The following is a 144,179-nucleotide window of genomic DNA, read 5'->3' as shown; positions in this document are numbered from 1 at the left end:
GGCATTTATGGCTGACTTTATGTTGCTCTGCCTTTCATGCTACCCTCGTATTGTAAAAATATTGGGTAACAGTCTTTACTGGCTAGTGACACTTTTAGACCCATGCTACAAGGAGAATGTTCAATCTCTTGTTCCAAAGGCAGACGGGTGTACCAAAATGGTGCAGTACCAGAATGCCATTGTTGCAGAATTATTAAAAAAAATTCCCTTCTCAAAACGCTGGAGGCAGACATAACAGTTCGTTGGCCAACCAAGGAGGACAGGCAAGAGAAATACAACTCCAATCCAGCAGAGGCAGGGGAATACTGGCAAAGTTCTGTCACAGTTTTCTCAGACCCTCCCATCTCCCTGCCTGGCCCTGAGGCGCGGAGTAATTTCACAAGGAATGCAATGTTTTCTAAGATGCTGACGGAGTACCTTGCTGACCGTACAAACGTCCTCCATGATTCCTCAGTGCCTTTTAATTACTGGGTATCCAAGCTGGACACGTGCATGTACTGGCTCGTTACTCGTTGGAGGTCCTGGCCTGCCCTGCCACTAGCATTTTGTCAGAGCAGGTTTTTAGTGCCGCTGGTGGCATTGTCACAGATAAGCACATTTGCCTTACAACAGAAAATGCAGACAGGCTGCCTCTTATAAAAATGACTAAGGGATGGATTGGGCCAGACTTCTTGACACCAACAAATGATGACAGTGAAGCATAATCTCTAATGTAGTGTCTTTTTGGGAGGTGTATTTCCGTGCACCACTTCACACCTCCTCCTACTGCTCCTCATCCTCACAGTCCACCACCACTCGAACACCAGGGTGAACGTATTCCGTCATGCTCTAGCCACTCTATTTTTTAGTAAGGATGTTATGATGCCCATCACTAAATTTAAAAAAATATGTACCCCCCAAGTGGAAATGTTTGCCAGCCCATACACTAAGTATGGGTGTTACAAGTCTAGGAGACCCACTCCTTTAAATTGGGCCTATTTTTTAATGAGGCCTTCTTCCACATCTCTTCATCCACTGCCACTAGATCACCAGGGTTAAGATGTTCCATGCTGCTACGGCCAGTGTCAAATTCTTAACAAGGGTGGTTGGTGATGCTGGGCGTAACATAGTTGTTCTGAAAAAAGTTGAGGTGTACCCCACAAAGGAAATGTTTTCCAGCCCATGCATTAAGTATATGGGCATTACAGTCTAGGAGACCCGCTCCTTTAAGTTGGACCTATTTTTTTAATCAGGTCTTCTTCCATATCTCATCATTAGTGTTGAGCATTCCGATACTGCAATATCGGGTATCGGCCGATATTCGCGGTATCGGAGTTCCGATACTAAGTTCCGATACTTTTAGAATATCGAATACCGTAATTGGAAGTTCCCATAATGCAATGAGCCAGTTTGATTTTATTCAGCCAATGAGGAATCCTAGGAAGTGTGGGCACATCCTGTTATGCATGTTAGGCATGTTAACTAATGGCATGGCTGTGATTGGCTGCTGAAATGATGTCATGATGCACTATAAAAGACGCCACCGCCGCCATTTTGGGTTCACTCTGCTGTGAATTTACTTAGGGACAGGACGCTGCTGTTCTGACTCTGAGGGAAAGTTTGAGCTAGCGATTTGCTTCATTGTGCTTTACCCAGGCTACTTTAGCAACCGCTGTGTGAGAAGCTTTCTTTTGCCTTGCAGCGCTGTTCATGGCTGTCTGCGAGGTCTCTGTGTGTGAGTGCAGCTCACGCTGTAGTGTGTTGTGCAGACACCTCCGGTTGTAGTCCACTCAGCGTGTGTCACTGCCTCATACATTGTCCTTTTTTGCATTAGTGCTGCTCACGTTTCCAGATTTCTCCTATTAGGCCTCTTTCACACATCAGGTTTTCGCCGTCAGGCACGATCCGGCGCTTTTGACAGAAACCGGATCCGGCGAAATGCAATGCCGGATCCGGTTTCCCCCCCATTGACTTGCATTTGCGCCGGATCGCGCCGGATGGCCATGCGTTTCATCCGGTTTTCGCCGGATCCGGCGTCTGGAAAAAATGTCTACTGTAACGTTTTTTGTCTCCGGCGAAAAAGCCGGACACGCCGGATCCGGCGCGTCCGGCTTTTTCACACAATGAAAGCCTATGAGCGCCGCAATGCGCCGGATCCGGCGAAAGCCGGATCCGGCGGCTGGATCCGGTTTTTTGGTCTGAGCATGCTCAGTAGCTCTGCCCACAAGACATATATAAAAGCAAGACAGTGGGACCCACAGCCACACCCAACATGCCACCCAAGACAGCAACCAGGCGCAGGAGAAGGCAGGAGACATCTGCAGCAGCACCATCAGCACCACCCCAATTGGAGCAGCATGCTGAACAACGGGAGGGGAGTCCAGCAGCAGATGAGAGACGGTAATTATCAAATCACCCATTCCTCCAAACTAGGGCTATTGAATATCAAGATATTCATTGGCCCTTTGTTTCTCTTTATTCAACAGCCGCCCAATAGATGCAGCAGCAGCAGCAGCAATGGCAGCAGCTGGAACACCACCCACAGGCATGGAGTGTGGCCACCAGGAAGACAGCACATCATCTTCTGGGAGCCCTCCCTCGCATCGTCAGCGTTTGACGGTAAGTTTTTATTTCCAAAATCCATCTTCTCTTTAATATATGTCTATTTATGGCCTTTTATTTCAAAACAGGAATCACAAGATGAAGAGGAGCTCCCAGAAGAAGAAGGAAGGGGTGGACAGACACCTGGAGTGGGCTCACAATTGGTAAGTTTTTTGCATCAAACGCAGAAACACAACATCACACTACACACAACACATAGAAAACAATGTTCTGCAGACCACACACAGCAAACAAATGCCTACATCCAAAGACATAACTTTTTTTGTTTTCTTCTCTAGTCTTCCCAATCTGGTGCTTGGCCAAGAGGTCCTCGCAGTGCCTCCCAAGGTCGTCGGCGACAGCAACGCGGCGGTCACCAGCGTGTAAGTATAAATATTTTTGCTTTGTTTTTTTGCACTTTTTATTTCATTTCTTTTGTGGAGGCTAATTATGTTATTTTTGTCTTTTTCTTTAACAGCCTTCACAGCGTGCTCCTGACTCTGACGTTGAGGATGGAGGGATTGATGTGGACCGCCTCATCGATCTCGTCAGAGAAAGGGAGCCGCTCTGGAATATGGCTGACCGCCGCCACGCTGACCTGATCGTTACCCGACGACTCTGGGAGGAAATCTGTTCGCTCCTTGTGGGCCGCTGGGAGGACCTCGATGTTCGGGCCCAGATTACAGAGCGTAAGTATATACAGTACCGGTTGCTTGATTTAAACCAGTGTTTCCCGAACTCCAGTCCTCGTGGTCCCCACGGATCATGTGTTCAGGATTTCTATTTACTATGGAAATCCTGAAAACATGACCCCTGGGGACCATGAGGACTGGAGTTTGGGAAACACTGATGTTGTATACTAACCACTCCTTTCTCGTTTCAGGGAACAGAATTGTGAATCGGTGGCGGTCTGTGAGAGATCGTTTCAAGAAGGAGTTCAATAAAGAGATGCGGGCCCCGAGTGGATCTGGAGGACGCAGGAGCAAGTACAAGTACGCAGAAGCCCTGTCGATCCTCCAGGAAACAATGGTCACCAGAAGGTAAATATTACACACCACATGTGAAAAAAAAATGTTAGATGTAAATTTTTTTTTCAGCCAGGGCCATACCATGTCAGTATTTTAATTGCTTTTTTTTCTCTTTATTCCACAGCACGGTGAGCAGCACTCGGGAGCCGGCACGATTGGACCCTTCTGAGGCGATCCCTGAGGAGACTGGCACCGAGGGACACTTCGACCGCCCCGGTACATCTGCACCTTCCCAGCCTTCCAACACATTCGACCCATCTGTCCCATCCACCAGCACAGGAGCATCGTGGCCGCCTACATTACATGAAGCTGCTGGTGAGGAGATCGCTTTCCCTTTACCCCACCATTCTGCCCCTGCCACCTCTAGTACACCTGCGGGTACTGGGCGGCAGCGGCAAAGGGGTCAGGAAAAGACTTATGCGCCAGAGTTCTTGCATCTGAATGCATCTTTCCAGAACTGTCTAAAAGTCTTGTCAGAGCAAATCTCCGCAGGCTATCAGCAGATCAACTCCAGCATTCTGGAGGTGAAGACACTTCTGCAAACCATGCATTCAGAAGCAAGATCTTCGCCAAACCACACCTTTTTCAGGTCTGTTGTGGAGCGCATGGAAACGCTCTCTCCTGCCCAGCAGATGCATGTAATGCATTCATGCCACGCTGCTCTCCAGCAAGTTACCTCCCAACCTCCTCCTCCTCCCACCACAGTAGTTCCTCCACCTGCACCCCCTCCAGCCACTTTCCATCCTCCCCCTCCTATTACATCTACACCCCCTCCAGCCACTTTCCATCCTCCCCCTCCTATTACATCTACACCCTCTCCAGCCACTTTCCATCCTCCCCCTCCTATTACATACCATCCACCTCCAGCCACTTTCCATCCTCCCCCTCCTATTACATACCATCCACCTCCCCAGCACCATCCACCTCCCCAGCACCATCCACCTCCCCAGCACCATCCACCTCCCCAGCACCAGCAACCTCCCCAGCACCAGCAACCTCACCAGTACCAGCAACCTCCACAGTACCTGCAAACTCCCCAGTACCAGCAACCTCCCCAGTACCAGACATCTCCCCACTTCCAGCAACCTGCCCCATACCAGACATCTCCCCACTTCCAGCAACCTGCCCCGTACCAGACATCTCCCCACTTCCAGCAACCTGCCCCGTACCAGACATCTCCCCACTTCCAGCAACCTGCCCCGTACCAAACTCCTTCCCCATACAACTTGCCATCAACATCATCTGCTCCTACAGTCCCTGCCCAACCCTCCACTCCACCACCCACCACCTCTTCTGCTTCCCACATGTCCACCCATTCTGTAGTTTTTTCCACACCTTCACCTCTAACTGTTCCTTCCCCACCACGATCCCAGTCCTCTCTCCACACTCCCAGTGTCGAAGTGTCCCGCAGCCCCTACAGCAGTATTTCCACCACACACTACACAGAATTATAATGTGTGTATTTAAATAAAAATGACCAGTTTTATGGTTTCAGTTTTATAGTTTCAAAGTTTTATTAAACAAGTTTATTAAAATTTTAAAAAAGTTTACTAAAAAAAACATATTTCAATAAAAGTTAAATTATTTTACACTGGTTGTCTGTCATTTCTTTCTGCGGCGAAAAAGGTTAAATACAGGGTATTTAAAAGGTGAAATGGTATTCAAAACTAGGTATATAACTGTGGGTAAATTTTAGCTTTTTGCCACAGTTGTGTTCCTGGTTGTGTTTGAAGCAAAGTATTTCACCTAAAAAGTTGTGTTTATTGTTGGTGATTTCCTAACAATGTACACAACTTTTGTTAAAAGGTGAAATACTTTGCATAAAACACAACCAGGTACACACCTGTGGCCTAAAGCTAAAAATAGAGACCATGACAAGATAGCCAACTTTGGTTGGCAAAGGTATATACTGTTGGTACAGAAGATACACAAGTTTGGTTAGGGCACAAATCTTTCACACTCTGTCATCCTGCCAGTGTACTCTGCCTTGAGGTGACATAAAGTATAGTGCAAAATTGTCCCTCATTACTGAAACCGTCACAGAACTTCTAGTGGTAATGTCATGGTAATCTTGCAAGGTGGTTTCTTCAGAGGTGTCCTCAATGGAAATGGGTTCCTTGCAGATAACAAAATTGTGGAGTACCACGCACGCTTTGATCACCTCGTCCACAGTTTCTGTCTTGAGGTTGATCGCAGTCAATAGGACCCGCCATTTGGCTGTCAGAATACCAAAGGTACATTCAACCATTCTTCTTGCTCTTGTGAGGCGGTAATTAAAAATGCGTTTTGGTCTTGTCAATCCTCTGCTAGAGTACGGTTTCAAAAGGTGTTCTGACAGCTGGAAGGCTTCATCCCCTACACAGACAAATGGCATAGGTGGACCAGATGTTTGCGGCAGCGGTCTAGGTGGTGGGAACTGGAAGGTGTTTCCATACAGTTTACGCCCCATGGCAGACAGTTTGAAAACTTGAGAGTCATTGGAGCGGCCATAGGCCCCAAAATCAACCGCAATAAATTTGTATTCCACGTCAGCGATGGCCATGAGGACAATTGAAAAATATTTCTTGTAATTGAAATATTCCGATCCCGATCCAGCTGGCTTTACAATGCGGATATGTTTCCCGTCCACAGCGCCCAAGCAGTTGGGAAACTGACATATCTGTTGAAACTTGTCACAATTTCAATCCACCTCTCTGTTGTGGGCTCTGGTAAAAACTCTTCAGCTAAGGAGTCCCACAGTGCACGGCATGTGTACTTCACAATTCCAGATATGGTGGAAATCCCGAGTCTGTACTGGAAATGCAGTGACGAAAGGGATTCTCCAGTTGCAAGAAATCTGTGGGGAATTAAAAAACAATAAATTAGTTTTAAATCACAGCATTACATACCAAAACTGACCTAACACTTGGAGATACAAATTACCACCAACAAGATTGCAGTGAAAGTGTGCTCTGATGCGATCATATCCAATAAATGTGGCTTACCTTAAAGTCACCATCAGACGCTCTGCGGGTGAAACAGAGAAGCGGCAATAGGTGTCCGCTTTTCGTATGAGGTGTGCAATGCGCTCCACCAAGTAATCAAAATTCTCCATTTTCATCCTAACATATCCAAAAAATTTATCCGGGTTTCGTCGAAGGTCCATGCATAGTGTAGAATAGACCCCACGCGTCATTCTCTTGGCTGTGATGGGGTGGATCCACAAACGTCGTCTACGATGCCTGATGCGCTGCTGTCTCGCTCTCTCCTTCTCAAGAACAATCACCCTCAAACGATTTGCCTCCGCTGTAAAATCCGCCAAATTCTTCAAAATATTTCCAATGACAACATCCATCTTCGCCAGTAACTTGCTCTTCTCTCCAACCTGCACTTTCTCCTCTACAACCTGTCAAAGAAGGGCTGTAGGAACATGCTATATATAGTTTTCCAGTAGCCAATCCCGTTCGGAAGGCCACAAGGGTCAATTTTAAAAACCGGATCCGGCGTAATCCGTCGAAAAACGGATAGAAAAACGGATGAACCGGATGAGACGGATCCGGTTTTGTCTGTCAAGAAAAAGACGGATCCGGCAGAAAACCGGATCCGTCACATCCGGTTTTACTAAACATTTGCCGGATCCGGCGTTCCGGCACGACGCCGGATCGCGCCTGACGCCGAAAACCTGATGTGTGAAAGTAGCCTTAGTGTGGTTCCATGCGTATCCAGCTAGAATATTTGCAAGCACTATATAGGAGTAGATAGAGGAGCTTTTCTGCAGCCTTGCAGCGCTGTTCACGGCTGTCTGTGAGGTCTCTGTGTGTGAGTGCAGCTCACGCTGTAGTGTGTTCTGCAGACACCTCCGGATGTAGTCCGCTCAGTGTGCGTCACTGCCTCATACATTGTCCTTTTTTGCATTAATGCTGCTCATGTTTCCAGATTTCTCCTATTAGTGTGGTTCCATCCGTATCCAGCTAGAATATTTGCAAACACTATAGAGGAGTAGACAGAGGAGCCTTTCTGCTGGCTTGTGCCCTGCAGCCCCAGCCAGATTAGTATTAGCCTATTTTTTGGAGCCTCATCTATTGCATTGTAGGTTACCTTCCTGCATTGTAAAAGCTTCAAAAAGTTTGTGATACTATTGGTTTTACATCTTTGGGCACATCCAGTGTCTTTTTGTGAAAAAAAAAGTTAATAAAGTTCACCAAACACTCCACTTTACAGTTGTGTAGGCCACATTAGCTCATATTAAAGTCTAGTCCACACTTTATAAAATTAGTGTTTCTTATACCTGTAAGCAGCTGTTCAGGAATAAGCACACTAAGCCCTTAGTACTTTTCTGCCTATCTTTATCAGTTTACCAAGATGAAGAAGGCAGGGAGTAAGGCACGTGGTCGTGGGCGTGGAGTTTCTGCAGGGAGAGGAGGTGGGGATTCTGTGCCTTCTGCGGGCACCAGTGACTCAGCATCCCCCAGTTTTACCAGGGAACAGTCCTTTATGCACAGCTTTGTAGGAGCTCGCCATACCCCACTGCTGCGGGACGAACAAATTGAAGCCATTGTCAGATGGATGGCAGCTAACGCATCGACTTCAATTAGTTCCAGATCCTCTCAGGTCCAGAGCACTGAAGAGCACCCATCTGTCTCTTCACCACCTGCCAAATTGCCCAGGCAGTCAGAGAGCACTGGACAGGAGCCATCTCTACTTCTGTTCTCTGAATCTGTTGGCTTGGAAAGAGGGGGCCAGCCAAGCAGCATTCGAGAATTTGAAGAAGAGGTAGCATGCAGCTTTGTCTCTCTGAATCTGAAGAGGCGGGTGGGCCAGTGCCTATGGTCAGCACACCTCAGTACGCATCTGATGAAGAGACTCAGGTGCCACTTTCTGGTGCATACTGTGCTGACGAGACTACCCAGGAGAAGCAGTCGTTTGAAGAGGGTAGTGTAGATGATGAGGTCCTTGGCCCATCATGGCGTGAGGTACAGGAAGGTGGTGGGAGCAGCTCTGAGGAAGAGATTCCCCGAACGGCCAAAAAAGGAGGGAGAGGGAGGGGGCAGACTCAGTTGCCTGTAGCCTCCACTTCGGCACCCATTAGGAGCATGCCTCTTCCAAAACCCAAAATGGGTGCTCCCAAGACTTGCAGTGGCTGGTCCTTTTTTGACACAGTTGCAGATGACATTTGCTTTGTCAAATGCAAGCTGTGTAATCAGAAAGTAAAAAGAGGGAAAAGTGTCAGCAACCTCAATGCCACAAATATGTGGAAACATGTGCGGACCAAGCACGTGGTGGAGTAACAAAGACACACTGAAGACCTAGGCCAACCTACAGTGCCACCTACCACCTCTTCAGCTCGTGTTGTAGCCTCTTCCTCCAGCTCACACACAGCTGGTTCGGCTTCCTCACAGAATCACCATGGAAGAAACTCTGGCACTGTTGTACAGAGACATAGTGTCATTCCACCCACAGCACCACGTTCCCTGTCATCCTCACACTCCCAGGCCAGTCTCCAGCCATCGGTAGCACAGGCATGGGAGAAAAGGCGCCCATACTCGGCAAACCACCCCCGAGCACAGGCTCTGAATGCTGGCATTGCAAAACTACTGTCCCTTGAAATACTCTCATTCAGGCTGGGGGAGACTGACACCTTCCGTAACATCATGGCATTGGCAGTCCCACAATACAACGTGCCCAGCCACTTTTATTTCAGCAGGCAAGCCGTCCCTGCCCTGCAAAAGCATGTGGAGGGAAAAATTAAACATGCGCTACTAAATGCCATCAGTAGCAAGGTTTACCTGACCACCGATGCGTGGATCAGTAACCATGGACAGGGACGATATCTTTCCCTCACTGCCCATTGGGCCAACGTTGTGGAGCTGGGTACATATCTTGAGAGTGGCGCTGTACGTGTCCTGCCAACTCCAAGGATTGCAGGAATCCAGGCTGTACACATTGACTCCTCCTCATACTCAAGTTCCTCTGAATCAGCGCTGCAGGAGCCGTCACAGTCTACCTCCACATGGACCCATGAACGCTTACCTGTTATGACCGATATGAGCACAGCCGTGGCCAAATGTCAACAGGCCGTATTGAAATTAATTTCTTTGGGGAATCGAAGCCACACAGCGCAGGAGCTCTGGCATGCCATCAAGCAGGAGAGCGACGTGTGGTTTGTGCCAGCGAATCTCCAGCCAGACATGGTAGTGTGTGACAATGGCCGAAATCTGGTGGCAGCTCTGGGCCTAGGCAACCTCACTCACATCCCATGTCTGGCACATGTGCTCAACTTGGTCGTGCAGAGTTTTTTGAGGGACTATCCGGATCTTGATGCACTGCTGCAAAAGGTCTGCACAGAGTGCGCTCACTTGCGGCGTTCCAGCATGGCAAGATCGCGCATTGCAGCTCTGCAGCACTGATTCCGCCTTCCGGAACATCGCATCATATGTGACCTACCCACCAGGTGGAATTCAACGTTACATATGTTGGAGAGGTTGTGTGAGCAGCAGGCAGCAGTCATGGAGTACCTGCTGCATCAGGCGCAAACAAGTCGCACTGCGCCCCGTTCACACTTCAGCACCACTGAGTGGGCCTCTATAAAGGACATCTGCCACATTTTGCGTGCCTTCGATGATTCCACGTGGATGGCGAGTGCAGATGATGCACTAGTCAGCATGACTATCCCCCTTATCTGCCTGCTTGAAAAAACACTGCAAGCACTAAGGGAGGAGGTTGTGGAAGAGGTGGAGGATGAGGAGTCCCAAATGCCATCTGCTTCTGGACAGTCAGCGCAACGTAGTTCCTCACAAAGGACTAGGCAGGGGACACTTTGTGAGGAGGCTGAGGAGGAGTCAATGGAGGAGGAAGGCATCTGTCCAGAGGAGGGAGGTACACAATGCTCTAGTAGTGATTATGTAGAGCGAGGGTGGGGTGATGCAGAGCAGGCAGAGATGACGCCTCAAGCAGGGGACAGCGTTTCTTGGCCAGTTGGCAGTCTGCAGCACATGGTTGAATTCATGCTGCAGTGACTGAGAAACGACAACCACATTGTCCACATTCTCAACACGGCTGATTATTGGGTGTACACCCTCCTAGATCCTCCCTACCGGGACAACTTACAAAGCCTCATAACACCGTTGAACCGGGAGCATAAAAGGCGGGAGTACCAAGACACACTGGTGCATTCCATCATGTTCTCCATTCCACCCGAGAGCAGTGCTGCTATTGTTTTACAAAGCAGCTCAGTGCGTCGAGGCAGTGGAGGAAGCTCTGCAAAAAGAGGGAGCAGAAGCAGCGACTCAGCACAAGGCAAGACCAGTATGGCCCAAATGTGGCAAAGTTTTGTGTCCCCGTCACAAATGTCTACACCATCACAGACGGCACCAGTCAGCAGGAGGCAACGTTTCCGTCAGATGGTGACAGACTACATGTCTTGCCCTCTCAGTGTTCTCCCACACAGCTCTTCCCCCTTCAAATTTTGGGTCTCTAAGCTGGATACATGGCCTGAGCTTAGCCAGTATGCATTAGAGGTGCTGGCTTGCCCTGCTGCTAGTGTATTATCGGAACGTGTCTTTAGTGCCGCAGGTGGTGTACTAACAGACCGTCGCATGCGACTATCCTCCGATAACGTTGACCGGCTTACTTTTCTGAAAATGAACAAGGCCTGGATCTCGCAGGAATTTGCCAGTCCTCTTCCAGATTAAATAATTGGTTGGCAACAGTATCCAGGTCTCCTGTTGTGTTCATGTTTCTACCACCTGAACAGTAATCCCTGGGCTCCAAGACCGCCAGTTGCTGCTCAGAAGTGCCATCTGCACAGTCAACACTTGCTCCTGTGTTATTGGGGTTCAGTAACGTCAGCTGATCCCCTGCTGTGTGTCCGGCAATTTCTCCTGCTCCGACCACACTCACACTACTACAGATATTAAACTTGCTCCAATTAGGCCTTTGGCTACACTCTGTTTCTACTGTAATCCCTGGGCTTCAACACCGCTAGTTGCTGCTCAGAAGTTTCTTTGGCACGGGTACTCCCTTCTGCCCAGCCTGGTTCCAGCACGCCAGCTGTTTCCGGGTAGTGTCAACGTCACTTTGCCTCCAATACGTTGTCCTGTCATGTTGCGGTTGGGTTAGCCGACTCTATGGTGCCTGCAGTTTAGGTGCTTCCTATGTGGGCTGCGGGATCTGGCAATGAAGGCTGGTTCCGTAGTGCCAATAGGACAAGCTCCCCCTGTAGGACTGTGGGCTTTGGTAGCTCCGGCCGGCTCGCGGCCATGCAACTTTTTTTTCATGTGTACCTTCTGCTGCCTATCTGAGTTCCAGTGCCATTAGCTGGTTCTTTGGAAGTTAATCTTGAATATGTCCCACTGGGATCCAGTAACGCAGCTGGTTCCAGGCAGAGCCTTTGGCTTAGGTGCCTCCTCCTAGGTATCCGAGTTCCACCAAGGCCTGCTGGTCCTTGGTAGTGCTTTTTGGCACAGGTACCTCCTGCTTAGTAACCGGGTTCCAGTACCATCAGCTGGTCCTCGGTAGTTCCATTGGCTCTTGTACAATCGGCTACCCATCCAGGTTCCAGTACCGTCAGCTGGTTCTCAGCAGTTCCTCAGCCTTCTTGTACCTTCTGCTACATTTCCAAGTTCATGCTTTTTGAAATGGTTTTTGGTAATTGTGGCGCCCCTGAGGTTCAGTCGCCACAGAGGTACTGCACCTTCTCCTAAGGTGTGGTGCCCCACCGTCTGGGTAAGTTGGGAGCTCCTTTCCACACTCCAACACTCGCACTCCACACAACAGGGTAGTTCTGCACAACCACATTGCAGCTCAGTGCTTAGAGAGTAGCAGAGCTCATCTGGTGGTTCCCTGCTTGGAACACTGGATGTGTTGGGAGGTGGGTGGAGTTTAGATTCATATAAAAGGTTGGGAAGGTTTAGAATTAGAGGTCAGTCCCTTAGAGGGTCAGTCCCTTCGGGGCAGTCTGACAGAAGGACAGTCAGTCAGGAGAGTCTGAGGACAGGTCCGAGGAGACAGAGAAAGACGTAGAACTCTAACTTAAGCATCCATCAGAAGGAGAGACAAGTACGGAACGAAGGAGTAGAGAACAGAGAGGAGAAGTGGGTTGGAAGAGGAACCCTGCCTATAGGTTCTCAGCGCAAGGCCGGGGCCCGGTCCCCGAGGTTGTATGGACACTTATGGTTCTGCAGCAGACACCGGTGGAGTAGTTGGCTGTAAATCCATTACTCACATCCAAGACTTGAGGCACAACAGCAACACAGATAGAGAGCCGGTAGTGAGGCGTCCCCGAAGCAGGCTACAGCTGTCTGCCGTGCAAGTAAAGTTCAAGGAACATCTAGTTAGGAGGCAATCCAGGGTTACTAAGTACTGGAGTGCTTCGCACCACAAGGTGCATAGGCGGAGTCGTTCAGGAAAGGTACATGTTGGCGGAGTGTTGGAGAGGAGAGCCCTGACTTGCCCAGGAGGTTGATTGAGTCTTTGCCCCTGAGTACATGGCACGGAGGCAGGCACCAGTGTGTACCACGAACTGTGAGTAAAGCTTTGAAACTGCAAGCTCTGGTGTCCTCCATTCCTTCATTGCTAGCACCTTCAGCACCGTTACATCTGGGTACCAGCATCCACACCATCCTGCACTTCTTCAGATCCATTGCACCTACACTGCCCTGGGACTACAGCTCCACCTGTGGGGAGCTACACCGTCCTTGCTGCACTACACCATCAGTCCCAGCGAATCTGCATGCAGCATTGGCTTAACACCTCCCTTGCCAAACACCACAGGTGGCATCACGAACTATTATTCCATTAACTACTACAAACCACCATTGATTTGGGTGCCCAGGGCCACGGACCGGGTCACCGCCACCGCGACACTTCCCCCTGACACCGACCCGGTACCGAGTACCCCTCTGCCCTGGGAGGGCGATCCATAATCACTCTGGATCTCCCTGACGACGACGATGAAGACGACGACCCTGAAGACCACCCCGAAGAAGACGACGAAACGTCTTAAAAAAAAAATTAATTCCTGCTATTCCATTTGATTGGGCTAAACCTCTATGCCTTTACTGTCTCCTCCACCTCCCCCAATACATTCTACATTATTCTTAGTTGTTTTCCTTCATGTAGAATTAACCTACAAGGAAAGTAAGGGTTTATTTTCATTCCAATATTTGTGTCCCATTGACTTGCATTGGTTTCCGGTATCGGAATCGGCGATATCCGATATTTTTGGGGTATTGGTCCGATCCAATCCGATCCGATATTTCCCAATATAGGACGGTATCGCTCAACACTACTCATCATCCATGCTGCTACAGCCAGTGTCGAATTCTTAACAAGAGTGGGTGGTTTTGCTGGGCATAACATACTTGTTCTGAAAAAGGTTGAGGTGTACCACACAGGGGAAATGTTTGCCAGCCCATACACTAAGTGAATATGCATTACAAGTCTGAGACCCGCTCCTTTAAATTGGGCCTATTTTTTAATCAGTCCTTCCTCCACATCTCATTATCCACTACTACTAGATCACCAAAGTTAACGTGTTCCATGCTGCTACAGCAAGTGTCGAATTCTTAACAAGGGTTGTTGGTTATGCTGGGCATAAAATACTTGTTCCGAAAAAGGTTGAGGTGTACCCCACAGGGGAAATGTTTGCCAGCTCATGCAAATAGCATATGGGCATTACAAGTCTAGGAGACCCACTCCTATACATTGGGCCTCTTTTTTAATGAGGCCTTCCTACACGTTTCATCATCGACCGCCAATAGATCAACAGGGTTAACGTATTCTGTGCTGCTACAGCCAGTGTCAAATTATTAACAAGCTTCAGTGGTTATGCTGGGTGTAAAATACTTGTTCAGAAAAAGGTTAAGGTGTACCCCTCAGATGAAATGTTTGCCAGCCCATACACTTAGTGTATGGTCATTACAAGTCTAGGAGACCCGCTACTTTAAATTGGGCATACTTTTTAATCAGGCCTTCCTCCACATGTCATCATCCACCGCCACTAGATCACCAGCGTTAACGTGTTCCGTGCTGCTACAGCCATTTTCAAATTCCAAAGAAAGGTGGGTGGTTTTGCTGGGCATAAAATACTTGTTATGAAAAAGGTTCAGATGTAACCCACAGGAGAAAATGTTTGCTAGCCCATACCCTTAGTGTATGGGCATTACAAGTCTACGAGGCAAGCTCCTTTTTAATGGGACAATTTTTTAAGAGGCCCTCCTCTATGTTTCTTCCAAGGGGGATTGGGGTTATTGGGGTGCATATGACTTGGTAGCAGGGCAAGCCTTGCTGTCAATGCATAAGAAAACAGAATGGGAATACAAAATTAATAATGTGAAGTGGATTTTCTGGTGGCCATCCAGTACGTGGCTTGAAAAGCTTATTGGGGTGCATGTAACTTTGAGGCAAGCCAGGCCTTGCATTCAATGCAACATTTTTTCAGGAAACCCTCCTGTACCTCTCGTGAAAGGGGTATTTGGGTGCGTCGTAATTCTTGGCAGCCCATCCACTAATTGCATAGACAATTACAGCATAGGAGACCTACTGTTTAATAATGGCCATTTAACAAGATTAATGCTGCCTGATGCCCCTGTAAATATAGACTCTGTGACTGTAAGAGTCTCTCCTTCATAAATTAAACAAGATGTGTCTGCTTATGTGTCACACACCACACGGCCAACTAGGGTTGTTAAATGTTACACTGTCATTGCGGCGATACGCGTGGGGTAATGGTCTTGGGCTGGGCTCCCACATGTTTGATCCTTATTGCAGTTCTTGGCCTCCCGTTTTTATGTGGACACTGTGTGGTTTTTGTATGCCTTGGCGGTGCCCATTACTATGAGGTGTATTATTCATTATGGTGATCCTGTCCTTGTGGCTTATCATGGCCTGTGTACTTAAACCAGTTAGCGTGGATGATTATATGGAATGAATTGATTCCTTCAGTTATTGTGTAGTGTTAGGGCCTTATGGTCCTCATGAGCCTAGTAATAGGGAGGTTTATTGTTATATTGCTACAGCTGGGTCAGACTATATATAGGCAATTGTATTATATGTTTTTCATGTGTCATATTCAATTTCTATGTACCTGTGGGATGTCTATCATGTTTTATCATGATTTTAATGTGTAACTCTTTTGTATCAATAAAATATTTCTAGTTTCACTATATTGGTTCAGTGTGCGCTCTTTTGCAGTAGTCCTTTTCCTTTTTTTCTTTCCTTATTGTAGTATGTTTGACAACTGGAGCAAATGTTTCATCATAGTCTTCTCCATATTTTTGAGAATAACCTTTAGCTACGAGTCTTGCTCGGTATCGTTCAGTTCTGCCATCTGTTTGGGATTTTACTTTAAAAACCCATTTACATCCTATAGCTTTTCTTCCTTCTGGTAATTCTGTTAGTGTCCACGTCTTTGAGTCATGCATGGATTTTATTTCTATTTCTGCTGCTTCTATCCATTTATTAGCTTCTTCTTCAGGATATCGAGATATGTCTTCCCAAGCGGTAGATTCATAAATTTTAATTGTACTTGCCTTGTATGAGAGGCGTTTTGGTGGTTTTCCTTTGTTTTCTCTTGTTGAACGTCTTGGCTCTGTGTCTGTTTGTAGTTGTATCTCTTTATTTTCAGAATTCTGTTTTTTATCAATTTCAACTTCTTTTTCATCAGGTATTGCTTCAGCTATATCACTGCTGTTTTTCTCATTTTTTGTTTCCAGTGAAATGATAATATCTTCATTTAGATCCTCAATGAATGTCACACTGTTACTCACCGTAACTTTGTCTGTTTTGGGATCTAGGATTCTATATAATTTGCAATTTTCACTACATGCAACAAATATTCCTTCTATGGACCTGTTTTGAAGTTTGGAAGATTTTTCTGTTGGAAATAATACAAAAACTTTGCAACCAAAAACTCTTAAATGATTCACACTTGGTTTCATAGCTTGCCACAGATCATATGGAGTTTTTTTTTCAGTTTTCTGGAGAAAAGTCGGTTTTGTAGATATGTAGCTGTCATTGCTGCTTCACGCCAATATTTCTCTGGTAGTTTGGAATCTGTCAGCAAACACCTTATCATTTCAGCCAGAGTTCTGTTTTTCCTTTCTGCTACTCCATTTTGTTCAGGTGAATATGGAACAGTCTTTTGATGTTCTATACCATTTTGTCTTAAGTAGTTTTCTATTTCATGTCCTGTAAATTCACCTCCATTATCACTTCTAATGACAATTGGCTTCCTCTGAAACTTGTTATTCGACTTTGTCACGTAGTCTACTAGTTTATTGAAAACTTCGCTTTTGTTCTTGATTAAGTATGTGACTGTGTATCTTGAGAAGTCATCTATAAAAGTCATCATATACGAGTATATTGCCTTCTGATGTAGTCACTTTCATGGGTCCACATACGTCAGTATGCACCAAATCAAGTGGTTTTGAGCTTTTCGTTTCACTTTTGTTTGGAATAGATATCCTTGTGGCTTTAGATTTTATACAACATTCACATCTTACGGTAATTGAGCAATCAGATATCAATAGATCCTTTGTCAATTCTCTCCTTTGTAGCTCCATTATACTTTCAGGATGTCTGCGTCCTAGACGTCTATGCCACAAGTGAATACAATTCTAGTGATAATGTGTACACAACTTCATCTGTTCCTTTAATGTGTCTGGATGATATAATTGTTCATCTGCCTTGACATTGATTATTACCTTATTTCCTGCTAGGATTGTACATTCATCATCTTTAAATTTTAAAGTAAGCTCTTTAGCTGTTAGACATTTTACAGATAACAATCCCCCTTCTAATGCTGGAACGTATAACACATCCAGTACAAGTATTTTTGAATCATGCCCAAATTTGTTAGAACAGTTTAGCATTCCAACACCTTCTGCAGTTATTTTGCTTCCATCAGCAAGAAAAATGGCTTCTTTATTATTTAATTAATTCAAGTTCGGTAAAGAAATCTTTATTGCTTGTCTTGTGACTTGTTGCTCCTGAGTCAATAAACAATAATACATGGCTTTCCTTAATATCTTATCCAATTGATCTCAGCTGTGATATCACTTCCATAATAGAGAATATGTGCTTCTGCATGTCAATATCTGCACTTAGTCTCATACTGTAAAGCTTTCTTAACAGAAATAACTTTTGATTTAAGCTGGATCTTTCATGCAGCTTTTTCAGTGCCTCCCACATTCCTTTTGCTGTATCCTCATTCCTTATGTGGATTAATTGAGCATCTTCCACTAATAGGCTGATAGTAGCTTTTGCTTGCCTGTTTTTTCTTTCCCATGTCTGATTATCTTCATCAGTTCTATCTGTAGTGATTACTTCCCATAAATCATCTTTAGACAATAACATCTCTACTTGGAACTTCCATAACTGATAGTTCTCATTATTCAGCTTATCTACTGTGAGTTTTAGCTCTGTGCTACTCGTCATCTTTAACTTGTCTTACTTGTCTGTAGAGAATTGTGCTAAAGAATCCTTCTGCATTCAACAGGATCTTTGCTGAGATTTCAGGTGTCCTGGGTGTCTGGTATCCTCTGTGCTTGGGATTCTCTGTTCCTGGGATTTTCTGTGCCTGAAATTCTCGGTGCCTGGGCCCATAACCTGTTGCACAGCTTGTTGCACAGCTCATTAAATACCCACAGTTCAGTAGAAACCTTCACAGAGAAGACTACATGGCATAACAAGCTTTTACTTCTTAGAGCATGAGGTAAAAGAAAAATGCACAGTCATACAATGCTGTATTATCAGGAAGTAGAGAAATCAAAACTGAAACTAAACAAAAAAAGACCTTTTCTCTTACATCACATTAAGTAAGGAAACTTTACACAACATCACCATCTATTGTCAGATTAGCATAAAGTCCTCGTTTACACAAATGAAGAAGTCCACCTCTGTTGCATTTGCCAACAAGGCAGTGTAATACTCTGGACTTTTTTGGGTGCATAGAATGGGGAGAACATCAAATAAGGAATGTTGCCATGGTGCTGCTGGTGGTGATGGTATAGCTGCTGCAGAGGAAGGACATGGTAAAGTTGGTGCTTGCTATGTACCCAAATGAAACACCTTCCTCTGGTGCATGTAGATGACAGGAAGTGATCCGTAATTTTGTAGGCCCGAGTACCGTTAGATGTATTTTGAGGCCAGGACAAATAGAGGCAATTTTAAATTGAATGGCTGAGGCTGGTTTCACACTTGCATTTTTTTTGCGCTGTTTTTTAGTGCAAAAAAAGCATGCGTTTTTTCCCCCTATCTTTTACATGGGTGCGCATAGGTGCGCATACACATGCGTTTGTACGCGTTTATATGCGCATGCGTTTTTTTGTAGTGTGAGCTCCTGTTGCATTTGATATAGAAGAGTTAATGGTTTGCCTTTATATCCCTTTAATTGCCTTTAAGACTTCAATTGCCTTTTGCCTTATTATTGCTATGTGTTATTCTTATGTAGACTACTAGTCTCTGTCTTCAAGGAAAGTATACTTGTTATCATATGTGTTCTCAACAACGTGTTCTGGGTACATTGTAAACAAGGTACGACCCTGAGGTGATGGTGGGGGCCAAATGAGCTCCATAGAGTCACATATTGCTGTAAATGGTATAAAAATATTCCTTGTATTTCATTACGTCAGATAAAGTGATTTGACCACGGGCTTGTGTGTTGAAGTCTCTTTGTCTCCAAGCGCTTGCAACAGAAAGGGCGAAAAACCTGGTAATTCGGACTCACTGGTGATCTGGCACAGCTGACACTTGGTCAGAACAAAAGCAGCTACGACAGTTTTTGACACCCAACGGGGACAGTGGAAACCAGCCTATTCGGAATCCGTATGTGGGAGCTTCCTGGGAGGTTGAAAATACAGAATCCAGGCTGCAGCAGGTGAGAACATTTATTCTTACATTGATTCTGCATCTGCAACCGTTCTAAGGATGTCTACATATCTCTGGGTAAGACTGTACAAACACGGTTCAAAAGAACCCACATCACCAGTGAGTGGTGAGTATGTCTGTATGAGAGTTGAATAATAGAGTAATAAGATAATAATTGTCATCTGTATTATCTGTTAAACTGTTCTGGCAATATACTAATATACTAACTGGTTGTGTACTGGTGTACTGTGTAGCACAAAGTCTGGGATAGACTCTGTGCAGTGGTTATTTTGGATTGGCAGTAAATTTGTATAAGGCTGTGGTTTTTGGTTGCTCTGGTTTTCAATGTTTCTTGTTTAAGAAGTTGGATTTGGTGTTCTCGGAGTGTCAGTGGACACTGTTGTAGGTTAAAGTGTCAATCAAATCCAAAGTGCAAGATAGTCAGGCTGTGTGAATCCTTGTATATATGTCTATGAGAACCTCTGAATAAGATGAGAGATGAGTAATTGAGTATAAAAAAATCCCTGAATGAGCACGTATGAATGAATCATCACACATCATTTTTGTGTCAAGAGATTTGTTACCTTTCTAGTTGTGGTGGAATCCCGGACAGATACGTTATAGATATTTCAAATCTACATCTGAGACTGAATGAATTGAGTAATGATATAGCTTGTGTTACATGTGGCATTACATTGTAAAGTTTCCTGAATGCATTTGGCCAGAAAAAGGGCAAGACTCAGTTAATCTCATTATACAGTTATCTGCTCTTACGGTGAAATCCCGTGATTTTGAGTTTCTTTGTAGAAATTGATTTTGATAAGTCTAAAGAACTACGGAATTCTGTGAAGGATGCTGCATTCTGATGGGAGGGGGGAATGATGCCGCTGCACAGTTTTTCTTCTCCCTTCGCTCTTATCTCTGCTGAGTGTGAGCTGAGCTCAAAATTCTCTGTAATTCTATCCGTAAGGTACGCGCGGAAAGATTTGTGCATTTTAAAGCAACAGTACTTAATTGAAGTGGAATGAAATTTTGTAAGTTGGAAGATTGAAAGTAAAATATGGTGCCTAATTTAGAAGGAAATTGTAAGTGATTGGTCATTAATGTGTTTTGAACCTGCTTCTAGATGTGTGATTGATTTGTATAGAAAATTGTGGATCAACAAAGGAGGTAGCCGACTGTATGGCTGATAAAGTAGGTCAGAGGCCTATCACACCTGGGCCTTCTTACTTTAGTCAGTGGGTTTTTTTGTTGTGGGTGAGAGGCGAGGGCAAGGAGCCCTCTGGATATACCTTGGCGGGCTCGCTTTGACTTGCTACGTGTGGCCGCCCGTAGATATGGTTAGGCACACTAGAGGGGCATTTCAGAATAAAGGTGAGCTGTCAAAAGTTGAAGTAGCCTTCCCACAACAATCCATGGAGCTGGGCTGGAGGTAAAAAGGCCTATTCCTTCTAGCCAGCTGATCTAACGGGTGAGAGGCAGAGAGCCTTCTTGTTACATCCTGTAGGTCTACCGGGTGAGAGGCAAGGAGCCTTCCCGCTACACCTTGGCAGGCTCGCTCTGACTTGCTACATGTGGCCACCCGTAGATATGGTTAGGCACACTAGAGGGGCATTTCAGAATAAAGGTGAGCTGTCGGTAGAAAAAGGTTGAAGTCATGGCAACTTTTTCTGTGTACAGTCGGTGCCCCCAATGGGATCCAAGACAGCTATGCAAATTGTAAAAGACAGAGAAGAAAGGAAGCAGTGAAAACAAGTGGGACCAATATTGAAAAAGGCAAAAATACCAGAGTGTGAATGTTTGGATGTACAAAAAGGCACAGACAAGGGAAGAAAATAGCAAGTGAATAAATGATGTTTGAGAATGTGCAGCAGTATGGAAGGTGTATTATGAATGTTTTGATTGACAAAGTGTAACCAGAGACCCAGTCAAAACAGATGGACTTGTAAACACTGTGATCAGACTCAGACAAACCCAGACTGAATAACTACTTGTGTGTCATGTGCTACTGACCTAGGCGAATTGCACTAAATCCTATCCAGACAAGATCATAAGAAGCTGACATAATAGTGTGGATAGTGGGTAGTGGGGACATTGACCTTCGAGGAGTAAGCTGACAGTAGACATCAGACGACCAACCCCATCAGGACCTAGAAGTGCGACTAGAATAAGAAAGATGCAGGTATATTATCCCTGGAGCCCCTCTGACCAGCTAGCTTTGTTGAAGCAGTTGCCTGACCCTGAGGACCAATCATTCCCATTTTACAGACACATAAAGGAACTACAGCAGACATATAAGTGTACCTGGGCAGACCTAGAGAGGTTGGTGAGTTTAAAGGCAGGTGACACACTAGGACATATAATTAAGACACACACAGATGTGACAAAGAATCAGGCTTGGGGCATGGATGATAAATCTGCACGGTCTGGGGAGACGTACTGTGAGTCACTAAGACAATGGGCTACAGTGGAACAACTCCTGACTAATGTGACACAGCAAAAAGGAGAGAGGGTAGAGATGTACTTTGGACGGTTACAGCTGAAATGGCAGGCGGGGTACATTTGCATAAACCCACTTGATGTTAGAATACTGGTGAATGCATTCATTGACGGTATGAACAAAGACTTACGAGACGCAGTACAGACAGTCAGACCTGAATGGAGATATGTAGATCCGAAAAGACCTCCTAAAGGTAGCTAAAGAAGTTGAGCAAACAAAGACAATAAGACGACCTGTCATGTATGCTGGAGCACAAGGAAAACAGTGGAAAAGTGGAGACGTAATAAGGGACCTAAGGACATAGAAAAAGTAAGGTGCTGGAATTGTGGTACTTACAAAACTTATTGTTAGTGACAATACCCCTAAGAATTTACTGGGAGCAGATGTGCTGAGTGTGATCCCGGCCATCATACAGTACTCTCCTGAGGGTATCACAGTCACAAGTCCCCTCTCAGATAAACATTTGTGTAAGATTGCAGCAATGGTGTATATGACAAAAGCGGTGAAACTAACACCTGACACCAAAATGCCTGAGGATGAAGAAATGGGACAGGTGCCAGACACTGTTTGGGCAAAGGGGGAAAATGATGTGGGTCGGTTGCCCATTCCCCCTGTCATGATTAAATTGAAAAAAAAAGGAATCACTCCTCCTTGTTTTAAGCAATACCCCTTGAGCCTAGCCAAATCAATTGCCCCAAGCAGAGATATTAGAGAGTATGTTAAGGCAGGGGTTCTGATGCAAAGAAGCCCCCCCTGGACTGCAAAGATCTTCCCCCTGCGACACCACTTTGTACCCATTAGGAAAAAAAGGACTCAAGGGTTTGGTGACACTTACAGAAAGGTTCATGACTTAAGGGCTATTAATGATGATACAGTGAGTGTGACCTCAATCGTCCCTAACACACACACACAATACTGTCACAGATCCCAGTAATGTCAAAATGTTTCACAGTCATTGATTTAGCAGGTGCATTTTTCTCTGTACTCCTGCACCCTGACTGTCAGTATCTTTTTCCTTCACTCATAAAGGTGAACAATATTGTTGGACAGTCCTCCCACCAACGGGGAAAGAAATCCCCTGCCATCTATTCAGCAGCTATGGCAGGGATCCTTGAGTAGTGGCAATCACCTCATCCGCTGATTGTACTATTACAGTACGTGGATGACCCTAAGGGTTGCAAGGTCTCACGTGACAAATTACAGTATTACAAACAAAAGGTGACATTTGTTGGAACATTGTATTGCCGAAGGTACCAGACACCTGACAGGAAACAGGCAATTCAAAATCTCCCTCTACCCAGGTTACATGAGCATCTATGTACTTTCCTAGGTTTAGTGACCTACAGTAGGCCTTGGATAAGGTCCGCTTCACAAATATTCCAACCACTTTATGACTGCTTGTCATCAGACCCGGGACCTCACACAAAATTGATTGTGTCTGTGAGGTAGGAGCAGCTGCACTACTATGTGAGATATAGTTTTTTTTCCCCAAAAAAAAAACAACAAGGTTCACCAAACACTACATTTGAAAGTTGTGTAGGCCAGATTAGCTCCCATTAAAGTGTAGTCGACACACACAGTTCATAAAATTAGTGTTTCTTATACCTGTAACCAGCTGTTCAGGAATAAGCACACTAAGGCCCCCCTTTGTACTTTTCTGCCTATCTTTCTCAGTCTAGCAAGATGAAGAAGGCAGGGAGTAAGACACATGGCCGTGGGCGTGGAGTTTCAGCAGGGAGAGGACGTGGGGATTCTGCAGGGAGAGGACATGGGGATTCTGCAGGGAGAGGACGTGGGGATTCTGTGCCTGCTGTTGGCACCAGTGAGTCAGCATCCCCCAGTTTTAGCAGGCAACAGTCCTTTATGCGCAGCTTTGTAGGACCTCACCGTACCCCACTGCTGTGGGAGGAACAAATTGAAGCCGTTGTCGGATGGATGGCAGCTGACGCATCGACTGCAATTACTTCCACATCCTCTCAGGGCCAGAGCACCGAAGAGCAACCATCTGTCTCTTCACCACCTGCCAAAGTGCCCAGGCAGTCAGAGAGCCCTGGACAGGAGCCATCACAGTCTCTACTTCTGTTCTCGGAATCTGTTGGTTGGGAAAGAGGGGGCCAGCCAAGCAGCATTCCAGAATGAGAAGAAGAGGGAGTATGCAGCGTTGCGCAACTTCTTTGTCCCTCTGAATCTGAAGAGGCAGGTGGGCCAGTGCCTATGGTCAGCACACCTCAGTACGCATCAGATGATGACGAGACTCAGTTACCACTTTCTGGTGCATACGGTGCTGGCGAGACAACCCAGGAGAAGCAGGTGTTTGAAGAGGGGAGTGTAGATGATGAGGTCCTTGACCCATCATGGCGTGAGGAACAGGAAGGTGGTGGGAGCAGCTCTGAGGAAGAGATTCCCCGAACGGCCAAAACCGGAGGGAGAGGGAGGGGGCAGACTTGGTTGCCTGTAGCCTCCACTTCGGCACCCGTTAGGAGCATTCCACTTTCAAAAGGCAAAACTGGCGCTACCAAGACTTGCAGTGCGTGGTCCTTTTTTGACACAGTTGCAAATGACATTTGCTTTGTCAAATGCAAGCTGTGTCATCAGAGAGTCAAAAGAGGGAAAAATGTCAGCAACCTCAATACCACTAATATGTGGAAACATGTGCGGACCAAGCACGAGCTGGAGTTACACAGACACACTGAAGACGTAGGCCAACGTACAGCACCACCTACCACCTCTTCAGCTCGTGTTGGGGCCTCTTCCTCAAGCTCCCACACAGCTGGTTCGGCTTCCTCACAGGATCGCCAAGGAAGAACCTCTGGCACTGTTGTCCGGAGACCCTGTGACATTCCACCCACAGCACCACGTTCAAAGTCATCCTCACACTCCCAGGCCACTCGGCAGCTATCGGTAGCACAGGCATGGGAGAAAAGGTGGCCATACTCGGCAAACCATCCCCGAGCACAGGCTCTGAATGCTGGCATTGCCAAACTACTGACCCTTGAAATGCTGTCATTCAGGCTGGTGGAGACTGACACCTTCTGGGACTTCATGGCATTGGCAGTCCCACAATACACGGTGCCCAGCCGCTTTTATTTCAGCAGGCGAGCCATCCCTGCCCTGCAGAAACATGTGGAGGCAAACATAAAACATGCGCTACTAAACGCCGTCAGTAGCAAGGTCCACCTTACCACTGATGCGTGGACCAGTAACCATGGGCAGGGACGATACCTTTCCCTCACTGCCCATTGGGTCAATGTTGTGGAGCCGGGTACAGATCTGGAGAGTGGCGCTCTACGTATTCTGCCAACTCCACGGATTGCAGGAATCCAGTCTGTACATATTGATTCCTCCTCCTACTCCAGTTCCTCTGAAACAGCGCAGCAGGAGCCTGTTACGACCGATATGAGCACAGCCGTGGCCAAACGTCAACAGGCCGTACTGAAATTAACTTCATTGGGGAATCGAAGCCACACAGCGCAGGAGCTCTGGAATGCCATCAAGCAGGAGAGCGAAGTGTGGTTTGTGCCAGCGAATCTCCAGCCGGGCTTGGTAGTGTGTGACAATGGCCGAAATCTGGTGGCAGCTCTTGGCCTAGGCAACCTCACTCACAACCCATGTCTGGCACATGTGCTCAACTTGGTCGTGCAAAGCTTTCTGAGGGACTATCCGGATCTTGATGCACTGCTGCACAAGGTCCGCATAGAGTGTGCTCATTTGCGTCGTTCCAGCACGGCAAGATCGCGCCTTGCTGCTCTGCAGCGCCGATTACGCCTTCCGGAACATCGCATCATATGTGACCTACCCACCAGGTGGAATTCAACATTACATATGTTGGAGCGGTTGTGTGAGCAGCAGGCAGCAGTCATGGAGTACCAGCTGCATCAGGTGCAAACAAGTCGCAATGTGCGCCGGTCACACTTCAGCACCACTGAGTGGGCCTCTATGAAGGACATCTGCTTCGTTTTGCGTGCCTTCGATGATTCCACGCGATGGCGAGTGCAGATGATGCACTAGTCAGCATGACTGTCCCCCTTATCTGCATGCTTCAAAAAACACTGCAAGCACTAAGGTATGAGGTTTTGGAAGAGGTGGAGGATGAGGAGTCCCAAATGCCATTTGCTTCTGGACAGTCTGCGCTACGTGCTTCCTCACAAAGGCCTAGGCAGGGGACACTTTGTGAGGAGGATGAGGAGGATTCGATGGAGGAGGAAGACATCTCTCCACAGGAGGGAGGTACACAAAGCTCTAGTCAGTATGTACAGCGAGGGTGGGGTGATGCAGAGCAGGCAGAGATCACGCCTCAAGCAGGGGACAGCGGTTCTTTGGCAGTTCGGAGTCTGCAGCACATGGTTGACTTCATGCTGCAGTGCCTGCGAAACGACCGGCGCATCGCCCACATTCTCTACACGGCTGATTATTGGGTGTACACCCTCCTAGATCCTCGCTACCGGAACAACTTGCAAACCCTCATACCAATGTTGAACCGGGAGCGTAAACTGCGGGAGTACCAAGACACACTGGTGCAGTCCATCATGTTTTCCATTCCACCCGACAGGAGTGGTGCTAGTGCTTTACAAAGCACCTCTGTGCGTCGAGCCAGTGGAGGAAACTCGGCACAAAGAGGAAGCAGAGGCAGAGCCTCAGCACAAGGCAAGACCACTATGGCCCAAATGTGGCAAAGTTTTGTGTGTCCGCCACAATTGTCTACAACATCACTGACGGCTCCAGTCAGCAGAAGGCAACGTTTTCGTCAGATGGTGACAGACTACATGTCTTGCCCTGTGAGTGTACTCCCAGATGGCTCTTCCCCTTCAAGTTTTGGGTCTCTAATCTGGATACATGGCCAGAGCTTAGCCAGTATGCATTGGAGGTGCTGGCTTGCCCTGCTGCCAGTGTATTATCGGAATGCGTCTTTAGTGCCGCAGGTGGTGTACTAACAGACCGTCGCACGCGACTTTCTTCCGATAACGTCGACCGGCTTACTTTTCTGAAAATGAACAAGGCCTGGATCTCCCCAGAATTTGCCAGTCCTCTTTCCGACTAAATAATTGGTTGGCAACTGTATCCAGGTCTCCTTTTGTGTTCATGTTTCTACCACCTGAACTATCCCTGGGCTTCAACACAGCCAGTTGTCGCTCAGATGTGTCGTCTGCACAGAGAAAAACACTAGCTCCTGTGTTAGTGGGGTTCAGTAAGGCCAGCTGCTCCCATGCTGTGTGGACGGCAAAGTCTCCTGCTCCATCTACATTCAAACTACTACTGATTTTTAACCCTGCTCCACTTAGGCCTCTGGCTCCACTGTCTCTAGTATTTCCCCTGGCCTCCAACCCCGCCAATGACAGCTCTTAAGTGGCGTCTGCATAATCCACACTTGTTCCAGTGTTACTTGGCCTCAGTCACGTCAGTTGATCCCCTGATGTGTGTCCGGCAAGGTCTCCTGCTCTGTCCACATTCCCATTACTAGTAGTGTGAATGAGGACAGAGCAGGAGACCTTGCCGGACACACATCAGGGGATCAACAGACGGGACTGAGCCACAGTTACACAGGAACAAGTGTGGATTGTGCTGACGCCACTTCAAAGCTGTCACTGGCGGGGTAGGAGGCCAGGGGAAATACTAGAGACAGTGGTGCCGGAGGCCATAGTGGAGCACGGTTACAATCAGTTGTAGTCTACTACCTCTAAAAAACGTGCTGCAAGTTGGCCTCAGCCAGCTCCATGCCTCATCCTGGGCTCCAACAACGTCAGTTGATGTTGAGAAGTGCCGTCTTCACAGAGAAAAACACACTCACTCCTGTGTCTGTGGGGTTCAGTAATGCCACCTGTTCCCCTGCTGTGTAGACGGCAAAGTCTCCTGCTGCCTCCACATGCCAACACCATCAGGCCTCAGCCTGCTCCATGCCTCATCCTGGGCTCCAACAACGCCAGTTGGTGTTCAGAAGTGCGGTCTTCACAGAGAAATACACACTCGCTACTGTGTCAGTGGGGTTCAGTAATGCCAGCTGTTCCCCTGCTGTGTAGACGGCAAAGTCTCCTGCTGCCTCCACATGCCAACACCATCAGGCCTCAGCCTGCTCCATGCCTCATCCTGGGCTCCAACAATGCCAGTTGGTGTTCAGAAGTGTGGTCTACACAGAGAAAAACACACTCGCTACTGTGTCAGTGGGGTTCAGTAATGCCAGCTGTTCCCCTGCTGTGTAGACGGCAAAGTCTCCTGCTGCCTCCACATGCCAACACCATCAGGCCTCAGCCTGCTCCATGCCTCATCCTGGGCTACAACAATGCCAGTTGGTGTTCAGAAGTGCTGTCTTCACAGAGAAATACACACTCGCTCCTGTGTCTGTGGGGTTCAGTAATGCCAGCTGTTCCCCTGCTGTGTAGACGGCAAAGTCTCCTGCTGCCTCCACATGCCAACACCATCAGGGCTCAGCCTGCTCCATGCCTCATCCTGGGCTCCAACAACGCCAGTTGGTGTTCAGAAGTGCCGTCTTCACAGAGAAAAACACACTCGCTACTGTGTCTGTGGGGTTCAGTAATGCCAGCTGTTCCCATGCTGTGTAGACGGCAATGTCTCCTGCTCCACCCACATGCAAACTACTTCAGATTTGTAACTTTGGTCAACTTAGGCCTCTGGCTCCACTGTTTCTAGTATTTCCCCTGGCCAACAACCACGCCAGTTACAGCTGTGAAGTGGCGTCTGCACAATCCACACTTGTTCCTGAGTTACTGTGGCTCAGTCTCGTCAGTTGATCCCCTGATGTGTGTCCGGCAAGGTCTCCTGCTCTGTCCACATTCACATTACTAGTAGTGTGAATGAGGACTGAGCAGGAGAGCTTGCCAGACACACATCAGGGGATCAACAGATGGGACTGAGTCACAGTTACACAGGAACAAGAGTGGATTGTGCAGACGCCACTTCAGAGCTGTAACTGGCGGGGTTGTTGGCCAGGGGAAATACTAGAGACAGTGGAGCCGGAGGCCATAGTGGAGCACGGTGACAATCAGTAGTAGTCTACAACCTCTATAAAACCAACTGCAAGTTGTCCTCCACCTGCTGCATGCTTCATCCTGGGCTACAACACAGCCAGTTGTAGCCTGGAAGTGCCGTCCGCACAGATATAAACAGTCGCTCCTGTGTCTGTGGGGTTCAGTAACGCCAGCTGTTCCCCTGCTGTGTGGACGGCAAAGTCTCCAGCTGACTCCAAACTCACACTACAACTAGAGTTGAGCGATACCGTCCGATACTTCAAAGTATCGTATCGGATGGTATCGGCCGATCTTTAAAAAAAGTATCGGTATCGCCGATTCCGATACCGGAAGTCCCATTCAAGTCTATGGGACTTCCGGTATCGGAATAAGAAAAACCCTTTCCTGCCCTTGTACAGCCTCTCTGGGGTCTGTACGGGCCTTTCGGGGGGCTGTGCCGGCCTGCCAGGGGGTCTGTGCAGGCTCCGGTGGTCTGTGCCGGCCTGCCGGTGGTCTGTGCAGGCTCCGGGGGGCTGTGCCGGCCTGCCGGGGGGCTGTGCCGGCCTGCCGGGGGGCTGTGCAGGCTCCGGGGGGCTGTGCCGGCCTGCCGGGGGGCTGTGCCGGCCTGCCGGGGGGCTGTGCCGGCCTGCCGGGGGGCTGTGCCGGCCTGCCGGTGGTCTGTGCAGGCTCCGGGGGTCTGTGCAGGCATCGTCCGATGGGACTACAAGTCCCATCGGGCGATGCCTGCTACCATGACAGTGATTGACACATTAGCCAATGATGGGACAGTAGTAGTCCCATCATCCGGCTAATGTGTTAAATGTAAAAAAAAAAAAAAAATTACATGCTACATACATACAACATGCATACTACATACATGCTACATTCATACTACATACTACATACATGCTACATTCATACTACATGCAACATACATACTACATATATACTACATGCATGCTACATACATACTGCATGCTACATACATACCACATATATACTACATACATACTACATGCATGCTACATGCATGCTACATGCTACATACATAACACATATATACTACATGCATGCTACATACATACTACATGCTACATACTACATATATACTACATGCATGCTACATACTACATGCTACATACATACTACATATATACTACATGCATGCTACATACATACTGCATGCTACATGCATGCTACATACATACTACATACATACTACATGCTACATACATACTACATATATACTACATACATACTACATACATACTACATGCATGCTACATACATACCACATACATAACACATATATACTACATGCATGCTACATACATACTACATGCTACATACATACCATATACATACTACATGCATGCTACATACATACTACATGCATGCTACATACATACTACATGCTACATACATACTACATATATACTACATGCATGCTACATACATACTACATGCTACATACATACTACATATATACTACATGCATGCTACATACATACTACATGCTACATACATACTACATATATACTACATGCATGCTACATACATACTGCATGCTACATGCATGCTACATACATACTACATACATACTACATGCTACATACATACCACATATATACTACATACATACAATACATTCATACAATACATACATAGACATACAGTACATATAACATAGAGTAACATACTTACCAATACTTGTCACATTGTTCCCCGAAGCCATTGTCTTTCCGGAATAAATATTAACATAACAAACCACAAAAATACTCACCCACGATCCGAAGCAGTCCACGAGTGTGTCCCACGACGATCTTGGGTAGAGAACGGCAGCATCAGATGATGCTGCCGTTCTCTACGGGCTGCAGGAATCCAATGACGGAAGGTAGGTATCCTTCCGCACTGTATTCCTCCGCCACTTAAAAAAAAAAAAAGTCCCTAGTCTCACTTTATGCCATTGCTGTGTGGGAAATTCCCACGCAGCAATGGCATAAAGTGAGACTAGGGACTTTTTTTTTTTTAAGTGGCGGAGGAATACAGTGCGGAAGGATACCTACCTTCCGTCATTGGATTCCTGCAGCCCGTAGAGAACGGCAGCATCATCTGATGCTGCAGTTCTCTACCCAAGATCGTCGTGGGACACACTCGTGGACTGCTTCGGATCGTGGGTGAGTATTTTTGTGGTTTGTTATGTTAATATTTATTCCGGAAAGACAATGGCTTCGGGGAACAATGTGACAAGTATTGGTAAGTATGTTACTCTATGTTATATGTACTGTATGTCTATGTATGTATTGTATGAATGTATTGTATGTATGTAGTATATATGTGGTATGTATGTAGCATGTAGTATGTATGTAGTATGTATGTAGCATGCATGTAGCATGTAGTATGTATGTAGCATGCATGTAGTATATATGTAGTATGTATGTAGCATGCATGTAGTATATATGTAGCATGTATGTAGTATGTATGTGGTATGTATGTAGCATGTAGTATGTATGTAGCATGCATGTAGTATATATGTAGTATGTATGTAGCATGTAGTATGTATGTAGTATGTATGTGGTATGTATGTAGCATGTAGTATGTATGTAGCATGCATGTAGTATATATGTAGTATGTAGTATGTATGTGGTATGTATGTAGCATGTAGTATGTATGTAGCATGCATGTAGTATATATGTAGTATGTAGTATGTATGTAGTATGTATGTGGTATGTATGTAGCATGTAGTATGTATGTAGCATGCATGTAGCATGCATGTAGTATGTATGTAGCATGCATGTAGTATGTATGTAGCATGCATGTAGTATGTATGTAGTATGTATGTAGTATGTATGTAGCATGCAGTATGTATGTAGCATGTATGTAGTATGTATGTAGTATATATGTAGTATGTATGTAGCATGTAGTATGTATGTAGCATGCATGTAGTATATATGTAGTATGTATGTAGCATGCATGTAGTATGTATGTAGTATGTATGTAGTATGTATGTAGCATGCAGTATGTATGTAGCATGCAGTATGTATGTAGCATGTATGTAGTATGTATGTAGTATATATGTAGTATGTATGTAGCATGCATGTAGTATGTATGTAGCATGTAGTATGTATGTAGCATGCATGTAGTATGTATGTAGCATGTATGTAGTATGTATGTAGTATATATGTAGTATGTATGTAGCATGTATGTAGCATGCATGTAGTATGTATGTAGTATTTTTTTTTTTTTTTTTTTTAACATTTAACACATTAGCCGGATGATGGGACTACTACTGTCCCATCATTGGCTAATGTGTCAATCACTGTCATGGTAGCAGGCATCGCCCGATGGGACTTGTAGTCCCATCGGACGATGCTTGCACAGACCCCCGGACATCAGCACAGCCCCCCGGCAGGCCGGTACAGACCCCCACAGGGTGCACAGACCACCGGCAGGCCGGCACAGCCCCCCGGCAGGCCGGCAGAGACCCCGGGCAGTCCACACAGCCCCCCGGCAGGCCGGCACAGCCCCCCGGCAGGCCGGCAGAGACCCCCGGAAGGCCCGAAATGACGGCGCATCATGATGCGCACACACCGCGCATCATGATGACGTCAGGCCGTCAATCAACTGAACTTCCGATTCCGATGCCGAATTCCGATATTGAAAAAATATCGGAAGTCGGTATCGGAATTCCGATACAGCAAGTATCGGCCGATACCCGATACTTGCGGTATCGGAATGCTCAACACTAACTACAACGCTTTTTCTCCTCGCTCTAAGTAGGCCTCAGCCTGCTCAGAGAATTGATCCTGGGCTACAACACAGCCTGTTGCAGCCTGGAAGTGCCGTCCGCACAGATATAAACACTCGCTCCTGTGTTAGTGGGGTTCAGTAACGCCAGCTGTTCCCCTGCTGTGTGGACGGCAAAGTCTCCAGCTGCCTCCAAACTCACACTACAACGCTTTTTCTCCTCACTCGAAGTAGGCCTCAGCCTGCTCGGAGCATTGATCCTGAGCTACAACACAGCCTGTTGTAGCCTGGAAGTGCCATCCGCACAGATATAAACACTCGCTCAGGTGTTAGTGGGGTTCACTAACACCAGCTGTTCCCCTGCTGTGTGGACGGCAAAGTCTCCAGCTGCCTCCAAACTCACACTACAACGCTTTTTCTCCTCACTCGAAGTAGGCCTCAGCCTGCTCGGAGCATTGATCCTGAGCTACAACACAGCCTGTTGTAGCCTGGAAGTGCCATCCGCACAGATATAAACACTCGCTCAGGTGTTAGTGGGGTTCAGTAACACCAGCTGTTCCCCTGCTGTGTGGACGGCAAAGTCTCCAGCTGCCTCCAAACTCACACTACAATGCTTTTTCTCCTCGCTCCAAGTAGGCCTCAGTCTGCTCGGAGCATTGATCCTGGGCTACAACACAGCCAGTTGAAGCCTGGAAGTGTCATCCGCACAGATATAAACACTCGCTCCTGTGTTAGTGGGGTTCAGTAATGCCAGCTGCTCCCCTGCTGTGTGGATGGCAAAGTCTCCTACTCCATCCACATTCAAACTACTACTGATTTTTAACCCTGCTCCACTTAGGCCTCTGGCTCCACTGTCTCTAGTATTTCCCCTGGCCTCCAACCCCGCCAGTGACAGCTCCGAAGTGGCGTCTGCACAATCCACACTTGTTCCTGTGTTACTTGGCCTCAGTCACGTCAGTTGATCCCCTGATGTGTGTCCGTAAAAGGTCTCCTGCTCTGTCCATACTCCCATTACTAGTAGTGTGAATGAGGACAGAGCAGGAGACCTTGCCGGACACACATCGGGGGATCAACTGACGGGACTGAGGCCAAGTAACACAGGAACAAGTGTGGATTGTGCTGACGCCACTTCAGAGCTGTCGCTGGCGGGGTTGGAGGCCAGGGGAAATACTAGAGACAGTGGAGCCAGAGGCCTAAGTGGAGCACGGTTACAATCAGTAGTAGTCTACAACCTCTATAAAACGTGCTGCAAGTTGGCCTCAGCCAACTCCATGCCTCATCCTGGGCTCCAACAATGCCAGTTGTTGTTCAGAAGTGCCGTCTTAACAGAGAAACACACACTAGCTCCTGTGTTAGTGGGGTTCAGTAACGCCAGCTGTTCCCCTGCTGTGCGGATGGCAAAGTCTCCTGCTGCCTCCAACATCACACTACATGTTATTTTCCACTTGCTCCAAGTAGGCCTCAGCCTGCTCGGAGCATTGATCCTGGGCTTCAACACAGCCAGTTGTAGCTTGGAAGTGCCGTCCGCACAGATAGAAACACTCGCTCCTGTGTCTGTGGGGTTCAGTAACGCCACAGACAAACGCCAAATGACAAAATGACATTGTATATATATTTTTGCCTAAAATATAAATGAAATGGTCATCTTTAAATTTAGGCCTTTTAGTGATCATTTAATCTTCAACTTGCTTAAATGTTCACAATAGCAGCAATTTTGACCAGGGTGCCCAAACTTTTACATGCCACTGTATATCTCCTACCTGTAAGACCAATTTAAGTACAATCAAGGAGAATGGACAGCAGGTTGTCCTGAAACTCATCTCTGTGGGGGGGGGGAAATCCCACAACCTGAAGGAGGACGGAGATTAAACAACAGACTGATGAGTGGTTTTTGCCACTGAATCTTAATCCCGGCTTGGTGGTGTGCGATAATGGGCAAAATCTAGGAGCTTCTCTGAACTTAGTCGATTTGACATACACCTTTTTCCTGGAGCATGTGCTGAACTTGGTGGTACAGGGACTCTTTAAAAATGACCCCGAGATGTCAGAGAAAGTTTGTGCTTTTTTTGTACGTTTTCGGCATTCTCATCCTGCTGCTGCTTGCCTGTCTGTGCTGCAGTGTTGCTTCTAGCTCACCACCTCATAAATTATGTACTCACAAAGTGAAACTCCACCTTGCATATGCTTGAGAGTCTGTATGAGCAGCAGCAGGCGATAGTGGCATTTCAGTTGCAGAATGCACAGGTGAGCTTATGTGAGGAACAACACCACTATCATGACCAACGAGTGGGCCTCCATGTGGGATGTGTGTGCAATGCTGCATTGCTTCGAGTACTCAATAACAATGGCCTGCGCTGATAACGTTTATGGGTCCCAATTCAAAAGCTCCAATTTAACCCCCAACTAGTGCAAGTTTTTAATATCAATGTTCTTTTTATATAGGCCAAAGGATCTTTTTTGGGCCCTCTACGCTTTGGGGCCCGGGTGCGATTACAACCCCTGCACATATTGTAGTTAAGCCCCTGGATGATGTCTTCATCAGTGTTACTATATCTCTTCTATGCCTCCTTGAAAAAATTCTTCAAGCAATGATATTTGAGGAAGAGGACTTGGAGGAACAGGGGCAATTCACAACGTTACAAGGCCAGTCATCCACACATGGCTCAGAGAGTTAATTCTTATACCAACAGCCGCCATGTACACAACTATTCAGCCATGGGACAGTTTTGGAGGATGAAGAGGAGGAGAAGGGAGAACTGTGTTCTCAGCAGGGTGGCATTCAAAGTATCTCACTGGAGTGTGGCTGGGGGGATACAGAGGACACAGATCATACACCTTCCACTGGCAACAGCTTGTCGTTGTCTCTGGGTAGCTTGGCATACATGAGCAAATGTATGCTTCTGTGCCTGCACAACGACCGTCGAGTTGCTCAGATTGTTACCACTTTTGATTACTGGGTGGCCACCCTGCAGGATTCCCCTCTACAGGGACACAGTGTCATCCTTACTGGTGATGAGCGAATTTGTTCGGAAAATGATCGCCAAACATAAATTCGGCACAAATATGACACATTCGGATTTGTGATAGGAAACTTGAGCAAAATTTTATAAAATCGGTAACAATCGGTAACATTCGATAAACGTGTTGGAGAATATCTGCGTTGCCACAAAAATATTTTCAGCACTTTAACAATGATAATGGTGGTGTATCATGAGCATTTGGCATGTGTTTGAGGGGAGGGGGTGTGCAGAGTTCAGAGACGCAGCGTTCTTGTAAGCAGAGCGCAGCAGTCATTTTTTTCCCTAACTTTATGTGTGCACATTGCGGCTAGCTAATCAGGGCGCAGCAATCACCAACAATTTCCTGACACAACAGCTCGTGTCATTGGCTGCTGAAATCACATGTCCCTCTCCATATAAATAGCGAACACCTTGTTTTAGCTCCATTTTGACACTGTAACAACACAGAGTGACTGCTCCTGACGCTGCCACTCTTAACAGCAAGATTTTAGCTAGTTAGTTAGGCGGTTGTATATAAGTCAGATAGTGTAGCTAGATAGTGTCTGGTGTGGCTGTAAAATTTACCTTCTGATTTTTTTTTTTTTTTGGGGGGGGGCATTACTGAGGTCCACAGAGAAAGCCAGCAGGGCACATGTCCTACAAGTGTGTTGTGCACTGCTTCTATTGTGCTCCATGCACAAGTATAGCATTCTAAAAATATTTTTTCAATAGCTAAATGTGAAAAAGCCCGCCATATCCTACATTGTCATTTATTGCTGTGGTGATATGAACCTGTCTGCAGACCTAACATGCATTAAAAAATAGAATATTTTCTTTTGCTGAATGAGATACAGCCCGCCGTATCCCACATTCACATGTTGTGGCAATGTTATGAACCTGTCTGCAGACCTAACATGCATTAAAAAAGGTTGTATTTTTTTCTGCTGCCGAATGTGATACAGCCCGCCGTATCGTACATTGTCATTTTGTGGCAGTGATACGAAGCTCTCTGCAGACCTCAAGCACATTAAAATATTTACTTTTTTCTGTTGATAAATGTGATACAGCCCACCATATCCAACCTTTTCAATTAGTGGCATTGAAATTGTTCTGTATGCAGAGCTATCGCACATTCAAATTTATTTATTTTTTTTCCAAACTTGATATAGCAGGCGAGATTTGAGTTTGAAATTGTTTTGAGCCTATCTTCTAGATTATGTGCTTCTTTGGCATCCAATTTCTCATGGGCATATTTTATACCTAGCGTGAGACATGCATCAGTTACACCTATCTTTTGACAAGCATCAAACTCTGGTGTTGGGTAGATGAATAATAGCTGTAGTCTGGATCCTGGATCTTGTACTTCCCATAGCTGCCCTGATACTGGTTCTGTTATATGCTTCCATTCACACCCAAAAAATTCTTCTATTACTAACGTCAGACAGTAGGGGACATGTCACTTTTTAATTGTTTTGAGCATCCACTCAATCTTATACAGGCCTTATCGACAGGCCAAAAATATTCTTCTGTTAGTAAAGTCGTAGAGTAGAGGAGTTCTCAGTTTTAACTTTTTTGTCATACAGGCCTCATCCACACATAAAAATGTTGTTTTGCTGTGACTAACTTGATTCAGCAAGTCAAATTTCACCTTCTCATAAAGTGCCAGTGAAATTTAGCTATGCCGAAGTGGTGCAGAGTAAAAAATCTAATTTTTAGTTGCTAATACTGTGCTCATAGCACACTATGTGAGCAACATGACTGTGAAAAAGCAAGGCCGTGTTGGAACGGGGATTAGGCTCGGTGTTCGAGGTCTAAATGGGGTAGGTGGTGAAATTTATGACACTTTATTTTTGTCTGGCACTAATTTTTGGAAATGTACACACTCTTGGTTGAGTGTCCACCATATAGCCAGGATGGCTATATGGGGGATGCCAGGATGGATATATGGGGGATCCAGGATGGGTATATGGGGGCAAGACAAGGAACATATGGGAGCCGGGAGATGCGCATCTGTTACACCTATCTCCTGATTAGCATCAAACGCTCTCTGGTAATTGGTGTTATTGTTTGGAGCATGTTGTCAGTGTCATACAGGCCTTATCGACGGGCCCTCAAAAATTCTTCTGTTATTAACGTCATACAGTAGGGGACATGTGACTTCAAATTATTTGGAACATCTAATCAATCTTATACAGGTCTTATAAATAGGCCCAAAAAAATTCTTCAGTTACTAATGTCATACAGTAGGGGACATGTGACTTTTAAATTGTTTGGAGCATCTACTCAATCTTATACAGGCTTCATCGACAGGCCCAAAATAATTCTTCTGTTACTAACGTCATACAGTAGGGAACATGTCACTTTTAAATTGTTTGGAGCATGTTGTCAGTGTCATGCAAGCCTTATCGACGGGCCCTCAAAAATTTTTCTGTCACTAAGGTTATTCAATAGGGGACATGTGACTTCAAAATTATTTGGAACATCTAATCAATCTTATACAGGCCTTATTGACAGGCCTAAAAAAATATTCTGCTACTAACGTCATACATTAGGGCACAAGTGACTGAAATTGTTTGGAATATCTACTCAATCATACAGGCCTTATCGACGGGCCCTCAAAAATTCTTCTGTTATTAACGTCATACAGTAGGGGACATGTGACTTCAAATTATTTGGAACATCTAATCAATCTTATACAGGCCTTATCGACAGGTCCAAAAAAATTCTTCTGTTACTAACGTCACACAGTAGTGGACATGTCAGTTTTAAATTGTTTGGAGCATTCACTCAATCTTATACAGGCCTTATCGACAGGTCCAAAAAAATTCTTCTGTTACTAACGTCACACAGTAGGGGACATGTCAATTTTAAATTGTTTGAAGCATTTACTTAATCTTATACAGGCTTTATTGACAGGCCAAAAAAACTATTCTATAACTAACATCATACAGTAGGGGATAGGTGACATTGAAATTGTTTGTTGCATCTATTCAATCTTATACAGGCCTTATTGATAGGCCCCCAAAAATTCTTCTGTTACTAATGTCATACAGTAGGGGACATCTCACTTTGAAATTGTTTATAGCACATATTCTTTGTCATACAGGCCTCATCCACATAGAATTTTTTTTTTTCTGTGACTGCCTAGATTCAGCACACCATATTTCACCTTCTCATTTAGTGCCACTGAAATTCAGCTGTACAGAGGTGGTGCAAAGTACAAAAATCTAATTTTTAGTTGGTAATACTGTGCTCATAGCACACTATCTGAGCAACACGACTGGGAAAAAGCGAGGTCATGACAGGAGGGGGATTAGGATTATGAATTAATGCCACTTTATTGGTGCCTGCTACTAATTTTTGGAAATGTTTACACTCCTGATTGAGTGTCCATTTGCCGTGTTAGCTGTAGTGGAAGATGCGTTGGTCTCTATTATACTATTTCTACTCTCTTGAAATTGATACCACTTTGTTGGTGACTCCAACTAATTTTGGGAAATGTGTGCTCTCGTGGTTGGGTGTACATCTCCTGGGTTGGCTGTAGAGGAAGAGATGTCGCTCCCCATTATACTATTTTTACTCTCGTGAAAATTGATGCCAATTTGGTGGTGTCTGCCACTAATTGTTTGAAATGTGAGCACTCCTCATTGGGTGTCCAACTCTCCATCTGCTGAGTTAGGTGTAGAGGAAGACCTGTCGGTCCCTATTATACTATTTCTACTGTGGTGAAATGAATGCCACTTTGTTGGTGTCTGACGCTAATTTTTGGAAATGTGAACAATCCTGGTTGGGTGTCCATCTGCTGGGTTGGCTGTAGTGGGTGGAAGATTTGTCTGTCTCTGTTATACTATTTTTACTGTGGTGAAATTGATGTCATTTTGTTGGTGTCTGCCAATACATATTTGGAAATATGTAGACTCCTAGTTGAGTCTACTTTGTGTGTGTTGCCTGTAGCAGTAGGCCTTCGAGACTGGCAGTCCTCCACTCTCATTGAGTCAACTACCTGTGTTACTATTCTTAGATTTTTCTGACAATAGTAATCTATGAAACTGATATTTGTGTCATCTGAGTGTGGCTGACCATCAATTTCAATTTTTTTTTACCACTTATACAGCGCCAATAATTCAACATTCGCTTTACAGACATTTACACACATTACTGCCACTATCACCATTGGGACTCACAATCGAAATTTGCTATCTGTATGTCTTTGGAGTGTGGGTAACATAGTTTTGAAGGCTGAAGGAAGACCTTATGTCCATCTAGTTCAGCCTATTTTTAGTACAGCTTTTCTGCATTGTTGATCCTGGGGTAGGCAAAAAACCCACAGAGTAGAAGTCAATTTTCTCCATAGGGAAAAAATTCCTTCCCCTTAGCTGGGTCAACCATCTACACCAGCTCACATGATGATGACGACATCACCACAGGTCCTTCAGCTCACACAGCAGCAGCTGCATCTTCGCCGCAGCAGCGCGGCCAGGTAAGAAGAATTTTTTTTTAATTTTATTTCATTATTGAAAGCTGCTAATGTTTCCCCGGCAAGTTGGAGACACATGGACCATGTGTCTCCATCCTGCCAGGGCAGATTGGAGGCACATGGGCAGATTGGAGACACGGGGGGCAGGATGGAGACAGGCAGGATTGGAGACGGGGCAGGATTAGAGATACAGGGAGCATTATTGGAGGCACAAGAGGCAGAATGGAGACACAGGGGGCATGATTATTGGCACAGGGGGTGTGATTGGAGGCACAAGAGGCAGGATTGGAGGCGCGGGGACAGGATTAGAGATACAGGGGGCAGAATGGAGACACAGGGCAGGATGAAAGACAAGGGGGCAGGATTTCAGACACTGGGGGCAGGATTGCAGACACTGGAGGCATGATTGGAGACACATGGGGCATGATTGGAGACACAGGTGGCAGAATGGAGACATGGGGCATGATTGGAGACACAGAGGGCAGTGTTATGAATGAGTCACCGTAGGAGGCAAAAACAGAAATACAAGCTAAGTCCAGAAAACCAGAGAAGTTGGCAACTATCAGATTGCAGACCCCTAACCTATCAACACAACTAGCAGTAGCCGTGGGGGGTTCCTACGATGCCCTAGAACCCTCGATCACAGCCTGGAGAATTAAATAGGCCTAAAGAAAGAAAGGGGAAATCTAAACTGCCACAGAGCAGACCCCAAAGCAATAGGCAGCCCCCAACATATAATGACGGTGAAGCAAGATGAAAACACTAACACAGACAGAAAGATAGACTGAGCAAAGACGGGACCCAAAACTACCTAGATAGGAAAGGACAGGAAGGCTGCTGTCTGCAATCTGCCAAAACCCTATCAAAGACATAAGCCAACAAGCTGATATGAAAAAGGCCCTGAAGCAGCTAGGCTTCAAAAACTAAATCAGCACTCAGGTATTTTCAGAAGACAGAGCTAAAGGAATTCAGCACACCCCAGCAGGGAATGGCAGAAATCCAGAAAAACAAAGCAAAACAAAGTCAAAGCACCAATGCAAAAGGCCGAGCAGCAAACTTAGCTTTAGAGGAGCAGGAATTCAGACTGGTCTCCAAGGATCCCACAGAGAAATCACCCGCAGGGCAGAAGGGCGTCGGCAGCCTTATATCCAGTCAGTAACTCCACTCAGCCAGTCATCATCATCAGCCTCAGGTGTTTGATAATCAGGCTCACTACCTTTCCTTACCTGAAGAGGGAGTTCCTCGGGCCTCAGTAATGAAGGGGAAAATGAACTCACAACAGGGCAGGATGAAAGTCATGGGGGCATGATTGGAGACACGGGTTAGAATGGAGACATGGGGCAGGATTGGAGACACAGGGGGCATGATTGCAGACACAGGGGGCAGAATGGAGATAGATGGCATAATGGGAGACACAGGGGCAGAATGGAGATACAGGGCATCATTGGAGATACAGGGGGCAGAATGGAGATATGAGGCAGAAAGGAGATTTGGGGCATGATTTGAGACACGGGGGCAGGATGAAAGACATGGGTGTGACGTCCGCCTGCGGGTCTGGGCTGCAGCCAGGCAACACCCCGAGAAACACTGATACCCTTTACCCCTATACAGGGATCTGGATTTATAGCAGAGCCCAGGAGGCGCTGTCTGAATAGGAGCAGTGACCAGAGCAGGACGGTCGCCAGAAAGGTGTTCCAATACAGGACACAAACGTGGAGATATGCGAGTCTAAACCAGTCGGGCAGCAATGGTACAAAAACGGTAGACAGAAGCAGAGTCAGATTCAGGCCGAGAGTCATAAACCAGGAGAGTAGCAGAGGTACAGAATCGTTAGGCAGAAGCAGAGTCAGATTCAGGCCGAGAGTCATAAACCAGGAGAGTAGCAGAGGTACAGAATCGTTAGGCAGAAGCAGAGTCAGATTCAGGCCGAAAGTCATAAACCAGGAGAGTCGCAGAGGTACAGAATCGTTAGGCAGAAGGAGAGTCAGAAGTCCAGGCCAAAGTCAGTCAGTCAGAAAGCAATTCACACAGTAACACACAGGGGAACCAAGAATATATCCGGCGGCTTGCAAGACCAGTCCCAAGGTATTTCAGGGATCAGGTCACCCCTCATAGGTTCCTGGACTGATGATGTCATCAGTACCGCCCCCAGTACCAGGCCAGATGGAGATGCAGTAACCTCTTGATGACTGACAGAGGGGTGGAGCCTGCGTCCACCAGATGCCTGCGCAGGTGCCCTTACTCTGTCAGCACCATAACTCCCGGGCGAGCCATGGCGCCTCCTAGTGACCGCGACAGGAGCAGCAGACCCAGAATTTAACGGCGACGTGACAGACCGGCGCCTCCTAGAGGCTAAAGCCGGGACAGTAGGCTCTGAGCCTGACGTGACAGAACCACGGCCCTGTCCAGTGGCCGAGGCAGGAACAGCCGTCCCTGAGTCTGACGATAAAGTGGCGGTCCGGCGCCTCCTAGAGGCCGCGACCGGAACAGCAGGCCCTAAGTCTGGCGGAAACGTGACAGTACCCCCCCTCCAAGAGGGGCCTCCGGACCCTCAAAACCCGGTTTATCAGGGTGAAGGAGGTGAAACCTTCTAATCAACCCCTTGGCATGAATGTCACTAGCGGGGACCCAGGATCTCTCCTCTGGGCCATAGCCTTTCCAATGAACTAAATATTGCACAGACTTTCTCACTAAACGGGAATCAAGGATGCCCTGGACTTCGTACTCCAAGGCACCCTTGACCAAAACTGGAGGAGGAGGGGACTGGACGGGATGAATTGGGGAGCGGTACACCTTGAGAAGGGATTTGTGGAAAACATTAGGAATTTTAAAAGACTGAGGGAGCCTTAAACGAAAGGCTACCGGGTTAATTACTTCTAATATCTCGTAGGGACCAATAAACCTGGGCCCCAGTTTGGCAGATGGCACCTTAAGCTTAATGTTTCTGGTAGACAGCCAAACTTTGTCCCCAACTCCTAGGTGCGGCCCCATGGACCTCCGTTTATTTGCGGCCGAAGCCTGCCTGACCTGGGACCCTTTCAAGTTTGTGTTCACCTCCGACCAGATTGTCCTTAAGTGACGTATGGAATTCTCTACTCCTGGAAGCTCCGACATCTTGGCCGAAAATGAACCAAAACGTGGGTGCAAACCATGATTGCAGAAGAACGGGGTGGTTTTGATAGATTCCTGGTACTGGTTATTTAGAGCGAACTCAGCTAATGGGAGATGTTCCGCCCAATCAGACTGATGTTCCGAGACATAGCAGCGAAGATATTGCTCTAGAGCCTGGTTGGTACGCTCCGTTTGACCATTGGTCTCAGGGTGGTAAGCGGAGGAGAAGGATAATTCAATACCAATACGTTTGCAGAATGCTCTCCAGAATTTGGAAACAAACTGGGTACCTCGGTCGGACACGATATTCTCTGGAGCGCCATGCAGCCTTATTACATGAACAATAAACAACTTACTCAGAGTTTCTGAATTAGGTAATCCAGAGAGGGGAACGAAATGACATTGCTTACTGAACCTGTCCACCACCACCCAGATACATGTCTTCCCCTCTGAGGGTGGTAGGTCAGTAATGAAGTCCATGGAGATGTGGGTCCATGGACTCTCTGGAGCGGGCAAGGACTGGAGCCAGCCGGCAGGCCGATTGTGAGGGGACTTGGCGCGAGCACAGATTTCACAAGCTAGTACATAATCCTTGCAGTCCTTAACTACCGTTGGCCACCAAAAACTCCTAGTCACAAGCCTGGCGGTATTATTGACCCCAGGATGGCCTGCCAGGATGGAGTCGTGCGACTCCTTCAGAACTTGTAGGCGAAACGGCGCTGGAACAAACAATTTCTGGGGGGGCGTCGAGTCAGGGGCTGGTTCTGGGGACCTACGGATCTCCTCCAGAAGGTCCAGAGACACAGCCGACACAACAATACCATTGGCCATTATTGGAACTGGCTCCGAGTCCTCAGCCTGTGAGGGGCAGAAACTTCGAGAGAGAGCATCAGCCCTCATATTTTTGGTACCAGGACGAAAGGTTATTAAGAAATCAAACCTAGAGAAGAACAAGGCCCACCTCGCTTGTCTAGGATTTAATCTTTTAGCTGACTCCAGGTAAGTCAGATTCTTGTGATCTGTAATCACAGTGATCTTATGTTTGGCGCCTTCGAGGAAGTGGCGCCATTCCTCGAAGGCCCATTTGATTGCCAATAACTCCCGATTACCTATATCGTAATTCTTCTCAGTGGCAGAGAATTTGCGGGAGAAAAAGGCACATGGGCGAAGCTGAGTGAGTGATGCAGTGCCTTGCGACAGCACTGCTCCAACTCCGACCTCAGAGGCGTCCACCTCTACAATAAACGGGCGGTCCAGATCAGGCTGAACCAAAACTGGGTTGGCTACAAAGCACTCTTTTAACGTAGCAAAAGCCTGAATTGCCTCAGGGTTCCAATTGGTCACGTCTGCCCCTTTTCGGGTCAAATCCGTGAGTGATTTAGCAATTTCGGAGAAACCCCTGATGAATTTTCGGTAATAATTTGCAAACCCTAAAAATCGCTGCAGCGCTTTTAGCGACTTGGGTTGCACCCAAGTTTTAATAGGTTGGATCTTGGCAGGATCCATACGGAAGCCTGTGCTTGAAACCACATATCCTAAAAATTGTACCTCCTCCGCAAAAAAAACACATTTCTCCAGTTTAGCAAACAGGGAGTGTTCTCGCAGTCTCTGCAGTACAGAGCGAACGTGCTGAGCATGTGTCACAGGGTCAGCAGAATAAATCAAAATGTCATCTAAATACACGACGACATACACCCCACAAATGTCCCTGAAAATGTCATTTACAAAGTGCTGGAACACGGCAGGTGCGTTACTGAGTCCGAAGGGCATTACCAGGTACTCGAAGTGGCCAAGAGGGGTATTAAAGGCTGTTTTCCACTCATCCCCGTCTCTTATGCGGACTAGATTGTATGCCCCCCGGAGGTCCAGTTTAGTAAACCAACGGGCTCCCATTAGCTGATTAAAAAGATCAGGGATGAGTGGAAGCGGGTACTGGTTCTTTACAGTGATTGCATTCAATTCCCGGTAGTCAATGCAGGGTCTGAGACCACCATCTTTCTTTTCTACAAAGAAGAAGCCAGCTCCAACTGGTGAAATGGACGGTCTAATAAACCCCTTTTTTAAGCTATCAGCTATGTACTCGTTCATAGCCTGACACTCTGGACCTGAGAGATTAAATATTCTCCCTTTTGGGAGATGGGCATCTGGAATCAGATCTATAGGGCAATCATACTTTCTGTGAGGGGGTAGCTTTTCAGATTTTGCAATAGAAAAGACATCCTCAAAATCTCTGAAGGCAAACGGTATGTGGAGGGGTTTAACTTTAACTTGGTTTACTGTTAGCGACATGCAGTTTTCCTGACAGTGTGAACTCCAGCGTATAACATCGCCTAGGTGCCAGTCGATGACTGGATTATGCTGGCGTAGCCATGGCATCCCCAAAATGACTGCAGCAGACAAATTATCCATCACAAAAAATGACATAACCTCGGTATGCAATGCTCCCACCGACATAGTGATTTTGTCAGTAACAAATTTAACCCCCTCCTGGACAATAGATGTGCCATTAATAGCCGTAGTTTTAATAGGGGCATTAAGTCTTAATAGGGGTACACCGAGACTTTTAGCAACCAAAGAATCCATAAAATTCCCTTCAGATCCACAATCCACATATGCGTTCACACACTGAGATTTCTGACCAAAAGAAAGGGCAATAGGCAATAAAACTTTAGCCGCATCTGCGGGCAATACCTGTGCCCCTGGGCAACCATAGCCAGAGTTGCCCAGAGGCCGATGTCTCAGTAGTATGGATCTCTGACGCTCAGCTCTCTCTCTGAAGGCTCCAGACTGCAGCATACTGGTGCAGGAAGATGAAAGTGCTCCTTCAGGCTGTGCACTGAACCAGGTGTTTAGGCCAGAAATCAGCTCAGTCAGAAGAAGGGAGAGAAAAAAAAAGTTCAGGGAGACTGCTTTTGTATATGCTGGATATATACACAAGAAGCAGTTTTTTTTTATATGGCCGGATATAATGTGACGTCCGCCTGCGGGTCTGGGCTGCAGCCAGGCAACACCCCGAGAAACACTGATACCCTTTACCCCTATACAGGGATCTGGATTTATAGCAGAGCCCAGGAGGCGCTGTCTGAATAGGAGCAGTGACCAGAGCAGGACGGTCGCCAGAAAGGTGTTCCAATACAGGACACAAACGTGGAGATATGCGAGTCTAAACCAGTCGGGCAGCAATGGTACAAAAACGGTAGACAGAAGCAGAGCCAGATTCAGACCGAGAGTCATAAACCAGGAGAGTAGCAGAGGTACAGAATCGTTAGGCAGAAGCAGAGTCAGATTCAGGCCGAGAGTCATAAACCAGGAGAGTAGCAGAGGTACAGAATCGTTAGGCAGAAGCAGAGTCAGATTCAGGCCGAAAGTCATAAACCAGGAGAGTCGCAGAGGTACAGAATCGTTAGGCAGAAGGAGAGTCAGAAGTCCAGGCCAAAGTCAGTCAGTCAGAAAGCAATTCACACAGTAACACACAGGGGAACCAAGAATATATCCGGCGGCTTGCAAGACCAGTCCCAAGGTATTTCAGGGATCAGGTCACCCCTCATAGGTTCCTGGACTGATGATGTCATCAGTACCGCCCCCAGTACCAGGCCAGATGGAGATGCAGTAACCTCTTGATGACTGACAGAGGGGTGGAGCCTGCGTCCACCAGATGCCTGCGCAGGTGCCCTTACTCTGTCAGCACCATAACTCCCGGGCGAGCCATGGCGCCTCCTAGTGACTGCGACAGGAGCAGCAGACCCAGAATTTAACGGCGACGTGACAGACCGGCGCCTCCTAGAGGCTAAAGCCGGGACAGTAGGCTCTGAGCCTGACGTGACAGAACCACGGCCCTGTCCAGTGGCCGAGGCAGGAACAGCCGTCCCTGAGTCTGACGATAAAGTGGCGGTCCGGCGCCTCCTAGAGGCCACGACCGGAACAGCAGGCCCTAAGTCTGGCGGAAACGTGACAATGGGGATATGATTGGAGACACTGGGGGCATGATTGGAGACACTGGGGGCAGGATTGGAAACAGATGGGGCAGGATTGGAAACACGGGGATGAATGGAGACACAGGGGACATGATTGGAGACATGGGGTAGGATTGGAGGTTTGGAGGCACTGGGGGGCATGATTGGAGACACAGGGGGCAGAATGGAGATACAGGGCATGATTGAAGAGTTGGGGCATGATTGGAGGCACAGGGCAGGATTGCAGACACTGGGGCAGAATTGGAGACACAGGGGGCATGATTGGAGACACAGGGGTCTGGATGAAAGACATGAGGGCATGATTGGAGACACAGGGGGCAGGATTGGAGATACTGGGGGCATGATTGGAGACACAGGGGGCGGGATGAAAGACATGAGGGCATGATTGGAAGCACAGGGGGCAGGATTTTAGACACAGGGGGCATGATTGGAGACACGGGGCGGGATGAAAGACATGAGGGCATGATTGGAGACACAGGGGGCAGGAATGGAGACACTGGGGGCATGATTGGAGACACAGGGGGCGGGATGAAAGACATGAGGGCATGATTGGAGACACAGGGGGCAGGATTGGAGACAGATGGGGCAGGGTTAGAAACAGATCATGCAGGATCATAGGGCAGGATGGATATGATGGAGACAGATGTGGCAGGATGGGGAGATCATATGGAGCAGAATGGATACTCATGAGGGCGGGATGGGAGAACATATGGCTGAAGCCAGGAATGAGACACACGGGGCCAGGATGGGGGATATTATTACCACAGGGGCTAATTAGGGGATATTATTACTGCAGTGATGTATTTATTTTATTTTTTGAGTATACTGTTTTAAATGGGGGGCGGTCCTGTTACTGTGTAGAGTGATACTATGTCGCCTTTTTTCTTCGTGTGGTGTAACGTAGATGTTGGGAAAAAAATAAGTAATGTGTTCTGCAAGTGGAGCTCTAGATAACTGTGTTATTTCCTGCAGAGACAAGTCCTAGCTGGAAGAAGTGATGGAGGTCTGTGCTGGATGAAAGATATAAAGCAAAGATGAAGGACTTCACCTAGAAACATCACTGGTGAGTCAGTGTGTTACCTGTACACTTACACTATACACTGTATACTATATACAGAGGTCCTGTGTATAATGTCACCAGTGATCACTGTATAACTTGTACATTATATACAGAGCTCCTGTCTATAATGTCATTGATCACTGTATTACCTGTACACAGACACTGCTTACTAAGTACAGATCTCCTTTGTATAATGGCACTTATGGTGATAGTATTGTGTTTTTTTTATTACTGATCAGTATTGTAGTATTCAGTCACCATGTGGTGGTAATATGTGGTCTGGTCATGGTGCTGTGGTATTTGTCCCTTGTATCTGCTATTATTTGGTCACTTTTTGGTGTTAATATGTGGTCTGGTCATGGTGCGGTGGTATTTGCTCCTTGCATGTGATATTATTCGGTTAATGTTGTGGTAATATGTGGTCTGGTCATGGGGTTGTGGTATTTGTTCCTTATATGTGATATTATTTGGTCACTATGGTGGTAATATGTGGTCTGGTCATGGTGTGGCTGTATTTGTTCCTTGTATGTGGTATTATAGGTCACTATGTGGTGGTAATATGGTGTCTGGACATGGTGCGGTGGTATTTGTCCCTTTGGATGTGATGTTATTGATCATTTTAAAAATTGAAAAATAAATAAAAATATATCTAAATTGTATTGCATATTTTAACAAATATTTAATAGGTTACAGTAGAGTAGAGCTCGTCCAAAAGTGTCTATCGTGTTATGGTGGCGGCTTACAATCTTTTGGCCAAAACAAAAGCTGCCGGCTATATATGTGATCTGGTGATGGGAACTGTTAATGTGTGACTGGTGAGAAGTGGAGTTCTTCCAAGAGAGAGTGGTGGGACTGTGGACAGATCGAGGGGTGGAGGAGGGGCTTAGATGGAGCCTGGGCGGAGTCTCAAGGGGACCCCGAAAATTTTGCCAGTATGGGGCCCTGAAATTCCTAGTGGCAGCCCTGCCTGGAGCTCCTGTACATGTGGGCAGTAGAGCTATCAAACATACTGTACATCTAACACCTTAACTGAACATCAATTTTCTGCCCCTTGTCCTTGGAAAATGTACAGAAACATGCAATATGTTGGTATGAACCACTGTGAATGGAAGTGTGACATCTATAGAATTATTTTAGTTACTAGAAAATGCATATATCATTTATATACTGTGACTCTGGAGCTGACACAGACAGAAGAGGGCCCCTGTGCAAGAACAATATATGGGTCCTTTGCAGTCCAATAACTCTCCATAATGCACAATTCCACCTGCTTTGGAGGTGAAAGTAAGATCCTTTACCTGTTACGCTGCAAATATTTCATCAATGGTATGTCCGCCTCTGTAGCAACTTCTCCCAGGATACATGACGGCAGCACATTCTGATAACTCATCACCTCCTCATTAGCAAATAAGGAGTCCATTTTTACCAACAAATAAAAGTGTCTGTGTATTGTCCCAGGTGCAAATTTTTTGACACCTTGAGGAAAAAAAAAGTCTGTATTCATGGTTCTGAGGCAAATACGTACATTATTCCATATACCTCCAATGAGGAATAGTGAGGAAACCATTTTTGTTCAAAGTACAAACTAAAAATTAGATCTTTTTCACTAAAAACAGGGTTTAGCAAATACGGACTTTGTTTCCCACCATCAATGAAATTGTAGATAGGCATATAAGTTGTGTTTTAAGCTGTATGGACGCCCTGTGGACTGTTCTCTCTTCTGTTGGGTTTCTCCAACAGGAATCTGACACCCTTGCTCACTTTTTGTGCTTTTGTTACAGCATTTATTTATAATAGCTGTGAAATATTACTGTTGCACTAGATGAAGTTTATGAATGACTTTTGCACTGTGCGGTTTTGCAAGTGAGACCTGCATTTACTGTACTACTCTGATCATGGCCATATGTTCAAGGCAGTATCGGCAGGGAAAGATTCAATCTGATGACCCGGTCTTGGCAACCCCTCCCCCAAGAAAAAAAAAACAGCAACATCCCTGTGTGATGACCTTTAAAACACAATATTGCCCACAAGCAGGAGTATACAGAGACTAACAGACAGACTCAAATTCATGCACTCCTCGATATTGCCTGTATCGACAACACCAAGTCGTGGAATTATGAAAATTACAAGATCGATAGATATGTTAATGATATGCAAATACTAAAATTAAAGAAAGCTGAATTTTCATTATGTCTTGATTTATTCAGCATCTAGTACAGGTGATTTTCACAAAATTAGGATATCATCAAAAAATTAATTTATTTCAGTTCATCAATACAAAAAGTGAAGCTCATATATTCTATAGAGTCTCTACAAACAGAGTGATCTATTTCACTTGTTTATTTCTGTTAATATTGATGTAACAGAAATGAATGCACTGAATACACTTTGGCATGCAAATCATGAAGATTCACTAGTGGCTGCTCCCTTTGCAGTTCCCAGCCAATTACATTGCAGAAATTCTCAAAAGGAGTCAAATTCCGAGAATTTTCAGGTCAAAAAAACCTCCTTGAACACTTTAGAGAAATGGCTGAACTACTGGTTCTGCGACCAAATCAATGTAATATCAATCTGTTAATGTGCCTGCAATGAATATTAAATAGGAAAAGCTACCATACATTATGCACTTCACTCTATAATCCAATGAATTGGATCATGTGACATTTCCTTTCAAAGTCCTCTTCATGGTGTTGTCAATATCTCCAGGCCAATCTCTGGCAATCAATGCATCCAAGGTAAAAGCAGGACTCAGGTCAAATAGGGTAGACCTTCATTCCAGCCCCCATTGCCTTCTTGTTCTGCACCATGAAGCCTTCGACAGTAGTGACATGAGGAAAAAAAATGACCTTCGCGAGAAAATGTCACACCGATGTTGCTCTTGAGATTATGCTGGGGATAGAGAGTCGTAGACAAAGAGAACTTTATGAAACAAATGAATGAACATAACCGAATGCATTTGAATATAATTGAATTCTCAAATTTTATAAACAAATGGATTTTCCAGTATGAGATTTTTTTGCAATTCGCAGCTGGTTTCATTTTGCTGAATTATCGAGGGTTAGCGAAACAGTTAAAAATGTATTATTTATCTCTTGTCAAGCCACCAGTGAATACCCACCTTTTATTTTTCCCCTTCCCCCATCACGTGCATTCTCTTCTTAAGTCTAACTCAAGGCTATGGATTAGACAATGAGCGCTGCCCAAGGGACATTAATGGATTATTTGATGCAGAAAAGTCTTGACCTGGAGTGAAATGGCTGACGAGAATGTGTACAATGATGGAAGCGAAAAAGAAGAGGCCCTGAAAAGTAGAAGCATGTTTAAATGAGAAACATTATGTTCTGGAGAAAAAAACCCATTGCAGTACAGCATAAAAAGTGCTGGAAAATAATTGTGTTGCCACTAAAGTTTTTTAAAGTAAATTTTAGATAGATAGAATAAAATCCGGCAATTCATGTTCCCCGTACAGTAAAATCACTGCATGACAGGTTAGAATAGAATTGATAGAATAGATATACAGTATACACATAGAATACATGCTGTAGATATATAGATGCCAGTGACACACACACACATATAGATATATATATATATATATATATATATATATATGCATGTATATTACATAGATAGAAAGATGAAAAGCCGGCAATTCAGCAGCCGCTTAGTGTAAAATCACAGCAGGAGCAGACAGGATAGAAGAGATGGATTACACACAGTACATACAAATAGAATAGGTAGATATACAGATTTCAGTGACAAATAGAATAGGTAGATATACAGATTTCAGTGACAAATACAATTAGTACAGGGTGTGTGCAGTTTACTGTGCATGTACAGTATTTAATTAATAAAATATGTTTTTTTTTAAAAATGGCGTGGGATTCCAAGTAAGTTTTGGTAACCAGCAGAGGGAAAGCTGACAGCTGGGGCTGATGATTATTATGATTATTATTATTACTATCATTATGGCAAGGGAAGGGGGTAATAACCATGGAGCTTCCCAGGCTATTAATTTCAGCTCCCAACTGTATACTTATTACTGGCTATTAAAATAGGGGACCCAAAAAAAACAGAGGGTCCCCCTATAATTAATAACCAGCAAAGACTATGCAGACAGCTGTGGGCTGATATTAATAGCCTACTAATGGGACATGGATAATGTCCCTCCCTCAGGCTAAAAAGATCAGCTCTCAGCCATTCCAGAAAATATGCATCTCTAAAATGCATCAATTCTGACACTTAGCCTCGCTCTTCCCACTTGCCCAGTAGAGGTGACAAGTAGGGTGATAGTTGGGGGATGATGTCACCTTTGTATTGTCAGGTGACATCAAGCCCTGAGGTTAGTAATGGAGAGGCCTCAATAAGACGTCCCCATTACTAACCCCATTTTCACATTGCATGAAAACACAGATACTCAGAATGAATTCCTTTACATGAAAATCTTAATTGAAACATACTTACAACATTTCTGAGAAGTTTAATACTACAGAAAACCATTTAAAGTTTGGAAGGGTTAACTTTCTCATTCATACATTATTCTGTGGTATCGAGTACATTTTTGTGATTTAAAAAAACTGAAAAAATGCAATAAAAATCTTTGCAGGGTTAAATTTCTCAGCCACACAGTATTCAAGGGTCTTGGGTGCATTTCTGTTATGGCTAACACTCAAAAAAAAGCATTAAAAAAATTTTGATGGATTACATTTCTCAACCACACACTATTCCTTGGTCTGAAGTACAGTTCTGTGATATTTTACTCTACCGAAAAGCATTAAAAAATTTGATGGATTACATTTCTCATGCATACACTTTTCCATGGTCTAGGGTTCATTTCTGCAATGTATAACACTCCAAAAAAATAAAAAATAGCTGGATTGCATTTCTCACCCATATACTATTACATGGTTTGGGGTACATTTCTGTGATCTATCAAACTGAAAAAAGGGTTAAAAATGTTTGCAAGTTTAAGTTTCTTAGGTATAAAGTACTGCATGGTCTGGGGTACATTTCTGTGATCTATAAAATTGAAAAAATGTTAAAAAGTTTTTCAGAGTTAATTTTCTCAGCCATACAGTATTCTGTGGTTTGTGGTATGTATCCGTGATATTTCACACTCAAAAAAAGCATTAACAAATTTGCTATTTTACATTTCTCACCCATACACTACTCTGTGGTCTGGGGTACATTTCTGAGATATCTAAAACTACAAGCCAATTTTAAAAAATTGGCTGGAGCACATTTCTCACCTATAAAGTATTCCGTGGTCTGGGGTAAACTTCTGTGATATTTAACACTCCAAAAAATTGTAAAAAAAAATTTGCTGGATTACATTTCTCACCCATACACTATTCCATGGTCTGGGGTACATTTCTGTGATCAATAAAGCTGAAAAAGCATTGAAAATTTTGCAGACTTAAATTTCTCTGCCATGCAGTATTATGTGGTCTGGGGTACATTTTTTGTGATATATTTAACCCCTTACTGCCATCGGACAGAATAGTACGCCCGATGGCAGTATCCCCTGCTTTGATGTGGGCTCCGGCGGTGAGCCCACCTCAAATTCGGAACATGTCAGTTGTTTTGAACAGCTGACATGTGCCTGCAATAGCCACAAGCGACTATTAACTAGCTAAATGCCGCTGTCCAACTCTGACAGTGGCATTTAACAAGCACTTCCGGACATCTGGCAAGAAATGAGCACACCGGTGACCCCTGTCACATGATCGAGGGTCACCAGTGTGTTGGGATGACAACCAGAGGTCTCCTTGAGACCTCTAAGGTTGTTGATGCCGGATTGCTGTGAGCGCCACCCTCTGGTCAACACTCATAGCAATGCAGTACTTCTGCTACATAGTGGCGATCTGAGCATTGCCTCTATGTAGCAGAGATGATCAAGTTGTGGCAGCTTCTAGCCTCCCATGGAGGCTACTGAAGAATGCCAAAAGTAAAAAAAATTGTCTTTAAAAATATGAAAAAAATAAAAAAACATAAAAGTTCAAAATCACCCCCCTTTCGCCCCATTCAAAATAAAACAATAAAAATAAAATTAAACATAGAAATGTTTGGTATTGCCGCAATCAAAATTGCCCAATCTATCAATAAAAAAAGAATTAATTTGAAACAGTAACCGGCATAGTGGGGAAAAAATCAAAGCGTCAGAATTATGTTTTTTTGGATGCCACGACATTGCATTAAAATGCAATAATCGGCAATCAAAAGATTGTTTCTGTACCAAAATGGTATCATGAAAAACATCAGCTCGGCACTCAAAAAACAAACTCTCATGCAACCCGAGATCACTAAAAATGGAGTGCTACGGGTCTCGGAAAATGATACAATTTTTTTTAAGCAAATTTGGAAAAAAAATTTCACCACTTAGATAAAAAAGAACCTAGACATGTTTAATGTCTATGAACTCATAATGACCTGGAGAATTATAATGACAGGTCAGTTTTAGCATTTAGTGAACACAGCAAAAAATCCAAGCAAAAAACAAGTGAGGGATTGCACTTTTTTTGCAATTTCACCACACTTGGAATTTTTTTCCCATTTTCTGTTACGCGACATGCTAAAACCAATGATGTCGTTCAAAAGTACAACTCATCCCGCAAAAAAATGAGCCCTCACATGGCCATATTGATGGAAAACTAAAAATGTTATGGCTCTGGAAAGAAGGGAAGCGAAAAATGGAAATGCAAAACCGAAAAAAATCTCCGGTCATGAAGGGGTTAAAAAGTTGGGTTTTATTTCCCACTGATCACGTGCTTTATAGTACATTTCTGTGGCATAAAACACTCTAAAAAAGCATTGAAACATTTTTCTGGATTCAGTTTGATTGTTATTCATACACTAGTGTGTTCTTTTCTGTTACATTATGGTGGTATAAAACTACCAAAAATCTCTTTGACTGCTACAGGTGACCAATTTTTTTGCTTTATTAAAAATAAACTCGGTTTCAAGAGACCTTAAAATTACAAATTGCGTAAAGTGTGCGGTAAGGGACGGAGAAGTGGAAGTGTTGATGATGACAGATGCTGGGAACATGGGGTACGTCTTGCCACGCCTGTTGCTTGAGCACAACAAACACACCCATTCATGACACACAGTTTCCTGTCCCTCTATGCAGGGAGACATGGTACATGACTTCTGAAGCCAGAGCAGTGAGAACAGGTGGAAGGTTGGATAGCAGATAATGCTTCCAGCAGGCTTGGTAGCGCCACCCAGTCTTCGCCAAAGTCAAGTATCACCAGCCTACAGTCTGGATCACTTAATCCTCACCCTGATTCTCCTTCCTCCAACCATGTTGAAGCAAGCCCAGGAGACTAGTGACCCCAAAGTGGCCCACTCCAAGGAGATCTTTACAACAATATTTCTTGAATGTGGCCTCTCACTCAATATGCATGCTTCAAGAAAAGGCAAGAGGACATGCTGTTTAGTAATGCACAAAATTTAGAGCAGCCAAGGCCACAAGATGATGAAGATGGGGAACATAAACTTTTAGCTAAAGAGGAAGATGATGATAAGACACAGTTTCCGCTATGTCTTATTGTTGTAAAATTGCAAACTCAGGAGAAGGGTGAGGGGGTGGAAGATGAAAGTGGTGGATGACAAAGTCACCAACTAACCTGCGAAGCTGGAATACAGAGAGAGGCCAGCAGTGCTTAGGGGGTGTGATTGGCAGTAGCAAAACAGACAGGAAGAGGCAGTTTGTTGATTAGAGGGAGAAGGCGGGCAACTGGTCTGCAGAGCACCGAGAGTTCTGAGACAAACAAAATGGCCATTTGCAACCTGTGCCATGCTAAGATCAGCAGGGATCTGACCACTAAGAACCTAACCACCACCAGCACGATCAGGTACATATAATATAAGCACTAGACTTGGTGGACTGAACACCTGGGTCCACGATTGGTGCTAGTTAGTCACACCAATATTCAAAAAGGGCTCTAAAAGTGAACCTGGAAATTATAGGTCAGTAAGTCTAACCTCTATTGTTGGTAAAATATTTGAACGGTTTCTGAGGGATGCTATTCTGGATTATCTTAATGAGAATAACTGTTTAACACCATATCAGCATGGGTTTATGAGGAATCGCTCCTGTCAAACCAATCTGATCAGTTTTTATGAAGAGGTAAGCTATAGACTGGACCAAGTTGAGTCATTGAATGTGGTATATCTTGATTTTTCCAAAGCGTTTGATACCGTGCCAAACAAGAGGTTGGTACACAAAATGAGAATGCTGGGTCTGGGGGAAAATGTGTGTAAATGGGTAAGTAACTGGCTTAGTGATAGAAAGCAGAGGGTGGTTATAAATGGTATATTCTCTAACTGGGTCACTGTGACCAGTGGGGTACCGCAGGGGTCGGTGTTGGGACCTATTCTCTTCAACATATTTATTAACGATTTTGTAGAAGGTTTGCACAGTAAAATATCGATATTTGCAGATGACATAAAACTATGTAAAGCAGTCAATACAAGAGAAGATAGTATTCTGCTACAGATGGATCTGGATAAGTTGGGAACTTGGGCCGAAAGGTGGCAGATGCAGTTTAACAATGATAAATGTAAGGTTATACACATGGGAAGAAGGAATCAATATCACCATTACACACTGAACGGTAAACCACTGGGTAAATCTGACATGGAGAAGGACTTGGGGATCTTAGTTAATGATAAACTTACCTGGAGCAGCCAGTGCCAGGCAGCGGCTGCAAAGGCAAACAGGTTCATGGGGTGCATTAAAAGAGGTCTGGATACACATGATGAGAGCATTATACTGCCTCTGTACAAATCTCTGGTTAGACCGCACATGGAGTACTGTGTACAGTTTTGGGAACCGGTGCTCAGGAAGGATATACTTTAATAGAACTAGAGCGAGTACAAAGGAAGGCAACAAAATTAATAAAGGGGATGGGGGAACTACAATACCGAGAGAGATTAGCAAAATTATGATTATTTAGTCTAGAAAAAAGACGATTGAGGGGCGATATAATAACCATGTATAAGTATATAAGGGGACAATACAAATATCTCTCCGAGGATCTGTTTATACCAAGGAAGGAGATGGTCACAAGGGGGCATTCTCTGCGTCTGGAGGAGAAAAGGTTTTTCCACCAACATAGAAGAGGTTTCTTTACAGTTAAGGCAGTGAGAATCTGGAATTCCCTGCCTGAGGAGGTGGTGATGGTGAACTCAGTCGAAGGTTTCAAGAGAGGCCTGGATGTCTTCCTGGAGCGTAACAATATTGTATCTTACAGTTATTGTTAGGTTCTTTAGAAGGACGTAGATCTGGGGATTTATTCTGACAGAATTTTATAGGCTGAACTGGATGGACTAATGTCTTTTTTCGGCCTTACTAACTATGTTACTATGTTACCAATACCTCTTCCCCTGTGCTACATGCTTCCCAATCCCTTGTCCATGAGACTGGGGCAGAAACGTCTCAGCCCTCCACCTGTCCTTACAGTTTCTGACGCACCACAATTAGGTACTTCAAAATCTTTGTCCCAGCACAGCGATCAGCTGTGCTTACTCCCGGCCTAGGAATAAAAAAAAGTTCCCAGCCACTCACCCACTGGCCCAAAAGCTAAATGAGCACATTTACAGGCTACTTGCTGTGGAAATGTTGACACTTAACCTGGTAGACTCAGAGGATTTATGCCAACTCATGACGGCAGCCAAACCATCGTTTCTCGGTGCCCAAACCCCACTTTTGTTATTGATGAAGCATAGTCAGCACAACGATCCCACTCCTGTGTCTACTTAAATAGTTACTGCTGGCAATTAAACATGAAGCTTTGCATGCAGACCAGGTGGAGACAAAGGAAGACATGAGAAAGAGAGATGCTGTCTAGCCATATCTCGTCTTATTTGCTCAGTGCTGATTGGGCAACAATAAAGAAGTTGAGGCTGACGAAGAGGAGAAGTACCAAGAGCTGGCTGAGTGCAAAAGAGGTTAGAACTCACAAAAGCTTCGCCCCATCTCTCCCAAGTTGATTGTCTGAGGAGGGAAATGAGGAGGCAGAAATAGTCGAGGAAGAGAAGATGGAGAGTAGTTATCTTGGTAGAAACAAGAAAGTGTTGGCTGTAGGGACCTTGGCACAAATGGCAGACTTAATGTATCGCTGCCTTTCCCTTGACTCTCGCATCACATCACATTCATCTTGGCCAAAGAAGAGTACTGGTTGTTAACCCTGCCATGATACAAGGAGAACTTTGCAACTCTTTTTCCTGAAGTGGAGAGGTCTTCTAAAATGGTGTTATGCCAGGAGACCATTGTGGAAACCATGTAAAAAAAATTCCCCTCAGACAATTCTAGAGGCAGAGGGCAAACAACCTTAACAAACCAAGGAGGAGAGATGAGGGAGACACACACCTTGTATGGCAGAGGAAGGGGTATACTGTCAAAGACCTGGGCCAATTTCATGACACCCTTCCAGCGTCCATGCCCTCATGACCAGGTATTTTTTACATGCAAGGAAAAGTTTTAAAAGATGATCAAGCAATACCTGACCGACCAAATCAGCGTACTCCTTAATTCCTCTGAGACCTTCAGCTATTGAGTCTCAAAGCTGGACACCAGGCATGACCTGTTTCTCTATGACTTGGAGGTGTTGTGCTGCCCTGCCACTAACACCTTGTCTGAGCAAGTTTTTATTGTCACAGGGGTTCATAACAAAAAATGTTGACAGGCTCACTCTGAAATCAATGAACAAAGCCTGGCTTTGACCCAATTTTTACACACCATCGAAGATAGCAGCACATAAAGTGTTTTTAATATTTTAATTTGAATGAGACCCACCAGTTGTAGCCTTCTAGGGGCCTTACTAATAATTTTTTCCTTTTTGCACTTCAAAGTCTTTATGAGTGTGGGAATACCACAGCTATACTTTGTTCACAATATTTGAATGAGGCAATACAATTGGTACCTTCAAGAGTGTGTATCTGAGTGACTAATTTTGGGCAGTTCTTGCTTACTTTATAAATTACAGTATTTTCTGGCATATAAGATGACCTTTTAACCCCTGAAAATCTTCTTAAAAGTCAGAGGTCGTCTTATACGCCGGTTGTCATCTTATAGGGCAGGTGTGGACCAATCATCATATAGTGGGGGGGAGTGGTCCCGATGACAAACGGAGGGGGCGTATTATAGTGAAGGTGTAAGTGGAGTAATCCCCCTATTACCTCATTGATGGCAGCAGTGCTCTCTGTGGGTCTCTGTGTTGGGGGGAGGCGGCAGTGGCAGAGGCTCCTCTTTCAGCAGCGTGGGGTCTCTGTGCCGGGAGCAGCGGCGGCTCTTTCAGCAGTGTGGGGGCTTTGTGCTTGGGGGCGGCAGCAGTTGCTCTATGTTCAGCGCCGGAGCTCGGCCGCCATCTCCTCAAAGCCCAGAGGCACTGGCAGCTCTATTGCTGCGATGCGGTGGCCCCTGGAAAAATGGCCGCTGGGGGCGGTGCATCCTCAGATTCCAATCTCAACCCGAGATCTCGGGAGACGAGATCTTAATCTGAGCATGCACCGCCCTCAGCAGCCATTTTCCCGGAGGCCACCGCATTGCAGCAATGGAGCTGACGGGACCTCCGGGCTTTGAGGAGATGCCGGCGCAGCCCTGATGCTGCACAAAGAGCTGCTGCTGCCCCCCAGCACAGAGCCCCCATGCTGCTGAAAGAGGAGCCGCCGCCGCCAGCCCCCAGCACAGAGACCCGCAGAGAGCACCGCTGCCATCATTGAGGTAATAGGGGGTTTACTCCACTTACATCTTCACTGTGAGAGACCCCCTCCCTTCTTCATCGGGACCACTCCCCCCACCATTTGCAGATTGGTCCGCACCCGCCCTAGAAGATGACACCCGGCGTTTAAGAAGACTCCCGACTTTTAAGAAGATTTTATATTTTAACTAGAAAAGTTGGGGGTCGTCTTACTGCATATGCCCAGTAGTTTTATATGCCGGAAAATACGGTACACTGAAATTTCCAATTTTTAATTAAAAAAAATCAGTTTTTGCTTACTTAAATAATTTTTTTTCATTTTTTTAAATTTTTCATTATATACAAGTCATTATACAGCAAAAATGTTTCTTAATTTTTTTTGTGTAAAATGCAATTTGTCTTTGATTTGGAATGTCTTTTTGTTAGTCCTTAAAGTGGAGTAAAAGTGTCACATTGTTGTTCTCAGCTAACTGGGAGTCACAGATGCTTCCAGGGGTCTTCTCCATGCTGTTGTCCTTCCATTCAGCACTTTTCCCATCCATTAAAACATTTTACTGCCCCCAAGACCGCTTTGTCTGGTCTGCTGGAAAAATGCTCAGATTTCCAATTGACTTACATTTGCAGTGGGCAGCAACTAATAGAATGGTTTTTAACAAGGAAAAATGCAAAGCAATACATGTGGGCAATAAAAATGAAAAAGCATATACAGAATGGGAGGAATAGGGCTAAGCAACAGCACATGTGAAAAAGACTTTGGTATACTAATAGATCATAAACTGAACATGAGTCAACAGCGTGATGCAGCAGCAAAAAATGCAAATGCAATTCTGGGATGTATTAAGAGAAACATACAGTCTAGATCATGTGAAGTCATTATTGTCCTCTACTCCTCTTTGGTCAGACCTCATTTGGAATGCTGTGTCCAATTTTGGGCACCACATTTTAAAAAAGACATCAACAAACTGAAGCAAGTTCAGAGAAGAGCAACCAGAATGGTGACCGGTCTACAAACCATGTTCTATGAGGAATGGTTACTGGATTTAGGTGGTCACCTTGCTGGATCCCCGCTACAAGGACAACATACCATCCTCACTTATGTCACTGGCGTTGAATCAGAAAATGGCTCATGCTGGTAGATGCACTACAGATGTCTTTCTCATCTGACAGCGGGGGCTCAGTGGAAGAACAAGGCAGAGGAGGATGATGAAGTCACCAATGCAGCTGAGGCACAGGCACCAACACGGAAGGGAGGAATAGCATGGCCGAAATGTGGAAAACCTTCAGCACTCCACAACATACAGCAATATCATGTGATATGGTCCATATTAGAGTATTAGCAGGAGGCAGCAATTCAACAACATGGTTAAAGAGTATGTGTCCACACATCTCCACTTATTGGGTGATGGGTCTGCCCCAATTGAATTCTGCATCTCCAATTGGACATAAGGCCTAAGCTTGCCTTTTGCTTCTTGGAAGTGTTGACCTGCCCTGTGGCAAGTATACTGTTGGAACATTTGTTTAGCATGGCAGGCCACACAATCAAAGACAGGCACATCTTACTGTCCACAGCCAATATGGGCTAGCTCTCATTCATTAAAATGAACAAGGCATGGATCCAAAAGGACTTTTCAGTACCTTTGTCTGACGAAAGAGGTATTCCCGAAGCACCCAGCCATTGTTATACTCCACCGCTATTTGTTTTGCTTTTTTTGTAATTTCCAATGTTTTGTGGCCTCCCTATATTTAAAATAAAATAAAAAAACAAAACACAAAAAGAACAGTGTTGACTACTTCTCCTTGTTCACCTTCTCCTCAACATCCTCTCCTCCAAAGATTCCATAATAACAGGGTCTGTACCACAGGACTGGCGTATGGCAAATATGCTGCCAATATTCAAAAAGGGGACCAAAATTGAACTTGGAAATTATAGGCCGGTAAGTTTAACCTCAACTGTGGGTAAAATCATGGAGGGTTTTCTAAGAGATACTATACTGGAGTATCTGAAGAAGAATTACCACATGACCCAATATCAACATGGCTTTACAAGGGACCATTCCTGTCAGGCTAATCTGATAAGCTTTTATGAAGAGGTAAGTTCTGGACTGGACCAAAGGAATGCAGTGGATGTGGTGTACATGGACTTTTCAAAAGCTTTTGATACGGTGCTACACAAAAGGTTGATACATAAAATGAGAACAATGAGAACAATGGGGATAGGGGAAATCCCAGTAGATCAGCAGTTTCTGAAATTCTCAGACCAGCCCTTCTGGCACCAACAATCATGCCACGTTCAAAGGCACTCAAATCACCTTTCTTCCCCATACTGATGCTCGGTTTGAACTGCAGGAGATTGTCTTGACCATGTCTACATGCCTAAATGCACTGAGTTGCCGCCATGTGATTGGCTGATTAGAAATTAAGTCTTAACACACAGTTGGACAGGTGTACCTAATAAAGTGGCCAGTGAGTGTATGTTATTTACTATGTAAGAATCCTTCCACATGTCATTGATTCATTTATGTTCAGTGTCCATTGGACTTGCACATTGACCCCTCTGGATGTTTTTTTTTTTTTTTTTTTTTTTTTTTTGGCGCTCTAGACATGTACAACTATGTACAATACACATTTAATTGAGTATGCCATATTTGACTATATTTTACCATTAGACACATGTCTGTTATGTGCAATGCCCATGGGCTGACTGAACGTTGTGCCATGTAGATTTCGAGCACTGGTATCATTTTATTTACCCTGTCCTTGTCTGTCCTGATTGTTGTATCATTGGGGCTTATCCCCCCTATTTTAGTCAACTTGTATACTTGTCAGCACTTGATGTGAGTATTAATAAAATTTATACTTTTGCATATATTTTGTATCCGTTACTCCGTTTTCTCCTTTTTAAGATCAGCATATGGAGTGGTAATCCATGCACAAGGCGTTTTTGGACCATGGTCACCGCCTTGTCTCGTTCTCTGATACTGGGCATTATCATATATGTACTTGATAGCTGCATTGCTGTTTGCACAAGCAAAAATACTTTTATTCCTTTTTTTCTGCACAGTAGTTACTGAGAGTAAATTTTGGCACACACTGTATAGAGGTGTATGCTCCTCACACACTACCATGTACCGGCTGGTATCATGGACAAATACATGCTATATGTGTGTGAAACATTGTTCCATAGATACACCGTATAGAGGTGTCCAATTCTCAAACAGTATCCGATATCTCAAATCAAATCAATCAAATCAAATTTATTATCGCCAAGTACATATTACATATATACAACGAATTCTTTGTGGCAAAGAGGCAACATAATATATAACAACAGATAAAACAAGTAACATCTAACAAGACAGATACAGTATATAGTCTACACATGATGATTTAATTGTTGAACAGAGAGTGGATAGAAGCTGTTCATATGGCGGTTGGTGCTGCATTTGGGGACTCTGAAGCGACGTCCTGAAGGGAGTAGTTGGAATGAGGAGTGTCCCAGGTGAGAGGGATCGGATGAAATTTTCAATGCGTGGGATCGAATACTCTTATCATAAAGATCCTGGATTTTAGGCAGGGGGGAACCTATAATTCTCTCTGCTGTTCTGAAAGTCCTTTGTAAGCGGAGTTTGTCATGCGCAGTGGCTCCCCCATACCAGACTATCAGAGAGGAACAATCTGGAATATCTATCAGAGAGGAATATCTGCTGTTCTTATTACAGTCACATCTACACAGAGTCAGCGTGTGTGTGTGTCACTCCGTAAATACATATACGGACGTTTCCTTTTCTCCATATACCATATTAAGCTGTCCGATTCTCAAACAGTATCAGATATCTGGTGTTCTTATTGCGGTCACATCTACACAGAGTCAGCGTGTGTGTGAGACACTCCGTAAATACATATACAGACATTGCCATGTCTCCATACACCGCATTGAGCTGTCCGATTCTCAAGCAGTATTGTATATCTGGTGTTCTTATTATGGTCACATCTACACAGAGTCAGTGTGTGTGTGTGACACTCCGTAAATACATATATGGACATTTCCATTTCTCCATACTCCGTATTGAGCTGTCAGAGTCTCAAACAGTATCGGATATCTGGTGTTCTTATTACGGTCACATCTACACAGAGTCAGCGTGTGTGACACTCCGTAAATACATATATGGAGATTGACAGTTTCACCAACAATGTATACAGCTGTACACTTCTGATACAGTACTGTATATCTGCTTGTTGGATTATGGTGAAATACATACTGGGTGAGCGTCTGTGACAAAATATATACGGAGATTTCACTTTTTACATACACCTTACAAAGCTGTACGCTCCTCATACAGTACAATTTCTCTGCTGGTATTTTTGGTACATTTTCCCAAACATGAGGAAGTATGGTGGAAGAGGCAAAAGCACAATAGCACCTAAGGCAGGAGGTGTTAAACCTGCGTCATCGTCTGGCACAAGAAGGTCTTTAACATTCCCCTTTCTGGGAGTAGGTAAACTGCTTTTAAAGCCAGAGCATCAGGAACAGGTTTTGGCTTTCTTTGCCAAAACAGCCTCCAGCTCTATTGCCTCCTCTTCTGAAGTTACAAAAACTGCAAGCACAGAATCGTCAGTGCAGGCCTCTGGTCAGGAAAAACACCTTTCCTTGTGTCCTTCACCCACACCAAAAGTGAAGGATGCCGCAGCACACACTTCAGATTACTCCATGGAGCTCTTTTCACATACTGTACCATTCCTGGGTTATCAAGTCAAATCCTGAATTCCCCAGTTCAAGATGAATCTAACATGATGCACAGCCACTGCTAGATGATTCTGCTGGTACATTCACCCACAGCACTACATTGCCCTCGCAGTCTACTGAGCCCGAATCAGACCCTGATGAATCTCAGGTGCCCCTTCCTGCATACTATACCACACAGAGGAAGGTACAGAGGAAGGTGCAGATGACATTGAAGACGAGGTCATGGATGACCCAGTTGTTGACCCGGATTGGCATCCTTTGGGGGAAGAGGGTGCCGGTGACAATAGGTCAGAACAGGAGAAGGATCCGCAGCAGGCATCATCATCGCAGCAGCGGTTATCCGACAGGCCCATAGCTGTCAAAAAACTTGGTAAGAAAACTAAGAGAGTTGTAGGACAGCTTGGCCAGACAGTCAAATTAGCACAGAGTGCAAGCCCTGAAAATTTGTACCAAAGTAGGAAGAGTGCAGTGTGGCACTTTTTTGAACAAAATCCTACTGATGACGCAAAGATAATCTGTAAGAAGTGCCAAAGGACCTTTAGCAGAGGGAAAAATCTGCAAAATTTGAATACCAGTTGCATGCTTAGACATTTAACCAACATGCACTTGCAAGCTTGGACGGACTACAAAAGCTCAGGTAGCACATGTGCACCTGCTCCGACTGAAGTTAGCCGGCAACGCTCTATCGCTTCCCCCACTGTAAGGCCACCGCTAAGCACACCACCATCCAGAAATGTTGAGGTGTCGTTGCTAGGCGAAAGCAGTCAGGGAATTACAATATTTCCACGAGGAAACACTGAATCTAGGCCATCAACACCCTCACCATCACCAACCCCTTCTCAGTCCATCATGTCCAATGCTAGTTTCCCCATATGCAGCTCTCAAGTCCAGCTCACCATACCAGACACTTTCAGTAGGAGAAGAAAACACACATCCTCTCATCCGCATACACTGGCTTTGAACGCCTACATTGCCAAACTAATTTCATTAGAGATGATGCCCTTCCCTTTGGTTGAAAGCGAAGCTATCCGAGAGCTCATGGCCTACGCTGTCCCACGCTATGACCTACCCAGTTGGCACTTCTTTTCTCTAAAAGCCATCCCTGCCCTCCACCTTCATGTGAAAGACCACATTGTCCATGCATTCAAGCAATCAGTGAGTGGAAAGGTGCACCTCACAACTGATGCATGGTCCAGTAGGCAAGGCCAGGGCCATTATGTGTCCATCACTGCGCACTGGGTTAATGTGGTGGATGCAGGCTCCACAGGGAACAGCGGCGGTAGAACAGTGCTGCCTAGCCCAAGGTATAGGAAACAGTTGGCTGTAGGCGTTCGCCCCTCCTCCTCTTCCAGGAGCGAAAGCTCGTCGACAGAGCGCAGTCGCACGAGCACTCCATCCACATCTGTAAGTGTTGCACATGAGGTGTCCCACTATCGAACAGCTAGTGGTAAGCGGCAGCAGGCTGTTTTAAAAATGATGTCTTTGGGTGACAGCAGACACACCGCGGAGGTACTGGCCAACTACTTGCATCGACAAACTGAGTCATGGCTGGGCTCACACCTTGAACCTGGTGGTGCAGTGCTTCCTAAATAATTATCTGGAGTTAAAAGCCCTGCTTCATAAGGTGCGAAGACTGTGCTTGCACATCCATCGCTCGCCCATACACTCCAGTTGTATGCGGAAGCTACAGCGATCACTCCACCTCCCCAAGCACCGCCTAATCATAGACATTGCTACAAGATGGAACTCCACCATGTACATGGTTGAGAGGCTGTGTGAACAGAGGCAGGCTGTAATGCATTTGTGGTAGGATACACGGGCAGGCAGTTTGAGGGCAGACATGGAGTTGTCGTGTGTGCGGTGGTCAAAGTTGAAAGACCTCTGTAAAGTCCTTCAGTGTTTTGAGGAATGCACATGACTGGTAAGCGCAGACGACGCTTTCATAAGCATGAGCATACCACTTATGCTTCTGCTCATGCAAACTTTGATGCACATTAAGGATGAGGCATCTGCAGCTGAGGAGCAACAGGAGGAGGAGGAGGAGGAGGAGGGAAGCTTTGATGACAGTCAGCCATTGTCTGGTCAGGTAAATGTCATGGACGAGGTGGAGGAAGAAGAGGAAGATGAGGAGGAGGATAAGGGGGATGAGTATTTTGGGGAGGAGGATGCTTCTCAGAGGGCAAGAGAAAATGTGGGCGTGCCAAGGTCAGGTACAGGGTTTGTGTGTGACTGGAGGGATGTTGGTTTGCCAGAAAGTGCTCCTCCACCCACCTCTGGCAGTGCAGCATTGACACCTGGAACATTCACCCACATGTGTGATTATGCCTTGCGGATCCTAAAAAGGGACCCCCGCATTGCCAAAATGATGAGGGATGACAACTGCTGGTTGGCCAGCATCCTTGATCCACACTATAAAGGCAAATTACACAGCATCATGCCACAGGAGAACCTAGAGCTGATATTGGCTAACAAACAAGCAACTCTGGTAAACCGTTTGTTTGAGGCATTCCCAGCACACAGCAGCGGAGCTGGTTGTCCCACGAGCCGCAGTGGGCAAAATGGTAGAGGTGTTCATGGTGCACACAGCCGAACTGGCGTTGGAGACAGGGGTTTCCTGACCATGTTGTGGTCTGATTTCTCAAGTACCGCGCACACGACAGCTAATACAGAATCGATTGCAAGTGACAGGAGACAGCAGTTGTCAACTATAGTTACAAACTACTTCTCCTCCCTTATCGAGGTTCTCTCTCACAGGTCATTCCCCTTTGATTATTGGGCCTCTAAACTGGACACATGGCCTGAATTGGCACAATATGCCTTACAGAAGCTCGCTTGCCCTGCTGGTAGTGTGCTCTCTGAAAGAGTCTTCAGTGCTGCTGGATCAATCCTGACAGAAAAAAGGACCCGTCTGTCGACCCAAAATGTTGATGATCTAACCTTCATTAAAATGAACCATGCATGGGGTTCAAAGGATTTTGTCCCACCTTCCCCTGATAACACACAGTTTGCCAGAATAAAGGCTCATTTTTGTCCTCCTCTTCCACTGACTTTTCCAATTCTTCCATTTGCAGCTGCTGAAAGTCCAGCCTACACATGAACATATGCCAATTTTTAAACCTCCCTAACTTGGCTGCCCCCCCAGGACCGGGGTCACCACCTGGCGCACCCGGGCAAGTGCTGTTGCCCTGAATAGGTGTGTGGCCCCATCCTTGAGTGACGGCACTGGCACAGGGCCTCTCATAGTACAATAAAGTGTCTCTGCCGGTGGGAGGGCCCACTCACCGTCAGACATACCGTCGTACTATGAGGGCATTTACAGGGCCCATTATACACTGGAGCATTAGAAATGGGGCTCATTATATATGGAGCATTATTTGGGCCCATCATACACTGGAGCATCATCCATGAGGCCCATCATATACTGGAGCATTTTTAATGGGGAAGATCAGACACTGGAGCAGCATCTATGGGGCCCATTATACACTGGAGCATTAGAAATGGGGCCCTTTATATATGGAGCATTATTTGGGCCCATAACACACTGGAGCATCATCCATGGAGCACATCATATACTGTAACATTATGTGGAGCTCATCATATACTGTATGGAACATTATATGGAACATTATATGGGACTAATTATTCTGTATGGAGAAATATATGGGGCTCGTTATTCTGTATGGCACACTAGGTGGTGGCCTTAATACTGTATGGAGTAATATACTGTCTGTTTTTTGAGCTGTTGTAGAATTTAAAATAGATATCAGTCATGTCGTGTAAGCAGTGAAGTATTTGTCATTGTACTATACCTATATTTCTGTGCCGTATCGGAGCATTATGAATTGTGGTATGTGTTAAAAGGGCGCACTGACACTCTTTGGCCCAGGGCACACAAAAACCTGGCGCCAGCCCTACCACCCCACAACTTTAGCCAAATAACCCCCAGTTTTCAATGCTTAACTATTATTATAAAGTAAATTAAGGTTTACATGCTTTAGTAATAAGAGTTGATGTTGTTGGCATTGAAATGGGCACTGTAGGTAAGTTTACTGTCCTCCACTCCCTGCCGACTTTACTTCCCTATTGACTTGCATTGGGTTCTGTGTTTCAGTCGGACCCCGACTTTTCCATATAGTTGGCCGATTTCGTTCGACCCGACTTTTAAGAAAGTCAGGTTTCATGAAACCCAACTCAACCCAAAAAAAGGCAAAGTCGCTCATCTCTAATGGTTATTAATGGAGCACATTCGGACTGGGTCACGGTTAGCAGTGGGGTACCACAGGGGTCAGTATTGGGCCCGCTTCTTTTTAACATATTTATTAATGACCCTGCAGTGGGCATAGAGAGTAGAATTTCAATATTTGCAGATGACACTAAACTCTACAGGGTAATCAATACAGAGGAGAACAATTTTATATTACAGGAGGATTTATGTAAACTAGAAGCTTGGGCTGAAAAATGGCAAATGAGCTTTAATGGGGATAAATTGAAGGTCATGCTCTTGGGTAGAACAAACAAGATGTGTAATTATGTGCTTATTTGTAAACACTGGGCAAAACTGTTACTGAAAAAGACCTGGGTGTATGGGTGGACGACAAACTCACATTTAGTGGCCAGTGTCAGGCAAATGTCCAGAAGGTAGTCATTGACACACTCCCCAAGGAGGGTAAGCCATAAATGGTCATTGCTGAAGAAACTGGCTGTGCCCAAGCATATGGAAAGTTGCACACTTGCTCTCATGTGCCAACTAGAGAGTCAGCCACATCTGCAATGTTCTATTCACTGGCTGATATCCTCTCTGCTGCTGTGGCTTGCTCTCCTTACATCATCTCTGCTGCTGTGACTGGCTCTCCTCCTCTGCATGTAGATATATTGATAGAATGCACAGGTAACTTATCATTACGACTCAGAAAACCTGTCCTCCTGTGTACATCCCATACACCACACCTGTTAGTGGGACAGTGGGGACACAGTGTCAGGCATAAGACTATTCCATACAGACTACATAATTGTTAGTGACTAAAATTTCAACAAAGAAAGAATCCAGCAAGAAACAGAAGAGAAAAGAAAGAAAATAGGAACAGAAGACACCTGTGAGTAGATATGATCACATTGATTGATAATATGTCATACTCATTATTGTACACATTGATATATTCTGGCTTATGTATTTATGTTCAGGTTATTATGATTGTATATGTAATGTTTTGAAAGCATGCCAAGAATCTGATAAGGAGTCAAAATTATTCACTGGGTCATATAAAATTTGTCAATTAACCCCTTAGTGACAGAGCTAATTTTGGTATTTAATGACCAAGCCAATTTTATACTTCTGAATACTATCACTTAATGATAGTTATAGCTATGGAACTCTTCAACATATCCCACTGGTACTTAGATTGTGTTTTCATGACATATCGTCCTTCATGTTAGTGGTAAAACTTCTTAAATATAACTTGTTTTTATTTATGAAAAAAAGCGGAAATATAGCAAAAATTTTGAAAATTTTGGAGTTTTCAAAATTCTAATTTTTGTACCCTTAAATCAGAGACTGGTTTCACACAAAATAGTTAAAAAATAACATTTCCTACATGTCTACTTAACATCGGCACAATATTTGAACCATCATTTTTTTTTTGTTAGGACGTTATTAGGGTTAAAAGTTGACCAGCAATTTCTCATTTTTTCAACAAAATTTACAAAATCATTTTTTTAGGGACTAGCTCACATTTGAAGTGAGTTTGGGGGGTCAATATAACAGAAAACACCCAAAAGTGACACCATTGTAAAAACTGCACTCCAAGAAGTTTATTAACCCTTCAGGTGCTTCCCGAAAACTAAAGCAATGTACTTTGGCGCCAATTTTTTTAATTTTTTAAGGGTATCAGGAGAAAATGGACCACATAATTTGTTTTGCAATTTCTCCTGAGTACGCCGATACCCAGTTTGTGGGGAAAAGCCACTGTTTGGATGCATGGCAGGGCTCCGAAGGGAGGGAGCACCACTTGACTTTTTGATCACAAAATTGATTGGAATCAATGGTGGATGCCGGGTCATGTTTGGAGACCCCCTGATGTTTCTAAACAGTGGAACTCCCCAATTCTAACTCCAACCCTAGCCTCAACACACCCCTAACCCTACTCCCAACCCTAACCATAACCCTAACCACATCTCTAACCCTAGCATGCCCCTAATCCTAATCCCAATCCTAACCATAATCCCAACCATATCCACAACCATAATCCTAACTACAACCCTAACCGTAAACCTAGCCCTAACCCTAGCCCCAAACCTAACACTAGCCCAACCCCAACCCTAGCTCTAGCCCACCCCTAACCCTAGCCCAACTCTAACCACTCCCTATCCCTAGTCCCAACCCTAGCTCTAGCTCCAACCCTAACACGAATGGAAAAATGGAAATAATTACATTTTTATTTGATTATTTTTACCCAATTAAGGGGGTGTTAAGGGGTGAGTTGATTTACTATTTTTTATTTTGATCATTGTGATAGGGTCTATCACAGTGATCAAAATGAACCAATAGGAAAAAATTTCTATTGTTGCCGGGTGCCGGCTGGAATTTCTCGGCAGGTGCACAAAGTCATGCGCCCGCCATTTTCTTCCCAAAAGATGCCAATGGCTGGGGGACAGGACCAGGGATACAGGAGTTTCCAAGGACACTGGAGGTACTTGGGGACCTCAATTTTCTCTCCTCTGATGTGCTAGATCATATCAGAGGAGAGAGAAATTAAATGGGAAATCTGAGTTTTTTGTTTTTTTGGGGGGTCACCGTTATTTCATGAATAACGGTGATCGCAACACTGGTCAGTAAAAACTGACCTGAGTCATGTTCTCTGGGGTTTCAGCTATCCCCGGTAATCGAGACCCTGGAGAATTTCTGATGCTGGGGAGCGCTATTCACTTTTTTCTCAGCGCAATTAAAAAGCGGCTCTGAAGAATAAGTACCCTTAACTGCCACCGTCAAAAGACATACTGTATGTGTGGTGGTTAAGGGGTTAAATGACAAAATGTTGTTGATCGGGCTGATACCAGTCATGGTATGTTACAGTGAGGAAAATAATTATTTGATACACTGTTGATTTTACAAGTTTTTCCACCTGCAAAGAATTGAAAGGTCTCTAATTTTTATCATAGCTATATTTCAACTTTGATATACAGAATCTAAAAAAAAAATCCACAAAATCACATTGAATGATTTTTACATAATAAATTAGCATTTTATTGCATGAAATAAATATATGATACAATAGAAAAACGGAATTTAATATTTGGTACAGAAACTTTTATTTGCAATTACAGAGGTCAGATGTTTCCTGTACATTACCAAGTTTGCACACACTGCGAGAATTTTGTCCCACTCCTCCGTACAGATATTCTAAAGATTTTTCAGGTTTTGGGGCGCTCTCAGCTCCCTCTAAAGATTTTCTATTGGTTTTAGGTCTGCAGACTGACTAGACAACTCCAGGACCTTGAAATGTTTCTTATGAAGCCACTCCTTATGTGCCCTTGCTGCGTGTTTTAGGTCGTCATGCTGAAAGACCCAGTTACAACCAAGTATCAATGTTCTTACTGAGGGAAGAAGTTGTTGGCCAAAATCTCAAGATAGACGACCACATCCATCTTCTCTTCAATATTGTGCAATTGGCCTGTTCACTTTGCCAAAAAGCACCCCTAAAGTATGATGTTCCCACCACCATGCTTCAAGGTTGGGACCATGTTCTTGGGGTTGTACCCATCCTTCCTGATCCAAACATGGTGAGTGGAGTTGAAATTCAAAAGTTCTCTTTTGGTCTCAACTGACTACCTGTCCTTCTCCAATAACTCCTCTGCATCATAAAGCTGGTCATTGGCGAACTTCAAAACGGGCCTGGATATGTGCTGGCTTGAGCAGGGGGACCTTGTGTGCTGTGCAGTAATTATATACATGACCAGGGGTGGATTAAGGGTAGCCAGGGCCCGGGGCATTTCAGACTCTGTGGGCCCCCCTCGTCACGTGACGGGGGTCACGAATCGTAGAGCCACACTCTACATAGAGAATAATGGGGCCTCCAGCACCGACCTCCACCCGCAGAGCCACACTCTACATAGAGAATAATGGGGCCTCCAGCACCGACCTCCACCCGCAGAGCCGCACTCCACATAGAGAATAATGGAGCCTCCAGCACCGACCTCCACCCGCAGAGCCGCACTCCACATAGGGAATAATGGAGCCTCCAGCACTGACCTCCACCCGCAGAGCCACACTCCACATAGAGAATAATGGGGCCTCCAGCACCTACCTCCACCCGCAGAGCCACACTCTACATAGAGAATAATGGGGCCTCCAGCACCGACCTCCACCCGCAGAGCTGCACTCCACATAGAGAATAATGGGGCCTCCAGCACTGACCTCCACCCGCAGAGCCGCACTCCACATAGGGAATAATGGAGCCTCCAGCACCGACCTCCACCCGCAGAGCCACACTCCACATAGAGAATAATGGAGCCTCCAGCACTGACCTCCACCCGCAGAGCAACACTCCACAGAGAATAATGGGGCCTCCAGCACCGACCTCCACCCGCAGAGCCGCACTCCACATAGAGAATAATGGGGCCTCCAGCACTGACCTCCACCCGCAGAGCCACACTACACATAGAGAATAATGGAGCCTCCAGCACCGACCTCCCTCCGCACTCCACATAGAGAATAATGGGGCCTCCAGCACCGACCTCCACCCGCAGAGCCGCACTCCACATAGAGAATAATGGAGTCTCCAGCACCGACCTCCCCCCGCACTCCACATAGAGAATAATGGGGCCTCCAGCACCGACCTCCACCCGCAGAGCCGCACTCCACATAGAGAATAATGGGGCCTCCAGCACTGACCTCCACCCGCAGAGCCGCACTCCACATAGAGAATAATGGAGCCTCCAGCACCGACCTCCACCCGCAGAGCCGCACTACACAGAGAATAATGGAGCCTCCGGCACCGACCTCCTCCCGCAGAGCCGCACTCCACATAGAGGATAATGGAGCCTCCAGCACCAACCTCCACCCGCAGAGCCACACTCCACATAGAGAATAATGGAGCCTCCAGCACCGACCTCCACCCGCAGAGCCACACTCCACATAGAGAATAATGGAGCCTCCAGCACCGACCTCCACCCGCAGAGCCACAATCCACATAGAGAATAATGGGGCCTCCAGCACTGACCTCCACCCGCAGAGCCACACTCCACATAGAGAATAATGGAGCCTCCAGCACCGACCTCCACCCGCAGAGCCACACTCCACATAGAGAATAATGGAGCCTGCAGCACCGACCTCCACCCGCAGAGCCACACTCCACATAGAGAATAATGGAGCCTCCAACACCGACCTCCACCCGCAGAGCCACACTCCACATAGAGAATAATGGGGCCTCCAGCACCTACCTCCACCCGCAGAGCCGCACTCCACATAGAGAATAATGGAGCCTCCAGCACCGACCTCCACTAGCAGAGCCGCACTCCACATAGAGAATAATGGAGCCTCCAGCACCGACCTCCACCCGCAGAGCCGCACTCCACATAGAGAATAATGGAACCTCCAGCACCGACCTCCACCCGCAGAGGCACACTCCACATAGAGAATAATGGGGCCTCCAGCACTGACCTCCACCCGCAGAGCCACACTCCACATAGAGAATAATGGAGCCTCCAGCACCGACCTCCACCCGCAGAGGCACACTCCACATAGAGAATAATGGAGCCTCCAGCACCGACCTCCACCCGCAGAGCCACACTCCACATAGAGAATAATGGAGCCTCCAGCACCGACCTCCACCCGCAGAGCCACACTCCACATAGAGAATAATGGAGCCTCCAGCACCGACCTCCACCCGCAGAGCCACACTCCACATAGAGAATAATGGAGCCTCCAGCACCGACCTCCACCCGCAGAGCCACACTCCACATATAGAATAATGGAGCCTCCAGCACCGACCTCCACCCGCAGAGCCACACTCCACATAGAGAATAATGGGGCCTCCAGCACCTACCTCCACCCGCAGAGCCGCACTCCACATAGAGAATAATGGAGCCTCCAGCACCGACCTCCACCAGCAGAGCCGCACTCCACATAGAGAATAATGGAGCCTCCAGCACCGACCTCCACCCGCAGAGCCGCACTCCACATAGAGAATAATGGAGCCTCCAGCACCGACCTTCCTCCGCACTCCACATAGAGAATAATGGGGCCTCCAGCACCGACCTCCACCCGCAGAGCCGCACTCCACATAGAGAATAATGGAGTCTCCAGCACCGACCTCCCCCCGCACTCCACATAGAGAATAATGGGGCCTCCAGCACCGACCTCCACCCGCAGAGCCGCACTCCACATAGAGAATAATGGGGCCTCCAGCACTGACCTCCACCCGCAGAGCCGCACTCCACATAGAGAATAATGGAGCCTCCAGCACCGACCTCCACCCGCAGAGCCGCACTACACAGAGAATAATGGAGCCTCCGGCACCGACCTCCTCCCGCAGAGCCGCACTCCACATAGAGAATAATGGAGCCTCCAGCACCGACCTCCACCCGCAGAGCCACACTCCACATAGAGAATAATGGAGCCTCCAGCACCGACCTCCACCCGCAGAGCCACACTCCACATAGAGAATAATGGAGCCTGCAGCACCAACCTCCACCCGCAGAGCCACACTCCACATAGAGAATAATGGAGCCTCCAGCACCGACCTCCACCCGCAGAGCCACACTCCACATAGAGAATAATGGGGCCTCCAGCACCTACCTCCACCCGCAGAGCCGCACTCCACATAGAGAATAATGGAGCCTCCAGCACCGACCTCCACCAGCAGAGCCGCACTCCACATAGAGAATAATGGAGCCTCCAGCACCGACCTCCACCCGCAGAGCCGCACTCCACATAGAGAATAATGGAACCTCCAGCACCGACCTCCACCCGCAGAGCCACACTCCACATAGAGAATAATGGGGCCTCCAGCACTGACCTCCACCCGCAGAGCCACACTCCACATAGAGAATAATGGAGCCTCCAGCACCGACCTCCACCCGCAGAGCCACACTCCACATAGAGAATAATGGAGCCTGCAGCACCGACCTCCACCCGCAGAGCCACACTCCACATAGAGAATAATGGAGCCTCCAGCACCGACCTCCACCCGCAGAGCCGCACTCCACATAGGGAATAATGGAGCCTCCAGCACCGACCTCCACCCGCAGAGCCGCACTCCACATAGAGAATAATGGGGCCTCCAGCACTGACCTCCACCCGCAGAGCCGCACTCCACATAGGGAATAATGGAGCCTCCAGCACCGACCTCCACCCGCAGAGCCGTACTCCACATAGAGAATAATGTAGCCTCCAGCACTGACATCCACCCGCAGAGCAACACTCCACAGAGAATAATGGGGCCTCCAGCACCGACCTCCACTTGCAGAGCCGCACTCCACATAGAGAATAATGGGGCCTCCAGCACTGACCTCCACCCGCAGAGCCACACTACACATAGAGAATAATGGAGCCTCCAGCACCGACCTCCCTCCGCACTCCACATAGAGAATAATGGGGCCTCCAGCACCGACCTCCACCCGCAGAGCCGCACTCCACATAGAGAATAATGGAGTCTCCAGCACCGACCTCCCCCCGCACTCCACATAGAGAATAATGGGGCCTCCAGCACCGACCTCCACCCGCAGAGCCGCACTCCACATAGAGAATAATGGGGCCTCCAGCACTGACCTCCACCCGCAGAGCCGCACTCCACATAGAGAATAATGGAGCCTCCAGCACCGACCTCCACCCGCAGAGCCGCACTACACAGAGAATAATGGAGCCTCCGGCACCGACCTCCACCCGCAGAGCCACACTCCACATAGAGGATAATGGAGCCTCCAGCACCGACCTCCACCCGCAGAGCCACACTCCACATAGAGAATAATGGAGCCTCCAGCACCGACCTCCACCCGCAGAGCCACACTCCACATAGAGAATAATGGAGCCTCCAGCACCGACCTCCACCCGCAGAGCCGCACTCCACATAGAGAATAATGGGGCCTCCAGCACCGACCTCCACCCGCAGAGCCACACTCCACATAGAGAATAATGGAGCCTCCAGCACCGACCTCCACCCGCAGAGCCGCACTCCACATAGAGAATAATGGAGCCTCCAGCACCGACCTCCACCCGCAGAGCCGCACTCCACATAGAGAATAATGGAGCCTCCAGCACCGACCTCCACCCGCAGAGCCGCACTCCACATAGAGAATAATGGGGCCTCCAGCACCGACCTCCACCCGCAGAGCCGCACTCCACATAGAGAATAATGGGGCCTCCAGCACCGACCTCCACCCGCAGAGCCGCACTCCACATAGAGAATAATGGAGCCTCCAGCACCGACCTCCACCCGCAGAGCCGCACTCCACATAGAGAATAATGGGGCCTCCAGCACCGACCTCCACCCGCAGAGCCACACTCCACATACATGGCTGCTCTCAGTGCTCTGTGCTGTGCGCACAGGACCTGTGATGAGGTCACAGGAGGGGAGGAGACAGGGGTCTCATGATCGGGGGCCCTGACACCTTACCTCCTGTGATCTCATCACAAGCCTTTGCACGCTACCAGCAGCATCAGCGTTCACGCTACTTGTAGATGCTGCTGGTAGCAGAGCACATAATGCCGCCCCCACGGTCACTCACTTTTAGTTGGGGAGAAGATAGAGTGCCATTGCAGCAGCCAGCAGGAATGTGGTGGGGGCCCCCTTAGAAGCTCTTGTGGTGGGGGCCCCGGGGCTGAAGCCCCGCCTGCCCTGACTATAATCCGGCCCTGCGCGGTGGCGGATTATAATGAGGCAATTTACTGGCCTGGGCTGTGGGCCCCTTAACCCCACTGGGCCCGGGGCAACTGCCCAAATTGACCTCATTATAATCCGCCACTGTACATGACGGCATAGTGTGTTACTAACTGGAATCTTTAAAACTATGGTCCCAGCTCTCCAAAGGTTGTTGACCAGGTCCTACGATGTGGTTTTGGGCTGATTCCTGACCTATCTCAGAATCATCCTTAGTCCACGAGGTGACATTTTGCATGAAACCCCAGACCAAGGAAGATTGACAATCAATCATCTTGTGTTTCTTCCATTTTCTAATAACTGTGACAACAGTTGTTGCCTTCTCACCAAGCTGCTTGCCTATTGTCCTATAGCCCATTCCAGCCTTGTGCCAGTCTACAGTTTTGTTCCTGGTGTCCTCAGACAGCGCTTTGTTCTTGGCTGTGGTGGAGAGGATGGACTGTGATTAATTAAGTGTGTGGTCAGGTGTTTTTGATACAGGTAATGAGTTCAAACAGGTGCAGTTAATACAGGTAATGAGTATAGAGTAGGAGGGCTCCTTAAAGAAAACCTAACAGGTCTGTGGGAGCCAGAATTGTTGCTCTTTGGTAGGTGATAAAATACTTTTTTCATGCAATGTAATGCTATTTAATTATTCAAAAATCATATAATGTGATTTCTGTTTTTTATTTTTTAGGTTGTCTCTCACAGTTGAAGTGTACCTATGATAAAAAATTACAGCCCTCTTCATTCTTTGTGGGTGGGAAAACTTGCAAAATTGTTAGTTTATCAAATACTTATTTTCCCCATTGTATATGATATTTGTCTTATTGAGACTGCAAATGAACAGGGGCTGTGCAGCAAGATTATCAAATGAAGTCAGCTAATGATTGAGTTGCACAATTGGAATAAAGAAGCATCTAATGCTGGCTGCTTAACCCCTTCCACAGTGAAAACAAAATAGGGAGAAGGTCTACTTAAGAAGTCAAATGGTGTTTGCAATTACATTTCTAATCAAAATCATCAAAGCAAATACTCCAGTACTTCACAGGCCACATACACTACAGAATTAGGTGCTTTTTACCAGGGGCATACATACCGCATGTGCAGCCGGTGCAGGGCAGCTAACACTGAGGGCTATCTGGTCTGTTTATCTGGCCTCGAGGCTCCAGGGGGCCCCTGGCCAGATTGTCCTCATGTGCGGCAGGCAGGTAGTGATGCTTGCAGCTCTGCTGCCTACAGGAGAAAATGTTAGTGGAGCAGAGCTGCAGGGATCCGTCCTGCTTCCTGGCTGTGATTCCTGTCACAGTCACGCGGATGGATAACATCAGAGAAAGGAAGCTGCCAGTGATAAAGATTCTGCGGCTGCGGGGAACATGTGGAGAGGTGAGTGGTGCTCTGTGAGTGTGTGTGTATATGTGTGTGTGCGCTGCAGCTGCCAGGTAGCGTGCAGATAGGTGAGTGGTGCTCTGTGTGTCCGTGTGTGTGTGTGGAGGTGAGCGGTGGTGTGTGTGTGTTTAGGTTGTGGAGAAGGCAATGATGGGGTGGTGGCTGAGGAGGCAATTATGGAGGTGGTTGAATGGGCAGTGATGGGGGTGGTAGAAAGGACTCTGATGGTGGTGCTGGTGGAAAGAGCAATGATTGAGGTGATGGGGAGAAGGCAATGATGAAGGTGGTGGAAAGGGCAATTATGGGGTGGTGGGAAGGACACTTATGGGAATGGTGGTGGAGAACAAAGATTTGGGTGTTTGAGACAGAAATTATTGGGGTGGTGCAGAGGAAATGGAGAGTGCAATGATGGGGTGGTGGGGGAGAAGGCAATGATGGAGGTGGTTGAATGGGCAGTGATGAGGTGATGGGGAGAAAGCAATGATGTAGGTGTTGGAAAATGAAAATGATGGGGGTGGTGGAGGAGTAGGCAATGGTGGAGGTGGTGGAAAAAACAATGATGAGGTGGTGGGGGAGAACAATGATGGGGCGAGGGAGAAGATGATGATGGGAGTTGTGGAGTAGAACAATGATTGGGGTGTTGGATAGGGCAATGATGGAGGTGGTGGGGAGAACAATGATTGAGGTGGGGGAGAAGGCAATAATGAAAGTGGTGAAAAGGGCAATGATGGGGGTTGGGGGAGAAGGTAATGATGTAGGTAGTGGAAAAGACAATTATGAGAGTGGTGGGGAGAAGGCAATGATGGAGGTGGTAGAAAGGGCAAATGGAGGTGGTAGAAAGGGCAATGATGGGGGTGTTAGGGGAGAAGGTAATGATTGAGATGGCATAAAGAGCAATGATGGGGTGGTGGGGGAAAAGGCAATGATGGAGGTGGCGTAAGGACAACAATGGGGGGTGGGGGAGAACAATGATGGTGTGGGGGAGAGGAAAATCATGGAAGTGGTAGGAGAGGACAATGTTTGGGGTGTTGGAGAGGGCAATGATGGAGGCGTGGGGGAGAACAATGATTGAAGTGATGCAGAGGACAATGATTGAGGTAGTAGAAAGGGCAAAAATGGGGGAGATGGTGAGGACAATGATGGATTTGGGGATTTGAGATGGGAGTAAGGGAGACTTATAATGGACTAATTAAAAGGAGTAGGGGTATGTAGCAGGACATTAGATATGGATATGAAATGAATTGAGTTGTGGAGGAGGGTGCTAAGCCCCTGATAGCATCCTCCCCCATCTCTCAGTTCATTATGATGCTATCGAGGAATTAAAATTTATGGAGGAGAGGAGAAGGTAAGGTGAATAAGACACTTTATAATGAATTGAAAGGTGAGAGAAGATGCTGTCAGGGACATGTATTAGGAGGTGGCGGAGCATGCTCAGTACCTGATGGCATCTTCTTCCACCCACATATTCATTATGATGCTATCAAGGAATTATACTGATTGGAGGGACACAGGACAGGGGCTAAGGCTATGTGCACACGTTCAGGAATTCCAAGGGAGAATTCATATCCTACTGTGTTGGCAGGAAGGGCGCTACATAAAACACATTTATTTTTTGCCCATGTTTTTGCCATGCTTTTGCTATGCATTTTCCGCCATTAGTACGGGTGAAATACGCTGCAAGAATTGACATTATACAGATTTGAATTTGCTGCAAATCTGCAAAGATAAAATAAGCAACGAGTGCATGAGACGTCAGACATCTCATTCACTTTGCACATACTGTATCCCTGGCATATTTTCCATGTGCACATAGCCTTACATTTAATTGAGCAGTCAGAGACGGAATAATTTATATCATTGGGCAGCAGAGATTATATTTAATGCGGAGCACAGCACTGCTTATCACTTTATATTTTTAATGGTGGGGAACATATCTGTATTCAGGGGGGAGACACAAGTTTGTGTATCATGCATGTGACCTTGTTATTTACAGTGCTGTGATGATCATCATGACAAGACGAGTTGTGGCTTGGTGTTGTCGACATGAAGGCCTGACCAGATGGGGAAGAAACAGGAGAAAAAAGGCTCTAATTAGGTTAGACATCAACATTAAGTGACTGGATGTAAATATTATTCTGTATCTGCACTGTATGACGTGGAGTGATAATGTTAGCTGTAAAATCCCTTAGTCTACATTCTCACATTTTTGTGAAATGTCCGTGTGCTTTCAGATTTTTTTACCGGATGGCACACGAACTTGTAGAGTTTGATAGGTCCATTCACACATACATGAAAATCAGGGATCAGAGAATGTTTTGTTCTGATCCGATTTTTAGGATCAGCATAGGACATGCTCATTGCATCTCAGGAATGTAGCCTTATTATTTATAGCAAAGCCCCTTAGCATATAGTGTGCTCACTTATAGCACAGTCCCTTAGTATATAGTGTACTCACTTATTATGTATAGCACAGTCACTTAGTATATAATGTACTCACTTACACATAATGTACTCACTTATTAAGTATAACACAATCCCTTAGTATATAGTGTACTCACTTATTATGTATAACACAGTACTTTAATATAGAGTGTACTCACTTATTATGTATAGCACATTACCTTAGTATATAGTGTACTCACTTATTATGTATAGCGCCATCATTAGTTACATAATTCCCTCTTATATTATGTATAACACCGTCCCATATTACTTACCATATATGGTGCCTTCCCTCATTATAGCTTTCTATGCTGCTATGTACAGTGCTGTCTCTTACTTAGTGCATTCTTGTTATTTTTGTTATTCATGGCTCCCTCTTTTATTACATAGTCCCCTTTCTTGTTAGATATAAAATGACTGCTGATGTGACCAGATGACCAGTCCATCAGCTCCTCCATTAGAAAAGAAGCTTTCTCGTGGTACATCAGCCATGACTGAATTATATGTCTAACAAGACAGGACAGTATGTGATAAAGACAGGGCTCTATATAATCCAATGTGTAAGGGACAGAGCTTTACATAACAAGAGAGAGCACTGTGTAATAAGAGATGGCAATATACCGTACATACTCGTGTATAAAAAAGCAAAAGAAAAAACAGTGCATAGACATCCAAAGTAGATATAAACATCACAGATCTTTATTTAGACACACAGGTAAAATATGGCAAAATGGCATAACAGGAGTGACATAGAATGAGCACCAAGGTGATCAGTATCCTCACATATGTGCAAATAGTACAAAGTAAAATAGGGTGCCGACCAGTCAATATATCATAAGGGGAACCATCCCCAAGAGATCAGCGACCCAATGTAGAGTTAAATAATCAGAATTCAAATATATTGCACATACCGTAACAGCGGACACAGGACACCTAATGCTGTAGAAACCCAACGTACGTTTCGGAAGCAAAAGAGCTTCCTTCCTCAGGGGGTGTGTCAGAATGGATGCCGAGTGTGCTTTAAATAGAGGTCCAAATCAAAGTAAGCGCCAATCAGGGGGGAAGCGCCCGACCCCCAACCTCCAATCTCCCATCACTCCCGGGCTGGCGCCGACAATGCACGGGGCCCCGTGATGTCAGACGCCAGACCACGGGTGGATGTGGGTGGAGCGAGGGGCGCGTCACCCGCGCATGCGCAGACGCGATCAAAACAGACCGCCGCCATCTTGGAAAGAGGCAACATCATGGGCAAGCTATATTGATGAAATAGGCAGTAAAAAGACAAAAATGGAGCGAAACTGCTAACAGACATCCACAAATAGGTGAAAGTAATATAATAAAAAGAATATGAACAAAAAATGAAAAATACCACAGCCGCAAGGATGCAGATGTTAATACTACCAGTTATATAGGCAGAACATATTTACAACCGGTGAAATACATAAGTACACTAAATGTATATATGGGAATGCAAGAAGGATTACAAGGTCTAAATATGCCATACCCATAATGGGAAAATATCACATAGCATAGTAGCAATCATAAATAGCATATAAGGCATTGATTCAAATGCAACATATAATGCAATATCACCCATAAATATCTCACCATTAGTACATTATATAAATCCCCATTAGGGCAAATTGGGAATGAACTACCCATACAGAGTCCAAAAAAATAAAATAAAAAAATAACAGATAATAATAACGACGAAAAGAACTCCATCTTCATCTATTGCACACGAAGATGTCATATTCATCAGAAGAACTGTTCATCAGATGTACCAAAAGGATGGACCAAACACAACACGGTCATGAAGATGCCAAGCATAGAACCTAAATTAAAAACAGAATTAAAACCAACGACACAATATATGTCACTACAAGAAACAAAGGGATATGCAATGTTCATAAGAATGGGGCAAATGAGAGGCATTCATTGAGACCATTAGGGTGGATAGTATTTAATTTCCATATCCATTTGGCCTCTAATTGACTCAGTCTTTTAGAGAGACCCCCACCCCGAATATCGATCTTCAGAGCCTCAATACCCCGAATTTTGAATAGGGTGGAATCACAATTATGGCGTTCTTTGAAATGTCTGGGGATCGTCCTCAGGGTGGAGTCATCCACGTGGCCAAGTGCCGCCTGTATCCCCAACACGTGCTCCCGATTTCTTACTTTAAATTGACGTGTAGTAAGGCCTACATAAATAAGGCCACAGGGGCACGTAGCATGATATACGACATATCTAGTCGTACATGTAATGCGTTGCCTAATAGTGAAGACCTGATCACCACTGGAGTTGTTAAAGTCAGTACAACGCACAAGTTGGGGCAGGCTACACAGTGGCCACATGGAAGACAACCCACCCTGGGGACAAATCCATCCAAGAATGTAGGTTTAGGGCCTCCAGAGTAGTGACTCATAACCAAATGATCCCTAAGATTTTTAGCCCTTCGGAACGCCATGGATGGTCTCTCTGTTGTGAATTTTTTAATAACAGGGTCAATACGAAGAATTGGCCAAGCTTTACCAAGGGCAGTGCGAGCAGCCTCCGATTCAGAACTAAAGGTAGTAATAAACCTCATGGTTTGGTTTCCTTTAGACGTACTAGATAACCCTGGTTTATATAGTAGATCCTGTCTTGTAGCATACTTGGCCCAATTGAATGCTTTTTTGATGGATCGACGGCTATATCCACGCTCAAGAAAACGCTGACAAAGCTCGTCTGCACGATGGACAAACATTTCGTCCGTTGAGCAAATACGGCGCAAACGTAAGAACTGCCCAATGGGCACTGCCTTAATGACATGCTCCGGATGTGCAGACGTAGCATGGAGTAAGGAATTTGTTGCGGTAGTCTTTCTGAATATGTCCGTCTGTAACACCCCAGAGGGGTCCCTCCTCACAGTAACGTCCAGAAAGTCCAACTCATCAGCATTACATGTAAATGTAAGTCTAATATTGCGATCATTGTTGTTTAAATTGGAGACAAGCTGCGCAAGGTCAACGGAAGTGCCCTGCCAGATGAAGAAAATATCATCAATGTACCGCGTCCAAAAAGGGACGCGGCACATTGACCCATCTTCATCTGACAGAAAGAGGTCCCTCTCCCACAGCCCCAGGAATAGACCAGCATAGGTGGGCGCAAAGGCTGCTCCCATGGCGGTCCCCTGGAGCTGCAGGTAGAAGGACCCCTTTTTTTTTTTTCTTTTGCTTTTTTGTATACATTTTCAGTGTGTCCTATACTGATTAGCATTTGGGCTTATGATCCTAAATACTTCTTATACTTTTTTGGTTTAAATTTTTAAGCCTATTATAATCATTTAGTATAGCCCTATGCTCTGTCTTCTTTGTTGTTTATACTCGTGTATAAGCCGACCCACCTAAATTTGCCACAAATAACTGGGAAAACTTATTAACTCATGTATAAGCCTAGGGTGGAAAATGTAGCAGCCACTGGTAAATTTCAAAAATAAAAATAGATACCAATAAAAGTAAAATTAGCTGAGACATCAGTAGTTTAAACGTTTTTGAATATCCATATTGAATCAGGATCCCCATATATTGCTCTATGCTGTCCAAGATGGCCCCATAAGATGCTCCATACAAAATGCATCCCATATAATGCTGCACAAAGGTTAATAATGTGCTATATGCTGCCCCATAAAGGTTATGGCCCCATAAGATGCTCCATAGATTATGCCCCCATAAGATGCTCCATAGTTTATGCCCCTATATGCTGCTCCATAGATTATGCCCCCATATGCTGCTCCATAGATTATGCCCCCATATGCTGCTCCATAGATTATGCCCCAATATACTGCATCATAATTATGCCCCCATATGCTGCTCCATAATTATGCCCCCATATGCTGCTCCATAGTTTATGCCCCATATAATGCTGCTCCGTAGTTATGTACCCATATATTGCTGCTCCATAATTTGCTGCTGCCGCTGCAAATAAAAATAATGACATACGTCTCGTCGCTGGGGGCCCGGTGTCAGTGTCCTAAGCATGCAGTGACAGGTTCTGATATTTACTGATCCGCGCTCCATGGCTGCACGTCGCTCTGTCCTCTCCTCCACGTCCTGTCAGTGATGGTCAGGCAGAGGGCGCGGAGTGCACTATGTCACCGCGCCCTCTGACCTGAACATCACAGACAGAGGATGTGGAGAGGACAGAGCAGCGTGCAGCGATGGACCCGGGACAGGTGAATACAGCTTATACTTACCCCCTCCTGGCACAGTCTCTTCAGCCCCTCTTCTCCCGGTCTCAGGCTCCTTCCTTCAGCGGTCATGTGGTACCGCTCATTAAAGTCATAAATATGCGCATATTCATGACTTCAATGAGCGGTACCATGTGATCACTGAAGGAAGGAGCCTGAGACCGGGAAAAGCAGGGGGGCTGCAGAGACCACGCCAGGAGGGGGTAAGTATGACCTGAAACCCACGCCCCCCTCCCACACCGACCCCCTGGTATATGACTCGCATATAAGCCGAGAGGGGGACTTTCAGCCCAAAAACAATGGGCTGAAAATCTCAGCTTATACGCAAGTATATACGTTACATAATAAATGAAAAAATGTAATATATATACAGTACATGTATGCGTATGTGGCTATATATATATATATATATATATATATATACACTCACTGGCCACTTTATTAGGTACACCATGCTAGTAACGGGTTGGACCACCTTTTGCCTTCAGAACTGCCTCAATTCTTCGTGGCAGAGATTCAACAAGGTGCTGGAAGCATTCCTCAGAGATTTTGGACCATATTGACATGATGGCATCACACAGTTGGCGCAGATTTGTCGGCTGCACATCCCTGATGCGAATCTCCCGTTCCACCACATCCCAAAGATGCTCTATTGGATTGAGATCTGGTGACTGGGGAGGCCATTTGAGTACAGTGAACTCATTGTCATGTTCAAGAAACCAATCTGAGATGATTCGAGCTTTATGACATGGCGCATTATCCTGCTGAAAGTAGCCATCAGATGTTGGGTACATTGTGGTCATAAAGGGATGGACATGGTCAGCAACAATACTCAGGTAGGCTGTGGCGTTGCAACGATGCTCAATTGGTACCAAGGGGCCCAAAGAGTGCCAAGAAAAAATTCCCCACACCATGACACCACCACCACCAGCCTGAACCGTTGATACAAGGCAGGATGGATCCATGCTTTCATGTTGTTTACGCCAAATTCTGACCCTACCATCCGAATGTCGCAGCAGAAATCGAGACTCATCAGACCAGGCAACGTTTTTCCAATCTTCTACTGGCCAATTTCGATGAGCTTGTGCAAATTGTAGCCTCAGTTTCCTGTTCTTAGCTGAGAGGAGTGGTACCCAGTGTGGTCTTCTGCTGCTGTAGCCCATCTGCCTCAAAGTTCGACGCACTGTGCGTTCAGAGATGCTCTTCTGCCTACCTTGGTTGTAACGGGTGGCAATTTGAGTCACTGTTGCCTTTCTATCAGCTCGAACCAGTCTGCCCATTCTCCTCTGACCTCTGGCATCAACAAGGCATTTCCGGCCACAGAACTGCCGCTCACTGGATTTTTTTTCTTTTTCGGACCATTCTCTGTAAACCCTAGAGATGGTTGTGCGTGAAAATCCCAGTAGATCAGCAGTTTCTGAAATACTCAGACCAGCCCTTCTGGCACCAACAATCATGCCACGTTCAAAGGCACTCAAATCACCTTTCTTCCCCATACTGATGCTCGGTTTGAACTGCAGGAGATTGTCTTGACCATGTCTACATGCCTAAATGCACTGAGTTGCCGCCATGTGATTGGCTGATTAGAAATTAAGTCTTAACACACAGTTGGACAGGTGTACCTAATAAAGTGGCCAGTGAGTGTATATATATATGTGTATATATATATATATATATATATATATATACAGCTCTGACAAAAATTTAAGAGACCACTCCACAGTCTTACAAAAATCAGCTTCTTTTCATGTCTGACAGCCACTCCAATTCCAGTGTCAGTTGAATTCCAACCAGAGTACACCTCATTCTACTTAATGTGCTTCTGATTAGGTGATCATCATCTGAACCAAATTTTATTTAACAAAGGAAAGTATAAAAAAACCCCTGCTGTGGTGTTCACAATCTTCCTGCAATAGGACAAGCTGGGTGGCAAAACAAGTGCTAGTAACATCCCAAGAGTAATAGAAATGAAAAAATAACTTTTAACCATGCCAAAGGAGTCATTATTATTTTATTATTATACATTTATATAGCGCCATTTATTCCATGGTGCTTTACATGTGAAAAGGGAAAATATAGACAAGTACAACTAACATGAGCCATACAAGACACAGATAAGTACAGAAGGAGAGAGAGGACCCTGCCCTCGAGGGCTCACTGTCTACAGGGATGGGTGAGTATACACTTGGAGAGGGTAGAGCTGGTTGTGCGGTGGTTCAATAGACCGAGGATCATTGTGAGCTGTAGGCTTGTCGGAACAGATGGGTCTTCAGGTTCTTCTTGAAAGTTTCTGTTGTTGGTGAGAGTCTGATGTGTTGCAGTAGAGAGTTCCAGAGTATGGGGGAAGCATGGGAGAACTCTTTTATGCGGTTGTGGGAAGAAGCAATGCGGGGGGAGTAGAGAAGGAGGTCTTGAGGGGATCGAAGGTTGCGTGCGGGTTGGTTACCAGGAGACCATGTCACAGATGTATGGAGGAGACAGGTTGTGGATGGCTTCGTATGTCATGGTTAGGGTTTTGAACTGGAGCCTCTGGACAATAGGAAGCCAGTGAAGGGCCTGGCATAGGGGGGAGGCTGGGGAATAGTGGGGAGACAGGTGGATTAGTCGGGCAGCAGAGTGTAGGATGGACTGGAGTGGTGCCAGAGTGCTGGAGGGGAAACCAGAGAGTAGGAGGTTGCAGTAGTCGAGGCAGGAGATGATAAGGGCGTGCACTAGTGTTTTTGTGGTTCCATGGTTGAGAAATGCGCGGATCCAAGAAATATTTTTGAGTTTGAGGAGGCAGGAGGAGGCAAGGGCTTGGATATGTGGTTTGAAAGAGAGGGCAGAGTTGAGGATCACCCCAAGACACTGAGCGTGCGGGACTGGGGAATGTGAGCAGCCATGGACATTGATGGATAGGTCTGGTGGAGGGGTAGAGTGAGATGGGGGAAAGATGATGGATTCTATTTTGTCCATGTTCAGTTTGAGAAAGCGAGCAGAAAAGAAGGCTGAAATAGCAGACAGACATTGTAGGATTTTGGTCAGTAAGGAGGTGAGGTCAGGTCCAGATAGGTAGATCTGCGTGTCATAGAGGTGATACTGCAAGCCATGGGATTCTATGAGCTGTCCCAGGCCGAAGGTGTAGATGGAGAAGAGTAGGGGTCCTAGGACTGAGAAGAGAATGAAGCAAAAAGCAAAACATTGATCATTTCACACAAAACTTCAAAAATGGGCCAGACAAAAGTATTGGCACCCTCAGCCTAATACTTGGTTGCACAACCTTTAGCCAAAATAACTGCGACCAACCGCTTCCGGTAACCATCAATGAGTTTCTTACAATGCTCTGCTGGAATTTTAGACCATTCTTCTTTGGCGAACTGCTCCAGGTCCCTGATAGTTGAAGGGTGCCTTCTCCAAAATGCCATTTTTAGATCTCTCCACAGGTGTTCTATGGGATTCAGGTCTGTACTCATTGCTGGCCACCTTAGAAGTCTCCAGTGCTTTCTCTCAAACCATTTTCTAGTGCTTTTTGAAATGTGTTTTGGGTCATTGTCCTACTGGAAGACCCATGACCTCTGAGGGAGACCCAACTTTCTCACACTGGGCCCTACATTATGCTGCAAAATTTGTTGGTAGTCTTCAGAGTTCATAATGCCATGCACACGGTCAAGCAGTCCAGTGCCAGAGGCAGCAAAGCAACCCCAAAACATCAGGGAACCTCCGCCATGTTTGACAGTAGGGACCATGTTCTTTTCTTTGAATGCCTCTTTTTTTCTCCAGTAAACTCTATGTTGATGCCTTTGCCCAAAAAGCTCTACTTTTGTCTCATCTGACCAGAGAACATTCTTCCAAAACATTTTAGGCTTTTTCAGGTAAGTTTTGGCAAACTCCAGCCTGGCTTTTTTATGTCTCGGGGTAAGAAGTGGGGTCTTCCTGGGTCTCCTACCATACAATCCCTTTTCATTCAGACGCCGACGGATAGTACGGGTTGACACTGTTGTACCCTCAGACTGCAGGGCAGCTTGAACTTGTTTGGATGTTAGTCGAGGTTCTTTATCTAACATCCGCACAATCTTGCGTTGAAATCTCTTGTCAATTTTTCTTTTCCGTCCACATCTAGGGAGGTTAGCCACAGTGCCATTGGCTTTAAACTTCTTGATGACACTGCGCACGGTAGACACAGGAACATTCAGGTCTTTGGAGATGGACTTGTAGCCTTGAGATTGCTCATGCTTCCTCACAATTTGGTTTCTCAAGTCCTCAGACAGTTCTTTGGTCTTCTTTCTTTTCTCCATGCTCAATGTGGCACACACAAGGACACAGGACAGAGGTTGAGTCAACTTTAATCCTTGTCAACTGGCTGCAAGTGTGATTTAGTTATTGCCAACACCTGTTAGGTGCCACAGGTAAGTTACAGGTGCTGTTAATTACACAAATTAGAGAAGCATCACATGATTTTTCTAACAGTGCCAATACTTTTGTCCACCCTCTTTTTTATGTTTGGTGTGGAATTTTATCCAATTTGGCTTTAGGACAATTCTTTTTGTGTTTTTTTCATTTAAGACAAATTAAATGAAGATAATACCAAAGAATTTGTGTTTGCAATCATTTTCAGGAAGAAACTGAGTATTACCTGACAGAATTGCAGGGGTGTCAATACTTTTGGCCACAACTGTAAGTATTTACTTCTTGCACCCACTGTAAAATTTGGTTGAGGATTGGTGATGATCTGGGGATGCTTCAGCAAGGCTGGAATTGGGCAGGTTAATCTTTGGAAAGGACGTATGAATCAAGCAGCATACAAGGTTATCCTGGAAAAACAATTGATTCCTTCTGCTCAGGCAATGTTCCCCAACTCCGAGGACTGGCTTTTCCAGCAGGACAATGCGCCATGCCACACAGCTAGGTCAATCAATGTGTGGATGAAGGACCACCACATCAAATCCCTGTCATGGCCATCCCAATCTCCAGACCTGAACCCCATTGAAAACCTCTGGAATGTAATCAAGAGGAAGATGGATAGTCACAAGCGATCAAACAAAGAAGAGCTACTTACATTTTTGTACCAGGAGTGGCATAAGGTCACCCAAAAGCAATGTGAAAGACTGGTGGAAAGCATGCCAAGACGCATGAAAGCTGTGATTAAAATTCATGGTTATTCCACAAAATATTGATTTCTGAACTCTTCCTGAGTTAAAACATTAGTATTGTTGTTTCTAAATGATTATGAACTTGTTTTCTTAGCATTATTTGAGGTCTGCAAGCACTGCATTTTTTTGTTATTTTGACCATTTCTCATTTTCTGAAAATAAATACAAAATGTATTGCTTGGAAACTCGGAGACATGTTGTCAGTAGTTTATAGAATAAAACAGCAATTTACATTTTACTCAAAAATATACCTATAAAGCGAAAAATCAGACAAGCTGAAAATTTTGCAGTGGTCTCTTAATTTTTGCCATATACAGTATATAGCTTTTTCACCATAAAGGAGGGGCGCCCAGACACATTTCTTGCACAGGGGTCCCAAGCTGTCAGTGTCCGCCCCTGCTTTGTAAGATCCTTCCATTTCTTATCAGAAATCTCATGTATATTTGTTGGATTCTATAACTGATTCTTTATTTTATCCAATGATTCATTTTAATCTGCACTTTCATGACCATAATGACGGGCCTTACTGTAATTAATTTACTTTTATTTTTTTACATTGAGTACAGGCGCCTTCAGAGGAGAGACTATTTCTCCCATCATTGGTTCCTGCTATCACTGTTAACAGTAACAACAGACATAGCCTGATGGGAGGAGTAGTAGTCTCTTATCAGCTGGTGCCTGCTGACTTCAAGTCTTTTAACGTGGATCACTGCATTTTTGCGGGGTCACGCCGTCATCTGACAGCTAGTGTTGAGCATTCCGATACCGCAAGTATCGGGTATCGGCCGATATTAGCGGTATCGGAATTCCGATACTGACTTCCGATACTTTTGTCATATCGGATTCCGGAATCGGAATCGGAAGTTCCCATCATGCTATGAGCCTGCTTGCTTTGATTAAGCCAATGGGAATCCTCCGAAGTGTGGGCACATCCTGTTAGGCATGTAGGCATGTTAACTATTGGCATGGCTGTGATTGGCTGCCGAAATGATGTCATGATGCACTATAAAACCCACCGCAGCCGCCATTTCTGGTTCACTCTGCTGTGAATTCAGTTAGGGACAGGCTGCTGTAGAAGACTGTGAGGGACAGTTAGAAATAGCGATTCCACCAAACTTCTAGTGCTTTACCCAGGCTACATAAACCACCACTGTAGCCTTCTTTGCCCTAGCAGCAGTGTTCACAGCTGTCTGCAAGGGCTGTGTGAGTGCAGCTCACGCTGTGGAGTGGGTCCTGCAGCCACGTCAGGCTGTAGGCCACCCAGTGTGATCACTGCTGCCTCATACATCTTTTAATTTTTGAGCTGCATTTTTTACATAATTTCAATCTAGTGTGCTTCCATCCGTATCCATATACGTTGGTTGCAAACACTAGTAGTAGACAGCGGAGCCTTTCTGCAGCCTTTCAGTGCTAGTGTCCACTTTGCTGCACTGTTCACGGCTGTCTGAGAGGTCTCTGACTGTGTGTGAGTGCAGCTCACGCTGAGTAGTGTGTCCTGCAGCTACGTCTGGTTGTAGGACGCTCAGCGTGTCACTGCCTCACACATTTTTCTTTTATTGCAGCTCATTTTTTCTTCTATTAGTGTGCATCAATCCGTCTCCATCTACGGTGGTTGCAAACACTATATAGGAGTACACAGCGGAGCCTTTCTGCAGCTTGTCAGTGCCAGTGCCCACTTAGCTGCACTGTTCACGGCTGTCTGAGAGGTCTCTGACTGTGTGTGAGTGCAGCTCACGCAGAGTAGAGTGTCCTGCAGCTACGTCTGGTTGTAGGACGCTCAACGTGCGTCACTGCCTCACACATATTTGTCTTTGAGTGCAGCTCATTTTTTCTTCTCCTATTAGTGTGCATCCATCCATATCCATCAACATTGGTTGGTTGCAAACACTATATAGGAGTAGATAGAGGAGCCTTTTTTTCTGGCTTGTGCCCTGCCGGCGCAGCCAGATTAGTATTACCCAATTTTTTTGGAGCCTCATCTTTTGCATTGTAGGTTACCTGCCTGCATTGTAATAGCTCCAAAAAGTTGGTGATACTATCAGTTTCAATTCTTTGTTCACATACTTTGAGTTTGTTTCCAACAAAGAAACCACAAAAAAAGTTCACCAAACACTACATTTGGAACTTGTGTAGGCCACATCAGCTCCTATTAAAGTGTAGTCCACACACACACACTTCATAAAATTTGTGTTTCTTGTACCTGTAACCAGCTGTTCAGGAATAAGCACACTAAGGCCCCCCTTTGTACTTTTCTGCCTATCTTAAGCAGTCTGGCAAGATGAAGAAGGCAGGGAGTAAGGCGCGTGGGCGTGGGCGTTTCAGCAGGGAGAGGACGTGGGGATTCTGCAGGGAGAGGACGTGGGGATTCTGCAGGTAGAGGACGTGGGGATTCTGGGCCTGCTGCGGGCACCAGTGGATCAGCATCCCCCAGTTTTAGCAGGCAACAGTCCTTTATGCGCAGCTTTGTAGGACCTCAACGTACCCCACTGCTGCGGGAGGAACAAATTGAAGCCGTTATCGGATGGATGGCAGCTAACGCATCGACTTCAATTACTTCCACATCCTCTCAGGGCCAGAGCACCGAAGAGCAACCATCTGTCTCTTCACCACCTGCCAAAGTGCCCAGGCCGTCAGAGAGACATGGACAGGAGCCATCACAGTCTCTACTTATGTTCTCGGAATCTGTTGGCTTGGAAAGAGGGGGCCAGCCAAGCAGCATTCCTGAATGTGAAGAAGAGGGAGTATGCAGTGATGCGCAACTTCTTTGTCCCTCTGAATCTGAAGAAGCGAGTGGGCCAGTGCCTATGGTCAGCACACCTCAGTACGCATCAGATGATGACGAGACTCAGTTGCCACTTTCTGGTGCGTACGGTGCTGGCGAGACAACCCCGGAGAAGCAGCTGTTTGAAGAGGGGAGGGAAGATGATGAGGTCCTTGACACATCATGGCGTGAGGAACAGGAAGGTGGTGGGAGCAGCTCGGAGGAAGAGATTCCCCTACCGGCCAAAACAGGAGGCAGAGGGAGGGGGAAGACTTGGTTGCCTGTACCCTCCACTTCAGCACCCGTTAGGAGCATTCCTCATTCCAAAGGCAAAACGGGCGCTCCCAAGAGTTGCAGTGCGTGGTCCTTTTTTGACACAGTTGCAGATGACATTTGCTTTGTCAAATGCAAGCTGTGTCATCAGAGAGTCAAAAGAGGGAGAAATGTCAGCAACCTCAATATCACAAATATGTGGAAACATGTGCTCACCAAGCACGAGTTGGAGTTGCAGAGACACCCTGAAGACGTAGGCCAACGTACAGCACCACCTACCACCTCTTCAGTTCGTGTTGGGGCCTCTTCCTCCAGCTCACGCACTGCTGGTTCGGCTTCCTCACAGGATCGCCAAGGAAGAACCTCTGCCACTGTTGTCCGGAGACCCTGTCAGATTCCACCCATAGCAGCACGTTCCCATCCATCACAGCCATCGGTAGCACAGGCATGGGATAAAAGGCGCCCTTACTCGGCAAACCATCCCCGAGCACAGTCTCTGAATGCTGGCATTGCCAAACTTCTGGCAGTTGAAATGCTGTCATTCAGGCTGGTGGACACTGACACCTTCCGGGACTTAATGGCATTGGCAGTCCCCCAATACAACGTGCCCAGCCGCTTTTATTTCAGCAGGCGAGCCGTCCCTGCCCTGCAGAAACATGTTGAGGGCAAAATAAAACATGCGCTACTAAACGCCGTTAGTAGCAAGGTCCACCTGACCACCGATGCGTGGACCAGTAACCATGGACAGGGACGATACCTTTCCCTCACTGCCCACTGGGTCAATGTTGTGGAGCCGGGTACAGATCTGGAGAGTGGCGCTGTACGTGTTCTTCCAACGCCACGGATTGCAGGACTCCAGTCTGTACACATAGACTCCTCCTCCTACTCAAGTTCCTCAGAAACAGCAGAGCAGGAGCCTGTTACGACCGATATGAGCACAGCCGTGGCCAAACGTCAACAGGCTGTACTCAAATTAATTTCTTTGGGGAATTGAAGCCACACAGCGCAGGAGCTCTGGAATGCTATCAAGCTGGAGAGCGATGTGTGGTTTGGGCCAGCGAATCTCCAGCCGGGCTTGGTAGTGTGTGACAATGGCCGAAATCTGGTGGCAGCTCTTGGCCTAGGCAACCTCACACACATCCCATGTCTGGCACATGTGCTTAACTTGGTCGTGCAGAGCTTTCTGAGGGACTATCCGGATCTTGATGCACTGTTGCACAAGGTCCGCATAGAGTGCGCTCACTTGCGGCGTTCCAGCACGGCAAGATCGCGCCTCGCTGCTCTGCAGCGACGATTTGGCCTTCCGGAACATCACATCATATGTGACCTACCCACCCGGTGGAATTCAACGTTACATATGTTGGAGCGGTTGTGTGAGCAGCAGGCAGCAGTCATGGTGTACCAGCTGCATCAGGCGCAAACAAGTCGCACTGTGCTCCGTTCACACTTCAGCACCATTGAGTGGGCCTCTATGAAGGACATCTGCCTCGTTTTGCGTGCCTTCGATGAATCCACGCGGATGGCGAGTGCAGATGATGCACTAGTCAGCATGACTGTCCCCCTTATCTGCCTGCTTCAACAAACACTGCAAGCACTAAGGGATGAGGTTTCGGAAGAGGTGGAAGACGAGGAGTCCCAAATGCCATCTGCTTCTGGACAGTCTGCGCTACGTGTTTCCTCACAAAGGCCTAGGCAGGGGACACTTTGTGAGGAGGATGAGGAGGAGTCGATGGAGGAGGAAGACATCTCTCCAGAGGAGGGAGGTACACAAACCTCTACTCAGTATGTACAGCGAGGGTGGGGTGATGCAGAGCAGGCCGAGGTCACGCCTCAAACTGGGGACAGCGGTTCTTTGGCAGTTGGGAGTCTGCAGCACATGGTTGATTTCATGCTGCAGTGCCTGAGAAACGACCGCCGCATCGCCCACATTCTCGTCTTGGCTGATTATTGGGTGTACACCCTCCTAGATCCTCGCTACCGGGACAGCGTACAAAGGCTCATACCAACGTTGAACCGGGAGCGTAAACTGCGGGAGTACGAAGAGTCACTGGTGCAGTCCATAATGTTTTCCATTCCACCCGACAGCATTGTTGCTAGTGCTTTACAAAGCAGCTCTGTGCGTCGAGGCAGTGGAGGAAACTCTGCACAAAGAGGGAGCAGAGGCAGCGCCGCAGCACAAGGCAAGACCACTATGGCCCAAATGTGGCAAAGTTTTGTGTGTCCACCACAATTGTCTACACCATCAGCGACGCCTCGAGTCAGCAGGAGGCAACGCTTCCGTCAGATGGTGTCAGACTACATGTCTTGCCCTGTCACTGTACTCCCAGATGGCTCTTCCCCCTTCAAGTTTTGGGTCTCTAAGCTGGATACATGGCCAGAGCTTAGCCAGTATGCATTGGAGGTGCTGGCTTGCCCTGCTGTCAGTGTATTATCGGAACGTGTCTTTAGTGCCGCAGGTGGTGTACTAACAGACCGTCGCACGTGACTATCTTCCGATAATGTTGACCGGCTGACTTTTCTGAAAATGAACAAGGCCTGGATCTCCAAAGACTTTGCCATTCCTCTTACAGACTAAATTAGTGGTTGGCAACTGTATCCAGGTCTGCTGGTGTGTTCATTTTTCTACCACCTGAACTATAATCCCTGTGCTTCAACACAGCCAGTTGTCGCTCAGATGTGTCGTCTGCACAGAGAAACACACTAGCTCCTGTGTTAGTGGGGCTCAGTAACGCCAGCTGATCCCCTGCTGTGTGGACGGCAAAGTCACCAGCTCCATCAACATTCAAACCACTACTGATTTTTAACCGTGCCCAACTTAGGTCTCTGGCTCCACTGTCTCTACTATTTCCCCTGACCTCCAACCCCGCCATCTACATCTCTGAAGTGGCGTCAGCACAATCTACACTTGTTCCTGTGTTCCTGTGGCTCAGTCCCATCAGTTTATCCCCTGATGTGTGTCCGGCAAGGTCTCCTGCTCTGTCCACATTCCCATAACCAGTAGTGGGAATGAGGACAGAGCTGGCGAACTTGCCGGACAAACATCAGGGGATCAACTGACGGGACTGAGCACCAGTAACACAGGAACAAGTGTAGATTGTGCTGACGCCACTTCAGAGATGTAGCTGATGGGCTTGGAGGCCAGGGTAAATAGTAGAGACAGTGGAGCCAGAGGCCTAAGTGGAGCATGGTTAGAATCAGTAGTAGTCAACAACCTCCATAAAAACCGCTGCCCATTGGCCTCTGCATGCGGCATGCGTAATCCTGGGCTCCAACAGTGTCAGTTGGTGTTCAGAAGTGTTGTCTCCACAGAGCCAAACACATTCGTTCAAGTGTTAGTGGGGTTCAGCACTGCCAGCTGTTCCCCTGCTGTGGAGATGGCAAGTCTCCTGCTGCCTTCACCTGCCAAAATCCAGTAGGCCCCAGCCTGCTCCACGCCTAATCCTGGGCTCCAACAGCGTCAGTTGGTGTTCAGAAGTGTTGTCTCCACAGAGCCAAACACATTCGTTCAAGTGTTAGTGGGGTTCAGCACTGCCAGCTGTTCCCCTGCTGTGGAGATGGCAAGTCTCCTGCTGCCTTCACCTGCTAAAATCCAGTAGGCCCCAGCCTGCTCCACGCCTAATCCTGGGCTCCAACAGCGTCAGTTGGTGTTCAGAAGTGTCGTCTCCACAGAGCCAAACACATTCGTTCGAGTGTTAGTGGGGTTCAGCACTGCCAGCTGTTCCCCTGCTGTGGAGATGGCAAGTCTCCTGCTGCCTTCACCTGCCAAAATCCAGTAGGCCCCAGCCTGCTCCACGCCTAATCCTGGGCTCCAACAGCGTCAGTTGGTGTTCAGAAGTGTCGTCTCCACAGAGCCAAACACATTCGTTCGAGTGTTAGTGGGGTTCAGCACTGCCAGCTGTTCCCCTGCTGTGGAGATGGCAAGTCTCCTGCTGCCTTCACCTGCCAAAAGCAACAGGCCCCAGCCTGCTCTTCGCCTAGTCCTGGGCTCCAACAGCGTCAGTTGGTGTTCAGAAGTGTCGTCTCCACAGAGCCAAACACATTCGTTCGAGTGTTAGTGGGGTTCAGCACTGCCAGCTGTTCCCCTGCTGTGGAGATGGCAAGTCTCCTGCTGCCTTCACCTGCCAAAAGCAACAGGCCCCAGCCTGCTCCTCGCCTAATCCTGGGCTCCAACAGCGTCAGTTGATGTTCAGAAGTGTCATCTCCACAGAGCCAAACACATTCGTTCAAGTGTTAGTGGGGTTCAGCACTGCCAGCTGTTCCCCTGCTGTGGAGATGGCGAGTCTCCTGCTGCCTACACAGTCCTACTACTACTGATTTTTAACCGTGCTCCACTTAGGCCTGTGGCTTCACTGATTTTCGTATTTCCCCTGTCCTCCAACCCCGCCAGTTACAGCTCCGAAGTGGCGTCTGCACAATCCACACTTGTTCCTGTGTTCCAGGTGTTCAGTCCGGTCAGTTAATCCCCTGATGTGTGTCCGGCAATGTCGCCTGCTCTGTCCACATTCCCATAACTAGTTATGGGAATGTGGACAGGGCAGGCGACATTGCCGGACACACATCAGGGGATTAACTGACCAGACTGAACACCTGTTACACAGGAACAAGTGTGGATTGTGCAGACGCCACTTCGGAGCTGTAACTGGTGGGGTTGGAGGACAGGGGAAATACGAAAATCAGTGAAGCCACAGGCCTAAGTGGAGCTTGGTTAAAATTAGTAGAAGTCTACAACCGATCTTAAAATTTCTTCAATGCAGCCTCAGCCTGCTCCGTGCTTGTCCCTGGGCTTCAACACAGCCAGTTGTTGCTCGGAAGTGCCGTCTTCACAGAGTAAAACACTGGCTCCTGTGTTTGTGGGGTTCAGTAACGTCAGCTGTTCCCCTGCTGTTTTGATGGCAATCTGTCCTGCTGCCTCCCAATTGACAGCACATCAGGCCTCAGCCTGCTAAGTGCTTGTCCCTGGGCTCCAACATCGCCAGTTGCTGCTCATAACTGACTTTGGCACGGGTACTCCCTCCTGCCCAGCTTGGTTCCAGCCCTGCCTGCTGTTTCCGGGAAGTGTCAATGTCAGTTTGCCACCCCAAGTTGCCATGTCGTGTTGCGGTTGGGTTAGCCGAGGCTAGGGTGCCAGCAGTTTAGGTGCTTCCTATGTGGACTGCGGGTTCTGGTAAGAAAGGCTTGTTCCGTAGTGCCAGTAGGACAAGCACCCCCTGTAGGACTGTGTGATTCGGTAACTGCGGCCAGCTTGCGGCATGCCAACTTTGCTTTTCAGGGGTAACTTCTGCTACCCCTCCGGGTTCCAGCACCGTCAGCTGGTTCTCGTCAGAGCCTTTGGCCTAGGTGCCTCCATCTCGGTATCCGAGTTCCGGCAACGCCTGCTGGTCCTTGGTAGTGCTTTGTAGCACAGGTACCTCCTGCTTAGTAACCGGGTTCCAGCACCGTCAGCTGGTCCTCGGTAGTGCCATTGGCTCTTGTTCCTTCTGCTGCCCCTCCGGGTGCCAGTACCGTCAGCTGGTTCAAGAGGACAAAGAACAGGAAGACAACCACCAAGATGCAGAACAACAAGAGAGAGAAGACAAAGAAGCATAAAAAAACAAAGCAGAAGAACATTAAGCATAAGACTAATACTCAGAGCAAATGATATTATCTTATTTATAAGCAGAAGAAGACTAAGCAGTGTATGGGGGTGAGTCCGTTCCTCCTCGTGGTGCCCCTGGAAAAGGCCTGCTGCTGCAGGCCAAACTGAACGCGGACAAATCCTGTTGTAAATCTTTTGTGACAGGCAGAACAGAAGGTGTAAACTTCTAACTTTTCTAGATAACAACTACAGGAATGCCTGACACAAACAAGAATATGATGAAGAAGAATAGGAAGAAGATGAAGAAGTTGAATATGTAGAATAATATAATTGTTGAATAAGAAGAATAAGTAGAAGAATGTAAAAAAAGGAAGTAGAAGAATGTAAAAAAAGGAAGAAGAAGAAGAAGAAGAAGAAGAAGAAGAAGAAGAAGAAGAATGTAAAAAAAGGAAGAAGAAGAAGAAGGTAAAAAAAGGAAGAAGAATAAGAAAGAAGAAGAAAGAAGAAGAAGACATACATGTCTGGCAAAATATAAATGAGGCTAACATAGTCAATATCTTTGTAACTCCTAACGTCTTTAAAAAAAAATTTAATTCCTGCTATTCCATTTGATTGGGCTAAACCTCTATGGCTTTAATGCCTCCTCCACCTCCCACAATACATTCTACATTATTCTTAGTTGTTTTTCTTCATGTAGAATTAACCTACAAAGAAAGAAAGGGTTTTTTTTAATTCCGATATTTTGGCCCCATTGACTTGCATTGGTTCCCGGTATCGGAATCGGCGATACCGATACTTTTTTTTAAGATCGGCCGATCCATTCCGATCCGATATTTTCAAGTATCGGCTGGTATCGCTCAACTCTGCTGACAGCGTGACCCCACAGGGTTCTAACAGCGGTAACAATCTACCGACACAGCGTGGGAAACACTGGCTTTTGTGCTGTGTATGTTCAGCTATATTTGGCAATTAAACAAACGAATATTGCAAATTCGGAGATCGTGAGCCAAGCCAAATATTGAAATATTCACTCAACTCTAGTCATAATTAGTGTTGAGCGATACCGTTCGATACCCAAAAATATCGTATCGGATGGTATCGCCCGATACGAAAAAAATATCGGGTATCGCCGATTCCGATACCGGAAGTCCCATTCAAGTCAATGGGACTTCCGGTATCGGAATTAAAAAAAGCCCTTTATTTCCTTGTTGGCTAATTCTACATAATTGAAAACAAATAAGAATCATGTAGAATGTATTGTGGGAGGTGGAGGAGACATTAAAAGCATAGTGGTTTATTCAAATCACATGGCATAGCATTAATTCCAATTTTTTTTTTCAGTACGTTCGGAGTTAAAAAGATATTGACTATGTTAACCTTTTTTATATTTTGTCAGATATGTATGTTTCACAACTTCCATGCTCTTCACGTTCTTTTGTACTTCTCCCACACTTTCTCCTTCATGATCCGCAGCAGTAGCATTTTTTTCATCAACTTTTTCTTCACCTTATTCATCTTCTTCTTCTTCATCTTCTTCCCATTAATTTTTTTTTCCATTCTTCATATTCTTCTTATTCAGCTATTATCAATTTTAATATGCTATTTCTTCATCTTCTTCCTATTCTTCTTTGTCTTCATTTTCTTATGGTGACAGGCATTCCTGTAGTACTTATCTATAAAAGTTATAAGATTACACCTTACGTTCTGCCTGTCACTAAAGATTTACAACAGGATTTGTCCGCGTTCAGTTTGGCCTGCAGCAGCAGGCATTTTCCAGGGGCACCACGAGGAGGAACGGACTCACCCCCATTTACTGCTTAGTCTTCTTCTGCTTATAATTTTGATTTCTTCTATGCTGATTTTTAGTCTTATGCTTAATGTTCTTCTGCTTTCTGTTCTTCTGCTTTTGCTTCTTCTGCTTCTTGTTCTTCTGTCTTTTGTTCTGTATCTTGGTGGTTGTCTTCATGTTCTTTGTCCTCTTGGTCTTATTATTTAGGGTCATATTTCTGGTCTTCTTTGGTGTGGTCTTCAGGGTCGTCGTCATCAGGGTCGTCGTCATGGAGATCAATAAGGATTAACAAAGACAATTTCAAAAAGCTTGATCTTGGAAATGTAGCAGAAGGTACAAGAAGGCTGAGAAACTGGCGAGAACCAGCAGACAGTGCTGGCACCCGGATGGGTAGCAGATGGAACAAGAGCCAATGGCACTACCGAGGACCAACTGATGGTGCTGGACCACGGTTACTAAGCAGAAGGTACCTGTGCTAAAAAGCACTACCAAGGACCAGCTGACGGTGCTGGACCTCGGATACCGAGATGGAGGCACCTAGGCCAAAGGCTGTGGCGAGAACCAGCAGAAGGTGCTGGCACCCGGATGGGTAGCAGAAGGAACAAGAGCCAATGGCACTACCGAGGACCAACTGACGGTGCTGGACCACGGTTACTAAGCAGAAGGTACCTGTGCTAAAAAGCACTACCAAGGACCAGCTGACGGTGCTGGACCTTGGATACCGAGATGGAGGCACCTAGGCCAAAGGCTGTGGCGAGAACCAGCAGACAGTGCTGGCACCCGGATGGGTAGCAGAAGGAACAAGAGCCAATGGCACTACTGAGGACCAACTGACTGTGCTGGACCACGGTTACAAAGCAGAAGGTACCTGTGCTAAAAAGCACTACCAAGGACCAGCTGACGGTGCTGGACTTCGGATACCGAGATGGAGGCACCTAGGCCAAAACCCACAGTCCTACAGGGGGTCCATGTCCCATTGGCACTACGGATCCAGCCTTCAGTGCCAGTTCCCGCAGCCCACATAGGAGTCACCTAAACTGCAGGCACCGTAGAGTTGGCCAACCCGGCTGCAAGACGACAGGACAACGGATGGGTGGCATAGTGACCTTGACACTACCCGGAAACAGCAGGCGTGCTGAAAACAGGCTGGGCAACAGGGAGTACCCGTGCCAAAGACACTGCCGAGAACTGACGGTGCTGGAACCCAGATGGGTAGCAAAAGCTACAAGAGCCAATGGCACTACCGAGGAACAGCTGACGGTGCTGGACCACGGTTACTAGGCAGAAGGTACCTGTGCTAAAAAGCACTACCAAGGACCAGCTGACGGTGCTGGACTTCGGATACCGAGATGGAGGCACCTAGGCCAAAGGCTCTGGCGAGAACAAGCAGACAGTGCTGGAACCCGGGTGGGTAGCAGAAGGTACCCATTCAAAGCAAAGTAGCCAGGCCGCAAGCCGGCCGCAGTTACCGAAACCCACAGTCCTACAGGGGGTCCATGTCCCATTGGCACTACGGATCCAGCCTTCAGTGCTAGTTCCCACAGCCCACATAGGAGTCACCTAAACTGCAGGCACCGTAGAGTCGGCTAACCCGGCCGCAAGACGACAGGACAACGCATTGGTGGCATAGTGACCTTGACACTACCCAGAAACAGCAGGCGTGCTGAAAACAGGCTGGGCAACAGGGAGTACCCGTGCCAAAGACACTGCCGAGAACCAGCTGACGGTGCTGGAACCCAGATGGGTAGCAAAAGCTACATGAGCCAATGGCACTACCGAGGAACAGCTGACGGTGCTGGACCACGGTTACTAGGCAGAAGGTACCTGTGCTAAAAAGCACTACCAAGGACCAGCTGATGGTGCTGGACTTCGGATACCGAGATGGAGGCACCTAGGCCAAAGGCTCTGGCGAGAACCAGCAGACAGTGCTGGAACCCGGGTGGGCAGCAGAAGGTACCCATTCAAAGCAAAGTAGCCAGGCCGCAAGCCGGCCGCAGTTACCGAAACCCACAGTCCTACAGGGGGTCCATGTCCCATTGGCACTACGGATCCAGCCTTCAGTGCCAGTTCCCGCAGCCCACATAGGAGTCACCTAAACTGCAGGCACCGTAGAGTCGGCTAACCCGGCCGCAAGACGACAGGACAACGGATGGGTGGCATAGTGACCTTGACACTACCCGGAAACAGCAGGCGTGCTGAAAACAGGGAGTACCCGTGCCAAAGACACTGCCGAGCACCAACTGGCGTTGTTGGAGCCCAGGGACAATCATGGTGTAGGCCGAGGCCTACTTGGTGGTAGTTTTAGATTGTTTGTAGGCTACAACAGACTGTCAACGTGCTCCAATTAGGCATCTGTCTCCACTCTGTTTCCAGGATTTCAAGTGACCACAAACACCGCCAGTTTATGCATACAGTAGCCGTCTGCCCAATCCACACGTGTTCCAGTGTTACTGGTGTTCTGTAATGTCAGCAGATCCCCTGATGTTTGTCTGCCAATGTCACCTGCTCTGTCCACATTCCCACCACTTGCAGTGGGAAGGTGGACAGCGCAGGAGACAGTGCCGGACACACATTGGGGGATCAGCTCACGTTACAGAACACCAGGAACACAGGAACAAGTGTGGAATGCGTGGACGGCAACTGTGAGCAGGAACTGGCGGTGTTGGAGGTCAGGGGAAATACTAGAGACAGAGTGGAGACAGAGGCAAAATCAGAGAATGTTTAAATCTGAAGTAGTTACAATTTGAAGGCAGCAGCAGTTTGCCCTCCACACAGCAGGGGATCAGCTGACGTTACCGATCCCCACTTTCACATGAACGAGTGTGTTTTTCTGTGTGGACAGCACTTCCAAGCACCAACTAGCGTTGTTGGAGCCCAGGGACAATCAGGGTGCAGGCCGAGGCCTACTAGGAGCCAGGTGTAAAGCTGTGTTATTTTGAATTTGGAGGCAGCAGCAGTTTGCCCTCCACACAGCAGGGGATCAGCTGACATTACCAAACTCCACTTTCACATGAACGAGTGTGTTTTTCTGTGTGGACAGCACTTCCGAGCACCAACTAGCGTTGTTGGAGCACAGGGACAATCATGGTGCAGGCCGAGGCCTACTAGGAGCCCGGTGTAAAGCTGAGGTATTTTGACTTTGGAGGGAGCAGGACACTTTGCCCTCCACACAGCAGGGGATCAGCCGACGTTACCGAACCCCACTTTCACATGAACGAGTGTGTTTTTCTGTGTGGACAGCACTTCCGAGCACCAACTAGCGTTGTTGGAGCCCAGGGACAACCAGGGTGCAGGCCGAGGCCTACTAGGAGCCTGGTGTAAAGCTGTGGTATTTTGAATTTGGAGGCAGCAGCAGTTTGCCCTCCACACAGCAGGGGATCAGCTGACGTTACCGAACCCCACTTTCACATGAACGAGTGTGTTTTTCTGTGTGGACAGCACTTCCAAGCACCAACTAGCATTGTTGGAGCCCAGGGACAATCAGGGTGCAGGCCGAGGCCTACTAGGAGCCAGGTGTAAAGCTGTGTTATTTTGAATTTGGAGGCAGCAGCAGTTTGCCCTCCACACAGCAGGGGATCAGCTGACATTACCAAACTCCACTTTCACATGAACGAGTGTGTTTTTCTGTGTGGACAGCACTTCCGAGCACCAACTAGCGTTGTTGGAGCACAGGGACAATCATGGTGCAGGCCGAGGCCTACTAGGAGCCAGGTGTACAGCTGAGGTATTTTGACTTTGGAGGGAGCAGGACACTTTGCCATACACACAGCAGGGGATCAGCCGACGTTACCGAACCCCACTTTCACATGAACGAGTGTGTTTTTCTGTGTGGACAGCACTTCCGAGCACCAACTGGCGTTGTTGGAGCCCAGGGACAATCAGGGTGCAGGCCGAGGCCTACTAGGAGCCTGGTGTAAAGCTGTGGTATTTTGAATTTGGAGGCAGCAGCAGTTTGCCCTCCACACAGCAGGGGATCAGCTGACGTTACTGAACCCCACTTTCACATGAACGAGTGTGTTTTTCTGTGTGGACAGCACTTACAAGCACCAACTAGCATGGTTGGAGCCCAGGGACAATCATGGTGCAGGCCAAGGCCTACTAGGAGCCAGGTGTAAAGCTGAGGTATTTTGACTTTGGAGGGAGCAGGACACTTTGCCATACACACAGCAGGGGATCAGCCGACGTTACCGACCCCCACTTTCACATGAACAAGTGTGCTTTTCTGTGTGGACAGCACTTCCGAGCAACAACTGATGATGTTGGAGCCCAGGGATAGTCATTTTGTAGGCTGAGGCCTACTTGGAGGCAGTTTAAGATCAGACGTTGTTTGAATTTGGAGGCAGCAGCAGTTTGCCCTCCACACAGCAGGGGATCAGCTGACGTTATTGACACCCACTTTCACATGAACAAGTGTTTTTTTCTGTGTGGACAGCACTTCCGAGCACCAACTAGAGTTGTTGGAGCCCAGGGAGAACCAGGGTGCAGGCCGAGGCCTACTTGGTGGCAGTTTTTGATTGTTTGTAGGCTACAACAGACTGTCAACGTGCTCCAATTAGGCATCTGTCTCCACTCTGTTTCCAGGATTTCACGTGACCACCAACACCGCCAGTTTATGCGTACAGCAGCCGTCTGCCCAATCCACACGTGTTCCTGGGTTACTGGGGTTCTGTAATGTCAGCAGATCCCCTGATGTGTGTCTGCCACTGTCTCCTGCTCTGTCCACCTTCCCACCGCTTGCAGTGGGAAGGTGGACAGCGCAGGAGACAGTGGCGGACACATATTGGGGGATCTGCTGACGTTACAGAACCCCAGTAACACAGGAACACGTGTGGAATGCGTGGACGGCAACTGTGAGCAGGAACTGGCGGTGTTGGAGGTCAGGGGAAATACTAGAGACAGAGTGGAGACAGAGGCCAAATCAGAGTATGTTTAAATCTGAAGTCGTTACAATTTGGAGGCAGCAGCAGTTTGCCCTCCACACAGCAGGGGATCAGCTGACGTTACCGAACCCCACTTTCACATGAACGAGTGTGTTTTTCTGTGTGGACAGCACTTCCGAGCAACAACTGACGATGTTGGAGCCCAGGGATAGTCATTTTGTAGGCTGAGGCCTATTTGGAGGCAGTTTAAGATAAGACGTTGTTTGACTTTGGAGGGAGCAGGACACTTTGCCCTCCACACAGCAGGGGATCAGCTGACGTTACTGACCCCCACTTTCACATGAACGAGTGTGTTTTTCTGTGTGGACAGCACTTCCGAGCGCCAACTAGCGTTGTTGGAACCCAGGGACAATCATGGTGCAGGCCGAAGCCTACTAGGAGCCAGGTGTAAAGCTGAGGTATTTTGACTTTGGAGGGAGCAGGACACTTTGCCCTCCACACAGCAGGGGATCAGCCGACGTTACCGACCCCCACTTTCACATGAACAAGTGTTTTTTTCTGTGTGGACAGCACTTCCGAGCACCAACTAGAGTTGTTGGAGCCCAGGGAGAACCAGGGTGCAGGCCGAGGCCTACTTGGTGGCAGTTTTTGATTGTTTGTAGGCTACAACAGACTGTCAACGTGCTCCAATTAGGCATCTGTCTCCACTCTGTTTCCAGGATTTCACGTGACCACCAACACCGCCAGTTTATGCGTACAGCAGCCGTCTGCCCAATCCACACGTGTTCCTGGGTTACTGGGGTTCTGTAATGTCAGCAGATCCCCTGATGTGTGTCTGCCACTGTCTCCTGCTCTGTCCACATTCCCACCACTTGCAGTGGGAAGGTGGACAGCGCAGGAAACAGTGGCGGACACATATTGGGGGATCTGCTGACGTTACAGAACCCCAGTAACACAGGAACACGTGTGGAATGCGTGGACGGCAACTGTGAGCAGGAACTGGCGGTGTTGGAGGTCAGGGGAAATACTAGAGACAGAGTGGAGACAGAGGTCAAATCAGAGAATGTTTAAATCTGAAGTAGTTACAATTTGGAGGCAGCAGCAGTTTGCCCTCCACACAGCAGGGGATCAGCTGACGTTACCGAACCCCACTTTCACATGAACGAGTGTGTTTTTCTGTGTGGACAGCACTTCCGAGCACCAACTGGCGATGTTGGAGCCCAGGGATAGTCATTTTGTAGGCTGAGGCCTACTTGGAGGCAGTTTAAGATAAGACGTTGTTTGACTTTGGAGGGAGCAGGACACTTTGCCCTCCACACAGCAGGGGATCAGCTGACGTTACCGAACCCCACTTTCACATGAACGAGTGTGTTTTTCTGTGTGGACAGCACTTCCGAGCACCAACTGGCGTTGTTGGAGCCCAGGGACAATCAGGGCGCAGGCCGAGGCCTACTAGCAGCCAGGTGTAAATCTGAGGTTGTTTGACTGTGGAGGGAGCAGGACACTTTGCCATACACACAGCAGGGGATCAGCTGACGTTACCGAACCCCACTTACACATGAGCGAGTGTTTTGTCTGTGCGGACAGCACTTCTGAGCAACAACGGGCGTTGCTGTAGCCCAGGGAAAATCAGGTAGTAGGCCGAGGCCTACTTGGTGGCAGTTTGCGATTGTTTCTAGACTACTACTAACTGTCAACGTACTCCAATAAGGCCTCTGTCTTCACTCTGTTTCGAGTATTTCCTCTGGCTTCCAACCACGCCAGTTGCTGCTCTGAAATGCCGTCTGCACAACCCACACTTGTTCCTGTGTTACTGGGGTTCTGTAACAGCAGCTTCTCCCTAGAGGTGAGTCAGGCAATGTCTCCTGCTCTGTCCACATTTCCACTACAAGTAGTGGGAATGTAGACAAAGCAGGAGACATTGCCGTGCTCACCTCTGGAGATGAGCAGATGTTACAGGACCTAGGTAACACAGGAACAAGTGTGGATTGTGCAGACGGCACTTGAGAGCAGAAACAGGCGGTGTTGTAGGCCGGAGGAAATACTCAAAACAGAGTGGAGACAGAGGGCAAATCAGAGAACATATTAAATCAGAGGTAGTCAGAAGTTGTAGGCAGCAGGAGAGTTTGCCGTACACACAGCAGGGGATCAGCTGACGTTACCGAACCCCACTTACACATGAGCGAATGTTTTGTCTGTGCGCACAGCACTTCTGAGCACCAACTGGCGGTGTCGGAGCCCAGGGAAAATCAGGTAGTAGGCTGAGGCCTACTTGGAGCCAGGTGTAAATCTGAGGTTGTTTGACTGTGGAGGGAGCAGGACACTTTGCCATACACACAGCAGGGGATCAGCTGACGTTACCGAACCCCACTTACACATGAGCGAGTGTTTTGTCTTTGCGGACAGCACTTCTGAGCAACAACGGGCATTGCTGTAGCCCAGGGAAAAACAGGTAGTAGGCCGAGGCCTACTTGGTGGCAGTTTGCGATTGTTTCTAGACTACTACTAACTGTCAACGTACTCCAATTAGGCCTCTGTCTTCACTCTGTTTCGAGTATTTCCTCTGGCTTCCAACCACGCCAGTTGCTGCTCTGAAATGCCGTCTGCACAACCCACACTTGTTCCTGTGTTACTGGGGTTCTGTAACAGCAGCTTCTCCCTAGAGGTGAGTCAGGCAATGTCTCCTGCTCTGTCCACATTTCCACTACAAGTAGTGGGAATGTAGACAAAGCAGGAGACATTGCCGTGCTCACCTCTGGAGATGAGCAGATGTTACAGGACCCAGGTAACACAGGAACAAGTGTGGATTGTGCAGACGGCACTTGAGAGCAGATACAGGTGGTGTTGTAGGCCGGAGGAAATACTCAAAACAGAGTGGAGACAGAGGGCAAATCAGAGAACATATTAAATCAGAGGTAGTCAGAAGTTGTAGGCAGCAGGAGAGTTTGCCGTACACACAGCAGTGGATCAGCTGACGTTACCGAACCCCACTTACACATGAGCGAGTGTTTTGTCTGTGCGCACAGCACTTCTGAGCACCAACTGGCGGTGTCGGAACCCAGGGAAAATCAGGTAGTAGGCCGAGGCCTACTTGGAGCAGGTGTAAATCTGAGGTTGTTTGACTGTGGAGGGAGCAGGACACTTTGCCATACACACAGCAGGGGATCAGCTGACGTTACCGAACCCCACTTACACATGAGCGAGTGTTTTGTCTGTGCGGACAGCACTTCTGAGCAACAACGGGCGTTGCTGTAGCCCAGGCAAAATCAGGTAGTAGGCCGAGGCCTACTTGGTGGCAGTTTGAGATTGTTTCTAGACTACTACTAACTGTCAACGTACTCCAATTAGGCCTCTGTCTTCATTCTGTTTCGAGTATTTCCTCTGGCTTCCAACCACGCCAGTTGCTGCTCTGAAATGCCGTCTGCACAACCCACACTTGTTCCTGTGTTACTGGGGTTCTGTAACAGCAGCTTCTCCCTAGAGGTGAGTCAGGCAATGTCTCCTGCTCTGTCCACATTTCCACTACAAGTAGTGGGAATGTAGACAAAGCAGGAGACATTGCCGTGCTCACCTCTGGAGATGAGCAGATGTTACAGGACCCAGGTAACACAGGAACAAGTGTGGATTGTGCAGACGGCACTTGAGAGCAGAAACAGGCGGTGTTGTAGGCCGGAGGAAATACTCAAAACAGAGTGGAGACAGAGGGCAAATCAGAGAACATATTAAATTAGAGGTAGTCAGAAGTTGTAGGCAGCAGGAGAGTTTGCCGTACACACAGCAGGGGATCAGCTGACGTTACCGAACCCCACTTACACATGAGCGAGTGTTTTGTCTGTGCGCACAGCACTTCTGAGCACCAACTGGCGGTGTCGGAGCCCAGGGAAAATCAGGTAGTAGGCCGAGGCCTACTTGGAGCCAGGTGTAAATCTGAGGTTGTTTGACTGTGGAGGGAGCAGGACACTTTGCCATACACACAGCAGGGGATCAGCTGACGTTACCGAACCCCACTTACACATGAGCGAGTGTTTTGTCTGTGCGGACAGCACTTCTGAGCAACAACGGGCGTTGCTGTAGCCCAGGAAATAAAGTTCAGGTCATAGAAACATGAACACAACAGGAGACCTGGATCCTGTTGCCAGCCAATTATTTATTCTGGAAGAGGACTGGCAAATTCAGGTGAGATCCAGGCCTTGTTCATTTTCACAAAAGTAAGCCGGTCAACATTATCGGCGGATAGTCACGTGCGACGGTCTGTTACCACACCATCTGCAGCACTAAAGACACGTTCCGATAATACACTGGCAGCAGGGCAAGCCAGCACCTCCAATGCATACTGGCTAAGCTCTGGCCATGTATCCAGCTTAGAGACCCAATACTTGAACGGGGAAGAGCCGTCTGGGAGACCACTAGCAGGGCAGGACAAGTAGTCTGTCACCATCTGACGGAAACGTTGCCTCCTGCTGACTGGAGCCATCTGTGATGGTGTAGCCGTTTGTGGCGGTCCCACAAAACTTTTCCACATTTGGGCCATACTGGCCTTGCCTTGTCCTGCGGCACTGCCTCTGCTACCTCTTTGTGCAGAGCTTCCTCCACTGCCTCTACCCACATGGCTGCTTTGAAAAGCACTACCAGCAACACTTGTGGGGGGAATGGAGAACATGATGGCCTGCACAAGTGTTTCTTGGTACTCCCGCATTTTTCGCTCCCGGTTCAACTGTGGTATGAGGCTTTGTAAGTTGTCCCGGTAGCGAGGATCTAGGAGGGTGTACACCCAATAATCAGCCGTGTGGAGAATGTTGGCGATGCGGCGGTCATTTAACAAGCACTGCAGCATGAAATCAACCATGTGCTGCAGACTGCCAACTGGACCGGAAACGCTGTCCCCAGCTTGAGGCAGCATCTCTGCCTGCTCAGCATCACCCCACCCTCGCTGTACACACTGACTACTAGAGCCTTGTGTACCTCCCTCCTCTGGAGAGATGTGTTCCTCCTCCTCCATTGACTCCTCGTCATCCTCCTCACTAAGTGTCCCCTGCCTGGGCCTTTGGTGGAAGCACGTTGCGCAGACTTGCCAGAAGCAGATGGCATTTCTGACTGCTCATCCTCAACCTCTTCAAAAACCTCCTCACTTAGTGCTTGTAAGGTTTTTTGAAGCAGACAGATGAGGGGGACAGTCATGCTGATTAGTGCATCATCTGCACTGGCCATCCGCGTGGAGTCATCGAAGGCACGCAAAACTTGGCAGATGTCCCTCATAGTGGCCCACTCAGTGGTGGTGAAGTGTGTCCGGCGCACAGTGCGACTTGTTTGCGCCTGATGCAGCTGGTACTCCATTACTGCTGCCTGCTGCTCACACAACCGCTCCAACATATGTAACGTTGAATTCCACCTGGTGGAGAGGTCACATATGATGCGATGTTCTGGCAGGTGGAATCGGCGTTGCAGAGATGCAATGCGCGATCTTGCCATGCTGGAATGCCGCAAGTGAGCACACTCTAGGCGAACCTTGTGCAGCAGTGCATCAAGATCCGGATAGTCCCTCAGAAAGCTCTGCACGACCAAATTGAGCACGTGTGCCAGACATGGTATGTGAGTGAGGTTGCCTAGGCCCAGAGCTGCCACTAGATTTCGGCCATTGTCACTCACTACCAAACCTGGCTGGAGATTCGCTGGCACAAACCACACATCGCTCTCCTGCTTGATGGCATTCCAGAGCTCCTGTGCTGTGTGGCTCCAATTCCCCAAAGAAATTAATTTAAGGACGGCCTGTTGACGTTTGGCCACACCTGTGCTCATATCTGGCCTAACAGGCTCACGCAGTGCTGATTCTGAGGAACTAGAGTAGGAGGAGGACTCAATATGTATAGACTGCATTCCTGCAATCCTTGGAGTTGGCAGAATACGTACAGAGCCACTCTCCAGATCTGTACCCGGCTCCACAACATTGACCCAATGGGCAGTGAGGGAAAGGTATCGTCCCTGTCCATGGCTACTGGTCCACGCATCGGTTTTCAGGTGGACCTTGCTACTGACGGCATTTAGTAGCGCATTTTTAATTTTTCCCTCCACATGCTTTTGCAGGGCAGGGACAGCGTGCCTGCTGAAATAAAAGCGGCTGGGCACATTGTATTGTGGAACTGCCAATGACATAAAGTTCCGGAAGGTGTCAGTCTCCACCAGCCTGAATGACAGCATCTCAAGGGCCAGTAGTTTGGCAATGCCGGCATTCAGAGCCAGTGCTCGGGGATGGTTTGCCGAGTATGGCCGCTTTTTCTACCATGCCTGTGCTAACGATTGCTGGTGAGTGGCCTGGGAGTGTGCTGATGACTGCGAACGTGGTTCAGTGGGTGGAATTTCACTGGGTCTCTGGACAACAGTGGCAGTGGTTCTTCCATGGCGTTCCAGTGAGGAAGCCGAACCAGCTGTGTGTGAGCTGGAGGAAGAGGCCCCAACACGAGCTGAAGAGGTGGTAGGTTTTGCTGAAGGTTGGCCTACATCTTCAGTGTGTCTGTGTAACTCCACCTCGTGCTTGGTACGCACATGTTTCCACATATTTGTGGTATTGAGGTTGGTCACATTTTTCCCTCGTTTCACTTTCTGATGACACAGCTTGCATTTGACAAAGCAAATGTCATCTGCAACTGTGTCAAAAAAAGACCACGCACTGCAAGTCCTGGGAGCGCCTGTTTTGTGTTTTGGAAGAGGATTGCTCCTCACGGGTGCCAAAGTGGAGGCTACAGGCAACCAAGTCTACCCCCGCCCTCTCCCTCCTCTTTTGGCCGTTCGGGGAATCTCTACCTCAGAGCTGCTCCCACCACCTTCCTGTGGCTGACGCCATGATGGGTCAAGGACCTCATCATCTCCACTCCCCTCTTCAAGCACCGGCTGGTCCTGGGTTGTCTCGCCAGCACCGTGCGCACCAGAAATTGGCAACTGAGTCTCATCATCATCAGATGAGCACTGAGGTGTGCTGACCATAGGCACTGGCCCACCAGCCTCTTCAGATTCAGAGGGACAAAGCAGTTGCGCATCACTGCATACTCCCTCTTCTTCACGCTCTAGAATGCTGCTTGGCTGGCCACCTCTTTCCAAGCCAACAGATTCTGAGAACAGAAGTAAAGATTGAGATGGCTCCTGTCCAGGGCTCTCAGACTGCCTGGGCAATTTGGCAGGTGGTGAAGAGACAGATGGTTGCTCTTCAGTACTCTGGCCTTGGGAGGATGCGGAAGTCATTGAAGTGGATGCGTTAGCTGCCATCCATCCGACAACGGCTTCAATTTGTTCGTCACGCAGCAGTGGGGTACGGCAAGGTCCTACAAAGCTGCGCATGAAGGACTGTTGCCTGGTAAAAGTGGGGGATGCCGGGTCACTGGTGGCCGCAGCAGACACCGAATCCCCACGTCCTCTCCCTGCTGAATCGCCCCGTCCTCTCCCTGCTGAAACTCCACGGCCACGACCACGTGCCTTACTCTCTGCCTTCTTCATCTTGGTAGACTGATAAAGATAGGCAGAAAAGTAAAAAAGGGGTGGCTTAGTGTTCTTATTCCTGAACACCTGCTAACCAGTATAAGAAACACTAATTTGGCTAAGAGTGTGTACTACACTTTAATATGATCTAATGTGGCCTAGACAACTGTAAAATGGAGTGTTTGGTGAACTTTATTTCTTTTTTTTTTGGGGGGGGGCGGAAGGAAAGGATGTGACCAAAGTTTGAAAGCTATAGTATCACAAACTTTTTGGAGCGATTACAATGCAGGAAGCTAACCTACAATGCAATTGATGAGGCTCCAAAAAATAGGGTGATACTAGCCTGGCTGGCCCTGAAGGGCACAAGCCAACAAAAAGGCTCCTCTATCTAATCCTATATAGTGTTTGCAACCAACCAATGACAATGGAAGCACACTAATATAGGAGCAAAAATCTGGCTAAATTAGCTGCAAAAAAAGGACTATGTATGAGGCAGTGACGCACGCTGAGCGGACTACAGCTAGCGGTGGCTGTAGAACACACTGCAACGTGAGCTGCACTCACACACAGAGAGACCTATCAGACAGCCAAAAACAGTGCAGAGAAATGGGCTATAGCACTGAAAGGCTGCTGAAAGGCTCCGCTGTCCACTCCTTTAGTGTTTGCAACCAACGTATATGGATACGTATGGAAGCACACTATACAGGAGAAAAAAAAAGCAGCAATAAAAGAAAAATGTGTATGAGGCAGAGACACACGCTGGGCATCCTACAAGCAGACGTGCCTGCAGGACACACTACACAGCGTGGGTCTGCACTCACACAGCCCTTGCAGACAGCTGTGAAAACAGCGCTGCTAGGGAAAAGCAAGCTACAGTGGTGGTTTATGTAGCCTGGGTTAAGCACTATATGTTTTGTGGAATCGCTATTTCTAACTGTCCCTCACAGTCATCAACAGCAGCCTGTCCCTAACTGAATTCACAGCAGAGTGACCAGAAATGGCGGCTGCAGCGCTTTTTATAGTGCATCATGACATCATTTCAGCAGCCAATCACAGCCATGCCAGTAGTTAACATGCCTACATGCCTAACAGGATGTGCCCACACTTCTGAGGATCCCCATTGGCTGAATCAAATCGAGCGGGCTCCTAGCATTATGGGAACTTCCGATTCCGGTATTCGATATGAAAAAAGTATCGGGACAAAGTATCGGAATTCCGATACAGCTAATATCGGCCGATACCCGATACTTGCGGTATCGGAATGCTCAACACTAGTCATAATATAATGGCTTAGTCTGTCTTGCTAAATCTGGGCAAGGAGGGTTTGTTAGTAGAGTTGAGCGACTTTTGGTTTTTTAGGGTCGAGTTTCGTTTCGTGAAACCCGACTTTTCCAAAAGTCGGGTCGAGCAAGATCGGCCGATTATAGGGAAAAGTCGGGGTCGTCCCGAAACACGAAACCCAATGTAAGTCAATGGGGAATAAAAGTCGGCAGTGAGAGGAGGACAGGAAACACACCTACAGTGCCCATTTGAATGCCAAAAGCATCAATTCTTCTTACTTAAGCTTGTCAACCTTAATTAACTTCATAATACAAGTTACGCACTGAAAAATGGGAGTTATTTGGCTAAAGTTGTGGGGGGGTAGGGCTGGCTCCAGGTTTTCATGTGCCCTGGGCGAAAGAGCGCCCCTTTAACACATACCACAACTCATCATGCTCCGATACGTCAGAGAAATAGCGGTATGGTACAATGAAAAATACTTCACTTTTTACATCTCATGACAAGGCCCATCTATTTATCCATACAGAATCATTGGTCCCATATAATGTTTGAAACAGTATATGATGAGCTCCACATAATGCTACAGTATATGTTGCTCCCCATGGATGAAGCTCCACTGTCTTATGGGCCCAAATAATGCTCCAAACATAATGGGCCCCATTTCTAATGCTCTAGTGTATAATGGGCCCTGTAAATGCTGCTCCAGTGTCTGATGTCCACCTTTGGAATGTTCCAGTGTATGGTGGGCCCCATCTATCATTCTCCAGAGTATAGTGCTCCCCAAAAATTGCTGTCCCAACATTGAAAACAATCAAATAAGTCTCCTCGCTAGGGAATCCCTGTACTAGTCTGGACTCCTCGTCGTCCCCATCTTCCATCTCACTGCACAGTATTTCAACCTTGCAAGTGCTGTGATCCTGAGCAAGCAGGGGGGGCCCACTCGTTGGCGACGGCACTGGCACAGGGCCCCTAATAGTACGGTGGTGTGTCTGATGGCGGGTGGGCCGAACCTGCACTTTCATCTGCAGCTTCCTCTTTGTCACCGTGTAAGATGGAACTGTATATGGGAAGGGTAAGGCTACTTTCACACATCAGGTTTTCGGCGTCAGGCGCGATCCGGCGTCGTGCCGGAACGCCGGATCCGGCAAATGTTTCGTAAAACCGGATGTGACGGATCCGGTTTTCTGGCGGATCCGTCTTTTTCTGGACAGGCAAAACCGGATCCGTCTCATCCGGTTCATCCGTTTTTCTATCCGTTTTTCGACGGATTACGCCGGATCCGGTTTTTAAAATTGACCCTTGTGGCCTTCCGAACGGGATTGGCTACTGGAAAACTATATATAGCATGTTCCTACAGCCCTTCTTTGACAGGTTGTAGAGGAGAAAGTGCAGGTTGGAGAGAAGAGCAAGTTACTGGCGAAGATGGATGTTGTCATTGGAAATATTTTGAAGAATTTGGCGGATTTTACAGCGGAGGCAAATCGTTTGAGGGTGATTGTTCTGGAGAAGGAGAGAGCGAGACAGCAGCGCATCAGGCATCGTAGATGACGTTTGTGGATCCACCCCATCACAGCCAAGAGAATGACGCGTGGGGTCTATTCTATACTATGCATGGACCTTCGACGAAACCCGGATACATTTTTTGGATATGTTAGGATGAAAATGGAGAATTTTGATTACTTGGTGGAGCGCATTGCACACCTCATAAGAAAAGCGGACACCTATTGCCGCTTCTCTGTTTCACCCGCAGAGCGTCTGATGGTGACTTTAAGGTAAGCCACATTTATTGGATATGATCGCATCAGAGCACACTTTCACTGCAATCTTGTTGGTGGTAATTTGTATCTCCAAGTGTTATAGGTCAGTTTTGGTATGTAATGCTGTGATTTAAAACTAATTTATTGTTTTTTAATTCCCCACAGATTTCTTGCAACTGGAGAATCCCTTTCGTCACTGCATTTCCAGTACAGACTCGGGATTTCCACCATATCTGGAATTGTGAAGTACACATGCCGTGCACTGTGGGACTCCTTAGCTGAAGAGTTTTTACCAGAGCCCACAACAGAGAGGTGGATTGAAATTGCTGACAAGTTTCAACAGATATGTCAGTTTCCAAACTGCTTGGGCGCTGTGGACGGGAAACATATCCGCATTGTAAAGCCAGCTGGATCGGGATCGGAATATTTCAATTACAAGAAATATTTTTCAATTGTCCTCATGGCCATCGCTGACGCGGAATACAAATTTATTGCTGTTGATATTGGGGCCTATGGCCGCTCCAATGACTCTCAAGTTTTCAAACTGTCTGCCATGGGGCGTAAACTGTATGGAAACACCTTCCAGTTCCCACCACCTAGACCGCTGCCGCAAACATCTGGTCCACCTATGCCATTTGTCTGTGTAGGGGATGAAGCCTTCCAGCTGTCAGAACACCTTTTGAAACCGTACTCTAGCAGAGGATTGACAAGACCAAAACGCATTTTTAATTACCGCCTCACAAGAGCAAGAAGAATGGTTGAATGTACCTTTGGTATTCTGACAGCCAAATGGCGGGTCCTATTGACTGCGATCAACCTCAAGACAGAAACTGTGGACGAGGTGATCAAAGCGTGCGTGGTACTCCACAATTTTGTTATCTGCAAGGAACCCATTTCCATTGAGGACACCTCTGAAGAAACCACCTTGCAAGATTACCATGACATTACCACTAGAAGTTCTGTGACGGTTTCAGTAATGAGGGACAATTTTGCACTATACTTTATGTCACCTCAAGGCAGAGTACACTGGCAGGATGACAGAGTGTGAAAGATTTGTGCCCTAACCAAACTTGTGTACCTTCTGTACCAACAGTATATACCTTTGCCAACCAAAGTTGACTATCTTGTCATGGTCTCTATTTTTAGCTTTAGGCCACAGGTGTGTACCTGGTTGTGTTTTATGCAAAGTATTTCACCTTTTAACAAAAGTTGTGTACATTGTTAGGAAATCACCAACAATAAACACAACTTTTTAGGTGAAATACTTTGCTTCAAACACAACCAGGAACACAACTGTGGCAAAAAGCTAAAATTTACCCACAGTTATATACCTAGTTTTGAATACCATTTCACCTTTTAAATACCCTGTGTTTAATCTTTTTCGCCGCAGAAAGAAATGACAGACAACCAGTGTAAAATAATTTAACTTTTATTGAAAAATGTTTTTTTTAGTAAACTTTTTTAAAATTTTAATAAACTTGTTTAATAAAACTTTGAAACTATAAAACTGAAACCATAAAACTGGTCATTTTTATTTAAATACACACATTATAATTCTGTGTAGTGTGTGGTGGAAATACTGCTGTAGGGGCTGCGGGACACTTCGACACTGGGAGTGTGGAGAGAGGACTGGGATCGTGGTGGGGAAGGAACAGTTAGAGGTGAAGGTGTGGAAAAAACTACAGAATGTGTGGACATGTGGGAAGCAGAAGAGGTGGTGGGTGGTGGAGTGGAGGGTTGGGCAGGGACTGTAGGAGCAGATGATGTTGATGGCAAGTTGTATGGGGAAGGAGTTTGGTACGGGGCAGGTTGCTGGAAGTGGGGAGATGTCTGGTACGGGGCAGGTTGCTGGAAGTGGGGAGATGTCTGGTACGGGGCAGGTTGCTGGAAGTGGGGAGATGTCTGGTACGGGGCAGGTTGCTGGAAGTGGGGAGATGTCTGGTACGGGGCAGGTTGCTGGAAGTGGGGAGATGTCTGGTACTGGGGAGGTTGCTGGTACTGGGGAGTTTGCAGGTACTGTGGAGGTTGCTGGTACTGGTGAGGTTGCTGGTGCTGGGGAGGTTGCTGGTGCTGGGGAGGTGGATGGTGCTGGGGAGGTGGATGGTGCTGGGGAGGTGGATGGTGCTGGGGAGGTGGATGGTATGTAATAGGAGGGGGAGGATGGAAAGTGGCTGGAGGTGGATGGTATGTAATAGGAGTGGGAGGATGGAAAGTGGCTGGAGGGAGTGTAGATGTAATAGGAGGGGGAGGATGGAAAGTGGCTGGAGGGGGTGTAGATGTAATAGGAGGGGGAGGATGGAAAGTGGCTGGAGGGGGTGCAGGTGGAGGAACTACTGTGGTGGGAGGAGGAGGAGGTTGGGAGGTAACTTGCTGGAGAGCAGCGTGGCATGAATGCATTACATGCATCTGCTGGGCAGGAGAGAGCGTTTCCATGCGCTCCACAACAGACCTGAAAAAGGTGTGGTTTGGCGAAGATCTTGCTTCTGAATGCATGGTTTGCAGAAGTGTCTTCACCTCCAGAATGCTGGAGTTGATCTGCTGATAGCCTGCGGAGATTTGCTCTGACAAGACTTTTAGACAGTTCTGGAAAGATGCATTCAGATGCAAGAACTCTGGCGCATAAGTCTTTTCCTGACCCCTCTGCCGCTGCCGCCCAGTACCCGCAGGTGTACTAGAGGTGGCAGGGGCAGAAGGGTGGGGTAAAGGGAAAGCGATCTCCTCACCAGCAGCTTCATGTAATGTAGGCGGCCACGATGCTCCTGTGCTGGTGGATGGGACAGATGGGTCGAATGTGTGGGAAGGCTGGGAAGGTGCAGATGTACCGGGGCGGTCGAAGTGTCCCTCGGTGCCGGTCTCCTCAGGGATCGCCTCAGAAGGGTCCAATCGTGCCGGCTCCCGAGTGCTGCTCACCGTGCTGTGGAATAAAGAGAAAAAAAAACAATTAAAATACTGACATGGTATGGCCCTGGCTGAAAAAAAAATTTACATATAACATTTTTTTTCACATGTGGTGTGTAATATTTACCTTCTGGTGACCATTGTTTCCCGGAGGAACGACAGGGCTTCTGCGTACTTGTACTTGCTCCTGCGTCCTCCAGATCCACTCGGGGCCCGCATCTCTTTATTGAACTCCTTCTTGAAACGATCTCTCACAGACCGCCACCGATTCACAATTCTGTTCCCTGAAACGAGAAAGGAGTGGTTAGTATACAACATCAGTGTTTCACAAACTCCAGTCCTCATGGTCCCCAGGGGTCATGTTTTCAGGATTTCTATAGTAAATAGAAATCCTGAACACATGATCCGTGGGGACCACGAGGACTGGAGTTCGGGAAACACTGGTTTACATCAAGCAACCGGTACTGTATATACTTACGCTCTTTAATCTGGGCCCGAGCTTCGAGGTCCTCCCAGCGGCCAACAAGGAGCGAACAGATTTCCTCCCAGAGTCGTCGGGTAACGATCAGGTCAGCGTGGCAGCGGTCAGCTATATTCCAGAGCGGCTCCCTTTCTCTGACGAGATCGATGAGGCGGTCCACATCAATCCCTCCATCCTCACCGTCAGAGTCGGGAGCACGCTGTGAAGGCTGTTAAAGAAAAAGACAAAAATAACATAATTAGCCTCCACAAAAGAAATGAAATAAAAAGTGCAAAAAAACAAAGCAAAAATATTTATACTTACACGCTAGTGACCGCCGCGTTGCTGTCGCCGACGACCCTGGGAGGCACTGCGAGGACCTCTTGGCCAAGCACCAGATTGGGAAGACTAGAGAAGAAAACAAAAAATGTTATGTCTTTGGATGTAGGCATTTGTTTGCTGTGTGTGGTCTGCAGAACATTGTTTTCTATGTGTTGTGTGTAGTGTGATGTTGTGTTTCTGCGTTTGATGCAAAAAACTTACCAATTGTGAGCCCACTCCAGGTGTCTGTCCACCCCTTCCTTCTTCTTCTGGGAGCTCCTCTTCATCTTGTGATTCCTGTTTTGAAATAAAAGGCAATGAATAGACATATATTACAGAGAAGATGGATTTTGGAAATAAAAACTTACCGTCAAACGCTGACGATGCGAGGGAGGGCTCCCAGAAGATGATGTGCTGTCTTCCTGGTGGCCACACTCCATGCCTGTGGGTGGTGTTCCAGCTGCTGCCATTGCTGCTGCTGCTGCTGCTGCATCTATTGGGCGGCTGTTGAATAAAGAGAAACAAAGGGCCAATGAATATCTTGATATTCAATAGCCCTAGTTTGGAGGAATGGGTTATTTGATAATTACCGTCTCTCATCTGCTGCTGGCCTCCCCTCCTCAGCATGTTCTATTTGCTGCTCCATTTGGGGTGGTGGTGGTGCGGATGGTGCTGCAGTGGTCTCCTGCCTTCTCCTGCGCCTGGTTGCTGTCTTGGGTGGCATGTTGGGTGTGGCTGTGGGTCCCACTGTCTTGCTTTTATATATGTCTTGTGGGCAGAGCTACTGAGCATGCTCAGACCAAAAAACCGGATCCGGCGCATTGCGGCGCTCATAGGCTTTCATTGTGTGAAAAAGCCGGACGCGCCGGATCCGGCGTGTCCGGCTTTTTCGCCGGAGACAAAAAACGTTACAGTCACCGTTTTTTCCAGACGCCGGATCGCGACACATTGCCGGATCCGGCGATAACCGGATGAAACGCATGGCCATCCGGCGCGATCCGGCGCAAATGCAAGTCAATGGGGGGGAAACTGGATCCGGCATTGCATTTCGCCAGATCCGGTTTCTGTAAAAAGCGCCGGATCGCGCCTGACGGCGAAAACCTGATGTGTGAAAGAGGCCTTTCATGAGTTTCATCAGGGTCAGATTCAGGCCGTGTAGCGTGCGAGGGGAATGTAGTGGTCTGGGTCAATGTACCAGCAGATTCATAGAGCAGTGGCTGGGCATCAGTGCACTTGTGTCGCCCCCAGGAGTACGGTCGCCACAGTGGCATTACCTTCCTCCTAGGGAGTGTGATGTCATGCTTGGGAGCAACGAAGGATCTCTCTAGCAGGTTAACTGATTGGGCGGCGTTATTCCCACGAGTCATGACCCTCCAAACAGCGTTCATGAAGTCAAAGTGTTTGTTTTACGTGGGCAGTATGGTTGCAAAGCTGAACCTTAAAGGAATGTCCAGAAGGGCACCACCAGGAGTGGAGCCTACGGTTAAATTCGACTCCACCTGGGAAACCTCAACCATGCCAGCTACAGAACAGATGCACACATTGCAAGCTTAATTCCGTTAACAAACGAGACTCCGTCATGCCCCGCGGTCCGAGTCCGGCTTACTAGAGGGACACGTGAGGCTCTGGCACATGAGATTGGCCAATAACTGGTGTGCCATGCCCTTACATGTCCGTGGCTGCATGTGCGTTACACTGAAAAGGCCAGCGTTTGTCGCTTACAGGTGCAGATAACCCGCTGAACAACGTTAGTGATGGGGATCACTGATTACAATTATTACCCGCGAACGATGATTTCCCAGTAAGTGCAGGTCGACCGCAGTTCCGGAATTAGGCCTAACCGTCATTCCTGAAAAAATGAAAAACTTACGTGTGCAAACCACAGGTGCTGTAGCTTGCTTTACAGCTCGCCAGCCTTTCTCACGCCCAGTATGGATTACACGTGACTGCACAAAGGTGAGAAAGGGTACCGTATCCCCGGATAACATGTATGGATAGCGTACACATTCAAAATATATGTCTATACATCAGGAGGCAGGCTCAGACGGTGTTAGGCCCAGTATGGCTTGCACGTGATTGCACAAAGGTGTGAAAGGGTACCGTATCCCCGGATAACATGTATGGATAGCGTACACATTCAAAATATATGTCTATACATCAGGAGGCAGGCTCAGACGGTGTTAGGCCCAGTATGGCTTGCACGTGATTGCACAAAGGTGTGAAAGGGTACCGTATCCCCGGATAACATGTATGGATAGCGTACACATTCAAAATATATGTCTATACATCAGGAGGCAGGCTCAGACGGTGTTAGGCCCAGTATGGATTGCACGTGATTGCACAAAGGTGAGAAAGGGTACCGTATCCCCGGATAACATGTATGGATAGCGTACACATTCAAAATATATGTCTATACATCAGGAGGCAGGCTCAGACGGTGTCAGGCACAGTATGGCTTGCACGTGATTGCACAAAGGTGAGAAAGGGTGCCGTATCACCGGATAACATGTATGGATAGCGTACACATTCAAAATATATGTCTATACATCAGGAGGCAGGCTCAGACGGTGTTAGGCCCAGTATGGCTTGCACGTGATTGCACGAAGGTGAGAAAGGGTACCGTATCCCCGGATAACATGTATGGATAGCGTACACATTCAAAATATATGTCTATACATCAGGAGGCAGGCTCAGATGGTGTTAGGCCCAGTATGGATTGCACGTGATTGCACAAAGGTGAGAAAGGGTACCGTATCCCCAGATAACATGTATGGATAGCGTACACATTCAAAATATATGTCTATACATCAGGAGGCAGGCTCAGACGGTGTTAGGCCCAGTATGGCTTGCACGTGATTGCACAAAGGTGAAAAAGGGTACCGTATCCCCGGATAACATGTATGGATAGCGTACACATTCAAAATATATGTCTATACATAAGGAGGCAGACTCAGATGGTGTTAGGCCCAGTATGGATTGCACGTGATTGCACAAAGGTGAGAAAGGGTGCCGTATCCCCGGATAACATGTATGGATAGTGTACACATTCAAAATATATGTCTATACATCAGGAGGCAGGCTCAGACGGTGTCAGGCACAGTATGGATTTGACGGCCCAGACTACACAGCGGAGGAGCAGGGAGAGGTAAAGAATGCAAATGCTGGGGCCCTGCCCAAGTAAGGGGGGCCCACTCGTGGGCGTTGGTACTGGCACTGGGCCCCTCATAGTACGGCGGTGTGTCTGATGGCGGGTGTGCACCACCACCGTCAGAGACACTTGATTGCACTATGAGGGACCCTGTGCCAGTGCCCGCGCCCAAGAGTCGGCCTACCCACCTGTCCAGGGCAACGGCACTCGCACGGTGTCGTGCGCTAGGTGGTGACCCCGGCCATGGGGGGGGGGAGGCAGCACAGTTAGGGAGTTTTAGAAAGTGGCATATGTTGATGTTGGACATTCAGCTGATGCAAAAGGCGAAAAAGGTCAAGTCCCAGGAAGAGGTGGACCAAAGCAAGTCATTTTTCTGTCACCCTATGTGTCATCAGGGGAAGGTGGGACAAAATCCTTGGAAACCCATGCATGGTTCATTTTAATGAAGGTTAGATCATCCACATTTTGGGTTGACAGACGGGTCCTTTTTTCTGTCAGGATTGATCCAGCTGCACTGAAGACTCTTTCCGATAGCACACTTGCAGCTGGGCAAGCGAGCTCCTGTAAGGCATATTGTGCCAGTTCAGGCCAGGTGTCCAGTTTAGTGGCCCAATAGTTAAAGGGGAATGACCTGTGTGGGAGAACATCGATATGGGAGGAAAAGTAGTTTGTAACCATAGTTGACAACTGCTGTCTCCTGTCACTTTCCATCGATGCAATATTACCAGTTGTGTGAGCGGTACTTGAAAAATCAGTCCACAACATTGTCATGAAACCCCTGTCTCCAACGCCAATTCTGCTGTGTGCACCATGAACACCTCTGCCAAGCTGCCCCCGGCCCGTACGGCTCGTGTGAGAACCATCACCGCTGCTGTGTGCTGGGAATGCCTCAAGCAACCGATTTACCAGAGTTGCTTGTTTATTAGCCAATATTAGGTCAAGGTTCTCCTGTGGCATGATGTTTTGTAATTTGCCTTTATAGCGTGGATCCAGGATGCTGGCCAAACAGTAGTCATCATCGTTCATCATTTTGGCAATGCGGGGGTCCCTTTTTAGGATCTGCAGGGCATAATCTGACATGTGGGCCAATGTTCCCAGTGTCAATGATGCACTGCGAGTGCTCGTTGGAGGAGCACTTTCTGGCAAATCCACATCCCTCCAGTCACGCACAAACCCTGTACCAGACCTTGCCACGCCAACATTTTCACTTGCCCCACGAGATGCATCCTCCTCCCCTAAGTAATCATCCCCATCATCATCCTCCTCCTCCTCTTCTTCCTCCACCTCGTCCAGGAGATGTCCCTGAGCAGACAATGGCTGAATGTCATCAAGGATTCCCTCCTCCTCTTCCTCCTCATCAACATTGGCTGCAGACGCCTGCTTCTTAAGGTGCATCAAAGTTTGCATGAGCAGACACATAAGTGGGATGCTCATGCTTAGGATGGCGTCGTCTGCGCTTACCAGCCGTGTGCATTCCTCAAAACACTGAAGGACTTTACAGAGGTCTTTCAGCTTCGACCACTGCACACCTGTCAACTCCATGTCTGCTCTCAAAGTGCCTGGATGTGCATCCTCCCACAAATGCATTATGGCCTGCCTCTGCTCGCACAGCCGCTCCACCATGTGCAGGGTGGAGTTCCACCTTGTTGCAATGTCGATAATGAGGCGGTGGTTGGGAAGGTGGAGCAATCGCTGCAGCTTCTGCATACGAACGGAGTGTACAGGCGACCGGCGGATATGCGCGCACAGTCTTCGCACCTTCTGGAGCAGGGCTGTTAACTCCGGATAATTTTTGAGGAAGCACTGCACCACCAGGTTCAAGGTGTGAGCCAAGCAAGGTATGTGGCTGAGTTTTGAAAGGGCTATGGCTGCCACAAAATTACGGCCGTTATCACTAACTACCTTGCCTGCCTCAAGATGTACACTGCCCAGCCATGACTCAGTTTGTCGCTTCAAGTACTCGGCCAGCACCTCGGCGGTGTGTCTGTCGCCCAAACACATCATCTGCAACACAGCCTGCTGACGCTTTCCACTAGCTGCTCGATAGGGGGACACCTCGTGTGCAACAGTGGCAGCTGCAGATGGAGTGCTCGTACGACTGCGCTCTGTGGACGAGCTTTCGCTTCTGGAGGAGGAGGAGGAGGGTCGAACGCCTACAGCCAACTGTTTCTTATACCGTGGGCTAGGCAGCACTGTCCCACCACCGCTGTCCCCTGTGGACCCTGCATCCACCACATTAACCCAGTGCGCAGTGATGGACACGTAACGGCCCTGGCCATGCCGACTGGACCATGCATCAGTTGTGAGGTGCACCTTTCCACTCACTGACTGCTTGAGTGCATGGACAATGCGGTCTTTTACATGATGGTGGAGGGCTGGGATGGCTTTGCGAGAGATGAAGTGGCGACTGGGTAGGTCATAGCGTGGTACTGCATAGGCCATGAGTTCGCGTAAAGCTGCGCTTTGCACCAACCGATAGGGCATCATCTCAAACGAGATTAGTTTGGCAATGTGGGCGCTCAAACCCAGTGTACGCGAATGAGAGACTGAGTACTTTCTTGACCTACTCATAGTGTCTGGGAGGGTGAGCTGGACTTGAGAGCTGCATATGGTGGAAGTAGCGGTGGACAGGGCGGACTGAGAGAGGGTTGATGATGGTGATGGAGTTGGTGTTTTTTCTGATGGCCTAGATTCAGTATTTCATTGATATAACAGTGGGATTCCCTGACTGCTGTGGCCTTGCAATGACACCTCAACATTTGCTCCTGTGCTAACCGGTGGGCTTACAGTGGGGGAAACAATGTAGCGTTGCTGACTACCTTCGTTGTGATCAGTTGCACATGTGGCACTTGAGGTTTGGTGTTGTGTCCACGCTTGCAAGTGCATGGTGGTTAAATGTCTAAGCATGCAACTGGTATTCAAATTTTTCAGATTTTTCCCTCGGCTAAAGGTCTTTGCGTACTTCTTACAGAGAACCTTGGCCTGATCATGAGGATTTTGTTCAAAAAAGTGCCACACTGCACTCTTCCTACTTTGGCAGACATTTTGCGGCCTAGCACGCTGTGATCTTTTGACCCTCTGGACAAGCTGTCCAGCAACTCTTTTGATTTTTGGAACCTGTCTTTGGAGTGCTCCGGGCCTGCCAGATAACAGCTGTTGCGATGTCGATGTCTGCTGTGGATGCTCCTCATCTGAGCTATTGGAAGCAGCACCCTCTTCCCCCAATGGATGCCAATCTGGGTCAACAACTGGGTCATCCATCACCTCCTCTTCAATGTCATGTGCACCTTCCTCTGTGTCACCGTGTATGGTGGTATAGTGTGCGTCAAGGGGCACCTGAGTCACATCAGGGTAAGAATCTGGCTCTGTACACTGCGAGGACAATGTAGTGCTCTGAGTGAATGTAAAAGCAGAATCATCTATCAGCGGCTGTGCATCAGTGCACTTCATGTCAGATTCATCTTGGCCTGGGTAATTCACCATTTCACTTGATAATCCAGGCATGGTATGTGAAAACAGCTCCATGGAGTAATCAGTAGTATGGCCTGCGTCATCCTTCAATCTTGGCTGGGGTGAAGGACACAAGGAAAGGTGTGGTTCATGAACATGAGCCTCCAATGACGACTCAGTGCTTTTACTTTTTACAACTGAAGAAGAGGAGGCGATAGAGCTGGAGGCTGAGTCAGCAATGTAAGACAAAACTTTTTCCTGATGCTCTGGCTTTAAAAGCGGTTTGCCAACTCCTAGAAAACTAAGCCTTCGAAGCCTTATGGAGCCAGACGATGACGCAGGCTCAACACCTCCTGCATTCGGTCCTATTTTGCTCTTTCCACTACCATCAGATCCACCACCAACATCATCATTACCAGCTGCCAACCCCCGCCCAATTCCACGGCCTCTTCCACCAGCCTTCCTCATTTTTTGTAGAAATGTAGACAAAATCCAACAAACTATATAGTAATGTAAAACAAGGTACAAGGTGTCTATAGGACAGGGGAGATTTTGAATTTATGCACACACTTGTGGACACTGGACACTTATGGATTGTGTGAGGCCCACTGAATATCACAGCGCTATGTCACAGGCTCGATGGCACAGGTGTGAAAAAAGTGACTACAGGATAAGGGAGATTTTGAATTTCTGCACACTAGTGGACACTGGACACTTTTGGATTGCGTGAGGCCCACTGATATCAGAGCGCTATGTCACAGCCTCGATGGCACAGGTGTGAAAAAAGTGACTACAGGATAAGGGAGATTTTGAATTTCTGCACACACTAGTGGACACTAAAATTGTCAAGCTCCGTGTTTTTTAAGTATACGGACTGACACACGCTGTCTCTCTATAGTTTTGAATGTGATCAAACTGCAAATATATTTAACTGTTTGAAAGCTAGACAAAACTAGTAGGTGCAGGTCTGTAAGAACGGAACATGTCCTCGACTTATTCTCACAGAGTGACACACAGATAGCTTCACTGTGGCTGTGATAACAGCCGTTACACAGTACTGTGTGAGGAGCGTACACCGCTGTATGGTGTGAAAAAATGCACGCTCAGTACCTCAGCAGGACAAAAAAAAAAAAATTGGGATTACTTTTAAAAAAGCAGTTTGCAGAGCAGTGGGTAAACAGCAATGCAGCTGTCAGGAAGCCTTAGAAGGCAGCCTAACAACCAACACCGCTGATCCACCACAATATAGCCTCCCCTTGCACTGCACATACAGTGACTGGTGTGTTGTACAGGCAAAATCGCTAGCAGCAGAAGCAGTTTTTTTTTCTTCTTCTCTGCCTCACGCTCTCCCTAAAGAATCAGCAGCAGCAACCTCTCCCTATGCTAAGATCGGCAGAAGTAAGATGGCGGTCGGCGTGCACGCCCTTTTATAACCCCTGTGATGCCCACCAAAGCAAGCCAATCACTTGCATGCCCTTCTGAAAGATGGTGGTGACCCCTGCCTATGTCATCACGTTGCCCACAGTGTCCGTGGATCCTGATTGGCTGAAAAAGAGCGCAAAACAAACTTTTGAAACGCGACTTTGGCGCGTAAGTCGCCGACCTCGTGGCCGACCTCATCCTAGGGTCGGGTTTCGTTTCATGAAACCCGACTTTGCCAAAAGTCGGCGACTTTTGAAATTTTTCGACCCGTTTCGCTCAACTCTATTTGTCAGTATTGATGGAACAACGAATTCTGAATTCTACTAAGGAAATTGTCAGGACAGTTGTCCATGAGCTGAATTTCAAGAAAGCATGAGTTAGGCTAGGTTCACATTTGCATTCCTCAGATCTGCTCCGCCCACTGCTGCACCTCCTCCGGTCAACTCTGCCTATGTCTTCATGTGGCCTGTGTACCTATCTTTAACATTCTGTACGCCATGCGGATGTATGCGGATGCGTCCACATGCATCATTTTGATGATGCGGCGAACAAAATAAATTGCAACATGTTGCATTCGTTGCCACGCACTGTCCTTGCAAAAAATAATAGTGCCATATATGGTGACCCAATAAATAAAAGTCACATATACAGTTCACATGGAATGAAACAGTGCCACATGGAGCATAGACTTCATAGCATTGCTATTTCACAATACCCTCTGCAGCAGTACCATATTCTTTTCTATCTAAAATGAGTATGTCAGAACATAGTTGCAAACTCTAGTTCAGGGGTCCCCAATCTGTAGCTCAAGAGCCACATGTGGGTCACAGGCCCATGATGTGCAGCTCACGGCTGACTGTCAGCTTGATGCATTAGCACCAGGTGTAGCAAACAGCTATTTAGAGCAGATGTCTAGATGGGGACATTTGTGTGCAGCCATGCTCAGAAAAGGAGATCTGAATGGGGGTTAGATAGGCAACCCTGGAGCTTTGCATACTGCCTGAGTGTGATTTTAGTGGAAAAGCTTTGGCTGTCATTATACTGGTAAAATGGGCTCTGGGTGTCATATAAGTGGGGCAGGAGCTGGATGTGACTCGTAATCTTCTTTGTTATGAATGGGTCACCGAGGAAGAGAAAAGCAACACACGCTAAGTCTCAGAAAACCAGAGAGGTTGGTAACTATGCAGACTGCTTACTAACTAACTTGAAAGGATAGGAAAGGAAAGATACTGTCTGCAATCTGCCAAAAAACCCTACCAAAAATAATGTTCAACGCTTCTGATAACAAAATCAACCCTGAAGCCACCAGACCTCTCCCACTATATCGGCACTCCGGAATATTCTGAGACAGAGCAAAAATAGGCCAATCTAATAAAGGACAAAAAGGCAAATTGGCGAATACAGATAAATAAGAGTGGAAATTCAGCACAGCCCAGCCGGGCTGGCTGACCACACAAAAACCGAGTTGACCAACAACAGCAAGTGTGAACATTAGCAAAAAACAAACTTAACTTGAGATGACTGGAGCAGAGCTGAAGTCCAAGATCTGAGAAACAGACTGAATCACCAGCAACAGGATAGGGTGTTGGCTGTCTTATATCCAGTCTGAAACTCCAGAAATCCAATCACTATACTCCTCGTCAGGTGGCAGACCATTACCAATTGAACTAACCTCACTACCTCCTGTCACTACCAGAGGGAGAACGGAAGGAGAACTCCCAGCTGGTGGAGCAGAAAATGAGCTCATAACACTTCTCCCAGAGATAAATGTTGCTCGAGACCCTTACTAAAAGCTGACTGTGGCTCTCAAAGCCAGAAAGGTTGGGGACCTCTGCTGTAGTTGATAAGGTTGAAAAATAGATCTGGAAAAGTCTGCAAAGTCCAACCTGTTATCCTAATGTCATGACTTAGCTGTCGATTGACCATGGACCAGGGACTCTTTCCCTGTCCCTAATACTAGGGGGCCCACTAGCTCACCCTTTTCCCGGGGATACTTCTGAAGATGAAGATGCCAGGGCCTCCACTGTTGCCTTATCTCTTGAGATAGCCATCTGTCTGTTATCTTTCCCCACCCAGAGAAGAGGGACGCTATCATGCATCGCAGTACATCAGCCAGATAAACAAGGCTACACAAACAAAGGTAAACTGAAAAGGCATACAAAATATTCACTCAAATATAACAGAGGAAGGCACTGGGGAGTGGAGGATGGGGAAAAAAAACAAAGTAGAGGAGGGAAGGAAATTAGCACACTTACAAACCACACAACACTCACAGATAATTCATCCAAAACTCCTTCTCATATGAACACCTCTTCTCCCAAGCCATGCAGCAAATGATAAATGCTAGCTATAACATGGATTTTAATCAGCACCAAGATTATAAAGGGGATAGGAGTGGTTAACTGAGCGCAGCTGAGAGCAAAGAGTTTCCAACATGGGCCATTAACCCTGCTAAAAGAAATAAACACCTTTAAAATGAAGGAGAAGTGCTACTTCTCAGCGCAGCAGTAGGAGCAATCAGACGCTGTTGTCTTCTGGCTCCTCTCTGTTGTGGTAACCCAGTGACACCTACCTTGTTAATCCAAAGAATAGTTGGAAAAAAACATATTTAGAGATAATTAGCTTACAATTCAAATAAGGGAATCAGAATCAAGATCCAATCTCCAAAAATACAGTACACATAATTTATAACTTATTCAATCATCCAGTCTTTTCCAGCTCCTGCTGAATAATGCAGATGGGGAGATGATGTCATTGTACAGTTTTTATCGTTGAGCAGATAATATGGGCCCCTTACAGCACACCACCACTTGTTACAGTGCATGTTCTTTGAATTTGCTTAGATAACTCACAATAAACAATATGCCCTAGCAATGTGAAAGAAATATGTAGCATTACATTCCTTGCCATCCCTTCAGAACAGCCAGATCTCTATGACATATAGTTGTGCTGTACTCTATGTAGCAGAGACGATGAGGAGCAAAACTGTGTGTGAATTGTATGTCTCACACAGGGGTCTAAAGGGTGGAAAGTGACATGTCAAGCATTGCATGTCAGAGTGAGGAGACTTAAAAACCATGCATGCTCCTTTTGGGCTCTGAGGTGAGAGCTTCTGGACTGGGGTCTAAGGAGTAAGTTTTCTCTTTGTGGAGAGTGACATGCCAAGTCTGGCATGTCAGAGTGGGGAGACTTTATAGGTGGTGCTAGAGTTCAAGTCCTCATCCTCTCTTAAGAGAAAATGTGAAAATTTGCATACTTATTTTCCCAGATGAGTATGAATGGCTTAACCCTTTACAACTAGTCCAGAGAGTCTCCCCTAGCCAAATCGGATCTCATAATTTGCACAAGGTGCAACAACCCAAAATTACTGTCTTCAAATTGAAATTCTTGTTTTGGTTTTATCCTGAGTCATATTGCAATGCTCATTGAAGGGTTATTTTTTAGTGATGAGCAAATAGTGAAATGTTTGGATTCAGGAAAATTGGCACAAATATTTTCTAATATCCGTGCATTTGTACCCAATAACGGATCCAATGCAAGTCAATGGGAAAGCCAAATATTTTTTCTGCTGTACCCAACAAACAGATCAGGAGCATGAGAAAAACTATGAAATAGATGGGATAGATAGATAGAATGATGAGAGCTGTATTCAAGTGAGAACAATGACAGCAGGCACCGGCTTTCGTGACTATTACTCCTATTACGCCTATCAACCTACACCTGCTGACACTAATAACAGTGACAGCTGTTGGTAGTATTCCTCACCCGCCTCCTGCACTAGAAATAATAAATAAATGAAAAAATGCTGTGGGTCCCCTTGTATTTTCTATAACCAGCCAGGCAGAACTCACAGCTAGGGGGCTGCAACCCTCAGCTGTCAGTGTTAGTAAGGCTGGTTATCAAGAATAGAGGGGTCGTCACACCGCAATTTTTAATTATTTAAATAAATAATTTAAAAAAAAGGCATTGGGTCCCTCCCATTTTTGACAATCAACCTAGCTAAAGCAGACAGCTGGTGGCTGTTTTTGTAAGGCTGGTAAAGGGCCATGGATATTGACCCCTCAGCCTAAACATAGCAGCTTGCAGCTGCCCAAAAAAGGCACATGTATTAGATACACCAATTCTGGTGCTTTGCCCAGATCTTCCCACTTGCCCTCTAGCGGTTGCAAGTTGGGTTCATATTTGTGGGGTTGATGTCACCTTCGTATTGTCCAGTGACATCAAGCCCAAGGCTTATTAATGGAGAGGCGTCTATATTGTAAATAAAGACACAACCAGAATAACGTCCTTTATTGGAAATAAAACAAAACACACTTTTTAAAAATAATAGTTATATAATACAATACGATAAACTTTATTGATCCCAAGGGAAATTATGGTATTACAGCAGCATTCTAAACAGCATTCCAAACATTACAACATTACAAACAGCAATACATAAAGTAAGTCCTAGACACAGATCTTTCACATGACTAACCACATTACGTAACAAACAAATTTGTGTAAGTGCAGGTACTTAAATCTTAAATCTCTGATCTTTGCTATTAGTGCACCAGCCATAGGTCATTGTCGTCTTTCACCCTTTGGAAATTGATTTATATCTCCATAGCAGTAGGCACAAATGATTTCCTGAATTTCTCCTTCTTGGAACTAAGTAGGATTAGTCGGCTGCTGAATGTGCTCTTCTGCTTGAAGAACAGCTCGTATAGTGGTTGTGTATTATTGTTCATTATAGCCCTAAACTTCTTCTGAATCCTATCTTCCACTACCTCCTCAAAAGAGTCAAGATGGAGGCCAACTGCCACGCTTGCCTTATTGATAAGTTTGTTGAGCTTATTAGCGTCAGCTACTCGCACAATACTGTCCCAGCAAATGATAGCAAAAATGCCGCAATGGATTAGTAAAACATACTCACCTAATGCCTAATTCCACTGAAGCCTCCATCTCCTGTAATGAAACTAAAATATAAAGCAAGAATATCCCTCACCTATCTGTCATTATGTCCTATGCTTTAATCCATGTCTGGGGAGATACACAGTTTTCAACCTGAACAGTGCAAAGATGTGATTGTCCAGGCTGAGAACCACTGTTTAATGAGCTGCTGCGAGAGCAGCCTCAGTGACAAGTGGTGACCTTGCGGGCTACTATTTTCAGGCTGGGGGGCAATATCAATGGCCCCTTACCAGCCTGAGAATACCAGCCACCAGCTGTCAGCTTTAACAAGGCTGGTTATCAAAAATGGGGGGATCCCACGCTATTTTTTTAATTATTAATTTAAATAATTAAAAAATACGGCATGGGGACCACTCTATTCCTGATTACCAGCCTTTCTGAAGCTGACAGCTGAGGGTTGCAGCCCCCAGCTGTGAACTTTGCCTGGTTGGTTATCAAAAATGCAGGGGAACAGATGAGGGATTTTTTTTTCTTTTTACAGCACAGAATCTGGCTGATTAATACTCCCATCAGTCAATCCTGCTCTCACTGTTATTAGCGACAGCAGACATTGGCTGATGGCAGCTGTAGTCCCATCAGCTGACACCAGTGACTGGTGGTGAACTTTATAACTAAGATCACAGCTGTGTACTCATCCTGTCTTTTAACAGCATTGGAACTGCAGCTCTCTAACTGGTGGGGATGATTTCACTGCCGATCAGAAGCGGTGTTGGACGCGCTGTCATGCACAAGACAGGGTGACAAACACCCGATGTACGGGCAGCCAATCACAGTAATGCCACATCAAAGATGGTGCCAGCATTACTGTGATTGGCAAGCAAGCCCAGCATGTTTATTGACTGCAAATAAAGCACCAAACATGCTGAGCTGGTAACTCAAATATACCAAGGCGAATAGCAAATTACTCGCCGGGTAACGAATAGCCCAAATACCGTGCTATTTGTGCAAGTAACAAATAGTGCCAAATATATTCGCTCATCATTAGGGATGGGCGAATCTACTCATTGGGACTCGTTACTCTGCGAGTTTCAAAGCGATTACTCGCACAGTAACGAGTCCAATGCAAATGAATGGCAATCCTAGTTTTTGCAGAGTTTCTTAGCGATTTTGTGTCAGCAGCTGGACACAAAATCGCTAAGAAACTAGGATTGCTTGTATTAAACTGTGAAAAAACTAGCTAGGATCTCTCTCTCTCTCTCTCTCCTCCAGCACAGGAATCGCTGCAAAACTCGCATCCCCATTCTCCTCCTCCCCAGCACAGGAATCGCTGCAGAGAGAGAGAGAGAGAGAGAGAACTCCTAGCTAGTTTTTTCACAGTTTAATACAAGCAATCCTAGTTTCTTACCGATTTTGTGTCCAGCTGCTGACACAAAATCGCTAAGAAACTCTGCATCCCCATTCTCCTCCTCCCCAGCACAGGAATCCCCCAGCACAGGAATCGCTGCAAAACTTGCATCCCCATTCATTAACATTGGACTCGCTAGACTTGCAACGAATAGCGAGTTTCCAAGTCGGACTGGTTACAGCCTAGTGATTACGAATATTTCAGGATTCGCCCATCCCTACTCAGCATTAGTTGTTAGTCACTTTCAAGATTTCTATTTCTAATAGGTGATGCTAGCCCTCTGTCAGGAACAATATTCACACTAACTCGTAATGGAACAATGTGCCTGTCAAGCGCCGGCTAGAAAAATGCCTAAAATATCTAATTTTCTCAATTTCAGTGATCTAAAAGTGATCAGAGACCTTCATAGGGATGTAATAAAAGAGACTACACATTATCAGGTGCAAAACAAACCCATTTACTCAACATAAAAGTAATAACTTTGATATACACAAATTTCAAAACTCGCACCAAATAGCCCCCAATGATATCAAGTAACGGTTATTAAAAAGAGAAAATTTTGGCACAAAAACATTTTCTAGGCACCTAGAATAATATTACACACAAAATTAATCTGAATTAGATCCTGAACGTTCCCCAGAAAAAACACATTTGCAAAGCAAAGAGCAAGAATTGCAATACATTTTTGCATGTGTCAGGCAGATTGCATGATGACATTTGAGACATTCATAATTAGAAAGCCTTCTGTTCCCGCTTTCCATGGTGCAGGTGGTGCATCTCCTTCTTTTGGGAGGTGCTACAGGTGTTGGATTTTCAGCATCAATATCTGGGCGGAATCTTTTGAGCCTAACTTGAAGGCCAGAGGGGATACCGATGGTTTTCATACTTCTCCTGCGTAGCTCTCCAAGCATTAGTTCATGGGCCAATTTTTTCAGGTACAATCGTCTACGGAGTGGTTCAAGCTGGTTTTCAAGGTAAATGATTTGTGAATTTATACCACCCAAACTTAGCATAGCGAAAAATATGACCATTGGCCAGTGCTTGGTGTTTCTGCTGACGCTGAAAGTTGAGCACATCTGATCAGCTGTATCAACACCCCCTTTGGTTTCATTATAAAATGTAATAATCTCTGGTTTTTGTTGTGCTTCAGATTTAGGGTCGATGGCATCATCATTATGATGCGTTGAGAGAAGAAGTACATTTTTTTCTTCACGTGGTACATAGGAAACCAAAACCTTTCCATCATGGAATGCAAACATACTGCTGTACTGTTTTCTCCCTGTCACAGTAACAAGCTGTGGCGGCAATTCTTTTTTACCTTTTCTTACAGTTCCGACATATGAAAGCTTCTGCGTTTTTAGATAATCAATAAGATCACAATTTGAAAACCAATTATCAGCAGTTATATTGTGACCTGATCCAAATAAGGGCTCAGACATTCTTTTCACAACATTAGTGGGTTTGATGCTGACACAGTAAGGACCATCTGGCTGTTTTCCAGCATAAATTTCAATGTTGCATGTGTAGGTCTTACTGGCATCAACAAGGGCATACATTTTTATTCCGTATTTGCTAGGTTTTGATGGTATGTATTGACGAAATGTGCATCTGCCACGAAAACTAGGGAGCATTTCATCAATTGTGACATTTGCCCCAGGGTGATAGTTTATCTTACAGTTTTCCACAAATTTTTGGAATACATCGCGAATTGGAACAAGCCGGTCATATGTTTTACGTTCGGTTCGGGTAGTTCTGTCATCAAGCCGAAGGCAGCGAATTATAATCTTGAATCTTTTTAGAGACATAACAAGGCTAAATTTTTCAATTCCATCACTTTCTATACCCCAAAGTTCCTCCAAACTTTGCCGATTTGCCCTATAAGCTCCTGCAAGGTATAATAATCCAAAAAATACACGCAGTTTGATTTAATCCGTGGGCTTCAGGATTCTGTCACAGATGAACTTGTGCTTTATATTGTCTATATATTGATTAGTGTATATGACAATAGAGTCCAGATTGTCATCTGTGAAAAAAGTATTCCAGCATTCAGCTGCATTTTTTGCATTACGTGCTGTTCCCATAACTGCAGGAAGGTGAGTGATAATGTTATGAGGTTCTATACGTTTTTTTATGGGTGGATTCTTGTTCCATTTGTTTTTTTTTTATCTTTTCCCATATAATAAGATTCTATATCTTCTTCCTCCTCATCACTGTCACCATCTTGCTCTGTTTCAGAATTTAGTTCACAGACTTCCATCTCATCATGAGAATCAATCTCACTTTCTTCAAAATCCTCATTCATTGTGGGGTCTGCATCATCATCATCATCATCATCATCATCATCTAACAGCATGTTTCCCACTTCCTCAACATGATGGGGTTTTGAAAGATCATACATTTTCTTCTCCATTTCAGAAGATAATCTGAAGCAAGAGAGAGAATATGCATTAGGGAACAATATGCCTGAGAAGCACACTTTCATTTGTAAGAAAATCTGCCTTATTTAAATGAAATATCCACAAACCTTTCTCTATCCAATCATAAAACAAGCTAAATAAACAATAGTAATGACTAAAAACATTACATACCAACTAGAGTTAAGCGAAACGGGTCGAAAAATTTCTAAAGTCGCCGACTTTTGGCAAAGTCGGGTTTCATGAAACGAAACCCGACCCAAGGATGAGGTCGGCCACGAGGTCGGCGACTTACGCGCCAAAGTCGCGTTTCAAAAGTTTGTTTTGCGCTCTTTTTCAGCCAATCAGGATCCACGGACACTGTGGGCAACGTGATGACATAGGCACGGGTCACCACCATCTTTCAGAAGGGCATGCAAGTGATTGGCTTGCTTTGGTGGGCGTCACAGGGGGTATAAAAGGGCGTGCACACCGACCGCCATCTTACTTCTGCCGATCTTAGCATAGGGAGAGGTTGCTGCTGATTCTGTAGTGAGAGTGTTAGACAGGGAAGAAGAAAAAAAAACTGCTTCTGCTGCTAGCGATTGTGCCTGTACAACACACCTGTCACTGTGTGTACACCTGTCACTGTGTGTGCAGTGCAAGGGGAGGCTATATTGTGGTGTATCAGTGGTGTTGGTTGTTGGGCTGCCTTCTAAGGCTTCCTGACAGCTGCATTGCTGTTTACCCACTGCTCTGCAAACTGCTTTTTTAAAAGCAATCCCAATTTTTTTTTTTGTCCTGCTGAGGTACTGAGCTGCAAACTGCTTTTTTAAAAGCAATTCCAATTTTTTTTTTTGTCCTGCTGAGGTACTGAGCGTGCATTTTTTCACACCATACAGCGGTGTACGCTCCTCACACAGTACCGTGTAACGGCTGTTATCACAGCCACAGTGAAGCTATCTGTGTCACTCTGTGAGAATAAGTCGAGGACATGTTCCGTTCTTACAGACCTGCACTCTAGGGAGATTCCTACTCTGCCCAATTCTACATACACCTTGTAGTTTGTGATACACTAGCCAATTTCTGCCTGTGACATAGCGCTGTGATATTCAGTGGGCCTCACACAATCCAAAAGTGTCCAGTGTCCACTAGTGTGAGCAGAAATTCAAAATCTCACTTATCCTCTAGTCACTTTGGTCACAGCTGTGCCATCGAGCCTGTGACATAGCGCTCAGATATTCAGTGGGCCTCACACAATCCAAAAGTGTCCAGTGTCCACAAGTGTCTGCAGAAATTCAAAATCTCACTTATCCTCTAGTCACTTTGGTCACAGCTGTGCCATCGAGCCTGTGATATAGCGCTCAGATATTCAGTGGGCCTCACACAATCCAAAAGTGTCCAGTGTCCACAAGTGTCTGCAGAAATTCAAAATCTCACTTATTCTCTAGTCACTTTTTTTCACAGCTGTGCCATCGAGCCTGTGACATAGCGCTCAGATATTCAGTGGGCCTCACACAATCCAAAAGTGTCCAGTGTCCACTAGTGTGAGCAGAAATTCAAAATCTCACTTATCCTCTAGTCACTTTGGTCACAGCTGTGCCATCGAGCCTGTGACATAGTGCTCAGATATTCAGTGGGCCTCACACAATCCAAAAGTGTCCATTGTCCACAAGTGTCTGCAGAAATTCAAAATCTCACTTATCCTCTAGTCACTTTGGTCACAGCTGTGCCATCGAGCCTGTGACATAGCGCTCAGATATTCAGTGGGCCTCACACAATCCAAAAGTGTCCAGTGTCCACAAGTGTCTGCAGAAATTCAAAATCTCACTTATCCTCTAGTCACTTTGGTCACAGCTGTGCCATCGAGCCTGTGACATAGAGCTCAGATATTCAGTGGGCCTCACACAATCCAAAAGTGTCCAGTGTCCACTAGTGTCTGCAGAAATTCAAAATCTCACTTATCCTCTAGTCACTTTGGTCACAGCTGTGCTATCGAGCCTGTGACATAGCGCTCAGATATTCAGTGGGCCTCACACAATCCAAAAGTGTCCAGTGTCCACTAGTGTGAGCAGAAATTCAAAATCTCCCCTGTCCTATAGACACCTTGTACCTTGTTTTACATTACTATATAGTTTGTTGGATTTTGCCTACATTTCTACAAAAAATGAGGAAGGCTGGTGGAAGAGGCCGTGGAATTGGGCGGGGGTTGGCAGCTGGTAATGATGGTGTTAGTGGTGGATCTGATGGTAGTGGCAAGAGCAAAATAGGACTGAATGCAGGAGGTGTTGAGCCTGCGTCATCGTCTGGCTCCATAAGGCTTCGAAGGCTTAGTTTTCTAGGAGTTGGCAAACCGCTTTTAAAGCCAGAGCATCAGGAAAAAGTTTTGTCTTACATTGCTGACTCAGCCTCCAGCTCTATCGCCTCCTCTTCTTCAGTTGTAAAAAGTAAAAGCACTGAGTCGTCATTGGAGGCTCATGTTCATGAACCACACCTTTCCTTGTGTCCTTCACCCCAACCAAGATTGAAGGATGACGCAGGCCATACTACTGACTACTCCATGGAGCTGTTTTCACATACCATGCCTGGATTATCAAGTCAAATGGTGAATTACCCAGGCCAAGATGAATCTGACATGGAGTGCACTGATGCACAGCCGCTGATGGATGATTCTGCTGGTACATTCACTCAGAGCACGACATTGTCCTCGCAGTGTACAGAGCCAGATTCTGACCCTGATGAGACTCAGGTGCCCCTTCCCGCACACTATACCACCATACACGGTGACACAGAGGAAGGTGCACATGACATTGAAGAGGAGGTGATGGATGACCCAGTTGTTGACCCAGATTGGCATCCATTGGGGGAAGAGGGTGCTGCTTCCAATAGCTCAGATGAGGAGCATCCACAGCAGACATCGACATCGCAACAGCTGTTATCTGGCAGGCCCGGAGCACTCCAAAGACAGGTTCCAAAAATCAAAAGAGTTGCTGGACAGCTTGTCCAGAGGGTCAAAAGATCACAGCGTGCTAGGCCGCAAAATGTCTGCCAAAGTAGGAAGAGTGCAGTGTGGCACTTTTTTGAACAAAATCCTCATGATCAGGCCAAGGTTATCTGTAAGAAGTGCGCAAAGACCTTTAGCTGAGGGAAAAATCTGAAAAATTTGAATACCAGTTGCATGCTTAGACATTTAAACACCATGCACTTGCAAGCGTGGACACAACACCAAACCTCAAGTGCCACATGTGCAACTGATCACAACGAAGGTAGTCAGCAACGCTACATTGTTTCCCCCACTGTAAGCCCACCGGTTAGCACAGCAGCAAATGTTGAGGTGTCGTTGCAAGGCCACAGCAGTCAGGGAATCCCACTGTTATATCAACGAAAGACTGATTCTAGGCAATCAGAAAGAACACCAACTCCATCACCATCATCAACCCTCTCTCAGTCCGCCCTGTCCACCGCTACTTCCACCATATGCAGCTCTCAAGTCCAGCTCACCATCCCAGACACTATGAGTAGGTCAAGAAAGTACTCAGTCTCTCATCCGCGTACACTGGGTTTGAACGCCCACATTGGCAAACTAATCTCGTTTGAGATTATGCCCTTTTGGTTGGTGGAAAGCGCAGTTTTCCGCGAACTCATGGCCTATGCAGTACCACGCTATGACCTACCCAGTCGCCACTTCTTCTCTCGCAAAGCCATCCCAGCCCTCCACCATCATGTGAAAGACAGCATTGTCCATGCACTCAAGCAGTCAGTGAGCGGAAAGGTGCACCTCACAACTGATGCATGGTCCAGTCGGCATGGCCAGGGCCGTTACGTGTCCATCACTGCGCACTGGGTTAATGTGGTGGATGCAGGGTCCACAGGGGACAGCGGTGGTGGGACAGTGCTGCCTAGCCCACGGTATAGGAAACAGTTGGCTGTAGGCGTTCGACCCTCCTCCTCCTCCTCCTCCTCCAGAAGCGAAAGCTCGTCCACAGAGCGCAGTCGTACGAGCACTCCATCTGCAGCTGCCACTGTTGCACACGAGGTGTCCCCCTATCGAGCAGCTAGTGGAAAGCGTCAGCAGGCTGTGTTGCAGATGATGTGTTTGGGCGACAGACACACCGCCGAGGTGCTGGCCGAGTACTTGAAGCGACAAACTGAGTCATGGCTGGGCAGTGTACATCTTGAGGCAGGCAAGGTAGTTAGTGACAACGGCCGTAATTTTGTGGCAGCCATAGCCCTTTCAAAACTCAGCCACATACCTTGCTTGGCTCACACCTTGAACCTGGTGGTGCAGTGCTTCCTCAAAAATTATCCGGAGTTAACAGCCCTGCTCCAGAAGGTGCGAAGACTGTGCGCGCATATCCGCCGGTCGCCTGTACACTCCGTTCGTATGCAGAAGCTGCAGCGATTGCTCCACCTTCCCAACCACCGCCTCATTATCAACATTGCAACAAGGTGGAACTCCACCCTGCACATGGTGGAGCGGCTGTGCGAGCAGAGGCAGGCCATAATGCATTTGTGGGAGGATACACGGCCAGGCACTTTGAGAGCAGACATGGAGTTGACAGGTGTGCAGTGGTCGAAGCTGAAAGACCTCTGTAAAGTCCTTCAGTGTTTTGAGGAATGCACACGGCTGGTAAGCGCAGACGACGCCATCCTAAGCATGAGCATCCCACTTATGCGTCTGCTCATGCAAACTTTGACGCACCTTAAGGAGCAGGATTCTGCAGCCAATGTTGATGAGGAGGAAGAGGAGGAGGGAATCCTTGATGACATTCAGCCATTGTCTGCTCAGGGACCTCTCCTGGACGAGGTGGAGGAAGAAGAGGAGGAGGAGGAGGAGGATGATGGGGATGATTACTTAGGGGAGGAGGATGCATCTCGTGGGGCAAGTGAAAATGTTGGCGTGGCAAGGTCTGCTACAGGGTTTGTGCGTGACTGGAGGGATGTGGATTTGCCAGAAAGTGCTCCTCCAACCAGCACTCGCAGTGCATCATTGACACCGGGAACATTGGCCCACATGTCAGATTATGCCTTGCAGATCCTAAAAAGGGACCCCCGCATTGCCAAAATGATGAACGATGACGACTACTGGTTGGCCAGCATCCTGGATCCACGCTATAAAGGCAAATTACAAAACATCATGCCACAGGAGAACCTTGACCTAATATTGGCTAAAAAAACAAGCAACTCTGGTAAATCGGTTGCTTGAGGCATTCCCAGCACACAGCAGCGGTGATGGTTCTCACACGAGCCGTACAGGCCGGGGTCAGCTTGGCAGAGGTGTTCGTGGTGCACACAGCAAAAGTGGCATTGGAGACAGCGGTTTCATGACAATGTTGTGGACTGATTGTTCAAGTACCGCTCACACAACTGGTAATAATGCATCGATGGAAAGTGACAGGAGACAGCAGTTGTCAACTATGGTTACAAACTACTTTTCCTCCCATATCGATGTTCTCCCACACAGGTCATTCCCCTTTGACTATTGGGCCGCTAAACTGGACACCTGGCCTGAATTGGCACAATATGCCTTACAGGAGCTCGCTTGCTCAGTCTTCAGTGCAGCTGGATCAATCCTGACAGAAAAAAGGACCCGTCTGTCAACCCAAAATGTGGATGATCTAACCTTCATTAAAATGAACCACGCATGGGTTTCCAAGGATTTTGTCCCACCTTCCCCTGATGACACATAGGGTGACAGAAAAATGGCTTGCTTTGGTCCACCTCTTCCTGGGACTTGACCTATTTCACCTTTTGCATCAGCTGATTGTCCAACATCAACATATGCCACTTTCTAAAACTCCCTAACTGTGCTGCCTCCCCCCCATGGCCGGGGTCACCACGTAGAGCACGACACCGTGCGAGTGCCGTTGCCCTGGACAGGTGGGTAGGCCGACTCTTGGGCGCGGGCACTGGCACAGGGTCCCTCATAGTGCAATCAAGTGTACACCCGCCGTCAGACACACCGCCGTAATATGAGGGGCCCAGTGCCAGTACCGACGCCCACGAGTGGGCCCCCCTTGCTTGGGCAGGGCCCCAGCATTTGCAATCTTTACCTCTCCCTGCTCCTCCGCTGTGTAGTCTGGGCCGTCAAATCCATACTGTGCCTGACACCGTTTGAGCCTGCCTCCTGATGTATAGACATATATTTTGAATGTGTACGCTATCCATACATGTTATCTGGGGATACGGTACCCTTTCTAACCTTTGTGCAATCACGTGCCATCCATACTGGGCCTAACACCGTCTGAGCCTGCCTCCTGATGTATAGACATATATTTTTAAATGTGTACGCTATCCATACATGTTATCTGGGGATACGGTACCCTTTCTAACCTTTGTGCAATCACGTGCAATCCATACTGGGCCTAACACCGTCTGAGCCTGCCTCCTGATGTATAGACATATATTTTGAATGTGTACGCTATCCATACATGTTATCTGGGGATACGGTACCCTTTCTAACCTTTGTGCAATCACGTGCAATCCATACTGGGCCTAACACTGTCTGAGCCTGCCTCCTGATGAATAGACATATATTTTGAATGTGTACGCTATCCATACATGTTATCTGGGGATACGGTACCCTTTCTCACCTTTGTGCAATCACGTGTAATCCATACTGGGCGTGAGAACGGCTGGCGAGCTGTTAAGCAAGCTACAGCACCTGTGGTTTGCACACGTAAGTTTTTCATTTTCTCAGGAATGACGGTTAGGCCTAATTCTGGAACTGCGGTTGACCTGCACTTACTGGGAAATCATTGTTCGCGGGTAATAATTGTAATCAGTGATCCCCATCACTAACGTTGTTCAGCGGGTTATCTGCATCTGTAAGCGACAAACGCTGGCCTTTTCAGTGTAGCGCACATGCAGCCACGGACATGTAAGGGCATGACACACCAGTTATTGGCCAATCTCATGTGCCAGAGCCTCACGTGTCCCTCTAGTAAGCCGGACTCGGACCGCGGGGCATGACGGAGTCTCGTTCGTTAACGGAATTAAGCTTGCAATGTGTGCATCTGTTCTGTAGCTGGCATGGTTGAGGTTTCCCAGGTGGAGTCGAATTTAACCGTAGGCTCCACTCCTGGTGGTGCCCTTCTGGACATTCCTTTAAGGTTCAGCTTTGCAACCATACTGCCCACGTAAAACAAACACTTTGCCTTCATGAACGCTGTTTGGAGGGTCATGACTCGTGGGAATAACGCCGCCCAATCAGTTAACCTGCTAGAGAGATCGT

This window comes from Dendrobates tinctorius, unplaced genomic scaffold (assembly GCF_039654945.1).
Source record: "Dendrobates tinctorius isolate UK_male_01 unplaced genomic scaffold, ASM3965494v1 ptg000049l, whole genome shotgun sequence".
Taxonomy (NCBI): domain Eukaryota; kingdom Metazoa; phylum Chordata; class Amphibia; order Anura; family Dendrobatidae; genus Dendrobates; species Dendrobates tinctorius.
The sequence above is the reverse complement of the archived record's forward strand: the minus strand, read 5'-3'. Positions refer to the sequence as shown.